The sequence below is a fragment of the Pelodiscus sinensis genome, chromosome 1, assembly GCF_052426305.1.
Source record: "Pelodiscus sinensis isolate ZL-2025 chromosome 1, ASM5242630v1, whole genome shotgun sequence".
In the NCBI taxonomy this organism is placed as follows: Eukaryota; Metazoa; Chordata; order Testudines; family Trionychidae; genus Pelodiscus; species Pelodiscus sinensis.
Genome location: NC_143052.1, coordinates 247,854,546 through 247,998,724, shown reverse-complemented (window position 1 = coordinate 247,998,724; position 144,179 = coordinate 247,854,546). Strand labels below are relative to the sequence as shown.

At 41.3% G+C, this 144,179-nt stretch overlaps 2 protein-coding genes across 3 annotated transcripts; both read right to left on the bottom strand.

The window, feature by feature from the left end:
* Positions 1-40,571: 40,571 nt before the first annotated feature.
* Positions 40,572-93,393, bottom strand: EFNB2 (ephrin B2). The gene is made up of 5 exons (XM_006115561.5): positions 92,312-93,393; positions 66,141-66,424; positions 46,762-46,854; positions 45,910-46,023; positions 40,572-44,383 (listed from the first exon to the last, which is right to left on the bottom strand). Exons 1-5 carry the CDS (start codon positions 92,437-92,439, stop codon positions 44,001-44,003), a joined length of 1,002 nt encoding a protein of 333 aa, XP_006115623.1. The 5' UTR covers positions 92,440-93,393; the 3' UTR covers positions 40,572-44,000.
* Positions 93,394-103,100: 9,707 nt separating this feature from the next.
* Positions 103,101-113,105, bottom strand: ARGLU1 (arginine and glutamate rich 1). Of its 2 annotated transcripts, none has more exons than XM_075918732.2 (4): positions 112,522-113,101; positions 107,811-108,036; positions 105,442-105,525; positions 103,101-103,962 (listed from the first exon to the last, which is right to left on the bottom strand). In XM_075918732.2, the coding sequence occupies exons 1-4, from the start codon at positions 112,869-112,871 to the stop codon at positions 103,798-103,800; spliced, it is 825 nt and encodes a 274-aa protein (XP_075774847.1). In that variant the 5' UTR covers positions 112,872-113,101; the 3' UTR covers positions 103,101-103,797. The 2 variants fall into 2 exon arrangements, 1 of the variants encoding a protein (XP_075774847.1); XR_012900563.2 differs by having other exon boundaries at positions 103,897-103,962; positions 105,442-106,007; positions 112,522-113,105.
* Positions 113,106-144,179: the final 31,074 nt, after the last annotated feature.

The following is a 144,179-nucleotide window of genomic DNA, read 5'->3' as shown; positions in this document are numbered from 1 at the left end:
TTGTGTTATCCTTATTATAATAGTTTCAGATCTCTAGTTAATATCATGCAAGAAATCTATTTTATGAGTGCAGGAAGCACCATCCTGGAGCACACCAATCATCCATTTAGTCCATCATATCCTGTCTCAGACAATGGCCAATGCTGGATACTTCAGAGGAAGCTGTAAAATCCCCATAATGTACCTAATTATACAATTCTACACCACAGGGAGACATTTCTTTCTCAGCTCAGCTGGTGATCAACTTATGTCCTGACCTAAAGCATGAGGATTGATAGCTCTTGTAATCTGATCCTGCCTAGTTAGTACAGCTAGTCGATGAGGAGTGTGTTTATCTGAAAGTTTTTTGTCTGTATATAGAAATAGCCAGGGGCAATATGCTGTAGTGCATACACTATATATAGTTTCTATCTTAAGTGGAAAACCATGAAAGTGCATAGGCCCAAAATGGGAACTTCACAAAAAACACTATTTTTTAATATATCCCTTTGATTCAGGAAACACAAGCAGACTCCAAAACAAGTAATAGACTTAGGGGTGCATCAGATGAGTTGGGAGAAAAACAACAAAACAGACTAGACATTGGCAGTTCTGTTCTTGTTAGCCAACAAGGCGAGCATATATTATTTGCATGCTTACATTTGTGATCCCAACATTTTTAGGTTCTCTTTCTTTTGCTCACTCAGTACTTCAGTTGGTGTTTTAAGACTATTTTATGTCCTTGGTTTGGAGGCCATGAGTTATTAATGGTGTTTTTTAACCAGAGAGACTATTTAAAATGTAAGTTTTTAAACAGGTAGAAATCAAAGTATTGACTTGTCGGCTTTGACTTTATCGTTTTACATCTGCGCAAAATTAAGTAACAGGCTCTGTCACTCTCTGTGTAGGTGGTTATGAAAAAGTAATTAAATATATGTATGGGTATGTCTGCACAGCAAAGTTATTTTGAAATAACAGCTGTTATTTCGAAATAACTTTACCAGAGTCTACACAGCCAAACCGCTATTTCGAAATTAAATTGAAATAGTAAAGGGCTTATTTCAAAATTGGTAAACCTCATTCCATGAGAAATAGCACCAATTTCAAAATTGCTATTTCGAAATAAGCGTTGTATAGAGGCTTTTTTTGAAATAGGAGGCCTCCAGCCCTTCCCAGGGTGCCCTGGTGGCCATTCTGGGCACAGCCAAGAAAACTCGTCTCCCTCCCCCCTCCCCGGAGCTCTTAAAGGGGTAGACTCTGGCCACAGTGCCTGTGTCAGCTCCAAGCCTGCGAGCCCAGAGCCAGCAGTCACTGCACCTGACCCAGTGGCCCCAGCATGAGCCATGCAGCCAGTGTCAGCCACCCCTCCACTGCTCCCCAGGATCAGTCTGCCAGCTCCCAGGAGCCTTCTAGGGGCCAGAAAAGGCGAGCGCCTGCCTGGTCCAGTGCAGAGATCAGGGACCTAATTCAGGTTTGGGGGGATGCCTCCAACATCCATGATCTCCGCACTAAACAGAGGAACGCAACTGTCTACAGGCGGATGGCTGCCAGCCTGGCCACCAAAGGCCACATGTGAACCCAGGAGCAGGTTTGCATGAAAATAAAGGAGGTGCAGCAGGCGTATGCCAGGGCCACAGGGGACAACTCCCAACCAGGGGCAGACCCAGACCCCTGCCCCTGTCTTGATGTCCATGCTCCCCAGGTGGTCATCGACCCTGGGACAGAGCTTGCTGCCTCCTGCTGCTCCAGTCCCTGCTGCCTCCCCAGCTACCACTCCTTCTCCCCCTCCTGCTTCTTCCTCCCATCCTCCCCACAATCCCAGGGATGCCAAGGCCCCCGCACCCACAGTGCTGGGAGACAGTTGGGCCGGTGAGACCCCAATCCTGAGCTCTGAGCTTCTCCTCCCCCTTCCTCCCCTTGCTTCCCCCTGCCAGCTCCCTCCTCCCAGGTTTCTCCCTCCCCTCTCTCACCCTCCCTCCTCCCCTCTCCCACCTTCTTTCCCCAGTCTCACTTCAGTTTCATTCCCCCCCACTACAGTTTTGTTCAATAAACAAACTTTGTTGTAATGAACACATGTGTCTTTTATTGTACAGCAGGAAGGGGGGTTAGGGAGGGGTAAGTGGAAGGACATGAGGGAGGAATGAGGCACAAGCCCCTAGTGGGGCATCCCATGGAGACTGTTACTGCCTGCAGAACATGCTGCCAGGCTCACAGCAACACGTCCTGGAGAAGCACCATAGTGCCCAGGGGCAGCTCCGGCTCCATGCTGCAGAGTGTTATGGTGTCCTGAGTGAGGGCAACCAGAGCATACAGAGAAAAAAATGCTTTGCTGTCCCTCAGCAAGGTAGGCAAGCAAGCAGGGAAACCTTAGAACCGGCTGTCGGGGGGGTCCCTTTAATCACAGGTCTCAGATAGCCTCAGGCAGCAGCCACACAAGGTAACTCCTGACCTGATGCCCTGCCAGAACCGGTTCCGGCCAGACTTAAATGAGATTCAGCATCCTATCAGTGTGGATGCTCTATTTTTAAATAGCAAAATGCTATTTCGAAATTCATTTTGTGTCTAGATGCGTTATTTTGAAATAAGATATTTCGAAATAACTATTTTGAAATAAGATATTTCAAAATAACGCTGTAGTGTAGACATATCCTACATGTTTAAACTGAACAAAATATTTGTTATAAGAATTACATTATTCAAAGAAAGGAAATTGAGAAAATTTCCTCTTTCACCACAATTTTTCATGTTTTCATTAAAATATGAAAACTTTTTTTGCTGTGGTTGGGTTTGTTTGTTTGTTTGTTTGTTTGTCTGTAACAACCTAATTTTTGAAGGCTTTTGACAACTCAAAGACAATTTTGAGGAGGAGAATGGAGAAAGGCAGGAAGAGAGTATGTCTAGCTGTAGAAAACCAGAAAATATATATTTTTTATGAAAACTGAAAAATTCCATGAAACTTTTCAGCAACAACAACCATTTGTTGTCTCAGAAGTTTTCACAGACTATACAATAAATGTAGCTTTGCGGCTATTTAGGGGAACTCCTCCAAAATGTGAAGGACAGAACATTTATACTCTTTACTTTCTATGATTATTTACTCACAAGTTTATTTTACATAAAATTATAAGAAACAGAAGGCAGAGAGAATCCTGTGAAGCTTTAAGTGTTTCAGATGAGGCTGGCTTATATACTATTTGACTGCCAAATTCCTGCCTTTACTACTTTTACATTTTTATTATGGGTGTGACTAAGCCTGTTGCTAATCATTTTCTATATGAAAAGAGAAAGCTGAAATGCTGAACTCTTTTTCCTTATGGTTCCTGCATCACAGACATTGATAGGAGTTTTTCCATTGAGTTCAGTGGGTGCAAGGATAGATCTTAAATAGTCTCAGGTAATTTATCAAGCAGATTTCTTCCTTTTTACTAATGTCTGCCCATTGTACCAAAGATTGAAGATGTCTAGCCTAATTTGAGTAGCCTCTGGTGACTGGAAACTTAAACTTACAAAAAGTGTAATGTTGAAACTTATTTTGGGAAATACAAACCAGGTTTTGCTAGTGTCCTGATTCCACTGTAGTCACTGCAGCTTTTGTTTTGTACCAATGAAATAAATGATGCAGTTTGCTAATGAAACAACTCCTGCATTCTGTGTGTAGATGTTAAAATGAAAGACAGGGGTTTTTTTTTTTCTAAAAACACAAACTTATAATTCTTCTCATATGTGTAAGGGGGTTTATTTATATTCTTTGTTTTTTATTTTTATTTTTATCTGCTTTCTAGGCTTACTTATTTTATCAGCTAACAAACTGGAAAATATCCTTTCAACAAAATACTTTCATGTTTATATTTTATTTTGTTTTTAGTTAACCCCCATGATACTGCTCTATTTTTATAATGTTCCATGAAATACATTGATAGACAGAGGTGGGAAATTTCACATTATGTTATATAGCAATCCCTTTCGGTCAAAGTTGTCGAGTATATGATCTGCCTACAAAACAATTAGAGTAATAAACAACATGTTATGTTATGGGGTGGGGGGAGAGAGAGAGAGAGCCTGGGACTGACTCTTCAGAGTTTTATAAGTATGTTAGTTCTATTTCAAAGCATTGATTCTACTAAAACGTTGAAATAAATCAAATCCATACTAAAACTGTAAGATCTTCAGGGCAGAGACTTACTTCTTGTTCTCATTTTACCTGCTCTAGTGTGAGTACTTATAAAGTGCTACATTATTGATAAATAATAACTCACTTCCCCTGTTATATCGTCACAAAAAGGTTTAACTGATTTAAGTAGGGACTGATCCTAAGGGCTCATTGCTTAGTTTTTGTGGGGAGATTTTTGAGTTAGTAATAGTTTGATGATCAGTAACATAATTGGCTCTAATTTTTAAAAAATACTTTTTCTGTTCAAGTAGCCAAAGAAAACAACAAAAGAGTTAAAAGGTTAAAATCTGAGCCAACTGCCTTTCCTCAGGAAAAGTCTGTAGTTGGGACAAAGGGGAAAACATATATGAGAATCATTTGCTCATGCTGCATATAAATAAAGAAACTTTACTGTGAAAACATTAGCCAAGAGGTTGTTTTTGATATGAGGTCCTCACATATTGACTCCATCATAGTGCAGTAGAGCCCCTTTTTCACTGTGTCTTATTTTAATAAGCACTTTTAGTGAGGGAGGATAAACACTGTATCAGACTTTTTATTAATTTTTAGAGTACTGAATTTCTATATGGTTAACATCAAAATCATTACAGAGTTGAACAGTGCAGGGCAAGCTGCAAGTATAATAATGACTATGTGTACACATGTTTTAAATTAAATTGTTAGGGGCCCCTAAACTGCCCTCCACTGGGAAGAAGGGAGGGGAGAAAAAAATTTAAAAAGAGGTAGAGGGAGCTGCATAACTCTTACGATTTTGTTTTGGCTGTACTGTATTGCACTTTTAAATTTCTAACGAATCTGTGGCTGTTTTTGTGAGGCAGAGCTAATGCAGCATGTCAAAGAGGAGACACACTCTCTCTCGAAAGGAATACTTGTTATTTTTAATGCTCTTGAAAGGTCACTTTGCATCTCAGCATGGAGAAGCCCCTGCATACTAGCTCCATGCAGTCAAGGCTCCACAAGTTTCATGAGAGCCATCTTGAGGGTGGCGCCAAACAGGAATCATAGTTATACTAAGGAATATCATCTAGAAGACAGGGCTGATGTTGCTTTAGTATTAGCATCCCCTCCATGTCTGCAACATCTTGTAGGAAAGGGCTTGGGAATAAACACTAGCTGATTAGCTGTTGGCAACACAGCTGAAGATTTCTGACGTACACTGCAAAGAAACCTCCACATCACACCGGGGAGGACTCAGAGTTTGCTTAAGGTAGCTCTATAAGCTCAGGGAGTAGAAGAGTATGTACCCAAACTTCACCTCTCTCTCTTTTTCCCTTGAGAAGAGAATACAATTAAAATTATGCAAGTTCATACACTCAAGGATTTTCTCACAACATCCTTTCCTCCCCACCCTACCACCACAGAGCAGCTTTCCTACCAGGAGAGAATGCACCCTTCGATATTAAGTATAAGGAGAAAAAAGTCCCACTGGTTTTATTATTATTATTATTTTATTAGAACAGTATTCTAGAGTGCTTTAGCTTCAGAATTGCCTCATGGAAAAGATTCACTCCTCAATGACAATCTGAAATTAATTATTGTTAGCCAAAATGTAAAAATAACAAATCTTCTCCATAGCCAACCCTATGTTTTGTTTTGTGAAAATCCTATCTCACTTTGCAGAAACTCATTGTTTAACATCTGTGGAACGGCGCTTAGAGAAACATTATTGTTTAGTATGATACAGGCTGTTACAACAATCTCCTTTTCCTCTGGGCGTTCACGGCTGCAATACTTCAGATTTTTAATAGGATTTTTTTTTGTATAGGTGCTGAAGATTGAAATTTATAGCTCTAGGATTACTTTGCTACTCCCCTGTGGCTTTGTAAGAGAGGGAGGAAGCAAAAAGAACACGTTTCCTGCCCTCCCTTGGAAGCAAGAACAAGAAAAGGAGCTACTGACCAGAAGCTGAAAGAACTTGATTATTCATCTCTGGCTGCCTGAAGTGCTTCGCTTGGACACCAAAACAGAAAGGACTGTTTTTGCTATCTTCATAGAGAAGGAAGTCAGAAAAGCTGTTGCTAACCAGAAGGCAAGTATCATTCCAAACCAACTTTTAGAATGTTTTCTCCCAGGGCCACTGCCTGTGGGGGCAGGCGAGAGGCGGAAAGGGCACAGTTGCTTCAGGGTCCAGCAATTAAAGGGGCCCAGGGCTCCCTGCTATGGCTACCTCAGCTACAGACCTGCCCCCGCACCCTCCCACACACACACCTTGTTCAGGGGCCCAGAAAGTCTCTCAGCACCCTCTTTTTCTCCACCATTCTTTTCAAAAGTGACTAGAGATTGTGAATGCCTCTCTTTCTGAGCACCCAAATTACGATACATTAAGAGGACCTGATGTTTGAAAGATGGATTCTTAGGCATCCAAAATCAATTATTTAGAAATATGGAAGCTCTCAGAGGTACAGAAGACACCTTAAAAATCAAGACTTGTCATCAAGTTATGTCAGATTGCTCAGATTGTATTTAGGGATTGTACATATTACCACTATGTCGGTATAACTTAGACACTCCATGTGTTTGATGAATTGGTTTTGACTCACAAAAGCGTATGCCCAAGAAAATCTGTTAGTCTTTGAGGTGCCACAGGGCTCTCTGTTGGTATAATTTATGTCACTAAGGCTGTGTCTAGACTACATCCCTCTTTCGACAGAGGGATGTAAATTAGACACTTTGAAATTGCAAATGAAGTGGGGATTTAAATATCCCGTGCTTCATTTGCAAAATCGCTTAATGGCGCTCTTTCAAAAAAGCGCCATTTCGAAAGTAAAACCGTGGTCTAGACGTGGTTCTGTCGAAAATGACAGGCTTTTTTGAAAGATCCTGGAGGCTTTTTGAAAAAGCCTGCTGTTTTTGACAGAACCGCATCTAGACTGCGGTTTTACTTTTGAAATGGAGCTTTTTCAAAAGAGCGTCATTACACAATTATGCAAATGAAGCATGAGATATTTAAATCCCTGCTTCATTTGCAAGTTTGAAGTGTCTAATATACATCCCTCTGTCGAAAGGGGAATTTAGTCTAGACACAGCCTAAGGGTATGAATAAATCACCCCCTAAGTGAAATAAATTACACCAATCTAAGCACCCATGTAGAAGACAGCACTATGTTGGCTGGAGAGCTTCTCCCACCAACAAAGCTTTTACATCTTGTGTAAGTGGATTTATTACACCGATCGGAGAGCTCTCTCCCATAGGCATAGAGTGTCTTCTCCAGATGCACTACATTGGCAGGAGCAGCCCTAGACAAGCTGCCGGCAACTGGCGTCCTAGGCGAAATGCGCGATCAGCGCACGATTGGCACCCCTGCCTCCAAATTCCTCAACGGCCGTTTTTCTCGGCACCCTAGGCGACCACCTAGGTCACTTGTATTGACGGGCCACCACTGTACAGTGGTGCAGCCGCATCAATATACTTCTAGTGTAGACATAACCCTTAGTAACAGCTAAGAAGCAGCTGTGGGTTCCTTGGATATTACCATGTGCTATTTGTAGGTAAAGGTTGATTTTTAATAGTGGATCAGGCATCATTCTTCATTAGTTTTATCTTATCACATTTTTTCAGACTCAGTGACATGTTTTCAGGTAGGTGCAATGCAATTTGGGTGTAAAATGTTTTTGCTTCTAAAGGGTTGAAGTGGAGAAGGAACACAGAGCACTGACAAACGTCATTGATGGTACTGAAAGATTTTGTATCAGAACTAAAGAGACAGGCTGATGTACTCAGGGGGGGGGAAAAATCAATGAATAAGAGGCATTTCTTTGATGACATATGTCTGGTTTAAGATTCCAAAGAGGTAATAGAAAAGAAGAACCAACTGCACAGTTTGAAGAGATGAATACAGTAGAGATAAAGTGCACAAGAATCAGGATAACTGAAAGGTAATGATTGGGTAATTGTGAGGACAGGTATTAAGAGAAAAAGGAAGTATGTCAGAAAGAGGCTGAAGTAGCAGGGTCTAATGCGTCAAATATTAGTGATGTTGATTCAGAGGATGGGGTTATACAACACAGGGAAATGAATGAGGAAGCAAGAGTAAAATAAAGTAGAGATGAACAACATATTTTTCACATGTGGCAAATGGAGAGGACAGAAAAGAAAGTTGTTCTCGCCTCAATTTTTTCACAAAGGACAAAAAGAAACAATAAATCAATATATTTGACTGAAGACATTGTTTAGTTTTCATCTGACTTTAATACATCGTATCTGTGGCTTCTCTTGTTTTTAATTATCTCTGTCCTCTTATATATTTCAGAAATGGTCTTCATTTCCTTCTCTACAAATTCCTTCTGTTTATTCCCCAGACTATATTTATATACATTTTTGTTAGGAAGCTCAGTTATCAGCTGCCATTGTGTTTAGCACATGCACTATTGCCATTAAGTTTTCAATTAAGGCCACTCTTGTTTGGTTGTTATCATCAAGGCCAAATTGTGCTGATGAGGCACTGGTCTGGTCTGGGTAGCTGTGAACCTGCACTGCCAATGAGGAGTTTGGACTAAGATTATACCTCAAAGAAGCACAGTCACTCCTTGATGCAGCTTATACACCCTATCCCCTTCGAGTCAGAGGCACTTCTATGGGAAGAAAAAATCATGACTGTTGCACCTGGGCCATGCAGAGGCCTAAAAAGAGGAAGTGAAGAAGACATATCCCTATTCTGACACACTGAGCCTTTCACTTAGTAGCCACACTGTCTTAGCATATAAGCACAAGAGGCCAAGTAACTGAGTGTAATAGAAATCATGGCAGACATCGTAGAGCTGATCAGGAAGTTGTAAATATTTTCCAGGAGAAAAAAAGGAATTTAATTTGTAGAATCCAAAAAATGGTTGGTTGGTTGGTTGGCTGGTTTAAAACAAAAACTAAAAAGAAATAAAACATTTCCATTTCCCAAAAGAGGCATTTTTCATCCATTCTTTTTAAACTGACTCTAATACACAGTCTGGTGGCATTTTAAAAACTAACACATTTATTAGGGTATTAGGACATTAGCTTTTGTGAGATACAACGCACTTCCTCAGATGCTGAAGAAAAAAGAAAACAAAAAAGGAAGGGAGACAGAGATGGGAGTGTGATATCAGTGCTAATTAAATCAGAATGGATGTGGCTCGTCTCCAACAGTGAGGAGAAGCTGAAAGTACCTGAACGTGAAATTGCCTTTTACCTATTGGGTCAGCATCAGAGTGCCAGCAGCATGGCAAGCATCAGAGTGCCAGCATCAGAGGGTGTGTCTAGACTATATGCCTCCGTCGACGGAGGCATGTAGATTAGCCAGATCGGCAGAGGGAAATGAAGCCGCGATTAAAATAATCGTGGCTTCATTTAAATTTAAATGGCTGCCCCGCTCTGCCGATCAGCTGTTTGTCGGCAGATCGGGACAGTCTGGACGCGACGCGCAGACAAAGAAGCCTTTCTTCATCGGCACAGGTATGCCTCGTGAAACCAGGTTTACCTGTGCCGATCAAGAAAGGCTTCTTTGTTGGCGCGGCGCGTCCAGACTGCCCCGATCTGCCGACAAACAGCTGATCGGCAGAGCGGGGCAGCCATTTAAATTTAAATGAAGCCGCGATTATTTTAATCGCGGCTTCATTTCCCTCTGCCGATCTGGCTAATCTACATGCCTCCGTCGACGGAGGCATGTAGTTTAGACGTACCCAGAGTGCCAGCAGCATGGCAAGCAGCCAGCAGTGGGGCCAGTGACCACTAGCCCCACTGGGCCAGCAACAGCAGGGCCAACAACCAGGCTGGGCTGGGAGCCCAACCAGGCTGTAGCAATGGGGCCAATATCTGGCAGCCTGCCTTGCAGTCAACAGTGAGACTGGCATCCAGCAACCCAGCTGGACTAGCAGCAGCGGGGCCAGAGTGGAGCCAGCATCTGGCAGCCTGGCCAGGCCAGTATCCAGCGGGGGAGTCGAGGCGGAGGGGTAGCATCCAGCAGGGGGTCTAGCGGTAGCAGGGCCAGGCCAGCAATAGTGGGACTGGCAGCCCTACCATGACTGAGAGCCCTGCAGGGCCTGTGGCAAGGGAGCCAGTAGATGGGAGCCCCACTGGGGCCAGGAGCCCTGCAGTGCTGGCAGCAGGGGGAACAACATTGACCTCTTCTGGTCTGGCAAACTCCCTCTTTCGGGACTAATCAGGTCCCAATGTGCCAGACCAGGGAGATCCAACCTATAATACCAACTGTGACCTATTTTCTTTCAAATAGTCTTCTATTTTTGTACTGCTGTGCATTCACTTTCTTGATACCTCTTCATATCTTTAATTAGTTCTCAGGTCTTGTCAAAACTGCTGACTTTTTACATTTGCAAATCTTTACATTTAAGGCACATACTGAAACAATTGCATAAAATGGTCCTCTAGACTTTCCTGAAATTCTGTGACAAACCACTGCTACTTTGCTGTACAAGCTAATCTTAAGCATCATATTACCAGGGGACTCATTCATTGTGAGCTGCATTTATAGCAAAGGGCATTGGAACTCTGAATTGTCAGGATACAAAGCAATGTGTGGGCTTTCCAGCTACAAAGAATTTCCCTCTTAATAGATGAAATCCATCCCTCTGCAGAAGGCCAACAGAGGCACCTAAATTGAATTTAAGCTCTCAAAATATTGTGCAAATAATTTATGAACTTGAGCTGGTTCTAAGATCAGGAGTAAATTTCACCAATGGTGACACTGTTGTGTGAAGGGAAAAAAATGGAGAACAAGATTCCACAGCACTAAGCAGACTGAGTTAATTTCCAGTTTCATTTCTCTGGATTGGATTTTTAACAAAGAAGCTCTATGCACGAACTGATAACCCCCAAACCACTTCTAAAAGCTAACAGTTTATTCCATGATCTATGAACACTGAAAAATCATTTGTATGTAGATATGGTCTTTGAAATATTTAGAATGTTCTTTAATTTCTTTAGCTTCAGGGGGTAGCTGAGTTAATCTGTACAGGATAAATTTTAAAAACAACAAATGGTCTGGTAGCACTTTATAGACTAACAAAAGATGTAGGCTGTGTCTACATTGGTATCCCTTTCCGGAAAATAGGATGCTAATGAGACACTTCGGAATTGCAAATCCGCGGGGGATTTAAATATCCCCCGCGGCATTTGCATTTACATGGCTGACGCTTTTTTCCGGCTCGGGGTTTTTGCCGGAGAAAAGCGCCAGTCTAGACGCGATTTTCCGGAAAATAAGCCCTTTTCTTGAAAGTAGGAATAAGGGATCCTCCGGAAAAAGGCTTATTTTCCGGAAAATCTTGTCTAGACTGGCGCTTTTCTCCGGCAAAAACCCCGAGCCGGAAAAAAGCGGCAGCCATGTAAATGCAAATGCCACGGGGGATATTTAAATCCCCCGCGGATTTGCAATTCCGAAGTGTCTCATTAGCATCCCTTTTCCGGAAAAGGATGCCAATGTAGACACAGCTGTAGATGGTATCATGAGCTTCCATGGGCAAGCCCACTTCTTCAGATGACTTGTCATCATAGTAGCATAGTAGCTCTCCTGTCAACATAGTAGCATCTTCACTGAAGCACGATAGTGGTGCGGCTGCTGCGCTACAGCATTTTAACGGCTGATCTGACCAAAAGCTATGTCTATACTTAAAACTCTACAATATAGCCACCACACTTCAGTATAGACAGTACTGTGATGGGAGGGGTTCTTGCATCACTGTAGTTAATCCACCTTCCCAGGGCTGTCCTTAGGATTTATGGTGCCCTACACGAGATTATTAAACTGGTGCCCCTATGACTGACTTGCTCTTCCACCCCTACTCCCTCCCCTTCCCAGAAACCCCAGCAGCCAATCCTTTCCCTCAGACTGTGCTTCAGGCAGTGCATTCAGCTCTGTAGGACCCAGCCCTACTGTAACATGCTCTACTGCTTCCTGTCATAGGCATGTGCAGCACATTTCATTAGGGTGTGCACCCAAAGAATTTTTTTAAAATGTAATCTTTGACCCCCCCATTAGCCATACCCCTGGCTCCCGTTAGCCATGCCTCTGGAGGCAACACTCTCAGGGCAAGATGGACACATGACCAAAAGTAAAAGGTGTCATGTAACACCCCCCCCCCAAGGACTTTTCCTACCATCCTCCTACCAATAGGGATTAGATTGGCCCCCACAGGTACGTCTACACTACAAAGTTAATTCGAACTAACAGCCATTAGTTCGAATTAACTTTAATAGAGGCTATACATACAAACCGCTAGTTCGAATTTAATTCGAACTAGCGGAGTGCTTAATTCGAACTAGGGTAAACGTCATTCTGTGAGGACTAACACCTAGTTCGAATTAAGTAGTTTGAATTAAGGGCTGTGTAGCCACTTAATTTGAACTAGTTGGAGGCTAGCCCTCCCCAGCTTGCCCTGGCGGCCACTCCGGGCCATACCAGGGAAACTCATCTGCCCCCCTCCCGGCCCCGGAACCCTTAAAAGCTCATTCCAGTTGCAAGCCTGCCAGCACCCAGCTAGCAAACCCTGCACCTGGCATGGCATGAGCCAGCCAGCCGCTGCCACCCAGCCCTCCGCCTCTTCCCAGGATCAGGCTGGTGGCTCCCAGGAGTCTGCCCGGGGCCGCAAGAGGTAGGCGCCCGCCTGGTCTAATGCGGACATCGTGGACCTCATCGAGGTTTGGGGGGAGGCCGCCAACATCCATGACCTCCGCACTAGGCAGAGGAATGCGGCCATCTAGGGCAGAATAGCTGCCAGCCTGGCAACCAAAGGCCACATGCAAACCCAGAAGCAGGTTTTCATGAAAATCAAGTTGCTCCCGTGAGACCCCCGACCCTGAGCTTAGAACATAAGAACATAAGAATGGCCGTACTGGGTCAGACCAAAGATCCATCTAGCCCAGTAGCTTGTCTGCCAACAGTGGCCAGCACCGGGTACCCCGGAGGGGATTTACTGAAGACAATGACCAAGTGATTTGTCTCGTGCCATCCATCTCCAGCCTTCCACAAACAAAGGCCAGGGACACCATTCCTACCCCCTGGCTAATAGCACTCCATGGACCCAACCTCCATGAATTTATCTAACTTCTCTTTAAACTCTGTTCTAGTTCTAGCCTTCACAGCCTCCTGTGGCAAGGAGTTCCACAGGTTGACTATGTGCTGTGAAGAAGAACTTTCGCTTATTAGTTTTAAACCTGCTGTACATTCATTTCATTTGGTGTCCTCTAGTCCTTATATTATGGGAACTAATGAAGAACTTTTCTTTATTCACCCTCTCCACACCACTCATGCTTTTATATACCTCTATCATTTCCCTCCTCAGTCTCCTTTTTTCTAAGCTGAAAAGTCCCAGTCTCTTTAGCCTCTCTTCATATGGGACCTGTTCCAAACCCCTCATCATTGTAGTTGCCCTTTTCTGAACCCTTTCCATGGCCAAAATATCTTTTTTGAGGTGAGGAGACCACATCTGTACACAGTACTGAAGATATGGTGTACAATAGTTTTATACTTCTCCTCCTCCTTCTTCCCCTGGCTTCCCCCTTCCAGCTCCCTCCTCCCAGGTTTCCCCCTCCCCTCTCCCACCCTCTCTCTTCTCCTCTCCCACCTCCTTTTCCCAGTCTCCCCAGAGGTTAATCCCTGCCTCCCCAGTTTTGTTAAATAAAGAGAGTTTCTATTTTTGAACACACATGTCCTTTATTTTTTACATCAGGAAGGAGGGCTAGGGAGTGGTAAGTGGAATAGGTGAGGGAGGAATGGGGCACAAGCCCCCGATGGGGAGGACTGGGGTGGCTCTGCAGGCTCCTCGGGGTGGAAGCTCTTCTGCAGGGCCTCCAGGGTCCTGACAGCCCCCTGATTGACCCCTCCCCCTGGATGGCAGCCTGCAGCAAGTGCAGCCGGGCTGATGGCCGAGTGTGGGCACTCAGGGCACTCCAAGACAAGACTTCTTTGCTGTCCCTCATCGAGGTAAACAAGCAAGCGGGGAACCCTGAGAACTGTCTGTATGGGGTGGGGGTTGGGTCCCTTTAAGCACAGCCCTCAGCTAGCCTGAGGCAGCAGCTCCACACTCTAAGTCCTAATCTGATGCCCTGCCGGCACTGGTTCCGGCCATTCTTAACCTCGGTTCAGGGTCCACTCAATGTGGACATGCTATTTCGAATTAGCAAAATGCTAATTCGAATTAGTTTTTAGGTCTAGATGCACTAATTCGAATTAGCTTAGTTCGAATTAACTAATTCGAATTAAGTTAGTTCGAATTAGTGCTGTAGTGTAGACATACCCCACCAAACCCCCCTCATGCAACTATCCTACAATTGCATTAACCCAATGTGTGTGACATTAACCTTGGGGGGGGCGGAGAGGCTGGGGGAAGTGTTACATCTCAGGCTGTGTCTACATTGGTGCGATCTTGCGCAAAAGCAGCCACTTTTGTGCCAAACTTTGCTGTCTGTCTACACTGGCCACACGTTCTTGTGCAAGAACTCTGATGCTCCCGCTCAGGAATAAGCCCTCTTGTGCAACCTTGGTGCCTTACCCTTTCTTCTCCTGACCTGCCCCCCTCCCATCAGCACAAGCCCCTTCCTCTCCCACCTCTCCCCCTCGCCTCACTTCCCTTCTGCCTTCCCATTTGCAGGGCTGGAGTCTGCTGCGATCGGGCCCCAGAAGTCTCCGCAGCCCAGGCTCCGGACCACGTGCCGGAGCTGGAGCTGGGCTGCTCGGCGTTCACAGCCCCGGCCTATCACAATACGGCTGGTCCTGCCTCTAGCGAGGCTCTGCTTCCCCACACCCCGCTCAGCACGTCTCCGTGGTGGCGCATCAAAGGGTCAGCGCTGCATGGATCCTGGGGTGAGCTGGGCACTCTAGCTGATCACGGGCTCCATGCAGCACTGCCCCTTGGAAACATGGAATGCTTTATATGGAATACAGAACCTAAAGGGCACTCTTCTAAGGTATAGCATGTCACAGAATCCTTATTCACTAAGTATCCACTACCACTTATGTCAGTATAACTTACGTCATTAAGACCATGTCTTCACTAGACAGAATATCAACACTGCTGCAATCTATCTTCTGGAGTTTGATTTAGCAAGTCTACTCAGGACTCGCTAAATCAAATTCAGAGTGTGCTCTGGCCAGCGGCCAGTACTCCTGCTTGTGCAAGGAGTGAGGGATGTATTCTTCATAGCTAGAGTTGTGTACCGTAAGCCGAACTTCCAGGTGTAGTGTATACTAGGCCAGTGTTTCTTGACCTTTTTTTATGAAGTACCCCTTTAAAAAAAAAAAAGTATCCCCAGTACCTACAGTTTTCAGACACACCATTTTTTGGTTCTACCATTGCAACACATTTGTTTAAACAATTTAATCGTAGCCAGGTGGGCAATGAAATTTTTGGGTGTAAAAAGTACAAAAATAATAAAGCGCTGTAAAACTTACAACAAAAATTCAGTTTTCTTCAAATTTCAGTTGTGTTGATGTACTCCCCCGCATATTTCTCTCGAGTACCTCTAAGGGTACTTGTACCACTGGTTGAGAAACACTGGACTAGGCCATATGGAGCTCATGCTACCATATAACTGTCCTGAATGTTACTCTTCTCTATGGCAACCCTATTTCATTGCCCTATTTCATATAATTTCTGAGACTGGTTTCAAAGATGTGTAATCAAAATGGCAAATTCCTCAAAAACTTTTAATTCAACTCTGTTTGTTAGATATTCAGCAAATATAACAAGGTCTTATACTGGGGTATAAAACTGATGTTATTAACTTATTTTCACTGATTGTTAAAAACTTATCCTAATTTTTTGTTTAACCAAAACAAAATCAGCAGCTGACACTAGAAAATCTGAACTGATTTATTATCTAAAGTTTGCTAAATATACTTTGTTATTTATTCAAACTACCTCAGCCTTGAGAGCTAACCTATATCAATGCACATTACACAGAACCAAGACTATCCTGCATCCAGCTAAATTCATGGAAGAGGGCTGTAACTCTCCAACCTGAAACAGCTGCTACAGTCTATCACATTCTAAGTATCAAGAATGTCCATATAAAATATGGCACCCTGTATGTCCTGAGTTCTCTCTTTCCTGATTACTAAACCTTCCTTCCTGATCCTTAAATATTTTGTATATCCTTATGAACCTGAGCTTTAATTAAGAGCAGTAGTAGATACATGTGCATCCAGAAACTTGTTTTGATTTTATTTCCAGATGTATTAAAATGATTTTATAAAAAAAAAAATTAAAATGTTTGCATGGACAGGCACACACACACATAGAAAAACACTCTTACGAAGTAGGGCTCAGCAACGTAAATAAGTTGATGAGAAAGATCAGCATTTCTACTGAAGAGAGAGATAAGATGTTACAAGCTAGAGCAAAAATCAAGTGAACAAGGACTGAGATAAAGCTAGAGTCACATAGTTATTGGACCACTCTGCTTTTCCTCCCCAGCAAGTCTTACTGTTCTACAGCGATGACAGCATCAACTTGATTGTGCTCTTTAAGCCATGCAGAATGAATGCTGAAGTTGCCCTTTCTGAATAACATATCATCTGATTACACCATATGCCACAATAATAGAATGGATTTAATTACCACTTAGCACCTGAACACTGAATTTTTTGAAACCTACCAAGTAAAACTTTCCAGGGTTCTTCTGAAGGGACATTATTATGATTATGATTATTATGGACAGGTCTATTGTGTGAAACCAACTTATCATTTCGTATTCTGGGACACTAAATTGTTCAGAGCACTGAGCTCATTCCTCACTCATTGTGCTGGGTCAGGCAGCTCCTATGAAGGGTTCTCAAAATTCCATTATCTCTTGTCACCTCTGTGACCTTCCCTTGTGACTGGCTGTCACCTCTGCTGTGTGGGGTTATGCTACCTTTGGGTTTTCACTTTGAGGAGCTTTTGTAAACTCTTCTTTTAGAAGTGAAACAAGGTTTCATAATTATGAAGTAATCCAGGAACCTTTTCTCTCTTTTTAAGTTCTTGCAAAAATCTCCAGTGTAGATGAATCTCCTGGACTGAAAGAGCTGGTACTATAAGAAAAGATAACGATTACAACTGTTCTGTTTAAGATGACATGTGATTATTTGAACTGAGTGTGACATGGATACGCTGGATTTTAAAAGTTGAAATGGCCATTGGCAGACTATTAAACGCTGGCAACTCAACAAACAGTATTTTTTAAAATTGTGTCACAATGATGCCTCAGTTTGAAGGTTCATATTTTCATAGTCTGGTTTAGAAACTTTAGCTGATAATGGTGTCAGTAAAATCTGCTATTCTATCAAGTCAACGGATAGCCGTGGGCAATGATGGCTTTTTTTCAATTAGCAATTTGCTTTTCAAAGTTGGCCCATGTATAAATTGGCAGGAGCATTCAATGAGCTAAATCAAATGAAGCTGAACAGCTAACTATCTGAAAAGAGACAGCTTTATCTGGGCAACTTGCAAAAACAAATCAGACTGACAGAATTTTTTAAGCAACACAGAATTCAATACAACAATCTGTCTAATAATTTTGCTTCAAGGGATGGGTAGATGTGGAAAGTTGATAAGTCTTGACTTGATTTTTTTTAATAAATGTTCAAATGTAATGCTACTCTTTAAATGAAAAAATATACTTAGAGATTTTGCTAATACATGAAAAATACAAGTGTAAGGTATATATTTGCAAGTATTTATTTTTGTTTTTGATTTGTTTTAGTTTTAGTTTTGGTTTGGGTGTGGTTTTTTTAATTGTATAATATTTCATAGCTGAAGGACATGAAAACAAAATGAAGAGAGAAAGGAATGTTAGTTGTTCAATGAGTACATGTCACATTTGATCTAGATTCTAGACAGTAGAAAAATACATTAACCAAAACACTCTGGTCATAATCCATCCACAAAAACAGATGTAGGTCCAAATTTAGCAAAGCGCTTAAGAATGTGACAAGTCCCTTTGAGGTCAGTGAGACTCTTTTGTGCTTAAAGTTAAGCAGTTGCTCAAGTGCTGCTGAATGGAGGCCACAGAGAAGTACAAAGTTAAGATGTTTTCAGCTCAAAAATTGTTGGGAAATGGAAAGTTATATCCATGAGTTATGCTAATACAAAATACAATTTTTTTTTCTTTTCAGGAAGAGGCACTATATGACATCAAACAGAACTATAGTTGGTAGCACATTAGCCCCAAAAATCACAGTGATTCCAATTTATAGGACATTTCTTCTAATCAGTCAGAGCCAACTCCTTTATAACACATCAAGTACTAGCATATTAGCACATAACCCCCCTGGTTGCTATAGGCCTCTGGTGAGGCCACATCTGGGCTACGTCTAGACTGGTCCCTTCTCCGGAAAAGTCATGCAAAGCAGGTAAGTCAGAATAGGGAAATCCGCGGGGGATTTAAATATCCCCCGTGGGATTTAAATAAACATGGCCGCCACTTTTTTTCCGGCTTGGGGAAAAGCCGGAAAAAAGCGTCTAGACTGGCGTGATCCTCCGGAATAAAGCCCTTTTCCGGAGGATCTCTTATTCCTACTTTCAGGAATAGTAGGAATAAGAGAAAGTAGGAATAAGAGATCCTCCGGAAAAGGGCTTTATTCCAAAGGATCGCGCCAGTCTAGACGCTTTTTACCGGCTTTTCCCCAAGCCGGAAAAAAAGCGGCGGCCATGTTTATTTAAATCCCGCGGGGGATATTTAAATCCCCCGCGGATTTCCCTATTCTGACTTACCTGCTTTGCATGACTTTTCCGGAGAAGGGGCCAGTCTAGACGTAGCCCTGGTGTATTGCATCCAGTTCTGGGGCCCCTTCTACAGAAAGGATGTGGATGCATTGGAGAGGTGTGGAGGGCAACCAAAATGATAAGAGGGCTGAAGCACATGACCTATGAAGAGAGACTGAGGGCTTTGGGCATATTTAGTCTACAGAAGAGACTAGTGAGGGGGGATTTGATAGCAGCCTTCGACTTCCTGAAGGGAAGTTCCAAAGAGAATGGAGAGAGGCTGTTCTCAGAAGTGACAGATGGCAGAACAAGGAGCAATGGTCTCAAGTTACAGTGTGGGAGGTCTAGATTGGATATTAGGAAAAACTATTTTACCAGGAGCACTGGAACGGGTTACTTAGGGAGGTGGTAAAATCTCCATCCCTAGAGGTTTTTAAGTCTTGCTTGACAAAGCCCTGACTGGGTTCATTTAGTTGGGATTGGTCCTGCTTTAGGCAGGGGGCTGGATTTGATGACCTCCTGAGGTCTCTTCCAGCCCTATGATTCTATGATTCTTCAAAGAATAAGGAAGGAAGGGTTCGCTAACTAGACTTTCCTATCTACAGAAGTGCACATTTCCACTTGTCCATTGTCCAGCTGTCATGTACCACATCCACAGACTGCATGCTATTCTTCCCAGCTGCTGCTTCCTCAGGAGCAGATTCTTTCTTAATTCTTAATGCTTCAAATTTCTTATCGGTTGATGAAATTGTCCTGTGTAAGGAAGGGCAGCAGGTTATTGATAACTAATGAGATAGTGTGTCATGCCAGAGAGTTTTTCAAGGCTCTATACCCTTGTCAAAGCTGGGACCATGTTGGGTTTGGTCGGTGGGAGTAGAGAAATCTACATCGTTAGGGGCTTCTGAATGAAAGAGGAGAATTTATTGCCTTTGATTTATTTAATTTCTGGCAGGCATAACTCAAAGCTTGGGGGACAACTAACTTTAATCAAAAGATCTATTTTGAACCATTTTTCACTTCAAAATGCTCTTCCAGGGGATAAGAAGGAAAGAATAGATCATAGCCATCTTCCTCAACCTTCCAATAGCACCAAGTCTTTATTGTTTCACAAAATACATTTTCTCCTTAAATGCCACTTTGCTGTGCTATATATTATTCAGTCATAATTAGCATGGTGCTTTACTTCTGTCTGAGTAGCTCTGAGGCCTGGAGCCTGAAAAAGAAGAAAGCTCAGTGCTGTTGTAGCCCCAACGGGGCAGATTTGAACCTGGGACTTCTGAAGCTGAGTATAGGAGCCTCTACCCTCTGAGCTAAAAGCCAGCTGGCTTCCTGCTTATGCTGTAGAGGTCTCTTGGTCTTAACTATTGCTGTGGTCTAGGTACCACTTGCATTGCTCAGTAACCACACTAGGGCTATGTCTACATCGTGGCTTCTTGCGTCAGAAGTATGCAAATGAGGCAAAGTGTGGAATATTGCCAAGCCTCATTTGCATACTTAATGAGCCGTCATTTTGCAGAAGAGGTTCTTGCGCCAGAAGGAGCTGTCTACACTGCCCCTTCTTGCGCAAGAAAACCCCTCTTGCGCAATGCCATTACACCAATTATTTTCAGGAATAACGGCATTGCACAAGAGGGGTTTTCTTGCGCAAGAAGTGGCAGAGTAGACAGCTCCTTCTGGTGCAAGAAACTCTTCTGCAAAAATGGTGGCTCATTATATATGTAAATGAGGCTTGGCAATATTGCACGCCTAGCCTCATTTGCATACTTCTGACGCAAGACGCCGTGAGTGTAGACATAGCAGGTGTGTGGGTTACACTGTCACACATAGACAATATGGGAAAAGAGCAGTCCAGAGTTGCTTAAGAAATGCAGAGAGGCAGGAGATATTTTGGGGATGGAGATCTCCACCAGAATCTGCTGGAAAGAAAAGGGACTTGACTGAATGAGCCAGCCTTCATTTGCATTTTAGTGATGATAGTTTGAGGCATTTGGTCAACGTTCAAGTAATTTTTGAGTTTAGGGACAATAAAATGCAACTTTGTTGGAAAACACATTGATACTGAATTCGCCTGTGTGTCATCTGATCAAGTCTGTTGTTAGGGGCAGTTGGGTAAGGAAGCCTGCACAGAGTTAAAAGAGCCAAAAAAAAGACTCCTGGGCTGTGTCCAGACTCAGGGGTTTTTTCGGGAAAAGTAGCCTTTTCTGAAAAAACTTCACCTGCGTCTAGACTGCAGCCGCGTTCTTTTGAAATTAAATCGAAAGAATGCGGCTTTTCTTTCGATGGTGGTAAACCTAATTCCACGAGGAAGAACTCCTTCTTTTGAAAGTGCTCTTTCGAAAGAAGGCGTTCTTGAAAGCAAACAGGCTTTTTAGAAAGAGAGCATCCAGACTCACTGGGTGCTTTCTTTCGAAAAAGCGGCTTGCTTTTTCGAAATTCCGCGTGCAGTCTAGACGCTCTCTTTCGAAAGAGGCTTGCAGTCTAGACATAGCCCTGGTTTGGGATGGGAGCTTGTCTCTGGTGGTGAAAACTCTGTCAAGTGTGCTACCACTGGTTTTGAGTAGACACTGCTGAACCATGGATAATGCAGAACAGTGGCAGCTTCAAGACTGTGGTAGCAACTTGGTGGTTGCACACAGCACACAACGGTGGCAGCAGCAGTTTCTCTGAGGTGACAGACATCTCAGAGCAGCAGCGGCATCTTTGTGGTTAGATCTATGCAGCTTGGTCTGAAACAGTAGAGAGAGCGGCAGACTATCCAATGGACTCTGGTGTTGGACTCCACTCCCAGAAATGGAAGCTGAAATCACTAGAGAGGCATCAATCTGGGAGAGCCGAGGCAACATGACCCGGTGAGAATCCTCAAGCTTCTCCAACACAAGACATCTAACTGCGAGTAGAGAACAAGGGAGCAGGGACATGACCAGAACACAGCAGCCACGCATAACTACCAAAGGCCTGAGATTGGGACTATAGTTAATACATCCTTGAAGGGAGAAGAATCTGGCATCTTAGAATCTGTTAATTTATTAATAGCTGGTTTGCCCAACTTCATTCTGTTAGCTTGTTTTCCATTCCCTCTCTCATAATAAAGTTTTCTCTTTCGTAACCCTTGAACTCAGTGCTTGCAAGTGGGGAAGAATCACCCATCAGGGAGGCCAAAGTTGGTGTAAATAGCTTCCCAAGCTTATAAGTAGGGGTTTGAGCAGGTTTTGGGTAGGTCTTTGAGAAAACGCTTCGAAAATTGAACCTTGCCCTTTTTGCTGTCATCAACACCGGGCAAAATGGCTACATCCATTATTTCTTAGTAAATGTTTCCTCAAAGCCAGCAAACTATCCAAGTTCCCATTTATTTCTTAATATAAAGAGGGAATGCAGAAAGTGCTTGCTCTGCTTTTATTAATGCACAGCTTACAATGCAGATAATCCACATGATCCGAAGAAGAAAAATTGCCACTTTATGCAGGTGCGTGGGCACGGCTGAATTTGCAGGTGCTTCCAGAAATCTAATATTGGTCTGAGGATTTATCCTCGTTGGATAAATATGTAATCCTTCAAGTGGTTTTGCACCCAATACTTCACTCAGGAACATAACAAGAAGCTATTTGGCATGTGGCATAAGGTACAGGTTTCACAAAGCCATGGCACAAAAGTGATTTATCTTGTTTAACAGGGGGAAAATGACTAATGTGCAATCTCTAATATTTCTTGGAGCCTGGAAAAAAATAGCAAGAGAGAATCTTCTTGCCCAGTGACAAGAAAAATCTTCAGGGATTTTTCACACTAAATCTGCATGAAGCTATCCAAAAACTATCTTTTCATCCTTTCTCTCAGTTTAGGGGACTTTGTGTGGGGGGGAGAAAGGGAGGGGTCCTATTCTGTTTGGCTTTACTCTTACATTTTAGTACCAGATGTCACCATAAAACAAAAGGAATACCAATCAAAAACATATATATTAACTGACATATCAGGCTTTATTGCTGCTACACCAGTTATGCCAGAAGTTTATACACTTTACCAGTAGATGTGCTCAGCGCTGCTCGGGTCCTTAACTGTAGTAATGTTTGGGGTTTGTTTTTGTAAATTGAAAGGAAAATGTGCATGTTTTATTTACATGGGGTTGGGATGGAGGCTCAGAGCAGGGTGTAAAGGGGGAGCTCAGGTATGAGGTGGGGATGCAGAAGTGAGAGTAGGAAGTGGGAAGTGCAGGACTCAGGTCAGGGAAGCTGGAGAGGGTGTTTACCTGGGCTGTTCAGGGTGGTGAGGATGGCGCTGGTGTGGCAGCAGCTCAGCCTGGGGACTTTGGAGGTGCTTTCTAGACTGCGGCTCCTTCTGTGAGGCTAGGACTGTAATCCCTGGTTGGTCGCTTCTTCCAGGATGCCGGAGCTGCATGGGCTGGCCCCAGTCTGCAGGTTGTCTGAGGGTGGCGAGGCTCCCAGGGCTGGCCCCAGGCTTCGGCACTCCACCCCCATCCTGAACTGTCTGTGGATGGGGCAGGCTGTGGGGGCCAATCCAGGCCTCCAGCCACCCCTTCATGTTCTGCAGCCTGTCCAAGGGGGGCTGCAGTTAGGGGCCGGGAGTGGGGTTTGGAGCAGTGGGGCTACTTACTGTACTGGCAGGAAAGATGAAAGATGTCGGAGACCCAGCTCTGCTGGTCACTCCCTCAATGGTATGGCTGCCCTCACTGCAGTTGCAGCAGGGATCTGTAATGTATGGCTCTTGAGCCAAATATGGCTCAGGATGGAACCAAATATGGCTCTTTTGTCATTCCCAAAATACATGCAACCTTTTAAATTAAAATAAAACATTCAAAATTTAAAAATGTGTAATTCCTCATATAGCTTGAATGTGTGCATGAACTGGAAGTTGATTAGTTATGATGTAAATTTCAAAGAAATGTGCGAAAAGATGGAGCAGCAGAAGTCCCATTAAATAAAGTCTGTGAGTGCCTTTCATTTATGCTGCTATTAATCATTATATCAATTATCAATAATATTAAGTTGTATATTTCCAGTCATGCAAATGGGCATTCTTTTATGGCTCTTTGTTGACCATGTGTTCTGAATTTTGATGTAGTTTGGCTCTTTGGTTTGAAAAGGTTGCTGACCCCTGCTCTGCAGAATAGCTCTCCCCTGTGGACTTGCTGCCCCCAGTGGCCACTCTCATATCACATCTGCAGTGCCAGAATGGGCCTGAAAGCCTGCCTCTGCCTTCACCCCCACGTTGTGCTGCTGACGGGGAGCTGCTCAAGGTAAGCTCCTCCTGTCCCAGCCCTCACCCTCCCCAGAGTTGGAGCTCCCCCATACACGCCAAAGCTCTCATCTTCAGCGCCACCTCAGAGTCCACACTCTAATTCAATGATGCTTGGTCACAGATTTCAACAATTTTCTTCAACTGAGTCCTGAGAAAAAAAGTTTGAAACCCCCTGCTTTAATCTATATCTAATATCTCTATCTAAAGATAATTAGGCATTACATGGATTCCAGCAGCATCTAGAGGTGCAAACTGATTTTGAGGTCCCATTATGCTAGGCCTTGTACATTGAGAGAGATTCCCTGGCACGCAGAGTTTGTAGTCTAAGTTGTTAGGATAGACAAAGGTTGGCAGAAGAAACAAACGTGAAGTGACTTGTCCAAGTTTTCAAAATATGCCATTGCCACAGCTAAAACAGAACTAAGGGCTTCTAATTTCTAGTTCAGTGTCTTATTCTTTAGACAGTTCTATCCAGTGGAGCTGATAGCTTCTACAAGCCCTGGGCAAAATGTGAGGAGGGGTCGGCCGAGGCCTTAGGCAGAAGGGGTGGGGCTGGGGGCAGCCAGCCCTCACCACCTCCCAGACAGCAGCACTTGCCCCCTTAGAGCCGTGTAGAGTGTGTAGAGCAGTACTCTGGTGGCAATTTAAAGGACCCAGAGCACCAACTGCCATTGCTGCCATAGTAGCAATGGCGGTAGCCAGGAGCCCTGGGCCCCTTTGAATCTCCAGGCCCCATGGCAATTGCCCCTGTCTGACTCCCTCCCCACCCCCATCAATGGGCCTGGTGTTATCTCTCAACCGTAGTTGAAACTACTATAAAAAGTAAACACATGGTAGTCTAACATAAATTGCCTTCATTTAGTGCCCAATTCTACCATACTTACTTACGCAATCTCTTTTAGTAGCTCCATTGATTTCAATGGGATATCATAGTAAGGTAGCAAACTATTTATAGGGCAATGTAATATTCATGGGTATGTCTACACTACCACCCTAGTTTGAACTAGGGTGCTTAAGGTAGGCAACCGGAGTTGCAAATGAAGCCCGGGATTTGAATTTCCCGGGCTTCATTTGCATAAAGCCGGGCGCCGCCAATTTTAAATGTCCGCTAGTGCGGACTCCGTGCCCGCGGCTACACTTGGCACGGACTAGGTAGTTCGGACTAGGCTTCCCGAGGAGTAACGGTAGTTTGGACTAGAAAGTCCGAACTACCTAGTCCATGCCGCGTGTAGCTGCGCGGCACGGAGTCCGCACTAGCGGACATTTAAAAATGGTGGCGCCCGGCTTTATGCAAATGAAGCCCGGGAAATTCAAATCCCAGGCTTCATTTGCAACTCCAGTTGCCTACATTACCACCCTAGTTTGAACTAGGGTGGTAGTGTAGACATACCCCATGTGAGTAAGGGTGGCAGAACTGGGCTCTTTATTAATAACTGAGATATTATTAAGTAGAATATTTTACTGTTGGTAAATTCAGAGCCTTATTTTTATAAAAGCACATTCACCTAAGTGTATTATGATGAATTAATAAGTATCATAACAACTTACATAGTTAGATCATTATAATTCATAACTTGTCTTAACTGAACAACATTCATTTTGTAGCAGAAAAGACAAAGTATTTTTCCTCACAGGCAAAGTTTATTTATGAAAAAAAATCAGGCTTGTATCAAGGGATGTGTAACCTATAGGTGTTTACAATACAGTGTCCCTGCCAATGCCTTTCACATTTTGTTTCCATGTCAGAAGATTTCGGATTTGGTTCAAGGAGCAGGCGGCATATGTTTTACATGGGCATGTCTGGTCATCGTAGGGAGTGGCAGGTGGAATGTTTGCAGGATAGTATGCCTTGGGTCAGTGGGTTAAGGGAGGACACAAGTGTCTGGCTAGAGGGAATGGAGAAATGGGATAGGCAGGTTGGAAGTGGGATACTTTGCCATGGAATGGAAATTGAATGTAAGAAATGCAGGGGAAAAGGTTTAGAATAAGATGTGTGTATCACAACTAAATAACAGGACAGAATTGTTTGTAACCCTTATCCACCAATTTTCCTACTTTCCCTCCTGTTGTTTATAACTCTCATTTGTTCCACCATGCTTGTCATTGAACTGTAATCTTTTTGAGACAGGGATTGTACCTAGTTGTATGTTCTGTAAACTGCCGAGTAAACTGTAGGGGTTATAAATATACAATTTTCTTCTCTGCTTCTCACCAGCCATTTTCTCTGTTTTGTTAATTGCTGCCCTAAAAATCCCAGCGCTACATATTTACTCATGAGTTGGCTCTTTCTCCATGGTGTGATATGCTGTCTTCAGTTCAAGCAACTAAACTAAATAAATGGCAACTAGCTTCTCTTTCTAGGTTTTCACTTCCCTCTGTAAGGCTCACGCACGCACACGCACACACACATACAAAAAGTTCTATCCAGTCTGGTCTCTGAGAGATGCAGCTGTAGGCTAATTATTCCTCCAGTGTGTCAGCAAAAAAATTAAAGCAACATACACCTTTTTTATATAAACCATGGCCCAGAGCTTACTCCAACTAATTCTCCAATCTTTCCCCACTAATTTCAAAGGGTACAAATAATGGCTGAATTTATCTGCCTATCTTTTTACAGCCTTTCTAAACTGTACATATAACTTTACAGCTATCCAGCTACATTAGCCAAACACAAGAGTTTCTTGTTTCCTGTATGGTTAATAATTAATGCTTATCCGGAACACACTTTACAAATATAGTGCAATCCTTAGTATCACAGATAAGTCTTCTCACATGATGAGACAGATATATATTACTTCCATTTTGTAAAAAAGGATTTTGAGGCACATAGACTATGCGACTTGTCCAGTCCCACAGAAAGAGTACATGGCAGATTGGAATTACAATTTAAATGACTGACTCTCCGTTCTGTGCTCAGACCACTAGGTCAACCTATATTCATTTATTAGCAACAGGGTGATCATAGTTTGCTAGATAAGTGGCTTAATACAGGCAAAAAATCATGCACATCTAAGTCTATTATTTCTGCCTTTCTGGTTCAAAGAGATACCAGTGCACTGGTTTTACCTTGCCAAGTTTCTTCACACAACTAAAAAGGATACAAAATTCTTTTTAATTTGTAATGAAAATCTAAATATTGGAAAATAAACAAGTTTTTGGTAAGACCTTAAATTATAACATTTTTCTAGGTCTGAAATTCCTGTTGCCCAAACCCCTGATTTCACTGCTGTTGTCTAAGAATGCTAATATGATATATAGATGAGAGATACGGAAATATACCCTTAAGCTTATGTGTTGCTGTTTCTTTTACATTTCTCCCCTTCCTAATTTTCTTAAATACATTTGGTTTTAGACTCATGTACATCAGGTTTTTGCTGCTTTACCTGGTCTTGAGGGTTCCATTGTCAGGTAGAAGTTGTAACCAGACCCACGTCTGGAGAAAAGAACCAGCTGCAGCTTCTTTACTTTTACAGGAAAACAGAAACCCTAGATCAGTTGGAAAGTTGCCTAGATGGTTTTCCCCTGTCCTGGGCTGAACTTTGCTGCAATGCCTTAGTAAGTAAATCAACAGCAATTAAAGACACACATCCTCTCTATGCATGTATTTATATGTTTCAATATGTGATTTTGTCCAAAGGGAAAATGTAGCTTCACACTTCCACAGTCAGGAAGTTCATCCTAGTAGAACTGGTGTATTTCTACAATATAAATGGGGATGGTGGACATGTGAAGAACATACCCGAGACAGTATGACCCTTTCCACAGCAATGCCTAGGAGCAGGAGAAGGTTGACATAGGTAGTTCTTGAGGAAACTATTTCTCTTAATAAACTGCATGGGGAAAAAAGGGCAGCATTACCCAATACACTTCCAACACATGAGGGTTCCTCAGACAAGTGAATGGGGCAATAATGAAAACAGCGTTGACCTTACGGTGTTTTTGTTCCTGTTTGTTCCTGCTTGTTAATTAGTTTACTTGTCCTTAAATAATTTGCATTAGCTTATACACAGACACGTGTAGGTTAAATCAATCATTTGTCAAGAATCTGATGGGCTGGCTATGTCCCTGTCTGGGAAAATGGTTGACATTGCATTAAACAAGGGAAAATTGTCATCTCCACTGATGGAGGAGTGAAGGAAAACTGTCCTAGTTTCATAGAATTCATTCTAGAACTGCAAGAGAAATCAAAGATGTTTAGGGACTTTTCTCTTCAATAGCATAGCAGGAGAATTAGAAGCTGTATGGAAACACCCAAGCAACTAAGGGTACGTCTAGACTACATGCCTCTGTCGCCAGAGGCATGTAGATTAGGCTAACAGGTATAGGAAAATGAAGCGGCAATTTAAATAATCGCGGCTTCATTTAAATTTACAAAGCTGCCGCGCTGAGCCGATCAGCTGTTTGTCGGCTCAGTGCGGTAGTCTGGACACGCGGGTGTCGACATCAAAGGCATTTGTCGACCACCCAGGTATGCCTCCTGGGATGAGGTTTACCTGGGTGGTCGACAAATGCCTTTGATGTCGACACCCACGTGTCCAGACTACCGCGCTGAGCCGACAAACAGCTGATTGGCTCAGCGTGGCATCCATGTAAATTTAAATGAAGTGGCGATTATTTAAATCGCCGCTTCATTTTCCTATACCTGTTAGCCTAATCTACATGCCTCTGGCGACAGAGGCATGTAGTCTAGACGTACCCTAACATTCAATGGGAATTACGAGAAAGGCATAAGGGACTGTACTTTTCACTCCATAGGATTAGCTGAATATGAAATACTGAAAGACAACAAAAAATGCTATTTAGACATGTCCAAGATAAGAAACGGGCCAAAAACTGGGTGATGATAGTAAGGGTCAGATTTTCACTTTGGCCTTTAAACTTGGGCATGCAACTTTTTGAAGGTCATCCATTTTGAAAACTGGTTAGTGCACAATTTAAGCTGACTAATTATATACCTGAGGACAAGTTCTCAGATGTGGGGGGACTGAAAATAAGCCCCCATCTCTCTATTTAGGCATCATAATAAAAATAGCCTGAATTTCAAAGCTGCTAAAAACCCGCAGCTTTCACTGAAATCAATTGAATGAATGCATCTGAAAATCAGGTTGCTTTCATTTAAGTGTCTAAATAGTAACTAAGGGTATGTCTACACTACAGCACTAATTCGAACTAAGCTAATTCGAATTAGCATGAATTAGCACATCTAGACTTAAAAACTAGTTCGAATTAGCGTTTTGCTAATTCGAACTAGCATGTCCACACTGAGTGGACCCTGAACTGAGGTTAAGGAGGGCCGGAAGCAGTGCCGGCAGGGCATCAGGTTAGGACTTAGAGCATGGAGCTGCTGTCTCAGGCTAGCCGAGAGCTGTGCTTAAAGGGACCTGACCCCCACCCCGGACAGACAGTTCTCAGGGGTTCCCCGCTTGCAAAGCAGTCCTGGCTTGGAGTGCCCTGAGTGCCCACACTCGACACATCACAGCACTCGGCCATCAGCCCGGCTGCACTTGCCGCAGGCTGCCATCCGGAGGGGGGGTTAATCAAGGGGCTTCAGGAGAGCTTCCACCCCGAGGAGCCCTCAGAGCCACCCCAGTCCTCCCCATTGGGGACTCGTACCATGAGGAGTACAGCTAGTTCGGATTAGACTTCCTAATTAGACTAGCTACTCCGTGCCGCGTGTAGCCGCATGGCACGGGGTTCGAACTAGCCGGGATTTAAAAATGGCGGCGCCCGTCTTATGCAAATGAAGCCCGGGAAATTAAAATCCTGGGCTTCATTTGCAAGTGCGGTATGCCTACATTACCCTCCTAGTTCGAATTAGGAGGGTAGTATAGACATACCCTAAAAGAGACTGGTTTCCTGGAAGATTTTGTATGGGTTGGGGCATCGGTATAGCTCCATTTAATTTCACACAAAACTACAAAAAAAAAAATCTTCTAATAATTTGAGGGCTGATCCTGCCTCTCTTATCCTTAGTGAGTAGCACTTATAGCTTAGATCTTCAAAGGTACTGATGTGCCAAACTGCCTTTGATTCTCTTTTCTAACAGCACACGACTTACTACTAAGAGGGCTGGTTCACTGCTAAATCTGAGCTGTGTCACCTTCTGAATTGCCAGCACCACTTCCTGTGTAGCATACAGATGCTCTTTGGAGCATCATATGCTCCATTACGGGTCTGGGTTTTGTGTTTTGGTTTGGGTGTTTGTTTTTTTTGCTTCCAATACACTTTATTTTTTTTCTGCTAAGCCTTTAGGGCATGTCTACACAGCAGGCCTAAAGCCAAAATAAGCTACATAATTTGAGCCACATTAATTACATAGCTTAAGTCGAAATAGCTTACTTTGGCTTTTGGCGCTGTCTACACAGGAGGAAGTCCAAGTTAGAGCACTTTCTCTGATTTCCCTTATTCCTTGTACAATGAGGGTTACAGGAGTCAGAGTAAGACGTCCTCCAGCTCACCATTATTTTGACCTTATCTTGAAATAACTGTTTGGTGTGTAGACTCAGACTATGTTATTTCGCTCATGACCCACTTCGGAGTCTTGACCCACAGTTTGAGAACTGCTGCCTTAGAACAACACTTTCCTAGCTCCCTCCGCTCTCTTTTTTTTTTTTTTTTTTTTGGCACTGTTCAGATGGTAACTTGAGCACTTGTTCCATGTACATGGTAAGTCTCTTGGTTTGAAAAATTCCAGATTATTTTTAAACAGCCAAAAAGCCCCTGAAATACTCCAATGGGAAGATACTTCCTTCATCTATTGTACATTTCAGAACTGTCACAATTGCCAGACAGTTCATTATGTTCACTAAACCAGGCAAACCAGTTCTTACTCCTAGAAAATGCATGAGTGAAACAAGACATTAAAATGTTGAGATACATTCAGGCCTGTCTTTATTTGGCAGAGTTGTATGCTTTACTCTGGCTGAAAAAATAAATGTTCTTACCTTTCCAGCAATGGTCTTTTTTTAATCCATTCAGAGTGGGATGAACCTCAGAGGAGATTTGGGGCCATCGTGGTAAAAGGGTTAAACAGCTTTATAAGCAAAGACTATAAGGCTACGTCTACACTGGCCCTTTTTTCGAAAGGGGCATGCTAATTTTAAACTTTGGAATAGGGAAATCCGTGGGGGATTTAAATATCCCCCGCGGGATTTAAATAAAGATGTCCGCCACTTTTTTCCGGCTTGGGGAAAAGCCGGAAAAAAGCGTCTAGACTGGCCCGATCCTCCGGAATAAAGCCCTATTCCGGAGGATCTCTTATTCCTACTTCGAAGGGCTTTATTCCGGAGGATCGGGCCAGTCTAGACGCTTTTTTCCGGCTTTTCCCCAAGCCGGAAAAAGCGGCAGACATCTTTATTTAAATCCCGCGGGGGATATTTAAATCTCCCGCAGATTTCCTTATTCCGAAGTTTATTATTAGCATGCCCCTTTCGAAAAAGGGGCCAGTGTAGACGTAGCCGAAGAGACTAACTTGCTGAAGTTTTTAAAATGTCATAAAAAAATCACCATATTCATATAGGCAACATCCTGGGACAATCCTGGAGTGCAAAAAACTGTATTTTAAAAAGAGCTGTTTATTGGTCAAGTACATGAAAAGAGTAGTTTTAAACATCTGGGGCTGAAAAAGCAGTACAGCTCAGATCTATACTTTAAAGGAGAAGGCAGTGAAATCAATTATGCAGCACCTGGCTCCTGTCTTAAAATGACTAAAAAACTGAAGATCTCATCATTGATTGCCACAGCATCTTGCAACATGATCCCTTTCTGATATATTTTTTCTAAGGCTCCTTTTAGGCCTCCTGTAGGCTGTGGCTACAGCAAACAATCCCTGTGAGCTCTTTGTCTGTGTGGAAATTGGCAGAGAGAGAGAGGAAACAGAGTATAAAAGATAACAAGTTTTCTTCTATATTGTTATCACTTCCAGCTAGCAATTGTGTCTGCTTACTACACTAAGCAAACTCAAGATAAAAAAAAAGAGTTCTTGAGGCCATCTTGAAACCTTAAGTTTCTCCCCAATTTTACTCCCTTTCTACCATCAAAACTCTGTCTTGTAGTAGTCACATTCACAGCCAAGGCCTGAATGCATCAATGTTGCTTCTCAGTTGGCCAGCTGTGTGCTTCAGAACAGTGAAGTATGACCTCTTCCATTCCAAGAAACAAGGACAGCTTTGATATAGGCAGGTCAATTTAAATTATGCCCACTTACATTAGGGATGGATCTGGGGTTGGCCCTAGATCTGCTGTCTCACACAGCATTCCTAACCGCAACAATAGCCACTAGAGTTTTCTAAAAGCCACTATTGTATTGTGACTGATTTTGAGATGGCTGTACTGTTGCCCAATGCTGCCCCTTTGGTCAAGTGGTGACTTACTGTTCAGTTTCCCACTTGGGACAGAAACTAGTGAGCCACAACATGGTATTTTTTTACATTAGGTATGTAAATTTTCCACACTAGGGTGAAACCCTGGAAGGCTGGGGTGAGTTTATCACACAGATCCAGGAATGTGGCCTTGTGCATCTGAAGGTTCTACAGCCAGTGCTTGTCATCTCAAACCTGCATGATGATGTGATCCCCTCAATCAGTGCTTGTTTTTCACATGCAGAAGTGGCGCTGCCCACGTGTAAGGGGACTGTTACTCCTTACTAAAACTCTGTGGGAGTTTTTTGTTTTGCCAGCTCCCAGTTTCAGAAGGGGAAGGGTTCATGAGACTGACAGACCCCAGAGACAATGGAAAGCAGCCAAGACTCCAGCTCAGCCTGATTGACAGGTTGGACAGGCCAGTGAGGAAGGGGAGAGGCTAGGCCCCATCCTCCCTGTGAGCTGGGATTGTTCTGGCTCTCTCTGAGCAAATAGAGAGCTGAGACATAGCCCAAGGAGTGCAAGTTGTGTGCAGAAGAAGTCCTGCAAAAGGAACAGAGAGCTGAGAGACAGCCCAAGGAGTGCAAGCTGTGTGCTGAGGGGCAGTTTTTGCAGCAGCTGAGCCTGACACACACAGCTCAAGGAGCGCAGACCCTGTGTTGAGCAGCAGAATGGCAGTGCTCAGAGAGCCAAAAGGAACAGAGAAGCAACGCAAGGAGCTAGAGACTGGCCAAGCAGCACCCTGCAGCTGGATGTGGTGAGCAGCTGGGAACTGCAAAGTGTGGGGAGAGGCTCTAGAGTGGGAGAGGGGTCTGGCCACATAGAGCTTAAGGCTGTGTGGTCACTGCCAGAGCAAGCGTGTCCAGCCTGCAGCCCCCCCCCCCCCCTCCGCAGCACATCCAAGGCCTCTAAGGGGCCTCTAAGGAAGAGACTGTAGACTGTCCTTACACTCTGCAGGCTGCTGTTTTGATGTCCCTGTGCTACAGAGCAGGGCTGTGTGTTCTCATTTAACCATGCTCATTTTTTTCTTATTCTATTCTCTTTAATCAGTTGTTGTTTAATAAATTGTATTTGCTTTGAACCTTATGAAGTGATCACTGGGCCAAGAAGGCCAGCAGTGTAAAGAGAGCACCTCGGAGTGGGGACACCCTAACTCCTGCCCCTAGTGACTACAAGGTCGGGGATTAAGCCCCAGGAAATCTGGGCCCAGCCTTGTTGGGGTTTCCAGGGCTCTGCTACTCAGGAGAGTGGAGGGGGAGCCCTCAGGAACAGGGGAGCTGTGGGGTAAAGGAAGTGGGAGTGGGGACTCAGATCCTTTCGCTGGTTCATTTCACCGGGGTGGTATAGAAGCCAGGAAAGTTCCCCACAATAGCGGGATCATTTCCCCGCTTACACATGCATTTGGTTATTCTTGTGATTCTGCAAATACTGCAGGCTTGCGTGCCCTGTGCTTGTAACATTCAAGGCAACAATGACAATCTGTGTAGGCTCCAAGCTCCTGTTAGAATGGCAGATAGTGAGCAAGGCCATGCATGCTTGTGGGATTTTGTAAATTTAAAAAAGTCACAAAAGTTATGGGATGCAAATAACATGATGAGATGATGGAAACAGTTGACCCCATCCTTCTTGTAACTGCTGCACAGTGCAATTTGGTCCCATTATACATAGACAAACTTTCTAAAACACAGTGCACTGGACAGTGCCCTGTTAAACAATGGGATGCCTACCCATGGAGCACAATACTCTGCATCCATACGGGCAGCCTTGGTGAATATTTATGCACCATCAACAAGAGGAAACAAGTATGCACATGGCCTAAGTTTGCTGTCAGGACAGGCTAAGAGACACAGGAGGTATATGTACAGGCATGTGTCACCTGTAAATAATTAAAAAGACCTAGTTCTGGGTTTACCAGAATCAACTATGCTTTAACTTTCATTTCCCTGTTCTGACTTAAGACATTTCATATTTTGTGTGCCAGGTGACTAATAAATGCTTAACTTGTTTTGAAAAGGCTGCCTGTGTCATTTCAAATACTCACTGAAAGCTTAATACCCTGAAGGAGCACAGTACAAACCTCCCTCCTGACTCAGGCCCAACTGGATTTGCTACAGGGAGTCATAGAGTGAGACTGGGATCATAGCGTGGGACAAAACAAATGGTCTTGGAGTTGTGGAGTTCATGGGCTTCCCCTCTAGAACTGTAGCTGTCTTTGGGACCCAGCACACAAAAGGGGTCAGTGCTGAGACACTGGTTACAGTGTTCCATGCCAACATTTCTTTAAGTAAATTTATTTTTCTAATTGAAACAACCTTTCTTTCAAAACGTTAGTAAATACAGCATAAAGGAAATAAAAAGGAAGAAGGGTCAAACGTGAAATAGAATGTTTCATAATTGTCAAAACAAAATCTTTCAACTGACTCACAGCAAAACCTTTTTCAGTTTCTGGGTTTGAGAAAACGGTTGAGAATTTTGACTTTTTGTCCTGATTTGGGATGGGAAATTTGTCTGAAATCTCAAGAATTTTCACAGAACAGAAACTCCATTTCCTGCTCACCTTGGGCAGAAACTAAGACAAAATGCCTGACCCAAAGGCACATCAATCTCCATGGAGAAACCTCTCCTGAGACCAGAATGAGCACAAGCCTGACTGTTTCAGCACACTGTACAAAAAACAACAACTACCTTCTTTTGCGTAAGTCTTTTGCTCAAGTGGAGCTCATGATTGACTCAGCATTATTTCTCATCATCAGATCATGACAGAAAAATCCAATCACTAACCATTTGCCCAAGATATGGAGAAGAGACCATTAGAAACAAATGTATATTTGACATCTAGATCCCTTGATAATTGGGCACAATGAAATGTAACAGAGGAATAATTCTCAAAGTCACTGAATAAAAGCTACATATAAACGTTAGCCTCGCTGATCTTCTTCCACATGTACCTAGGCATTAGTATATTTCTGGTGTCTTCAGTGAGGGAATGCCGTGCAAACTTCCCAAGCAACCAGCTGCATGGAGAAACAAAAATGCCTATGTAAGTACATTTCTGACAATAGTAATACTTACTATTTTATCTTTAACATATTTTAACTTTCAGGGAGTGTAAAGAAAGCGCGGGGGGAGGGGGGGAGAACCCTGCTGAAAGAAACTGCTAGCATGGAGAGAAGGGGAATGTATGTTTTTGTTGGAGGAGCTGTATTTCTTGTATTGTATGTATGTGATCACATAGGATACAATGACTGGTATCCCAAACCCCCAGACTTCAGTTTTATCACTGCTTGTGGTAAGAGATTGGACAGTGCTAAATAAATAAACCCAATACTGGCTGACACCATACAAATGCACAGAACAGTAAAACTAATGAAGACTTTGACTTTCCAGTGCTGAGTATTTAAAAAAAAAAAAAGAATTGATTATTGCCAAAAAACAGTCTGTCTTTCAAATATTTGTGCTCATCTGTGGGCTGCAAACTAGCCACAATCTCTTGATTCTGCCCAAAGGAAGTCTTCCAAAGTAAACTCCTTAGGCTTTCCTGGAGCAGATTTACTAAAATTTACTTTAATAAAAAAACACTGCTTAACATTTTTTGTATAGCACAATCTACTGAGAAGAAATGTAAAACCAAATGGAATCAAATGAGTTTGTGCTTAGGAATTTCATTGCATGCATTTTTTTAACCCAAATACTCAATACAAAATGTCTGATTAAATAACATGGAGTAGAGGAGATTGAAAATCAGGGATGTGGTGAAAAAGCATGAACATTTTCAACAAAAATTTCTGATCAGCTGTCGAGACTCAGCCTTACAAAAGGGAAGAAATTCTATGTTAAAATTCCAAGGGAATCATTCCCTTTGCCCTCTTAGACCGCTTTTGAACTGAAGCTTATTTTTGAACTGAAGCTAGATCTTCCACTAGAGAAGTGAATTTAAAGAATCTGTTTTCCCCTGTAGAAGCAGCAGGACAGGGTGTCACCTCAGAAGAACAACAAAGGACACTGGCCAGTGCATCACAACCAAAGGAAAGTCTGGTCTGCAAAAATGCATGTCCAGCTGTGATCAGCAACTGGGATCCATGATACTCCTTTACAAAGCAGCAGCAAAATCTACCCCACATCTTGACCTGTAGGTTTGAACCGCAGAAAGTGTCCTAGTCGAATGGGTTCTTAGATCAGAAGATAAATAGGCCCGTGTTCCGACTCCGCTACCATGCCACTCCAGGAAGGATTTGCCCCGTAACATATATCAATCCTGACAGGACTCTGAGCGGGGTTGCAAGGGATCTTGGAGTTGGCAATCAAACTGGTGCTTGATTGCCCTTTCCAGAGTCAGCACTTTTGTCCATGTCCTGTTCAGTATTGCAACATCTTTACTAAAGTCTTCACCAAGCCACCATTACTGGAATAATAGGTGGGTAACTGGGACACAGCTCAAGAGTATGTGGTAGCTGGGCTGAAGGAAGATAACAATATATATATTTGATGACCACCATTTTGGCAGACACCAGAAACTGAACTGGGGACTTTCAGAAATTGGAATGATTCTTTACAGCTAGAGCTAAAGAGCCAGGTTCTGACAATATGGCCTGTATCAGACTCACATCCTATGTGGATCAGTCACAAGCAGAATATGCTACATGCTATGACTAGGGAAAAGGAATTATCTATGGAAGGACGCACAAGTGAACAGATACTGTAAAAGTAACTAAGGGGGCTTAGACCATTTGGGTGAGTGCAGAGAGTGGAGGGGACAGACCCTTTGGTGGATGGGTACTGTGTCTGGTGCCGAGTATGGCACAATAATTAATTTAAATATTGAATTAAGAGAGGATGAAAAAAAGATATTCAAATTGAAACTATTTTTATTGTACAATTGTTAGTAATCCAGCCTACAGTTGCAATTTTTAATAAAAGTTTTAATAAAACTAATCTCTATATAAAATGAAATACAAATTACAATTATTATGGAAATTAAATATCACTTATAAACACATTGCCATTAATATGGTTTTCAGTCCAGTATTTGTAGTGCCAAGTGCAGTGACACTTCGATAAAGCAATCTCTCTCCCTTGAGGAGCTTGAAGTGCCATAAGATGATCAAATCTATACCAGCATTGTGGATAAAGGTAGAATTCAGGACTGTGAGAAAATTGAACCAGATGCTAAACTGAGCAAAGTTAATTTACACCAGCTGAGGATCTGGCCCAGACAATAGAGCACAATCACCTTTCCCACATTGATACCCAAAGATCAGAGAGATAAGGCAGGCCCTCCTTACTGTTTGTTTAGCTGTATTTCAGCAGCACCCACATAGGCACTGTTCATATATGTATGAAAATATAGACCAAGTCCAATTCCTGGCTACACTATCTCTTCCATTGACTTCCACTCTATTCCTATCTATGACGTATTTGAAAGCTGGTTCCCATTCTGCTCTCGATTGCATGTTCCTTCTCTCCTTTCAGTATCTATTGGCAGAACTGCCTAAAACCTGGCGTCCCACCTATTCATAGTGCCATCCATCAACTGGTGCTTGATTGCCCTTTCCAGAGTCAGCACTTTTGTCCATGTCCTGTTCAGCATTGCAACATCTTTACTAAAGTCTTCACCAAGCCACTATTACCAGCAATGGCATCTCTTTTCTCCAGCTACCACGAGAACTGGGACTGACATCTAAGCCCACTTTGGCCCACCACTGCTCTCACAATTACTGATTCTCCTCTGCATCTCTTGCTGCCATTCCCAGGATTGCTCAGCCAGATTCTTCCCACCTTGACCCACCCCATCCTTCTTCAGGATCTATTGTCCTTCTCTCCATCAAGTATATGTAGAACTGTGCCCATGTTTGGCAAGATTGTTAGGCTCTTTTCCCATGTCTAGCCTGGGCAGAAGTTGCATGCATGAATAGGAAAATGCCATGTGAACACCACACCTCCTATCATTCTTTCCATCATCACTCTCCCCACTGATTTACCTGTCTGACAACTCCTAAGAGGAACATGAAGCCCTGATTAATTAAGCCTCAGAGCATGCCAGTGAGTCAAAATGTACGTAGATCTCATTTTATAAACTACGGAAGAGTCAACAAGCCAAGTCTATGCAGCCCTTCAGTGGCAACAGCACCACGTAGTTCTGACTCCTCAGCTCCCTTTTTCTTTATCCAAAAATCATCATCCTACTTGTAATCTGATGCTTCTGTTATTATAGGAGCCACTGTGTCACCAGTGTATTATGGACTTTACCCTAGTTTGTTTCATCCTTGCCCCTCTGATTTTACTTTTGTCACCTACGAAGACCAAGCTCACCTTACAAAAGTCATTTTCCACATTTTATTGACTTTTCTCATTTCTGTTGCTAACCATTGTGCCTGTTTTTGAATGACAAAAATTTCTTGCAGAAAGAAAGTGTACAATGTGCATAGAATCCAAGAGTGACACTCACTGAGTGAGCATTTGAGCAATGCACCATTGTCATGTTCAAAATAAGAGAACATTTCAGACATAGGTAGTAACATTTTGCTATTCTTACTCTGTGAGACAATATTTTATGTAATAGATTCTTACTCCACTTTAGAAGGATAACAACTGTACATTCTAATTTTATTTTCCACTTAGCAGAGCCTATTGACTCAGACAGACTCCTACTGGGGAACCAGGCTTCATAATGAGAACAGTAAATTTTGATTTTGTGCTTGTTTGATAATTAATAGTGCAGTGTCAGCAGCCGTGCAAAAATGCAAGTATATTTTTTTCTCTGCATGTTGTAAAAGATGGGCTGTAAGTCAGCAGTTTTATGTTGGCTATATTTCTGTAAGGCACATACCATTCCCCAAAAGAATGTAATAGATTGAATGGAGTGTCTATTTGTTGATTTATATGCCCCCACCCCATCAGCATAGCATCTCAGCCCCTCACAATAATGAATGTATACTCTCATGATATTCGAGCAAAACAGTGAAATATTTTTAATCTCAGATACAACTAGGGAAGGAAGACAGGGACACCAAATCTGTGGACCAACAAAGCATCCCAATAACTTAAAGCACAAGTAGGGCCAAGTAATGTTATCTACATGCATAAGATTTTATAGGATCAGACACAAGTGACTTGTCCGTGAAGTCAGTGGAGCTACTCACATGCTTAAGTGCCTTGCTGGAGCAGGGACCAAATGACCTGCTCAAGGTCATAAAGGGGGTCTATGGCACAGCAAATTAAAGTCACTGACATTCTCCAGGCGTACAAGTCCAGTATCAAAAAATGTGTCAGTGCAACATATGCACCACCTAAAAGTTACTTTTTACCTGTCAACCTTTCTTTCTCTGATTATTCAGCAAAGACAAATAATTTGACAAATGGGAATTACACGACCAAAAGCTATGAATAACTAGCTGCCTTTCTCAAATGGAAACTCGAAGACAACTTGGCATCAATTGTTAAAGTGACAAAGGCATCTTTCCCCTCCTCAGACCTCCCCACATATTACTCTACAGATGATTGTTCCAATTATGTGCTTTCATGGTGACTGGGCTTTTGTGAAAAAAAATGACAGTATTTGTTAAATGTGGGTGTCAGTTGTTTTAGTGAAAATTATAGAGCAGCACGCCCACATATTCTGTATGAAGGCTTGTATTTGCTTGTATGTCATAGGACCCAATCCTGTAAAATCTTATGCACTTTAACTTTACGGATGTGAATACTCTCATTGATTTCACTAGGACTGCTCACCAGCAGCAAAGTTGAACATATACATAAGTATTTGGAGCAGTGGGACCCTGAGCAGTGCCACTGACTTCACTAGGCTCCATTCTGCAAGCTGATGCATGTTAGTAGGCCCCTATACCTTAATAGCATCCACTGATCTCAGGCTACGTCTAGACTGCAGAGTTGCGGTATCCCAGAAAACCTCTTCTGAGTCCAGGGAACGCCTCTGCTTTTTTGGAACAATTTCCAAAAAAGCGGGCACGTTCTTTTGGCATCCCTGTATTCCTCTCAGTGAGCGGAATAAGGGATGTTCTGAAAGAGGAGGTTTTTCCGAAATGTGCCCCCATGTAGACAGGCCAAATTTTGGAAAAGCCTCTTCTGGAAAAAAAAAAAAAAAGATACACAAATCGTGATTTGCAATTTGTGTATCTTTTTCCGAAAAAACCCTGAAGTCTAGACATAGCCTCTGAGCGGCTTCATGTGGGGCATAACGATCGGCCACTATGAAATAGGTTGTAGGATGAAGGTCCTAATTTGAAAAAAAAAAATTAAAAAAAAGGCTTATGTTTCCCCTATAAGTCAGTAGTTACACTGGAGAGGTTTGGTTTGGTTTGGTTTGTTTTTGAAGAAAAAGAAAACTAAGAAAAAGGAAAAAAATAACTGATCAAAAACCAAAGAAAATACTTAGAAGGCAAGATTTCCATAGGAAAAAATATTTTATTTTTTTAAGAACAAATTCAGTTTGAAACAGACGTGGAATGTGATTTTCATAGTTTTCATTTTCTGGGGGCTAATTGCAACGTGGAACTAAAGCAGATTTCAAACCTATGACAGGCTAGTTAAAAAAAAGAAAAAAAGAAAAAAATTATTTATAACTCAAGCGTAATACTGTGTTACTTACAAACTGGACAAAGAAATTCTTAAATAAATATTCATGGTACACACTTACAGCACAAATATGCAGCAATTTGGCAACCTTTTATACCATTTTTTTCCTCAATACAGTGCAAAGGGGAATGACACTGCCTTTAAACAAGCTGTAGCTAAATACATTGCAAAATTCAAATTTTATACAAAACATCTTGCTTAGACTTTATAAAAAACCAACATTGCTCTATATACACAATCTGGTTAAGAAAAGCCATTTCTATTTTGTTTTCATGTGTATTTTTTATTTAAAAAGGTGAATAAGGCTACTGTAACACCCCAAATCCATAGACAGTGAATCTGAACCTATTTACAGCATCTTCACTTAGACATGATGGTGCAAATTCCAGGTTGGGTGACTAGGGATGATAATACAAGCAAGGCATTTACAGTAACTTTTCAAAGCTGAACCAACGTCAAATAAAGGAACAGTTGGTAGATTGTCATAATGCTGCACCAAACACAAAACAGAAGCACAGTACGTTTTTTTCAACTGGTTGCAGGTTGCTCTTCATCAATTCATCTTTTTTTTTCTTCACAGTTTAGTACATAACCAGAATGTAGCCAACTGATGAAACATACATTTGATTTAATTAAAATCAGACACACTATGCCTATCTTTTCACTTCCTCCCCCTCCTTCAAAATAAAATCTTAATGACTTACAAGAAAATCTTGTGTTGATGGAGTCACAGATAGGAGGAGTTGTTGGAAAGAATTACACATGTACTGTAGTTAGTCACCATGGTAACCACAGAGCCATGCTTTTTTCTTTTCTTTTTTGCCCCCCTCCTTTTTGACCAACATCATTTTCAGGTTCAGGAAATAGAGAGAGTAATCATTTCTATGACAGTTCATTTTTTTTGCAGATGCTCGCTGGAGGTTTGAGAACCTTAAAATGCTGTTGCTACATTTTCTTTCCAATTCGGAAAGCAAAGTGTTACCATAGTAACATGACTATGTTAAAGATGTCTATTTTGCATAGCACATAAAAAGTAGGATTTTTTTTTAGCTTGGGGGATGTGGGGAAAAAACATGTTAAAGCAGAAAAACTTTAACCTGAAACTCCCCTTCTGTGTGACCTGTTGAAATCTACAGAACACTTCAGTCCATAAGGCAAGGGAAAACACAACACAGAAAAATGCTGGAACATCTTGTCATTGTTAAATATATGACGCAGTAACATTGATTTCCTGGATTTCTGGGCTTGTGTTTCCTAGACTAGTGTTATGTGAGATGCCTTCACAGGGCTTTGTTATTTTTGTATTTGCACTCATTATTGTTATTTTTGGAACAAAGTCGTTTTTTCCCCATAAACAGTCATCCAATTTTTATTTTTAATGCTAACAAATTAAGATCATTTAATTGACACAAATTCATTTCACATCTTCTGGTGTAGATTCTGTGCAATCTCAAAATATATATTAGAAAAACAATCTTTCACTTTATATTCCTTGCTTTCTATACACCTATTATAAATAAGTCATATCGTCCTTCTCCCTTTCAATGTCATAATTCATTTTATCTTTATGGTAAGAGGTTTTCCATATGTGCTTTAACTTTGAAACAGAGCACCAACGAACTGCTGTGTCAGTCACTGTACCTACACTGCACTGCGCAGGGACAGCACTACCATAAACCAAAGAGTCAAAAGGCTCAATCAGAAACAAAATCCTGATCTATTATGAGAGATGAGAAAGTATTTAATAACTTCATTGGCGATTGAATTACAGTTCTTTTGACCCTTTGGCTTATAATCATCCATGTCAGATTTGGCTCTCTGCTATTTTCTTAAATGCTTTCCCTGTGTTTAGTAAAATATGATAAGTATAGCAGCCGAGTCTGCTTAAAAAGTCATCCAAAGCAGACCAAGATTTTATTACAGCTTGCAAGCTGTATATCTTATTGCCAGTACCACAACAGTTCTGCGCTAGTACATCATCAGCGGTCTACTATTGTCTTGTCTTCCAAATGTATTTATTAACAATACCCCTTTGTCCTACTGTATTGAAGGTACTATTTTTTTCTGCACACTGCTATTTGATAACCATGAACTCCTTCAAATGCAGCCCTATTCCACTGCCTGTGTTGTGTCTCCTACTTGCCTCTTAACACTTAGCATACCAAAGTGCTGTGCTACCTACATTATGTTTCTTTCCAGTTTCTATTTCAGAGGCAGCAGCATTCAACTGCAATTGCAGTTGGCTCTTCCCTGCCACCACCCAATCCTGGTCTTGACCTCACTGACAGTCTAGCTGGAAGGCTCCTTATTAGCAAACACAGTTTCTATAAATATATTACCCATTCGAGAGAGGCTGCTGTAGCAGATGGATGGAGCACGGAACTCCAAATGTTAATGTTCCATTAGTGATGCAAAATGTGGAGTGAAAGGAAATCTTATGTGAAAGATGGCAGAACCCTGGACAACAGAAATAAATGTAACAGTGACAGACTAAAAGCAAGAGAACTTTAAAAGTCTTACTTATATGCCGAGGTCTGTGTGACAAATCCAGTCTGCACTGAGAAAGACTCACAAAAAAGTCATAAGATTGCATTTCAAGCCTGATATCCCAGAGCACCTTCCCAGGATGCCTAGAACTATTAAACATCCGCAAATCACTCCATCTTCCCTTGGTGTTTGTCCATGCCTGGATGCCGGCAGCACATGGCTTCGAGGATGACCGATGTAACAAGAATACAGCAATCAGAGAATGGGTATCTTCTACGGAAAGTCTTCCAGCTTTTAGTGAATGTTCGTTCACTGAGACAGGAATTCTACAGACTAGGTAAGCTGTCCAGCTCAAGAAGGCTCTCTGAGAAAGGGCTGTTGCCTTTCCCCCCCTGTGCCTGAGTCAATACTAGCGCACAAGGGGTCATCACAAACCCCAACAGAAAGCATCTGACCAGTAAGTTTCCTCTATAACTCAAAAGTACCACAATTGGTCAGACTTTGTAATAAATGTTTGCTGGACTCTGAGGAGGCATCTCTTGAACTATATACACTGGATGTCCATAGTCTCCACTGACCTTTTCATAATGAGGGCAAAAAACACTGTCTGCAGTCCTTAGAGGAATGATAATGTCACTGGGCTCAGAACCATTGTTGTTGCCACTGCGTTTTGGGGTGGCTAACGTACTAAGTGACAGAGTTGTAGTGTGCTGGGGTGAATGCTTCCTGTGTCTTCGCCGGTACTTCAGTAAGAGAACCACCAAAGTGATGATGATGACGATGAAAATTATGCACCCTGATGCAATCCCTGCAAATAAGGCCACCTCTGAACCAAGTATACTGGAATGCCCAGCCTTACTGCCATCTGTGCTGGAGCCTAGAAAGAGGAGAAAACACAAAGAAAAATTATCGCTGTCCTGTGACCATTTCATGGTGCTTAAAATGTGAAGATTCAGCAGGATGGGAAGAATTAAGTGGCAGCTAAACTTTGACAAACCAATTACCCTGTTAGGTAGCTAAATGCAAACAGCTGAAGTCAGCAATCAATATTAAACAAGACTTTGTGTCTGCTGGTCTTACTTTTATGCTGCTCCCAAACCGCATTGTTTTCTTTTCATATATCATCATCCATCAGCAGCAAGGCCTGGGACTGACAAGGCAGCCTTTGATACATTCTGCATTTTTTAACAGATGCCAGCCGGCTCAAGGCAGCAACCAGGGAAAAACAGGGAAATGGCAAGTCTCAGGACAGCTGACACTTTGGAATCATAGTCTTGCTAGGGCAGTCTTTGAGAAATTAGTTTAAATTAAACCACTGACTATTTCTATGTATTTTTTCTATTAATGAAACAAGGAAGCTTGCGGTAGCATGGGAGGCAAGTAAAAAGTTTCTCATGCAACCCGCTTTTATTACTTAAATTACATTTATTAAAAAATACATTTGGAAGGCAGAAAAAAGTTCTCACGCTGTATACCATGCTATGTGCGTGGCATCGTCACATTATCAGTTAGTCACAAGATTCAATGAAAGTTCACTTTACACTTTCTTACTTAGACTGTCTGAAATAACTTCCCTCTCTTGGTGCTCAGCTCCAGATGGAATAATGCTGCGGATGCTAAATTCACAGAACTATCAACTCTGTCTACAATAACCTTAGCACAAAATTGCTGACGCCTGCTCAACAACTGCCAACTCAAAGATTCATTAATGGGGTAGCAAATAATGTAGCCAGCGAGGACAGACTTGAAGCCATTGGTGAGAACCTAGAATTGACAGATAACCAGTGTGGCATTGTAGTATTCTAAATTTCCTGTCTTTCACAGTGACCTTTTTCATTTTCTTTTGTTCACTTAAAACATTAATGCAATTTGAAGATATTGTTCTGAAAGCCATACTAAAAAATGCATTTTAAAAATACCTTTAAATTTAGAGAAGGATCAATCAGTCATTTGTAGACTTTATATGAACAGATAAGAGATTAGCGCATTAATTATACATGTGTTACAATAAACCTTACAAATGGTTGTCGAGAACCACTTGATAATGTATCAGATGAGAAGAGAAAGATAGTAATATCCTCTCATCTGCCAGGGCACTAGCACCTACCACTGTAAAGCTATTCAGAGAAACTACTACTCAAGAACTTTACTGGAAATTAATGATTTTCTTATCAAATGTAATTTACTCCCAACTGCAAAATGGGATGGGGCAATATATGTCCTGACCAAAATGTACAGCTTCTAGCTACCATCCACTGGTGCATCAGAACACATTTTTGTTTGATCTTACTATACAAATATTTGCTTTTAACAAATCCCAGCACGAAAATAGGGATGTATGGTGTAGAGGAAAAAAAATCCTTACAATAGTACTTCCTAAAACCAAAACATCCTGATGTGTACCTGAATTATCCTTTACAAATGGACTTGTTGTGGAGCTTTTTCCATTGGTACCAGCTTCTTGTTCTGGACGCTTAGTTGGATCAATATTACGGCGTGATCCAACAGAATTGGGAACTGTAAGAAAAAAAAAGAAGACTGATTTGAACAACTGAAGCTTTATAAGGCTGCTACATATCATGAGGTAGAACTAGCTTTGAACAGAAGATTCGTTACGCAAACGTTCATTATGAGATAGAAGAATGCAATTTTCCTTTTACAGCAAAATTGTTTTTTTCAGAGGTTTAGATTGTGAGGCCATCTGCAGAAACTATAGGGATTCCTGTAATTGGCAAGAAAAGCTTTGCAGATGACATTTCAGTTTAACTGAGCAAGATGAGTGACTCCTAAACCAACTTCTAATTAGAAGAATAATTCTTTCTTTCTGCACAATAGGTTATCTATATACAAATGAAACAATGAACAAAAACCTCTTCTGTAGTTAGAATTCATAACAAGAAAACTATAGAAACATTAACTCCCCTCCTTTCATTTATTCCAAATAATTTTGAACTGTGAAGTTGAGGTTTTGTTTTTAAAATAAAAATAAAAATGACTGAAACACATTATTACTAGCTGCCCTTCTCTTCTAGGGAGCTCTGCAATAAAGAGATCTTATTACACAGACGCTCCTCTTGTAGAAATCTGTCAGTAGTTTAGGTACAGAAAATAGGCTTTGCTCTCAAAACCTAAGGGAAGAATGACCAAACTAGACTCAGTTGGCACTCTCTTCTATGCTATTAAAAGAAGCCTGCACACTAAGTGGGATACTGAGGCCTATCAAAGTGATTTCAGGAAACAGCAGATGGTCTTTACCTTGTCCAACTTTCATGAGGATCTTCATGGCTTTTGTCTGGCACACCCCTCCCTCCTGGTTATCCAGGCCCTCTAAAGACCCATTTGATGTTGCTGATTAAAAGAAAAACAAAAGAGGATTTCAGGAAATCAGTAGGCAAAGTGATATGAATATGAGTCTCTGAAAACAGGGATTCCTTTAATCTACTGGATTCTGTTCTTGTTGCTCAGGTTGACCTAGGATAAGTTGTGACATGTTGAAAGCCAAAAGAATGAATACATCAGTAAGTAATACATTATATACAAATGCTGGAATGAGTTATCACGTTTCAAATTTACTCAGCCACTTTTTCTTCTATGCACAATTGACTGACTTACTATATGTCCCTAGATGAAATGGCATCACCTTCCAAATAAAGGTAATGGAGTCAGCTGAAAAGAAAGCCATGCCGGGCTCAAAGGAGCAAAGTACTTAATTCGCTCTTTAAAAAATCATCATCATAATCACCATAGTACACCTGCTTTCTCTGACATTTCCTGCTTAAGGAAATGCACACATACAAAAGACAAGGTGAAATTCCACACTGATTGGAAAACAGTATTTTATTTTTTTTAAAAGACATTTTTATTTTTCTTAGGGTTTTAAAAAAATGTTCTACTTTAATACAAACTTTTCAGCTTCTACAAACAAATGGGAGTCTCCCCCATGTTTAAACTGTTCTTTCTTATCTGTGTGCTTGCTTGAACTCCACACGCCCTCTTGCAGTCCACTGCTGGATAGTATGACAATCTGATTTGTGTATGAAGCACAGTTCCGTTTGGGAACTCATGTAAATCAAGTATGAGTCTACATCATTTTACTCTGTCGCTCGTATTAGGAGAAAGAGGAGAAATCTGTTTTCTTCCATGATAAGTGAATACTATGCTGCGTTGTATTCTTAGAATCACAGCATATTACATCCCTTACTGGCCTCAGCATCATAAGATTACTCCTGACAAAACAACAGTGCAGATGGACCAGATCAATTAACAACAATGCAATATTTAATTGTGGGGTATGATTCTAAATTAAGGTTGCCAGGTGTCCGGTTTTGAATCGGACAGTCCAATATTTGAGGGTTCTGTCCGGGAAACAAATTGAGAAAATACCAGACATATAAAAAGTCTGGTATTTTCTAATTAGATAAGTTTTATTATTATTAGGAGTATCAGTACGTGGTTGCAAACTGCCTCGATGGTAGACATGCTCACGCTGCGTGAGTGTGTCTACCAGCCAGCAGTACACAACTACGCGAGGGGGGCCGGGCTGGGGTGGGATGGAATCAGCTGGCGGAGAGTGGGACTGACCCGGGCGCACGCAGCTCCCAGGGTGCCGCAGCTCCCAGGGTGCCGCCGGGACCATGTGTGGGATGGGCAGCACCCCGGGATCTACGTGCGCCCAAGTCAGTCCTGCTCCCTGCCAGCTGATTCTCTCCCCTCACTCTCACCCCAGCCAGCCCCACTGCCTCCCCCAATTCTCCCTCCCCCGCCAACCCTGCTTCCTGCCGGCCAGTTCCCTCCCCCTACCTCCTCCCGGCCAGCCCCGCTCCCCTCCTGGCCGGTCCCCTCCACATCTGAGATCAAGTCTGTCCAGTATTTTTTTTGAAGCCACCTGGTAACCCTATTCAAAATCTACTTCATGTCATGATTTGTATGAGCTTCGTGCCTATCTCCCTTCATCTCCCAACACACACACCCTGATGCCAGATGACCTAGTGCAAAAATATAAATAAATAGCAGATACCAGTTATATTACATGTTGGGATTCCCATGGACTATTAAAATTAAACAGCATTTTTTTTAGTCTTTTCATCTAAGGACCTAATTCAGCAAGGGCCTCACACTGTCCAGCTCTTTGTTTTCAGTTCCCCTTTCCTCTCTTTCAGCTTCCTCTGGGATTTGCTTTCAATATAGCTTATGTGTATTTCCTACTTCCTTTACAGTTTCTTCCCAGCCCATGTCAATATTTATTTCTGTTTTAATCTTTTCCTTAGCTATACAAGTTATAAAACCTTTACACTGAACCTACTTTCCGGGCCTGTGATCCATTAATTTTTCTTCCACTTCTATTCATTTGTGTGTAACTTGTTTTGCCCCCTCTGTGTAAAATTTCCAGTTTGTTACTCCTTCACCCATATTTCCTTTTCCATATGTTTGGGCCCTCCCAGATTTTTGCCCCCTCTACAACTAATCATGTTTACTCTCATCACTGCACAATAACCACAAAGAAAGTTACTGAATATATGTTTGTTTTTCATTTCTAATCTTGTCTTTAAAAGTTTTCATAATAAAATAATAATAATAATTAATAATAATAAAACAGCAACCCGCACCACAGTAAGTAATTTAAGATAAAAGCAGTTCTGAAATGTACCATTGCATTGCCAGACTCAGAAAATAATGGAGACATATAGTTTTGGGGTTTTTTTGTTTTGTTTTCCAGAGGGAAAAAAAATCAATACTAAGAACTAGTTCTGGACATAAATCAAATATGTCTTTGCTGAAAGTGTTTTTTATGACCTATTTGCCAATGTACAGGCACAAGGACAGGGAAAAAGTGGTAAATAGAAATATCAAAACTGAGCATCAGATGAGAGTGTAACTAATACACACTGACTTTTTTGTTTGTGGGTTTTTGTTGTTTTTGTTTTTATCTAAGTTCCAGGGATTCGCATCACTTTAAACTCCTCTTTTTTTCAGATTTTAATTGAATAGAGTACAGCCCCTTCTCAATAATGGTGCTCTTTAAAAATATATCTGATTTAATCAAACATATCAGAGACGCCAATAAAATTAGAAGGCCCACAAATCTCAGACTCTCATACAAAGAAAGTACGATGGCAACAGGAATGCAAAACTACTATGCAAAACTACTACAATGCCTGATGTCCATTAAGACAGGCCAACATTACAATGAAGCGGGTGTGTGCTTTAAGAGTTCAAACTGCCTTGTTTGCTTTCTAAAAGAATGCTTTCATCCCTTTGATGCTGGATGAATGAATTTGCAGGAGTTTTCACTTTTTTCACAGTCCTTCAACAGGTTTTCTGAAAGCCAGTGTTACAGTTTAGGGAGAGAACATCATATCCTGTGGAATGAGGAATGTTCAGTGAAATAATATTCCAGTGGCAAAGCAACTTTCCTCCTTAATTAAACTAACAATTAGCAAAGGCTGCTGGAGGAAATTATTTCAAAAAATTTCATTAAGGCTGTCAAGATATCACTTCACATATCCCAGTGTGTGGGGAGGAAAGGACAGTTTAAACACAGTTTTAAGATTCATGAAGATGAAGGACTTTCATTGAGAGAGAAAAATAACATGGAACATCAGAGAAAACAATGTTTCCTGTTGAAAGCTTAGTATGCAGAAGTCAAACAAGGGAACAAGTATAAAATATTCCTGGAGCAATTGCAGCTGTCTTTATATTTGCTCTCTGAGTGAAAATTACACCTACGGTGATCTAAATCTTGTACATAACCCTGTCCCTGGAGTTGTGAGTACAATAATGTTGTATCCTGATTCTAATTTTTTTAAACAATCATTAAAAAGGGGTTTTCTTTGATATTACTTCAGGTAATGATCACAAAAATCACCAAATGAATTACCTATATTTTAAAGTGGAGTTGCTAAACTAAGATTTGTGTGTTTATATAATATTGGACCAAACTCTTAAACCAAAGGTGAGGAACCTTTTTGGGGCTGATGGGTCAGGGAGCACTGACTCACGAAAAATCACACAAGTGAGAGGCCAAATAAATAAATAAATAAATAAAAACCCACCTCAGTGACATGGCGCCCAACTGAAGAGAAAGACCCCCACATTCTCCTTGCACACCAGAGTCCTGAGGTTCCCCACCCTGTCTTAAACTCTCCATTCAGTTTATTTTGAAAAAGAATGTGCATTTTCTATTCCTATGCATGATCTGCTTTAGGAGCATTTGCTCCAATTGTCATGCTAAGGAGAAAGTGTAATGGATGTTTAATGCATTAGATTCTACTTCAATGATGACTGTGATGCTCTATGATTGAAGGTGACCATTTGTATCTTTGTTTCCACCACTGTTATATAATTGCAACAAATCTTGTACTCGGTGAATCATGTGAATTCACTGTGAATACTGTGAACACTGAATTGTGTACAGATGTAGTCACCTCATCTCAAAAAAGACATATTGGCAATGGAAAAGGTTCAGAAAAGGGCAACAAAAATGATTAGGGGTTTGGAATGGGTCCCATATGAAGAGAGATTAAAAAGACTAGGACTTTTCATCTCAGAAAAGAGGAAATAAAAGGGGGATATAATAGAGGTTTATAAAATCATGACTGGTATGGAAAAAGTGAATAAAGAAAAGTTATCCACTTGTTCCCAAAACATACTAACTAGGGGTCACCAAATGAAATTAATAGATAGCCAGTTTAAAACAAACAAAAGGAAGTTTTTATTCACACAGCACACAGTCAATTTGTGGAACTCCTTGCCAGAGGATGTTGTGAATACCAGGACTTTAACAGGGTTCAAAAAAGAACTAGATAAATTCATGGAGGTTAGTTTCATCAATACTTATTAGCCAGGATGGGTAGAAATGTTGTTCCTAGCACCTGTCTATCAGAGGCTGGAAATGGATGGCAGGAGAGGGATCACTTGATGATTACCTGTTTCTGTTCACTCTCTCTGGGTTATCTGGTATTGGACATTGTCAGAAGACAGGGTACTGGGTTAAATGGACATTTAATCTGACCCAGTATGGCTGTTCTTATGTAAGGTACCAATGGAAAAGTTACAAGCGTTCAAATATGATTATTGGTTAAATCTATGTATCATCAGTTATAAATATTGGTCACGTGTATCCGTATCTCAAATGTGTTTGTTCTTGGGATCATACCCAGAATGTAGGGTTTTTTTCCCTATACTAGCACTTCTGTCTGCAAAACTTAAGTCACTCAGAAGTGTGAAAAAAGCATGCTTGGCCAACCTGAATTACACAGATAGAAGCGCTGTTGTGGATAGTGCCATATCACTGGGAAATGCTCTCCTACCATCATAGCTACCACCCCTTATTGAAGGTGATTTAATTTTTGTCGACAGGAGCAGCTGCACAGGAGATCTTTTAGCAATGCTATTACATTGCTATACCCAGGGCCACCTGTAGATGGGTTCAGGGCCAGGAACAAACCCCATCCTCTGCCCCATGCTTCTTCCCACCCTTGTTCAACCCCCACCACTGCCCCATGCCTCTTCCCACCTCTGTTCCACCCCCACTCCCTCTTTCCCTCTCCTCTCCCCGTCTCACCTCTTGAGAAACACTAGGAACTGACAGAGTGGAGTGGGCAAGAGACAATTTGTTCCACTTCCTATCACTGCTGATTAGTGCAGGGACAGGTCTAACCCCTGATGATGGCGCCAGGCTCCCTGTTAATACCCCAGGCCACTCTTGACTCCACACTTCTGCATACGCTGAAGCACGGTGCCCCCCACCCCAAAGTGCAGAGTCTGGGGCAGTTACCCCAAACCATCTTATGGACCTCTGATCAGACACTGCCAGGTCCCCCTTTTTTAACCACACTTTCTGGTCAAAAAACTGGAACCAAGCAATACCAGGCAGGAGATAGAAAGGACTCCTGAGACATCTCCATTTTCCCTCATTTCTGTTCCAATTCTCTGTCTGGACTGTGGATTTACAATTAAAACAGAGTATTCTGAACTATGGATGGAGAATCTTCCAATCTTCTGGAAGTTACTAGAGTGACTTTTGTAAGCAAGCAGTTAATTCCATCACTGGTATGATCCTGATCTACGAACACTGCAAATCATTTGAATGTATTTGATTTCTTAACCTTCAATAACTCTCTTCTTTTCTTTTGTTCAGAACATCTTAGTATCCTAATGATCAGCTGACAGGGTGATATTTGCATAGGATCTGAAATACATATTAACCTCGGGCGCAAGCGTCTGATCCCTTGGGATTGGCAGAAGCTCATATACGGTGAACTGAGTTTTCAATAACCTCTCAGTATATTAGACCTGTCTGAATGGGAGGCAAGGGCTAGAATGCCTAAAGAGAACTGCGTTTGGCTTCTGATCAACTATGGTCATGTTGTAGAACAGGGCTACTCAACTTTGGAAGCCAAGAGGGCCACAATGATACTCCTAGCACATGCCAAGGACCATAACTTAAGTGTGGTTGCATATACATGCAAATATATATGCAAATAGCTTCTTTCACACTGATGGGCATGAATACAAAAATTAAGGCAAGACTATACAACGCATAGGCCCATTTAAGTCAGTTCTGCTGATATTAATAAAATGCAATGTTTACCTGATTTTCACCGATATGACAGCACTTTTAATGTGCAATGACAGTCCAGGAATTTAACCACTAAAACGCATATCAACAGAAGACCAATGTATTGACTACTTTTTTGTTTGGACTCCAACCCGTGGGCTGCGTATTGAGCCCGCGTAAACCCAAACAACACCGTGGGCTGCAAACAAATGGGCTGTGGGCTACATGTTGAGTAGCCCTGCTGTAGAAATTCCTTTGATAATGCTTTGGTGAAACTAATTATAGAACAAGCCACCAGTTTGGGGAGATAAGAACATAAGAATGGCCATACTGGGTCAGACCAAAGGTCAATGAAGTCCAGTACTCTGTCTGCCGACCGTGGCCAATGCCAGATGTCCCAGAGGGAGTGAATTGAACAGGTAATGATCAAGCGATCTCTCCTGCCATCCATCTCCACCCTCTGACAAACAGAGGCTAGGGACACCATTCCTTACCCATATTGGCTAATAGCCATTTATGGACTTAACCTCCATGAAATTATCTAGTTCTCTTTTAAACTTTGTTATAATCCTAGCCTTCACAACCTCCTCAGACAAGGAGTTCCACAGATTGACTATGCGCTGTGTGAAGAAGAACTTCCTTTTATTTGTTTTAAACCTGCTGCCCATTAGTTTCATTTGGTGGACCCTAGTTCTTATATTATAGGAATAAGTAAATAACTTTTCCTTATTCACTTTCTCCACCCCTCATGATTTTATATACTTCTATCATATCCCCCCTTACTCTCCTCTTTTCCAAGCTGAAAAGTCCCAGTCTCTTTAATCTCTCCTCATATGGGACCCGTTCCAAACCCCTAATCTTTTTAGTTGCCCTTCTCTGAATCTTTTCTAAAGCCATTATGTCTTTTTTGAGATGAGGAGACCACATCTGTATGCAGTATTCAAGATGTGGGCGTACATGGATTTATATAAGGCAATAAGATAGTCTCCATCTTTATTCTCTATCCCTTTTTGAATGATTCCTAACATCCTGTTGCTTTTTTGACTGCCACTGCACACTGCGTGGACGTCTTCAGAGAACTATCCACGATGACTCCAAGATCTCTTTCCTGATTAGTTGTAACTATATTAGCTTCCATCATATTATATGTATAGCTGGGGTTATTTTTCCCATGTGCATTACTTTACATTTATCCACATTAAACTTCATTTGCCATTTTGTCGCCCAGTCACTGAGTTCGGTGAGATTGTCTGCCCATTTTCTTGCAATCTGTGCTCAATGTGGCATTCTCAGGGTGGTCTACCTGATCACATTGACATCGTCAGAAAAACTATATAACCCTGCAAACACTGACATACTTAAACAAAGTTGCTCCCAAGTGTGTTTTCAGGATTGGGCCATAGTTCCATTATATCATCAGCATCTTTTAGTAAACTGAAAATAAGCAAGAATGATACTAAGCATAGAGGGAGCTTGGCAATGCAAATCTCTGTCACACTCACACACTGTGTATGTCTCTGTCACTCCCACAAACACACACTGTCCTAAGCCAACACGTACATAGGGAATTAGTCCTACTTTTACTGCTTACAAAGTGGGTTGTTTTTAGTTTTTAGTTGCTGCAGGTGCATCCTGAGCTTCTGAAGTCCAAACATATTCCACTGAAGTCTATGGTAAAACTTCTGTTGACCAAAGACAGAAGCAGAATGAAGCAGTCGGTCAGCAAGAGCCTATAGCCAAGTTTTAAACAAACAAACAAAAAATGCTTAGAATCTTTAGGAATCCCACCTGTTCCTATCCAAAGTTTAAGGATAACATGTTTTCAACAATAAACTGAAATTGATGTTTGATCACTATACTAGAGGCCTGTGTCACATTACTTGAATTTCATAAGAGTTGTCAGAGGGCAAGGAATGCAAGGTTGGGCTCAAAGTGAAGCTGATTTGCAGATTTGTGTCACTGGATTTTTAAGATGTGGCAGTTAAAGAGACTTGACTAATTCTTGCTTTTGGGAAATGAATGTGTCTATTTCAGTCACTGTAAAATATATTCTCAGTATATCCCCGTCTGATTTGCCATGGGAGGTGATTAAATTATTCAGACCAAAGCATACAGTTCTAGTGCTGCCTTCTGTGGTTTAAAATACATAAAAAGACACTGGAAGTCATAAATCAGTGTTTGATCTTTCATATTTATTTGCTTTTAAAACTTCACAATCCCTGTTTATTGTGTGAAATGCATTAGCCGTAAATGCAGAGGCAGAGAATCAGTGAGTGAAACAGAAATCAGCAGACAAGAATAGTTCCTGGCTATGATTTTTATACAGTCCCCATGGAGAGGAAGTAATATTACATTTTAATATGTCTTCATTTGATTGTTATTACTGGGCCTCCCAGGAGGCTAAGCTGCTCCATGGATCTTGGCTGTTTTCAACCTATGAGGTTGGTGACTTTGCTCTAATCAGATGGAAAATTAAGCTTCTGGATTTGTGCCTGTATATAGCTTTTCATTCACAAAGAGATTAGAAATGAAGGCAAAGTCACAAAAATCAAGGCTCACTCATTTTTAAAGATACACAGTACAAAATTAAAAATGCCATCACCATTTCTTCAAGGAAAATGTTACTACAACAAAGTCTTGAGCTTCACATCTGTCACAATTACCTTTGATTCTGTCAGTTAAAAATACTTGTCTGCTTTCTCAGTGAGAAAATAGGCAACATTCATGACATGTCCCTTAGCCTAACACAAATTTGCAACCAATGTAATCCAAGGTTGGATTGTGACATGGATTACACACCCCCACAGCGGGAAGTAAAATCACACCCATTCCCAACATGCCCACGCCTCCGGCTCAGACCTTGCGTCTGGGCATGCAGAGATGAGCAAGTGCTTGCTGCTGACTGACTACTTCTTCCCTTTGAGAAGTTGGGCGGGGAAGCAAGTGGAGCCTCTACTATGCGAACCAGCACAACTACATCATTGCAGAGGCAGAAGTTACTGTAATTTGCTGCTGGTGTAGGCCACAGTAAAGGCAAAGCAGGGAAGGAATTGAGACTCAGAAGGGTCTAATGAGGCACAATGCCTCCCAAGGCATACCCCTGAGGTAGTGAGCTCTATGTACCATCTCTTGCTCAGAATTGAACCTTAAGTCACTATCTAGGCCTTTGAAATTTCTTACAGTTAAGAGTCAAATAAAATCAACATACATTTATTATCAGCTTTCGTCCTATGCTCCTCTTGAAAACGGAAAAAGAAACAGAAAAACCTAAGAGCAGCAATAAAACATAAATCCAGCAGTAGCTTCAACAGTAATAAAAAGTTATTCTGACTACTAGGGACGTAAAATCCTGTTTAATTAGTTAACCAGTTAAATGTTAAGTTTAACCAGTTAACTTATTAAACGGGGTGGGTGGGCTGTTCCAGCCCTTTGAGGAGCCCCCAGTTCCTAGCACAGGTAGGCTGGGAGCTGTCAGCCCTGCACCAGGGTCCAGTAGAGCTGGAGCAGCCCTCCGTTCACAGCAGGCCGAGGGCGGGGGACTGCTCCCTGGCTTCCAGTTAACCGTTACCTGGTAAGCATCCCCGTTAAGGGCGATGCTTAAAGAGTAACCAGTTAACTGGATACCCATTAACATCCCCACTAATTACAATGGTATACCTGATTGAATATGAGCTCACAAGATCACTATGTACATTTTTTAAAATAAAAGAGCATTCCTTTGCTACAGAATCTTGTATATATGCTCTAGCTGCTTTCATCTACTTTTAGTCTTTTCAAAGACTTTCTCAGTAAAACACCAAATAAATAATTCTTTCCCATAAATTATCTACATTTACGAGACCAGTTTAAGAACACCAAGAACCACATTCCAAAAAAGCACAACTCAAAAAGGTTGTTTCTAGAACAGCCGGGGTGATGGACTAGGCAGCTGCAGAGATATAAAGGGAGTTTTAATTAAATGAATTATATTTGCCTTTTTCATCCAGCAGCAATGCCAGATCTTCATGAGTCTGGAATAGCTAGAGAAACTCATTCAGATCTGTTAACCGAAGAATGAGTAAGTCATCATGTACTCCGCCTGGTGGGCTAAAAGAAATTTTGCAGGGGGAATAAAATTTTGCTATTAAAACACATTTTAAAAAATATACTGAATTGTGGCTTCTTTAGAAAAGAATCAGCTTCCATACTGTATCCATAAAAGGTCCCAAAATTAGGCCCTGACACTGGAAATACACACCCCACTCATAATTTTAAACATGTGAGCAGCCCCACTTAGTCAAAATAGCATACGTGTGTCTACCTGCCAGCTGGGGAATAAATCATTAGGCTAATTTTGACACCTTTATTCACATTCAGTAGTGCCTTAAGTAGGTGAATAATGCCACTTATTCCAATGGGATATAGTATTATATAACCTGAGCAAGGGTGGCAGACTTGGGTCCTTTATTATTAATTATTACTACTATTAAACTTAAGTCTTTCCTTTTAAGGGAAGGAAAGGGCGTTTAGCAAGGTTCCAATGCCATTTGTTAGCTCTACATTTATTTGCTTCCAAACCTGTCAGTTTTGAGGAGAAAGGCAGCAGCATTTTTATCTCCAGATGAGTGGATTCCATGGGTAAAGTGTGGTAAACAGAAAATTCTGCCATAATTATCCCATGTGATCCAGAACTACATCTTGATTTAACGGGCAGTCGTCTCAGGGGCCACATTTGTCTTTGTAAAACACAGGCTCTGCCTGTCATTGTCCATTGCAATGCAATCGAGAATGGTAAGGCTACAAGTACCTACCCATGCTCAAGCCAAAATATGTGTTCTTTCCCATGAAGTTCAACAAACAGTGATGTCAGTAATGGATGACCTTGGTCACATTTAAATTAACAGCAAAACCGCCACTGACTACATCTGAAGCAGGATCAGGCCTAAATTGCTCCCCTTCCTATTAATGGAGATTGGACCAATGCATGGGGTGATATGGAGTAATTAGCTTGTGCCCTCCATAATCACTACTTCTTCCTTGCCATCAAACCATATGATTGTTTCACTGTTTTCAAGTGTCTTAGAGTTGTAAAGGTTCAGAGCCAATTACAGAAAACAACCGTCAAGGCTTTCTTGCTAAAAATATTTTACTTCTAAGATCTTTCATTAGAGTTACATTTTTTCCAACATTAGTTCTGTTAAATGGTTCTCATGAAAAATATTTTAGGAAATGTATTTTTGACATAGACTTGCAGAGCAGGATCACTATCACAAACAGGTGCCTATAGTTTACATAAAGAAATGATGTGTATGTGAGTGGTGAATATAACTATATAGCAAGCCTGCTAATTAAAATATATTCACTTTATAACTTTTTCCAAAGCAGATTACTGGATTGCTAACATCACCAGACAGGAACAGATATTTTACAGAGTTTGTAAAACAGCCGCTGGCAAAAGCCTCACATGGGTAGAAAGAAACCTCCCTACTGCCACAATGTGCTTTGCTTAACAGTTCAGCTGAACAGAACTAATAGAATTAGTTAGCATTCGGGTTACACTGATTGTCCCTAATGACAAATAGCCTGGCTAGAAACAAGACCCTGCGTTTCAATATTATTCAGGAAAATACTTTCTGTAGCACAGAAACTCAATAGCTTCCTTTAGAAATCTGCATCTGCCTTTAAATTCTCTGTTTTTTATGAGTTGAAGCCCTTGATGAGAAAAGGTTATAGTAAAATGTTTATATTAAAAACAAAATAAAAAGCCCACTCCTGCTCATTCTACTGTCACTAATTGCATGCAATGATATTAATGACCCAGTAATTGCTATACGAGTGGCAGTGAAGTGGAAAACATCATTTTGAGGCAGAGTTCATCTCTAGGTGGTAGGACTTCACCAGTGACTGAGTTAATGCCTAGTGACAGTTTAGAATATAACACTACAGATGAGAAAATGTGCCACTCTCATGCTTATAATAGTTTAGATGGACATGACGTTATTTGCTTTGACCGCGTAGAGTCCAGCAGTAACCCCAATAAAGTGCCACAGTCAGAGTTTGCCCTACAGATGAACCTCATTCCTTTCAGGGGAGACGCTCTATACTATAACAATCTAGAGCAATTTTCCACATGTTTGCTTCAATAAAAGAATACCTTCATCTCCTGCTTTTACATCCAGCACAACAAAAGCCCGCTTTATTGCAAAACACAAAAAGCTATTTACATCATCTAACTATCCTTCAGCAACACACAGCTTGGCACCTGAGTATTCAGATCAATTATGATACTATTGAATGCACTTTTTGCAAAGCTAATCAGAAGTTAAATGCTGTTGTGATTATTGTATGTATGTGTCTGTATCTAGAACTATAAATGATAATCCCAGAGATCAGGGCCCAAGTTTTCAAACTTGGGTGCAGTACTTAAATCAAACTGGCCTGATCTTCAAAGGTGCGGAGTGTCTGTTATTCCCATTAACTTCAGCAGGAACTGTGGAGATCAGACCCACTTTTACTTAGGCTACAGACTATGTTTACGCTATAGACTTTGCAATGTGGCACAGCTGTATCACTACAGCTGCACTGTGGTAAGACATCCCGTGTAGCCGCTCTATGCCAACAGGAGAGAGTTCTCCCACCATCGTAATTAAACCATCCCCAATGTGTGGCAGTAGCTATGTTGATGGAAGAGCATCTTCCACAGATATAGTGCTGTTCACACCAGGGCTTTCGGTACAACTTAAGTCTCTAGGGGGGTGTTTTTAATTCCTTTTCGACTTGCATGCCAGGACCTGAGTTCAGAGCTCTGTATGTTCTCTGCAACAGTTAAAACATCATAAGCATAATAAAGATGAATATTTTCCTGCACTTTAATTGCTTATGGTGTCATTAACTAGTGCATCAAAAACAGATAATGCTATCAGAAGTTAGAGCTCTAACCAAGTTTTTAAAATAGGTTTTGCTACAAAGATTCCTGTGTAATTTCCATGAACACTGTGACCAAGGAACTTAACCACTGCAAAGAACCACTGTTATAGACTACCTAAAGCCAAATCCAACTTGTCTTACATTAGTATTTGGACTGAAAATAGCAACTAAGGTGTGGTCGTAGTTTACAGAAGAGCTGATCAGAAATCAAAACGTTGATAATTTTTTCATCAAAATTTCCAATGTTGACTAAAACTAGAGATGGAATTTTACAAAAAAATGTCACCTCAAATTTCACCCAGCTACTATATGATGTAGTTTGTCTAGTGCAGTTCTCAGATAAAAAATTATCCAAAGAAACCATATCTGGGGAAAATGCATTTCTGATCCGAGGCTGGGCAGGACTTGGGTAAGGAGGAAAATTATTTTTTTGAATATTATATATAATTTATTTTATTGTTTGGATATATAAAAACTTCAATAGATGCCTATGCAATTCTCAGGACTCCTGTACTATTCATTAGAAATAGATCCTATGAAATATGTAATGCACAATATTATGTAATAGCACAATATAAATGACCACTGGTCCCACACAGAATAAATGAATGTAAGTGTATTTCTTGTTTTAGGTTAATAAATATATTGGATCTTAATTAAGGGACCTACTCTTTAAACTTGCGATACAAGTTAAGTCTCATTGATTTTAGTGATAGGTACTCATATCCAGCAGCACAAGAATAGGCTCTAAGGCCCTGATCCTTCAAAGACTTGCACCTATGCTTGATTTTATACTTGAGCAATCTGACCGAAATCAGGAGAATGGCTCATGAGCCTAAAGATAATCATGTACATAAGTCTTGGCAGGATCTGGTCCTAAGTTATTTTTAAAAGCATTTCAATTCTCCCTTAACGCTGATCTACACGATGAATAAATAAAGGCTCCTTAGCAAGGAAATTGTTTTCCTCTGTGCGTACACTACATCTCCAGCATTGTTAAATCATTCATAAAGCTAAGTGAACTAAAAAAAAATGCTATAAATAAATAGTGGTTGAAAATACTAAACTGTATCCTGTGAAATATTAAAAGCAGTTTCATTTTGAGCAATTCTTAAATAATTCTTTCTTCCCTTCTAAGCAATCATTCTTCATTTCCTGTCTGCTTATATATCCACTTTGCATATAATTTTTTTCCTCACCGGCTCCCATCCTATTAACAATCAGAGCAATCTTGTTCTTTCATTTGCTGCCCTTGGGAACAGAGAAGTGGTACTTACAGATTTCCTGCTGTAGTACCTCTGTCTAGTTTTAAATGAGATAAACTGTCAGTAGGTAATGGCACTGAATATGAACAAAGACCATCAATCTAAAATAGTCTTATTCTCTTACAAACCTTGTGTGGTCTGGAACAAAAATCCCACTGGACCATGACTCCATTAGTCCTGCAGGTCTTAGACTCTGTTAGGAATTTGAAACTGTTCAGACACTGGGTTTTTTTCTCTCTCCAATAATATTATTTGTATGAATTGTATTTATATTTAATTTAACAAGACTTAAGTGGTGTTGCTGATATATCCCTTAAAACATTCTCAACAAACTCAAAGGCTGACCTTTAGATATCATTTTACACTAAGAAGAGTTGGAGGTAATTCATTTAATTGTCTGAGGAAGAGGAGAAATAGGACAAGGAAGGAAGAGAGAATGTACATGTATAGCCAGAGTCAAGGTGGCTTTTAAACCATGGGCTTTCCCTCCTGGAAACAATACAAATTACATTAGAGCGCTACAAATGTACGCTCTGCAGTAAAATTACAATTGCTTTTGTGTAATGGGAAAAGGAGTGAAAGTCTATAGCAGTAGTTCTCAACCTATTTACCTTGGTGGGCTGCATCCACTACTACCTTTATGGCTCTGAGGATGTCACATGGGTCACAGCTCTGGGCTGATTGTGTCACAAAGATAGAGAACCACCACTCTGTAGGGTTTTTTTTTTTTTTTTACAGCTTTGTGCCTTTTAATCTCAAAACATTTTAATGACGGCACCTTTGCACTGGTTGCTTTTGGGTAGCTGAAAATGCTCTTGTGAGCTGTTTGGCAGGTTCCAAGTACTGCAAACTAAGAACACTGTGTAAAAGGCATTGGATTCTTCAGACTAGCAGAAGATTAAAAAATGTTTTGTCAGGAAAAAAAAATCAAATGTTCTTGTAAATCTGATCGGTCACTCTAAAAGATTTACTCCTTCCAAGCAGGCCATATTTCAGGGCGCAATCTGTAGAGTCATTTAATGACAGTTACTGCCTTTTAATTGTAATAGTATGACAAACTGATGGTATAAAAGTTTTATTAAAAATCCACTTAATGCTTAAGATCCAGAATAAATGTTTTAGCTCTTAAAAAACACCCTGCTATTAAAAGAATTCTCTGAGTGTTAGTACTACTAGCCAGTCCAACCTTTTAGATCAGTGAGGGAGTCACGATTTTTTTTACAATTTAAGCCAGCGGCCAATTACATAAATGGGTCACTTGAAGAAGCTGACAAAAAACGCTTAAGAAAAACTGCATATTCCATTTTGCTACTGTCAAAGCAAATGATCATCTAATGGAAAGCTGAGCTAAAGAGGTCAGAGTCAGACGATCGGATTCAGTGGAACTTTTCCTAGGGGCATTCTGTAGCCACCTCTTGGGTCCAAGCATTCTCTCTTGAGGAATAAAACTTATTTTTCAAATTTCTAAAATGCAATGATTACATTGAACATGGCTGTTTAGTGCTTCATATTCAGCTTCTTGAAGACTTTGGACCAGATCACTCCCTTTGCTTTATGCCACAGAATGGAGGAGGTACACAGAAAATGTGCTCTGCTTGCCACAATTCTACTATATAGGTGGTGGTGATTTGAGCAAAAATAACATTGTCTCTTCCTTCAACTCCATGGAATCCCCTCCAAGCCAAATTAGTGCATTTGTGGCTCTGCACTTTCTGGGGCTAAACGAAGAGTAAAGTTACTGTATAAAAATCACAGTTCTCCTGGAGTCAGTGAGATTTTTGTCATTGACTTCAATGGGGCCAGGACTTCCCCAGGTTTAGGCATCAATCCATCTAAAATCATAACAACTTCCATAACTACAATGATTTTACATTTTATTTTATGTAATCTTGATCCACCTTAAAAAAATCTTCCTTTCCTCTTAGGGAAGGTTATTCCTTCCAGAGAGGTTCTGGGCCTCTGCATGAAGACCCAGGCTTTTGTGGATATCTGAGTATCACAGAGCTTATTATGAAATACAAGGGATAGAGAGTCACACCTCCTGCCCACACAGTGGTTTAGTGGAATGAATGGATGAGATGGTTTACCAGAAACTCCACAGGCTGAAATCTGTACAGTTTTCTACCTATCTTTGTCCTTCCCATGTATGCTTACACTGGAGGCATGATTTAGTTTCATGCATTTAATTATAGATTTCCTTAGGGAGTTATGTTATGCTCGTTAAATAGCTGTATATTTTAGGGTAATCTTATGTGAATGCATCTCAGATCTCAACTACATTTGACCTCATCCAGCTCTACTGGAAAGAAATCAGATAATACAGCAAAAGCATAAATAGATCAATTACAGCAGAACCTCAGAGTTTGAAACACTTTGGGAATGGAGGTTGTTAGTAACTCTGAAATGTTCATATCTCTGAACAAAACATTATGGTTGTTCTTTCAAAATTTTACAACTCAACATTGATTTAATACATCGTTGAAACTTTACTATACAGAAGAAACTTTGAAACTTTACTACGCAAAAGAAAAATACAGCTTTCCCTTTTCTTAGCAGTTTATGTTTAACACAATAATGTACTGTATTTGCTTCTCTCTCTCTTTCTCTCCTGCTGATTACATACTTCTAGTTTCAACTGAGGTGTGTTGACTGGTCAGTTGATAACTCTGGTGCTTATAACTCTGAGATTATACTGTAATTTCCAAGGAATCAAAAACTGATGATAGCAAGCTCCAGAAAAGTAAAAACATTATTCCATTGCAGTTTATTCATTTTCACAATAGTATGCAACATCATCTTTCCAATACTGCCATTAGCAGCATTAACTCTTCAAATCAGATTCTGATGCTCTTACTTACACTGAATAGTAGTACATCACTTTACCAACAGTCCCACAGCAATGCAATGGATTCATTGCAGACTAATGTACAACTGAATGCGAGAATGGCTAGCTTTCAATATGCTTTCTTTTCTAATGCATTTTAAAGTATATTTTTGTTAGTGAAATCATTTTTTACATGTAATTACTTAATGGAGAAAAACTATTTCCCTACCTTTATACAAGACTTGTCTACATGGTACTTTAGTTCAAACCAGTGTGCACTAGTGTGTTGCAAACTAACTGACCTGTATGGATCCTAACAGCATGCACTAGAAATTTCCTAGTGCACACAAATGTAGTCAAATTTCAAACAGCATTACATTAACCCATACTAGAGATTTTTTTGTGTTATTAGCAAGGCCTTCACTGGCCCTGACATACTAGGGTGCATCAGTATTTACGCCTCTCTGGTGCAGACTAAAACATCATGTGGACAAGTCTATAGTCACACTTTTGGGGGGATTTGGGGTATGAAGATCTCTCTTATATTTCCATCATCAAAATGTTTACGTGACATGGGAAAACATTACCTTAACCTCAGCTTTCCCTTATGGCATACAGTACAATGGTGTTTCTCTGGTCACTTCACTATTAGCAGTGCCATCATCATCATGGTTGGGATACTATTCTTTGGAACCTTTAAATTCTTTGGATCAAGCCACAGTCAATTCTCATAAACTTCCCTCCCAACATGATGATTCCCATGATTCATCAGCATTCTTAGTCAGATGGGAACATACTGTCAAAAATGGAATGCAAAAACCACACAGAATGGGAAATGTTACAACAAAATATTTGTGTCTCTCTTGCATCAGATAACTCGATTCATTCTTCCAGGGGCACTGACATCTGTTAAACTGAATATATATATATATATATATAAAAAAAAAAATCTGGATTTTATGCAAATGACTGCATGTCCTAATTTGCATAGATGATAAATATGCATTATATCATTTACATATCTGGCAGCAAATATCTTGATTACCAGAGCCTACTTCTGACAGAGCTATATTAGGGAACTAGCTTTACAGAGCTGGAAATTGCTGTGCTCTTTACTGGCTATAGCATATCTCTGGGCAGCTGTTTCTGACTTTGAGTCTCTTTAAATTTAAGTTTTCTGGAGAACCTCTTGAACTGAGTGATTTACTACACATTTTACATATAGTGAAATTACCAAAAGCAGTGCATATGAATACTATGTAATAGGGAAGTAGGTCTTCACATTATTTTTACAATTTGTTTTCCTTTAACACTCAATTTCATATTTTGTGTGTGTGTTTTTAAACAATCTATGTTCATTACAAAAGAAAAAATATCAAAAGCATTCTCAGCTTTTTTTCAGGGGCTCAGTTTCCAAAGAAAAAAGAAAAAATGGAAAGAACCAATATCTGCCAATGACCAAACTATCTGTAACTGCAGGAAATTGACTTTCTAGAGTTTACCCAACTCCTACCAGTAGATGATCTCTGCTCAGCTCTCCAGAGAAAGATGGAATGCCCATAAGGCTATGAATGAGACACACTGACCATTACATCAGAGGGCTGTATCCTTAGCTGGTGTAAATTTAGCATAGCACCTCTGAAGTCAATTGCCATTTTACATTCACTGAGGATCTAGGTCCTAATCTTTAATAAGATTTGACTGAGGCTAGATTTGGATACTTTTACTCAGAATAGGTAGAATATAATCTTGCAAAAAGCCCCACTGACTTCTAAGGGACTCTTCAAATTGCAAGTTACCATATGAACAGAGACATAGCTATCTGCTGTAGCTTAATAAGTACCCAAAGCTATTATGAGATGCCCCTTACAGGCATAATTGTACAATCTATAGTGACTGAAAACAAGCTGGAAAAAGAGAGAGAGGCTCTACAAATGCAGCAGGGATGTTGTTAAAAACAAGCTGCCCAGAAAATTTTTTCAAAGAAAATAAATACAAACCTAGTCAACTTCTTCTCATGTGTATACAATATACATATATAAAAAAGAAAAAGAATAAACAAATGTCGACATGTACTTACAAATTATGTAATAATCTTTGTTCCTCTGAAATTCCAGACCCCAGAGATTAGGGCTGAACTCTTGAAACTTGATGGTAAATTTAACATCTTGATCTGGCTTAGCACAGTTGAGTAGAGGCGTGTTTTCCATTTTAATAGTACAGCTATCTGCTTGGTCCTTATCTACCATGTAGACCTTATAATACTCATACTGGCCAACAGTTTTAGAGTCCACCTTTGGGCATATAATATCCAGTTTGTCTCCTATTTGTGGATATAGTACCAGTCCTTGTCCAGGAAGGAATCTAAAAGAACCAGGAGAAAAGGGGAAATGTGAGACATTTGATAAAAGACTAATGCATACAAATGGCATGTAAAATGGGTGGACAGGAAGAATATAGTTTCCAAGCCATACATGATACAACTGAACAAAGCAGCTGTTGATAGTTCGTGCCTGACAATTCAAAAGCAACAAAATTTGAGCAAGAGAATGTCTTATAAGCACTGTCCCACTTTTGGGGACTTCAAAAGACTTTGTGTCCCACTCAAGCACAAGAATTATCAAAGCTTCCTTGAACTCAACTCCATCAGCCAGTGCCAGAAGGGCAGGATCATGCATTGTTTCTCCTCCCTGTTTTAGATCGCTATTATCTCTAGTTTTCACACTACTTTGCACTTATTTTTGCTTGGTTCCTGTACGGGAGACAAAGAAGTGAGGAATTTGTTGCACCTTCGGTGCCAGGGCAGAGTATGATCTAGAATGTACTAGCATATCACTACCTATTATTTGTACAGTATAGCACTGAGAGGGGACCCAGACATGGACTAGGACACCAATAACAACTTCTGTTAGACTCTAAGGGGTATATCTATACTGCCACCCTAGTTGGAACTAGGGTGGCTAATGTAGTCATTTGAACTTGCAAATGAAGCCCGGGATTAAAATATCCCGGGCTTTATTTGCATGTTCCCAGGTGCCGCCATTTTTAAATCCCCCGTAGTTCGAACTACCTGGCCGCGGCTACACGCGGCAGTTTAAAGTTAATCCGAACTAAATCCTTAGTTCGGATTAACTGTTAAACCTCATTCTACGAGGAGTAACAGTTAATCCAAACTAAGGACTTAGTTTGGATTAACTTTAAACTGCCGCGTGTAGCCGCGGGCAGGTAGTTCGAACTACGGGGGATTTAAAAATGGCAGCACCCGGGAACATGCAAATAAAGCCCGGGATATTTTAATCTCGGGCTTCATTTGCAAGTTCAAATGACTACATTAGCCACCCTAGTTCCAACTAGGGTGGCAGTGTAGACAAACCCTAAAGTACTACAGGACTTCTTGGTGTTTTTGCAAATGCAGACTAACCTGGTTACCCATTTTGACTCCATGTGCAAGATGTACAAACAGAGCAAAAAGACATTCTTTGCTCCAAAGAGCTTACCTCTTACTGCCAACGTATAATAATGTGACCAGCTTCACTATAATGATATCATCTTCACCTTTTTGCTGCCCAATCTTGAGAACATGGTTATGGTCTTTGTAACTTCCCCAGGGTTTTATGTCTCGTATTGCAATCCAAAGGTACTCTATTTCTCAAGCATTCCCTTTAAAAACTTGCTGACACAGATTTCATAATTTTTCGGAAATCACAAGTGTGCAAGCATTTTGTTTTCGTCCTGCTATTATATGTTTGCTGTTGAAGTTAATTAACAGGCAAGCTTTATCAAGAACATGTTGAGTTACTTATCATAATTAGTCACTCATCGATCAAACAACAGGACATATTTTAAATTGTGCCTTAACAGAAATGTTTTACAAACCCATAAAGGAAAACTAAAAATAATTAATTGAAATATTGATTCAGCCACAAAACGAAGAGCCCTATTCTCGCAAAGACAAAAGCTACTGCATTTTTCTGTTCATGTTTTTTCTTAAGACGTATTTGTTCCAATGAATGCCTCAAAGCAAGTCTTTACAGCTGAAACTACTGATACAATATCCCCTAATGCCTACAGCTGAAAGCCTCTCTCTTCCCTTTTTCTCCTGCCTACCAGCCATATTGCCGCAAAGATCTTCCTTAATGGAAAATTGCTCTGAAAAACTGAAACAATGGCTTCCTAATGATCATCCTTTTTCAAGTGCTAAAACTAAACAACACACTTAGTAAACCCAGTTCATTCGTAGGCCTTCATACTGCAGGCTCATTAAAACATTAGAGACAAAGAACAAAGCTGTAAGTTTAAAGTACCCCCATCCTAAAGGAGTCCACCAGAGTTAAAGCATTAATAATAGATCAGAAGTTGCTAACTCAAAGACAGCAATGAGGCGCCCCAACTTCCAGGTCTGTAAACTGCTTGTGAGTTTAGGATTTATGATTTGTATTACTGAATAAAACTGTCTCACTCACAAAGATTTTGAAAGAATTATATTTGTTGTAAAGCAGCACATAGTAAGAGAAAGGCAATTGTACTTACAAATGCATTAAAAAAACCAAGACTGTTATGGCAAGAAGAGTGCATGTTGCTGTAATTCATTGGGTCCCTCTCTTGTGCTAGTTAATTTCAGTGTTGCTAATATTGGGCATAGCTAGGCCTACTGGAGTCAGGCCTACCTTAGGGCCAGCGTGATGCTGTAACGTACAGCCTCCAAGAGCTCAGAACAGGTAGGAGGAATGCAATATATACTCTCTCCATGGCAGAGATGGCCAGAACGGAGAAGCTCCACACTTGCTTTTTCATCCCGGTCACCTTTGGAGAGGGCAGCATCTATAGGGGTACTAGCAGGGAATGGCCAATCCTTCACAAGGAGCATAAAGAGGGTTGGGCTAGGACAGAACTTACTCTACCTCTCTCCAATACACATACAATCTTGGGGCAGACTGAACATTACATGTGCTCTTCTCCTCTCCTCCTCCTCCTAGGGTTGCCAGATGGTTGAAACAAATATACCGAACACCCCCCCCCCCCCCAAAAAAAAACACGGTGAAAAAAATCTGTTGAAGGGAAAAAAAAGGGAGGGGGAGACCAAAGTTGTTGAGCTGGGAGGGGGAAAAAAAGGGACTTCAAGGACTTACTAAGCCAAAAAAAATAAAATAAAATAAAACAGCATTAAAACAGCATGTCCCCTTTAAGAGTGAGTGCAGGGATAGGAACTGGGGAGCAGATGAGCACTAAGACCCAGGGAAAGCATTGCTTCCCCTAGGTCTTTTAGCCGGCAGCCATTTTGTGCCGGCAGCCTTGGGGAACCAGGTAAGCATGGGGGCTGGGGTCAGGGAGCTGGGGGGGTTGGGGGGGAGAGGAGGGAGGCCGGGCGCTGAATGTTTGTAGGATTGCCAGGTGCCCGGCATTTTCGCCTCCTGGCCGGGGAAAAATTCAGAAAATACCGGACATTTCAGGTGTCCGGTATTCTCTTGAATTTATTTACCGTGCAGGAGATGAAAATACCAGACTATCCGGGTGAATACTGGACACCTGGCAACCCTACCGCCTCCCCTCTCTCACCCCAAGGTGCCAGAACAAAAACTAGCTGCTGTTTGGTACCAGACCTGCAAGCATTTACTCATGTATTTCCATTGCAGATAATTGAAATACTCACTACAATTCATAGAAGCAGTTTGCAGAACTGAACCCTTTATTTTAAGAACCCAGTTTACATTTGCATATCACAATGATGTCAATGTTGCATTAATTGGTTTAGAACATATGCCTGATTACCATAAATCTTGCTGATAAAATTTAGAAGCCTTTCTGAAAACAACAAAGAGGACCCTTTGAAGATGATCCCAAATTTTGGAGGCACTGGGTCAGTAGGGATGAGTGAAGTGAATGGAAGTTTGGAGTATACCTTGGCCCCAAACACATAGGGGAGGGCCCAAAGGTAGTCTGACAGGCCAGTTTTCAATTAAAAACAGACACATAGTTGGAAATCTGCTTTCTATTGCTCTTGATTGCTTGTTTGTTTGTTTCAATGAAATAAATACATCCAAAAGAACAGAAAAATGGAACAGGACATAAAAGGTTAAAGAGTTTTAAAAGCTATCTAAAAGCCAGGAATTGGAAGGTAAAGTGCAAAGGACACACCAGCCCCATTTTACAGTTTACATACGTTTTACGAGAGCTTTAACTGATGACCTGGTTAGACATTACAGCAGAGAGAATATTCTGGCTGTGTCTGAACTCGGCATATTCTGAAAATTGAACCTGACAAAGCTACTTCCACTCCAATTTTCAGACTTCTAACATTTAATACTGATGAGGTAGAGGAGGCAAAAAAGTGGGCCTGAAAATGAAAAGGTTGTGCTAGGAGCCTGATTGCGTTGAAACCTTCTCCACAGTTTGTGGCTTTCGCTGTGACCTTTTCATGAGCAGAGTTGTTGCAATTTACTTTCCTTGTGATAGTAACTTATAAAAAAGGGTGGAGACTGTAAAGATCAAGAGCTTCACGGATTCATTTCAATGCCATCATACCGGGAACGGCTCTACATAACTGGGAACAGTTATTATGAAGTGACGTAAGAGTAAGGCTGAAATATCCCCCAAAATATGAGACTAAACTTAGGCTTCTAGGGCAAAGGTTCTCAAACTTCATTGCATCACAGTCCCCTTCTGACAGCAAAATGACTACATGACCCTGGTAGATGAGAGAGGAGGGAAGGACTGACACTTGAGCTTGTCTGCCCCAGATGGGGAGAAAGAAGGTCCAAACCCAAGGCTTGTCATCCCGGGTGGGGCAGAATTCAGGCTTTAACTTCAGACACGGATATCAACAATTCTAATGCTGGCTCTGGTGACCCCATTAAAAATGGATTCACAACCCACTCTGGGGTTGCAATTCACAGTTTGAGAACTGCTACAAAAGCGAGACTACAAAAACTCCCCGAGCCTTCGAGACTCAGAACCCCCATCAACTGACTCGGGATCCTGGGGCTCATGTTACTGGATTAAAAATATTAGTGTAAATGTTTACACTTCGGCTGCAGCCTCGATTCTGAGACCCTCTAATCTCTCTGAGCTTCAGAGGCCATGTTCCAACCAAGGGCTGCTGAAGTGAGGCGAGGGCTTACACACCAAGGGCTGCTGAAGTGGGATCGAGGCAGAGACAGCCCCTTATTTTTTTTCACTTTGGCTCCTAAACAAATAAACTGATTTTCAAAAGTGCTGAGTAAGGCCAGTTATTTGGGGTGCTTACATATGGAATTAGGAGAAGAATTCTAGGATCTCATTTTTTAAAAATCTTGACCTAATCCTTTACTTCTGTAAATGGAGGATTACATTCAGCCAAAGTGTAAGTTAACAAAACTTCAGCAGCTTGTAATATAGCTTGTAATATTTATATCACTGCATCTACTGTTTACAAATGTTAAATGTAGTAAGCCAAACACCTCCCTGTTGAAATGTGTGAAGGGCTGCATAATAAAGTCACTAAGTTGCTCTCATCCTACAGTCCTAACAAAAAAATCATTGTTTGACGCCAAACAAGATAACAGCAGGATGACTGCAGTATTGGACATTCACACATCCAAAATCCATCCAAGTACCTTGGAAATGCTTTGAAAGGTGTGCACAAGAAGGTGCCTTCAACTAATTAAAAGCTTATGTCAAATAGAAGTGTAACTAATACGGAGGATCAAAAAGTCTTCTGAATCCCACGAACGATGCCAGAACAGTGGTGCCAGTGGCATGTGTTACACTAAAGATTACACTCTGGACTTTAAGTCTCACAGCAAGGATACATTAATTACATCTGAAACAGTTGGGGCAACTTCTAGAGCAAAGAAACACAGAATACGGATTAAAGCCTAAATGCAGATTCCATAGTCCCAAATGCTATGTTACCAGCCAGTTGCCTGCTTTCAGTGCAGGTTTCCATTGGTGGTGAATTTAATCAGGTTAAATCAATTATTTCTGTTAATATACTGAAGAGATACAATAGTACAAATACTAGTGGGTAAATAGATACAAAGACACACACGAAGTGGGGAACAGTTCCTGCTTCTATTGAAATTTATTGGCATACAGCTGCCTCTTTTCCAAGAATGAGACTTTTAGGCCAGGAGTGCAAGATCAGAGGAGACAGAGGGACAATGGTGAATTTAATCTACCTCCTACCCTCCCCAATCCCAAGAATTGGATGGCAGTACCAGGGATGCTCTAATTTGCACTTAGTATCTGCCTAAGGACCCAAGGGATCATACTAGCAACCAGTATGTCTGGCCATAGGGATGCTTTTTTGCTCAGCAACGTCCCTTATGCTGGCAGCCCTGAACCAATAAAGAAGTCTCCAATTCTAATGCAATCCTCAGGGGAAGCAGCTACATAACTACTTCTGAAACTATAAATAGTCAAGGGAGACAAATTCTTAGACAACATTAATCTGGATACCAAAAATACGTGCTGCTGTGCTTTTCCCAACCTGGAAAATTCTATATACTCTCAGCTTTAGAAATTTCCCAATAATGTTTAAATGAATACAATTATAGAAAGCATGCTAGTATCTATTAACCTCAAGTATGGAACTGGGTAAAGAGTGCCAAATTTCCATGCTCTAATATATTGGTATCAACACTGAGTCTTAAATTAACATGATAAAAATCCTAAGGCTATGACTACACTACAGAGTTTTTGCGCAAAACCAATCATTTTTGCGCAAAAACTCGTGGAGCGTCCATACTACAAATGCATTTTTGCTCCAGAAAAAGTACAGTAGATCGTCAGAAGACAGGGTTTTTTGCGCAAGAGTTATTCCTCTTTCTGCAAGATATAAGCTTTTTTGCACAAGAGCTCTTGCACAAAAAGGTGTGTGTGGACAGACAACAGGGGTTTCTTGAGCAAGAAATCCTTATTGGAAAAAGCACAGGTGCTCTGATGGCCATTCTGTGAATGGCCTTCAAAGCTTTATTGCACAAGAGCATCCATGGCAGTTTGGACGCTCTCTTGTGCAAAAGCACATGGCAGTGTGGACACACTCTTGCACAAAAAGTTTTCCGGAAGATCTCTTTCGCAAAAAGTTCTTGCGCAAGAAGCCTGCAGTGTAGATGTAGCCTAATACTGTGAACAATCAAGTCACTCCTTTAAAAGTAAAATAGGAAACCTTCTGTTAATGAATCCCAGCTACTTAACTTCATGAAGTTTAACTACCAATCTGACTATAAAGTTACTCACTTAAAAGTTTCATGAAGGTAACGTCATGAATAGTAATAGCCTAATATGTTAGATGTGGCCATGTTATTTGTAAAAGTACAAATTGCAGCAGACTAAAGAATATTATGCCAAGTATATCTCATTTAAAAAACAAAAAATAAAACAATGGCCATTATATATTCATGGTATTCTTTTTCAAACAATGACAAAATTAGTATTTTGTATATCATTTTGCCAATGGCAGGCACATTTAAACAAAACAAAAGTTCTAAAAGGTTGATCCACAGCCCACTGAAATCGGTAGAAAAGCTCCCATTGATTTCATTGGGTTTTACTCAGGTACCAATGGCCTGACGCAAAGCCCACTGAACTGAATAATAGTCTTTCAATAGACCTGAGTGGGCTTTGACTCAAACCTCAAATGTCCTTAAACAAGTTCTAAGTGAATGAATTCTCTATTCAAATACAAAAATACAACTTTTTACATCAATCACCTTATTCCATTTCAGGGTATAACTATAATCTGGAGATACTGTATACTTTATTAGAAAGTATATCTCTACATTTCCAGAAGCAGTAGCTTTATGGGCCTGAACTCACTCTAGATTACATTAACAGGGAGTTTTGCTACTAAACTCAATAGGACCAGGGTCTGACCTGGCACATACTTGACTCCACAGCAGCTGATGTGGTAGAAATATCAAAATGAGCAACATTAAAAAAGATAGAAAAGCTCATCTTTCAAAAATCATATGGAATTTGGTTTTTTTAAGCGACTAGTTTTGCACCAGTCCTCTGGGAGAAAAATTATCTCTGACTGTGGAATTTATACCAAAAATATAATGTGATGACTGAATCAATTTAACATGCAAATTAGCAGAATATACATTGAAAATAAAGGAATGTATTCCATTTTATGTAATTTCAATTTACTTAAACATGGTTTGAAAGCTATTTTCCTTTTCAATGTTAGGCAATCAGAAGCATATAACAAGGTGTGACACGAAATTTTAAGTGATGCATTGGTTGAAAAAAGTCAACCTGCTCATCTAGTATTTACCCCACAAAATTCTTACTCACACCAGTAGTCTTTGAGTATACATGAACTCTCACAGTAATGGGACTACTCATGTGAGGAAGGATTATGTGCATTAATAAAGGATTGCAGGATGAGGCCCAAAAAAAGATTTAATAACAAAAATTAAATTCACAATTACAACTAAAGATCACTGAAAGTCAAAAGAACAAATTACAAAATATTACAATGAAAGTTTCTAAAACTGCAGCTCTTTTACACTCCCTTTCAAAAAAGAAAAATAATTTTTAAAAAAGCCCTCAACAAAGGTACTTTGGGGGCCTGGAAACATTCTACATATTTACTTTGGTGATCCATTTGAATACAAAAGTTTCAAAAATAGTGTCCAATAGTCACTATTTTCCATACTCTATTATTGCACTGTGCAGGACCTGTTCACCCCTTCCTCTAACTCACTAACCCCTGCTTCTGCTTAGACGGGAAGAAGTACAGGCAGTGTGTTAAAAAAAGGTGTATGTCAAGTCTTCAGCCCACTTAGGACTTGTCTATCCAAACATTTTACTCACGGCAAGCTGGGGTGTAAATCTACTTCATTATGAAACAAGATTAGATCAAAGTGCACTGTGGAACTGCTACCATATGTTCACACAACCATTTAGCATGAAGCAGGCTAATGCAGGGCAGATACACCACCCAGCCAGCAGCGAACTATGTATTCATGTAGTCAAGTTTCCATTCTACACACAAAATAGCAGCACTGCCACCAGTTAGCGTAACAAAATTCACCACAGCCTCAGGCATGTCATAGTACTTCATAGAGGACAAGATCCTCTATAAAGTTGCGGAACTTCAGTTTACCACAGTGGTGCAAGATAAAGTCATCTGGAAACAGGGGTTGTCAGAGGGTCAGCCTACTAATAGGAATGTAAAATCCTGTTTAAAATATTAACGGTTAAACTATATGTTTAACCAGTTAACGGGCCGCTGCATCATGCCAACAGTGGGGGGCCAATGGAGAAGCCCCATGCCCCGCCCATGGTGTGGTGGACCCAGCCGGGCCGGAACCGCCTTCCGCCTGCAGCATGTCATGGGCAGAGGGCTGCTCCAGCCCAGCTAGCCTGCCACACTGCAGGCTGCACCAGCCAGGCCAGGCCAAACACTGCACCGTGCCACAGGCAGGACTGCTTCAGGCAGTGTAGGCACTGAGGAAGGGACACTGAGAAGTCATACAGTCCCCATCTACTCAGCCCTGAGAGACACTGGGAGGCATGGCGTCCCCTGTAGCTCCTGGGAACAAAGCCCTTGAGCGACCCTTTATGAGGATGCAGAATGTTCTTGCTTTTGTGACCAGTGAACTCAAGGCTCATTGCCAGGGAGGGACCTGGAGGAGGGGGGGAGGGAAGGGGAGGAGAATAAGCACGATTACATCTCTTCTGAACCTCTTATAAGAAGGTTGGCTGAGGGGTGTCACAAGCTGGATACAGTCTTGCACTTGAAGGAGCACAGAGTCTCCAAATGTAACCAGATCCGGTGTGAGGAAAGTGCCCCGCCTCCATCCTTTGTGTACATGCAAGAGGCCAAACACGATCTGGCACTGAATCTCCTCTCCTGGAGATACCATTACATTAGATACCTTATCCTCTTGTGAAAAGATGTGGTTTTTAAAGGCTATGATTTCATCTTAAAAATTAGCTCTTGTTCAATGGAAACAACACATAATGCCAAATATAGTGCAGTCCAGGCTTTCTACATCTGCCACCTCATCTCCTGGGATGAATAGAGGACCACTGGTCTACTGCACTTCCAACCTACACAAGTCCCAGCAACTGGAGTCATATAACTGAGTAGTAGCTTAATCCCCAGCATTTCTCTCTGTTCAAAGTCAACCTCCCCAGGACCTAGACTGCAGAAGCCATAATGAAGCTCTACCTTCAACCCCTTCATTCGGGGCTACCACAAGATTCTGGAACTACATCATGTCTTCTGTGCATGCTCAACCATGGGGGTGAAATTCAACCACAGTGTATACATAAAGGGCAAGATTTAACTTTTCCCTCATGCTTACTGTCAATTATGAAAACAAACAACAACAACACACCGTCACCCTTCTTCAAATTTGGACAGGCTCACGCTTCACCCTTCACTACAAGACATACATCTGGGATGAGCAATCAGTGCAAAATACACTGAATGGATGGGGAAAACTGAATTTCATCCCACCTAAAAAGCAAAAACACTCCCATAGCAAATGCCTAGCTGGCTTTTTTTACATTAGGATGGGGAAGAAGGTCTAGCTTTTGTCACACCAGATTGCAATGCCTCACTTAAGAGTATTTACTGTAACCCCAGTAGTAAGGCCTGGGATTATGAAAATGTTAGGATCTAGCCTCTTTTAACAGGGCTGATAGTAGACGTCTGTTCAAAATGGCAGATATTAGATTCAGCCTTCTTAGGTGACCTCCACATAAAGTACTATTAATAGCAATTAACTTTTTTGTATTATTGTGCAGAAAGCAATTACTGCAGTGGCCTAAGAATATAAAGCACTAGAGAATTCTGATCCATTTACTAAATCAATTCTGGTTACCACAAAAGAGAAGCTAATGTGCTGTACGTTTGGTCTCCACACTAAAGAATGTTATATAAATATTACCAATATTCTATTTTTAAACTGAGCTTGATTATATTATCTATATTTTAAAGTGGCATTAGATTTTCAATTTGGTAACACGCACACATTTACACATACACATACACTTCTACAGAAGAGGTTTTTAACAATTAAAAAGAAACAAAAACAAGTGGCTGCAGTGGAGAGTGGAAGCCAGTCTGTACAAATGGGTTATTCTGTGGAATTTCTGAAGAGAAAACACTCAGTAGGTGCATTGTAATTAGTTGCTCTTTCTAGTTACCTCTTGATAAATGATGCATGCGGCTCTGGATGAGAGCCCAACTCTTGACCCATGACACTGCTATACACTTTAGTACTTCAAGCAGGAATCCCAAGCCTCAGAGTTCTTTTTGTTTTGTTTTTTTACACAGATGTACTGCTGGTAATACACAAAATGAGCACTAGTTGTTATTCGTAATGTTAGACTTCTTTTAGAAGTGCTTTATGTGGTTATGATCTAAATATGTTTGAGGAAGGATTTCTGACTCAATCGTTCTAAATGGGCAGCATATTTGATGCAGGGGTTAAAGGACAGAGCACAGAAATACATACATCTAACACTTATGGCCACAATGCTTAATGTTAAATGACTGCTACGATTTTTTTAAAGTCTCCACATGCAGAAAATATTCATAAATACTAGTTATTTGAAAAACAGAAGATCACAAACCTAGAGAGAAATGCAACCTCAACCATGGAAAAATACCCTTAAAATCAACATTTTTTTGGATAGCACTTTACTGCCCCCTTTTGCACTTTAACATTAGAACAGGTTTCTGAGTGAACAAAATAACGTGAAACCCTGTATTATAATGGGGTACAACAATAGGGCACTAGGTTTACACAGGATTACATTATCACATACTACTTTTAGAGTATCTTGCAATTACCTAAAATGTAAACAAGTGAGGTGTTGATCCTTCTCGGCCTTCACTCTGCCAGGAACAGATCAGTAATTGGAAGCTTGAATGGACATTTTCTACTTTAATCTGCTTGAATGTGTGTGCTTGGGGTGATTGTTTGTTATCGCAGGTGGCCCTTCTTTCACACTTTTCTAAAGCAAAGATCATATGCAACTTGAACCTGGCTTATTCATGGGAAAGAAAAGAGTGACAAAGCGTCATCCAGTTTGGGGAGCCATTAAGGTGTTAGCAATCCCTGTACCAAAAGGATGGGTGTGTGTTTCAAACCAGAACTTCTCAGACTGGCAAGCAAAATATTTTCTTGAACGCTAAAGACAAGAAGCCTGAAGATAGTCAAATGCTCTGCAAGCCCAACGGCCACAAACCTGTTCTACAACTCTGCGCGGCAGCTACAGTAGTCACAGCATTCTTGTGTGTATGTCTATGTCTGTGCATTCGTATAGTACAAAAGGTAATAAATCTATAGTCTAGTGGCTAATTATTTACAAAATAGTAATTCATGATGGCAGAGCCATAGGGGGCTTTCCCTGCCCCAATAACATTGTCTTTCATTTGACAAAGTCCATGTGCTGTTGTGTACACTTATATTTAAACTTAATCCATTTCCCTCTGTCATTCTACAATTACTATACAAGTCACAATAATATTACATTTCACTGCCTACAGCACTGCACAACTGAACCTATACTGTAATGAAAACTGACTCCCTTTGAGATTAATGCTGGTGGTTTTTCCCCATTTGCTAGTCACAAAATACAGGAAGAGTCTGATGTTGACTAAAATATGATGCTGGAAACATTAAACTAGCCTTTGCTCTCCCAGTAAAGATAATCAAGTTATTTATTTATTTATTTATTTATTTGGTTAAAATCTGGGCCATGAAATCAGTGCAACACAAACCATCTGCTCCATTCAAAGTGTTCAAGAATGCTCTGAGCTGAAAATGAGAAGCACAGCATTTCCTTGAAAAAATGCAGAGTTCTAGTGTAGTTGGAAAAGAATATCAAACCAAACCATGTATATTTCTGACAAAAAAGCTGCATCTGCCAAAGAACTGGCTTTTTAAAAGATATTGTAAATTACAAACCAAGGCTGGTAGAGAGACAATAAAAACAGATTTTCTGTTGCTATGCTATGGTCTATTTCTATTACAGATCCAAATCTGGTGTCAGCTACAATGTAAAGAGGTGAAATAAAGTTTTCAGTTTCCTTTCTCTTAAGTATAATTTGTTTGCACCTGTACAGTCTTGTCCAAGCAGCGCTCCGGGGGGGGGGGGGGGGGGGAGTCTATAAAAAAGGGTGGGGATTGCCTTGCTATTTGGTGACTAGGTAGACTACCACTAATCACTATCTCTTATTAAATACATTCAGTTAATAATTTCATCTGGTTCTTAGTTGTTCTAAAATAAACTATGTATCTGCATAAGGAAACTGTAGAGTTGGAACAAGTTCCTATTTCATGCCGTTTCAGTCGGGGATATGACATTCCACCGTTTTTTAATCTTATAAGAGAATGAACAAACACCTCTCTAATAATACACTGGCATGCTAGGGTATGTCTACACTACCCCGCTAGTTCGAACTAGCGGGGTAATGTATGCATACCGCACTTGCTAATGAAGCCCGGGATTTGAATTTCCCGGGCTTCATTAGCATAAGCGGGGAACCGCCATTTTTAAATCCCCGCTGCTTCGAACCCCGTGTAGCGCGGCTACACGGGGCTCGAACTAGGTAGTTCGGACTAGGGTCCTATTCCGAACTACCGGTACTCCTCGTGAAACGAGGTGTACCGGTAGTTCGGAATAGGCACCCTAGTCCGACCTACCTGGTTCGAGCCCCGTGTAGCCGCGCTACACGGGGTTCGAAGCAGCGGGGATTTAAAAATGGCGGCTCCCCGCTTATGCTAATGAAGCCCGGGAAATTCAAATCCCGGGCTTCATTAGCAAGTGCGGTATGCATACATTACCCCGCTAGTTCGAACTAGCGGGGTAGTGTAGACATACCCCTTCAAACTAGAATTTATATGCAATTACTTTCAGAAAAAAATCCACAAATTGTATTTCACTTTCTTGTTTCATGTTACATGCTCTTCCTTTCACATACAAAACAAACTAAACTAACTAAACAAAACAAAACAAAAAACCCCAGGAATATTACAAGGAAGAAGTTTTACTTAGAGAAGGTCCCAAAGCAAAACTTGACATACAAGCTCAAGATCTACATTTCTGTGTAAATCCCAAATTCAATTATCCTATACTTGGGGATATGAAATCTAGAGGTAAATCAAAACTCTTCCCAAAATTCCAATTCAGTTTTCAGACTTAGCCCATTATAGAGCTAGGTTCAAGCTGTGATCAAAAATCCCAGCCTGGATTCTGTCTCCAAGATCTTGACTGTGGTCTGGAATAGCCCAGATTCAGCACTGGTGGTCAACAGTCAGTGTAAGCACTGGCTTTAGTACAGGTTGTACCTCCGAAAACCTGCATTCTCTGATCCTGCAGTATCCATTGTCATAGGACCACGGATACCCCTGAACCAGAGAGCCTGGGAGCCTAAGGGCAGTAGGGCCAGCTCAGGCCAGGGTAAAAAGTTTGGCAATCTGTCTGGGGACAGTGTGAGACCAGGGCTGGTGTTCTGAGGTCCCTGAGAGCTCAGGGTTGAGGTTGGAGCCCAGTGGCAGCACAGGGCCGGAGTCTCCCAGCACCCCCCCCCCCAGAAGCATAGGGCCAGGGCACCCCAGCAGCCCATGGGAGCACGGGGCTGGAGTTGAGCCCCACAGCAGAGTGAGCAGCAACCCCCTGGAGCGCACAGCCGGGGCCGGAGCCCCATGGTTGTCTCCTGGAGCTGGCAGCCGGGGCCAGAATTTCGGGAGGGCAGCAGCCATGCACTCTGGGAAGTGGCTTGCTTTTCATCCTGTTTCCCGGACTATCAGGGGGTGAGGGGAAAGTAATTGCATTCTGTGGGTTGGTAAAGAGAGCTTTCCCCTCATGCCCTTAGTGTCTGGGGAACAGGATAAAAAGCTAGCTGCTTCCCGGAGCACACAGCTTCTGCCCCCCATTTTCCTGAAATTCCACCCTTGGCGGCTGTCCCCAGATGTACAGGGCCAGAGCCCTGTGGCAGGAGCCGGAACCTGTGCTGCCTCGGAAGCCAGCAGCACCTGGGCAAGAAGCTTGGTCTGACTGGGGAGGAGGAGGCAGAAGGTGATGAGCTTAGGGGCCAGTGGCTCCCTTGGTCCACTAAATTCTCTCATTTGGGACCGGTCAGATCCCAACAGTGCCGGACCAGGGAGGTCCAACCTATACTAAGAGCAGTGAGTAACATGCAAAGGTTCATACCTTTTGGCAGCAAGTACTTGATGTAGTTGGTCAATGGTTCCCAAACAGTGGGGTGTGGCCCCTAAAGGAACATGGAGGAACATTTGAAGGGGGAGTGCAGTGGGACCCTCACCAGCCCCGCCATGGCGGAAGGCCAGGAATGCAGGAAAAGCCTGGAGTTTGATGCAAGCCCATCTACAATGTAAAGGATTTTACAAAGTTAAAGGAGAAATTTATATTTTTCACGCTCAAAAGCCTTCTTGCTCTAGTTTGAATTCAGGAAGGCAAATAAACACATGCTTAACTCCCTTCTTCTTTAGCAAAGTAGTTAAGCATGTGCTTAAGCACTCTGTGAAGAGGGATGCTTTTCTGAATCAGAGTCTTTACGAGTACACATACTTAGGGACAAAACCTGCCTGCCTACCCTTGTAGAGATCCACTGAACTCAATGGATAGTGCATGTGAATAAATTGTATGGGATTTGGCTCTTATCTTTCATTAAAAAAAATCTCTGGAATCAGACTGATTTCTGTAAGTTCAGAGATACAAATTCTCCTCAAAATGCATGTCTTTAAAAACATGCCTAGCTTGGCTGCCAACATGATTTTCCCTGCTCAGCTCACCTACAGAGTCTGGAATTACATTGAAAAAACCCCGAAGGTTAAACATTACACAGTGATTAGAGCAAGCTACTCCTGAACTAAACTGAAATTAATTAAACATAAAGAAAGCAACTGAAGTGTGGACTGTGAATGCAATGGGACTGTCAAGCCCCAAAAGGAATCAAGATGTTCCTAACTCCAAATTTGCACTTTATCCAGTGTGGTGTAGAAACCAACTGGTGTTCAGGCAGTAACAGATGGCAAGCACTAGTGAAAAGGGAAATGCAAATGACACACCACTCGAGCTAGGTATGGATTCACCAGTACTAACTGCATAGGTTCCAAGCAACCTGCTTCAACGGTGCAGAACATCAAAAGCCAAGAGGGTTTTACTAAATGAACCAAAGGCAAGAAACCAGGATTCCAGTCTGCTATAGAAATAGGCCTTCATTTGATTTAAGTCTTCTCAGTTCTGACAGGCTGAAATCTGGCCAAGTTCCCAAATCCAAACTAAGATGACTTTCAACTGTGACTTGACTTTATTTTTTTATTAAAAATTGCATACTTTCTCATTACCTTTAACACATGCTTACCCTTAACCCAGTCACTATCCATTGCCAATCTTTTCCCTACTGATCTTTGCAAAGGGTAATAATATATTAAACAGAAATCTCATGACAAAGAGATAATAAAACATTAAGAAACAATTCATATAGTCAATAGCATTTAAGCTTAAAAGAGGGTATTATGAGCCTAACCTCCTGCACAGCACACAGGCCATCACTTTATTTTGCAAATGTATATTTTGGTTATTATTTCATAAGTGTAAAGGTCTAGTCCCATGAACAAAAAATTGGAAATGTTAATTTATTTTTTTAGACATACGCCATTTCAAAATGTCTATAGATTTTAAATGTTCTACATAAATATGTATATGTCACACGCAGGAATGATTTGCCTAGCAATGCAATCTCCTATCACTCTTTGTAAATCATTCTTGGCTGGGAGGCTGTGTTTAAAACCAGAAAAAAAGCCTAGACTATTACATCAAAGTTTAAATCAGCTGCAATATAATTATCATGCTGATACTGCAATGAAACATTGGGTGTTGGCTCCTCAGGGTTGCCAAAAAAAAGAAAGACAGAAGTCCTGCACTTCTCACTTATATTCAAAATGCATATAATCACAATATCAATGCAGAGGCCTATGAAAAACGCAACTGTTAGGTGGGGAAAGTTAAATGTTGTCTTACACCAAATAAAACTATGTACTTTCAACACTGCCAGGAAATAAGAACCTGGACAATGATTCAGATAAATAGAAAGAAAACAACTCTGAAATCCTAAAATACAAAAGAAGGTGCTATAAAGCAGAAGGTTGCTCCCTTAACTCCTACTGAAGAAAGCAGGAGTCTTTCCACTTTACTTTACTGGGAGCTAGACTGGTGGACCTTAAACATGTCTGTCTTCTTGAGAATGAAGTAATAAAATGGGCAAGATTTTTCATAAATGAATGCCTAAATTTGAAAATCAGATCACGTATTTAGGCACCTAAATATACATATAAAAAGCCTAACTTTAATTGCCTACTTTTGAGAATTTTGGCCCAAGACTCTCTCATCAAGTCTTGCAGTCATTGATTTAGTTAAAGATGTTGAATATGGGTAAGTGTTTCGGGGCCTAATCCTGCATGTCTGGAATCAATAGTGATTTTGCCATTGCCTTTGGTGGGAGATGGAGCAGGCTGTTCCAGAGACAGAATTAAGAGACAGGGGCTGTGGTACTGGAATACAGTTCTACATATTCTAAATGGTGCTGGGATCCTTTATCCATTGACAGAGTTTGTATGCATACCTTATATTCTCTATTTTGAAAATCTACCTATTAAGTTTTTGGAGAATGGAGACAGCAAATCAAATTATGCTCTGATGCTGCCAATTTGTTTTCATGCTTTGTTTAGAGAATTGGGCGGAGGGCAATGGGGCTTGTTTTTTTTCTTATGAGTTTCTCCTACTATTTATTTTCTACTGGAATCAGAGAATACAATCACCATCTGCAAAGCTCTGTTTGAAAAACTATTTGTAGATGTTTGTAAGAACTCTTTAATGTATACATGTGAAGTTTATTTCAGGGATTGGGGCCTGTTGATTATTCTCAATGAGAACAACATAAATAGGCTCAGAGGGATAGCCTTGTTAGTCTGTAACTTTAAAACGAGTAGTCATGTGGCACCTGAGAGACTAACACACACACATTATCAGGGTTTGACAAACGGCGGCAAAATCTACTCGCCAGCCCCGCACTGCGCATGCGCAAGACCTGCATTGCACATGCGCGTACCGCCAGTGAATGGGGCGAGATATATATATCTATATATCTATATATGTATTTTGTTAGTCTCTAAGGTGCCACTGGACTACTCGTTGGACATAAATAGGCATACCTGACATTCACTGGATGGGAAACTACATAAATGATCACCCACTCTTTCTTATGTCTCACCAAATGTACATAGCATTATCTACTATGTTTCTGAAATGTGACATGACAGGTAGGTTCGAAAGCTAAATGTTGGATAATGGTTAGCAAACAAAGGACATCGGTTTTTGCATTATTTCTTTAATCACTTTAACCCTTGTTCTAACAGAAAGCATAAGGCCAGAGTAATTCAGCTTCCTCTTTTGTCATTTGCCTGCCATAAATATGCACCAGTCTGCATTTGAAAAGCTGAAGGAGGCCGCAAGCTTGCTGGACATTTATCATGCTCTGTTCCCTGTTAACAAGCAAATACTTTAGTTGAATGGCCCATTAGCAATCATTGTCAAATGCAGAATGCAAGGTGTTTGGATGTGACCAGCCTGTAAATTAGAGGAGGGTGCCCCGTACTCTGTAGAATTCAGCAAATGAAATCAATCTTTTGATATAGATTTCTGAAGCTTAAACTGGAATAGAAGAAATATTTTGAGTGGTTCAGATTCCATATACTGTATTACACAAATCTACTTCCCCTCTATGTGGTGGTAGTGTGTGTATGTGTGTGAGAGAGAGAGAGCACACACACGCACACGTGCATATATTATGCTTTTGCTTTTCGTCTCCGTTTTTCTGTCAGAAATTTGTTAAACTTCTCAGCTAGGACAAAAACTGCATGTTTGAAAATGCAATTAACATCTTTATCAGGATTCCCTATATCACAGCGAGTGCAGAAACCTAGAAAGTGACTTAGCCTCTGTTAACAAACAGCACTTAAATGCATTTTCCTTAAACTCACACAAGTCCCACTTCATCAGAAGAGACAATAGTTACAGTAGGCATCAGAATGTTTCTTCCTCTGTCTAGACTCCCCCTTTCACACACATGAATAGTCAATAAATAGTAAATACTCCTTTCTGGACTGCACCTGTAGTTTGCAGCACAAAAAGTAACCTAATAAGTTGGTCTATGACCTTTTTCTGTTTTTTTTTGGATGATTATAATGATAAACACAATGAAGAAACAAAAGTCTAAGTTATTTACAAGGATGTGTAAGACAAGAGGCAATGAAGAACCAATGTAGTAGCAACAAGCACAATCTTTTCCTATTTTACAGCTCCAGAACACTTAAAATAAATGACAAAACAAAGAGCCAAATTCTTTGCTGACCTAACTCCATTGCAGTCAATGGAGTTAGGCCTAAAGAGAATTTAGGCCAGTGATTTTAAGTTACAGGGGGCCTATCGCATTCAACTATGGATTTCAGATTGCCTTTCAGGAATAAATACCACCTGGACTAAGTCATATCAACTTGGCTATCAGCAGCTTTATTAGCTAATTTGAATTAAAACTGGATTTTTTCTTGTATATGTTTGCAGGGTGGGAAACAGAAAAATTGTATAAGAATCATCTCACTAGGAAAAGGACAATGTGGAATGTTTATCTTTGCTTCTCCCATGGAGTGTGAGATTGAGACCACAGTCTGAAAGATGGCTGAAATCAAAAGGTCTCTGTTTTCTTTTCAGATAACCCCAGTCCTACCTATCCCCTCTGCTCTCTGTTCCTTGCCAGCATGTCGCTGCCTGAAGCCCAAATAGATTAAGGAAACAAACTCAAAGTGCTGCTAATCCTACAGAACGGCTGCTGCTGCTAGGCCAGGAGTTAAAAAGAAAAATCTTCCACATGCTAACAATTGCGGAGATCTGAAGTTTTAATCAGTCCAAATCTTAATAAAAAGCAGTAAATGAAATCTACCTTTACCATATTATACACCACCAATGAGCAAGAACTGAGCAGCTTTTCTTTACTGCTTTAACCATCCCAAGCCACAAGTAGGCCTTTCATACTTTCTAATCCTGGCCTCCAAGTTTTGTGCAGTTCTCACATAATACCTTACAGCCCGGAGCAAGGCCCTTAGTTTCTAACACCCCTTTCAGAGACGTGTCATTTCTAACATCAAGCTAATCTATATGTTGCCATGGCATCACCCTTTATCTGCCTTTACATCTTATGAACTGCATGGATTTACCACATTATTTTTATCTGAAAGACAGAAAATGGTGGTTTTATTGCCATACAATCAGATTACTGCTGCTAGTTTCTCTATGCCTTTTTACCATACTTCAATCAAAAGGGATCAGTTTCTTTATACTCTGCCCTTGATTTACATTACATCTGTAAAGACCTAGTCTGAGTTGTAATCCCCTTATTAACTATGACCAGGGTTGATTTGCCTAAAAATAAAAGCAAATTGTGTCAGACCTTTTCACTTTGTTTTTGATTCGGAACTACAAAATGGATTACTAAAGAAATCTTCAGAGTTCACACGGCTGGTATAGTACTGAATTTAAAATGAGAATTAAACAAGTTAAACATGGGAGCCGTGTCAACGGTTTACATTTTCCATCATGGGAGAAGGCTGAATTGCGTATGTCTTTGTATCGTCTGGCTTTAAAGAGACAATGAAGCCACAGGAGTTTTTCCAAGCTGTTCTAACATTGTCCATTTGCCATCCTCCCTTCCTTTGCTTTTTCATATACCAAAATAAAAATTTTGTTAAAAAAAGTCAACCAAAGACCTAAGTCTTTGCTAGAAATGTACAGTTCCATGGACCTGCATTTTAATCAAAACATTCTAAACACTTGAACACTCCTATTTTAATCTCACATCATCACACAAAGGATGATCTCACAAGCAAATCTATGTAGATGTATGACAAATGACCTGAAAAACAGGTTTCTTTATGTCAGGAGCCAGGGAAGGCAGAGATTAGAAACACATGAATAACATTTTAATCACTATTTTTCTCAGAAAGTTTTTTTTTCTCATTTGCAATAACCAATTTTGAGTAGTTCAGGTTGCGTGATACATTAAAATGAAATGGCAAAAAAGTTGATTATGGCTGCTAAGCAAGTTCCTGAAAGGCCTATATTTGCCAACACCTCCCTGTAGGCATCTTGGGATTTAAAGCAATTTCCCATTATAGGAAAGTTTTATGACCCTGAGATATATCCTACATGCCATACTAAAGCAACATCAGCTCATTATAATAAAACGCAGGAGAAAGTAAAGCTTAAATTGTTATTTTTTTCTTTTTTTTAAATCCTTTTTTGATTTTAGCTTGACTTTCAATCACTGCCTGTCTAAGGACAATTACAGCACTAACTAAAGTGCTTTTCCTTAGTAAGGTTTAGAGATAAGAGGCTTTAAGATAATTGCTATAAATAATATAACAATTATACTCCAACTGATCCTGTGTACAAAGGGCTGTAGAAAAATCACTGAGTCAAAATTCAGCCTTTGGCTTGTTTGAAGTACCTTGCTAATTCACCTGAGCTAGGCGTTGGCCATAGGTGTCAGAAATATCTAATGGGACAGAGGACATTGTTTAGAGTTCTCTGCACTAGCATGCCCAAGCATCAGCAACTATGTTTTGGGTAAGACTTAGAAGCATGTGTTTAAATCATTTTAACCTTCAGCTCCTGTTTCTTTAGCTTGACGCTGTAATTGTTAAGGTTAAAGAGTGCAGTCCCATGGCACAAGATTCCCAAATAAATTCTTGTCTAGAAAGAGGAGACCAAACATGTGAGATATCCTTTTAGCAAGCTCTTTGTACTTTGGTTGGCTTGGCTGTCCTGTGAAACAAGGACTGTCCATTACCTACAGTTTATCATCCTGACAAAATGTGAGGAATGTGGATGTGAAAGCACTAACAATTCCACCCCTGGTGCTTTGTCCTTTTTTCCTCTCTATATTAAAACCGACAAGATTAACCCAAATGCAAACTGAAGAGCATAGTTCAAGGGGCTATTCAATCAGTAGTGAATGTGCATTTGTTTACCTACAAAAATAAGAATTTCAGATACAATAAGAGGCAGGCTGGTTTATATGCTCTTGAATAGACTGTTTAAATAGGATCATCAATTGTGGTTTATTTTATCAATCGCTGACACATTGGTATTTATTCAAGGGCCGATTGTGGCAGATTCCACATATATTAGGTTAACATAGGTATTATTTAAATATCATTTGTTTTTTCTAAGACAATCAGTATCAAAAATACAGCTTTTTAAGGAGAGGCTTCATTGTGTTATGAAAGAAAAAGGCTTTGTTAACAGGCCTACCGCAGACAGCAGCGAACAGAGGCCTCAGACAGCAGAAATACTGTTCTTGATGAGTGAATCTCTGTAACATTTGACTAAGATAAAAAATTTACAGTCTGAGATGTAGTCCAAAGGCAGTGGTTGTGCACTGTGAGATAAAACTGAAGCACACATGCAATCTATGTATTTCATTTCTCTAGATGGAAGCAATGTACATGGAGAAAATATTCCCTGGTTGAAATGTGTCCAATAACAGGAATTATGTTTCCATAATCATTTGTCTTTATCTTCTAAAGATCATGGTTTAATGTCTGAGAGTCTTCCAAATGAGAAGTGTATCATGAAATCAGTCACTACAATGACATCTAACTGAACCATTCTCCCCCAAAACGTAATGTCATAGGCAACGGATAATTCAATCCTTTTACCATAGGGGTTTTTAATTGCATTTGAAGATTTGGCCAAGGAACGGAAAGTGGATCTCTAAAGAAAGAACTGTACAGGGGAAGAGAGCCTTGATCTTATGTTCAAATGGCTACTATGAGCTCTCTCTCCCAACCACCTGCTAAAAATTATGACCTCTAAAACTAAACAGAACGCATATTTAGTTTATGTTCCCCTCAGCCTACATTTATTAGTCCATCCTTTATATTAAACTAATACATTCCCAGTGTATTTAATTGCCTCCCTGTACAGAAGATTTATGTACTGAAACTTTCAACAGAAATATACATGCAACTTCCCTAAATAAATTAGCTGTAACACCAAAGCTGGTAATTATTTATTACAGACACAGAAAGCATCTTTAATATTGCACAGTCCTCAGATCCTCCCTGCAGCAGCAGGAGAAAATTTTCTAATTTCTCAACCTAGTGTTGAGCTTAGATCCTGTGAAAGAACGACCTTTTCTAAGGAGAAATTATTCAGTACCCTTCAGGCAAAGCATTGTGACAAGAATTAGAAAGAAATCCTCCTTCTCCTGAAAAGTGGAGCAATCACACCAACAGCAATATCACTAATGCATTTGTAAGCTTCCTCAAACTACAGGCCTCCAAGTGGACTATAAATCACTAGGCCCAGCAACTGAAAAAGACTAATTTTAATAGTGTACTTCTTCACTGTGGTGATTAAACGTCAATGAATCACTCAAGAAAACTCAATTACATCAACGAACAGAACCTATTTTTTTAAAGTGTAAATTTAAGTTGAAAAAGTAATTAGACAGTATCATTAGACCTGCCATTAGTAATGTTCAAACCTTTTTGAAGTCAAATACCTTAGAATTAGCAAAATAAAAACTATTTTTATTTGCTAGGATAGGACCAGAACCTTGTCCTGTGGCTAGGATTAAGTTTGGTTATTTAGAAATCAATTAAATGAAAATATCTAATGTAAGCTGTCAGTGGAAGCAAAAAAAAAAGTGAAGGCAGGCTGGGAATGGAAGAATTGTATGGACTATGAAGGAAGGTCCGGTGCACAGGAGTGTTCTGTATTGGAAGAGTGACCTCTATAGGAACAAACTGATCACTGGATTGTGGACATCTGATGTGTCTCTGATTCCTCTGCCATTTGTACTAAATTTCTCTCCAGTCACTGCAAGCCTGCTAATGCAATGCAATCTGGTCCTTCCATCAATTTGTTAGTGCAGGCTGATGGTATTTTAAAGGTGTCCTGTTTGTGTCATTCCCAGATTTGGTGTTTAATCTTTTCTAGGTCAGAAAAAGGATTTAATAAGATAGCAAACATATTCATGCAGATCCATAGATCTAGTTTAAACCGTGGCTCTGTTAACTGGCTTTTCATCTCACAGTGTATATGATCATTTGTCAGGTAAAACTAGAAAAAAACAGCATTTAAAATGTTTCTGTTAATGATCATCATTTTCCATATTTAATGAAAAATTATGTTGTCTTTTTTAAATTTTCCTGTAAAAGCTTTACAGAAGACCTTAACATTCTCATAAATCTTTCCATTCTTGAAAAAAGTTGGTAGACATTTATAATGAATTATCTTTTAAAAGCAGTGGAAGATAAATGCTGATGTTAGGATGTGATTGCTTAATTTTTTTTCAGCTCCTAGATTTATCCAAACTTGTGTGCTTTCAGTCAGACTCTAGGTTTTGCTATGCATTCTTCTTTGGACAGTTTCTAAAATGTCTTTTTCCTTTTAAGGCACTTTTACAGACATTCACAAAATGGATTAAATGGGAAATCCTGAATTCAGTTAATACACAAAGTGAGTGTGCTGAACTTTACATTTGCAAGTTTCTATTTATTAAAAATTATACAGTATTGGCATAAAACTTTCTAAACTTATCAAACTATCCTTCCTGATAATACTGTGAGAAGGGAGTTCAAACTATGCTAAAGAAAATCTTTCTATCACAGAAGTTTTGATGGGCTTCATAGATTATCAAAACCAACTTCTGATATATATTTGCAAAAGTGTAATAAATAAATCATGTGGGAACAATCTACATTTTAAAGCAAGAAAGGCGTGTATCATTGCCTAGCTTTCTCTTCACCAGGAAGTCTTATGCAAATAACATCCCTAGTTCCAAAAGTAGCAATCTTAATACACTTAAGTTAAAAAAAAAAAACTTTCAAAGGACAGAGCTCTGTTTTAAGAATGTGTCTGAATAATGAAGTCTTGTGAACACATACACTTTATGCTTGGTTTTGTTAATGAGCAGAGATATGAAAATGCTATCTGGTGGGCAATAAACAGTTCTGCAGCACCTTAGAGACTAACAAAAAATGCTGATGGTAGATGTAGATGGACAGTACTTAGTACATTACTCATAAGCATGTGCATTGCTACTATCAAGTTCACTGGCCAAATTTAACCCTGCTGTCAGCACGTGCAACTTCACTTTAGTCAGTGGGCTGCATTTGGCCCACACAGAGAAGCTGAATAGTAGTTCTCAGAGTGCAAAAAGCAGTGCTGCTCTAGGGAAGTGAAGCAGCCAACCTGCACTTCCTGCTTTGCTGGAGATGAGGCGCTAACAAGAGTCGGCAATGAGCCCCTCTGGGTCTGGCCCCTCTCTGCCAGGGGCTCTGTCCTCGGTTGTGTCCTCCCTTGGGAGCACAGAGCCTGGCCGGAATCCCAATCAGTCTTACTATTTCTGTAGCCCCTAGGGGCCCAGTTATATTGGGCGCTAGGACCTGTGCAAAGCCAAATGAAACCACGACTCCTCCCTATTCCCATCGAGTGTGCAGACTGAAGGGGTAATCCTGACCCCATTACAGTCAAGGGCAAAATTCCCCGTGGACTTCACTGTAGAGATCCCTCTTATTAGTCTCCCACCCACATCTCCTCTTGCCTCAGATGCTGGCGGGATCCTCGCACCCCGTGCCCAGGCAAAAGGCCCCCCTGACTTCCCAGTCAGGAAGCATTGCCTCTCCCGGGGAGCGGCCGCGGCCGAGCACAGGAGTTGGGGGCTGTGTCCCTATTTGTCCTGCAGAAAAAGAGAAGGCGAACGAGGTCTCCCGTGAGTCCCTCCCCTGTGCACGGGGCACAGACTCGGTGCACGAATCCCCCCTCCGGGTCTTGAAGGAGGGTACTTAATGGGCGCCAAGCTCCTGAAGTGCACTGGGACGTCAGCGCGTTTCCAACCTGGAGCGAGCGCACTGAGCAGGGCGAGGGACTGTGTCGGAGCCTGGCGCATAGGCAGCCACGGCAGGGTGGGTCAGACTGGCAGCTCCCGCTCCCGGGCCTATACAGCGGCAGTCCCTCGCCCCCAGTGGGGTACGAGCAGGAGCCGCCGGAAGCTCAGCCCCCTGGGGGCGCAGTGCCAGCCCTGCCACTCGCCTTCTCCGAGCCCCACGCATCCCACGTCGGCCTCACTGGCTGGCTGTGCCATTGAAAGGGAATAAGCCCCCGCTGGAGGGGGAGAGGGTGGCGGGGGAGGGATGAAGCAGAATGAGGCAAACTTACTTGGGGTTGGAGGAATTCCAATAGATCGGGTCTAAAACTATCGATCTGGCCAATGCAGTTCTGCATAAAACCATCACAGCTCCCCAGCAGTACTTCCAAAGGGAGGAGGCGCCCCGCCGCTCAGCCATGGTCAAAAGCGGCTCCAAGTCCCTTGCCGAAACCTCGCCAACTCCTCCGTACGGCTCCCCGTACCTGCTCGGCGGCTGGACGCCCGGTATCCCCAACAAGACAGATTGGCCAGAAACAACCCAACACCCCCACGCGCGAGAGCTGCAAGCCGCGTCACTGAGTCAGAGGTGCCCCAGGCATGTCGGAAATGCTCCTGCGAGATACGAATCCAGCCCCCTCCGAAGGAACACCCCCGCCGCCACCAATGCAAGCGCCTCAGTCCTCCCTGCTCGTCGGGGGCTCCCAGCGGGCTCGCAAGACGCCACTCAAATTGCCAACTCCGCTTTGGATCCAGTGCGCCATGCACGGAGGTCGCGTACAATAAAAAAACCGAGAAGAACTGGAGGTGGGGGCGAGCAAAGGGGAGAAAGGACCCGGCCTCGGCCAGAAGGATTCCCCCTGGGTCTTTGGCTGCGCTCCTGGTCCCCGCCGCGTGCAATCCGGGCGGCCCCCCGGGCAAGGATGGCGAAGGGAAGCTTCGCTGTATAAATCCACTTCGAGGATCAGCTGCTCCCGAAGCCGCCTCCGCGGGGTTCCATTCCCACGCCGGTGCGGGGACTCTGGCCCCGCTCTGAGCAAAGATGGGGGCGAGAATGGGAGGGGGCTCTCGCCGTCAAAAATCTTCCCCTTCTTCTTGCTTCTTCCCAGGCGCGATGTGCAGTGCGTGCCCAGCGCCGGGTGGCAAGCGGGCAGACCCAGACAGGAGTCCCCTGGCTTGGATGCCCCCTGCTGCTGCTGCTTGCTGCTGCTGAGTAGGTGGCTTGTGCGTGTGTGAGACAGAGGGAGGCAAGGAGAGAGCGATAGAGGCGGGCAAGCTGCAGCTTTTCCCTCCTCTGCTCCTTCAGGCTCCGAGGCGCTGCTGCTGCTGCCGCTTGGAGTCTTCACTGAACGAAAGTAACCGCTCCTATGCTGTCATAGCAATATAAACTCAGCCCATCCTCCCCTCCAGCCCGCGCTCATAGGGCTGCTGGCGGAGAGGAGGCTCTGGTTGGGCGCCGCGTTTGTCACTTACACACCTCAGCCCCCAACATTCGGGCTTCGGGTGGGGCCTGGTGTGTGACAGGTGATCCCCTGAAAACCCTCTAATAGTCATACTGTGAATCATATGAACAATACTAAAAAGCCCACCGATGTTATTTTTAATGCCATAATACTATTAGGCGAGGAGACTCCAGCCACCTTTCCATCCGATTATAGTATGAAACAACAAAAAACTTTTTACACATCATGTCGCAAAGGCTTGAACATTGTTTATGGCTGCGAGGTACGGGCAATGTTATACCTGGGATAAAAAGGATCAAGGTGGAGTGTTTTCCTTTCTGCATCCAACCTGTATTTTCGGAGTAATTATATTTTCTGACTCGGTGCTTGCTGACTTTAATTACATTTCGCGATGAGAATCACTGTTATGGAACTTCACGTCAAGTTTATCCTAAGAAGCTCCATCTAGTAATTTAGTGATGGAGTTAATGAAAGAAAGCTCTGTCCTCCCTCCTCTTCCAGCTCCCCCATTTTTATATTCTCAGTCGGTTTTTTTCTCGCCATCCCGTCACGTTCACCTAAGCATTTCCCACGGGGGCTCTTAATTACAGATTTCAACATTTATTTTGTTACAAAATAATTAGCCACGGACCGTCCTAAATAAACAGGATTTGGAAATGCAAAGCCACTTCAAAGAGCTGAGGAGCCTGACTTTGCAACAGATAATTAGAGACTCTCAGCTTGGGCGTGAATTTCCTCGCCCTTCCCTGTTTGTCGCTCAGTTTAGAACTTTCTTCACATTTGTTAGGATGAGGGTTGTTCGGTCAATACTCCTCTCCAGATACTGTGAATCTCAACAGCACTGGGCAACTTTTTGCAACCAGGCAAGAAATGGCAAATGAGAGTCACTGCTGGCTGTTTCCTTGGGGTCAGACTCCCCCATAGGTCCCTTTAGACAGGGCTCAAAAAGAGCAAATCCGATCGAAAAGAAAGAGGAAAGAGGCAACAAAAATAAAAACGGAGTAGGTGGCCGCGGAAGCCTTCAAACGCGAGCGTTTGCACACACTGATAGTTTCTCGCAGCCCTGGAGAGAGAATTGGAACGTGCAGGTCTGAGAAGCCCTTGTGTGATTCCACAGAACCACAGCTCCCACTAGCGGCGATTTGTTCAACCGGCTTCAATATGAAGCAAAACGGATCTGCACGGGTCTAATCCCACTCCTGTGTCTCTTTTCCTTTTCTCCCTAAAGCCTACAGCTATTTCCCCCCAGAATGTAACAACAATAAAAACCCTAATCCGTCGAATGTTAGGAATTGTTTGGAGTGGAGTGATTCAGAATGATGTTGATCCCAAGACTAAATAATAGTAAGTAACTCATAAACAGTTGTTATAAGTAACTCATAAACAGGTTTTTTTTAAATCAGGTAAATTGCCAAATTTCGTCAAATAGTTCTATTCTCCCAAATCCACAAATAAGTTAGAGCCCTGTTAACTCCGCTGTTCTTTTCCTGACTTGAAATATAATCATCGCCCCCCGTTTAAATGACAAACAGAAAAGATGTGAACAAGCCCATTCTCAATAATTTTATTCCAAGAGAAAATATTTCTAAAAAATCAGTATTGTTCATTCTATTTGCACTCAAACAGGAAAAAAAGATCTTATAAAGGAAAGAAGCTGCCATTTTAATTTGATTTCTTTTGGAGAAAGTGGCTCCAATTCCTCTTTTTACTAATTTTGTGAATCAGGCTTCACAGACGTGTCTGGCACAGAACACTCAAACCTTTAACTACACAAGGAAAAGGAACTTTTGATGCCTCGTGGGTTGTGTGAATTGCATATGGTAATTCTCTAATGAAATCTACAACTCAAGGAAGAGGGGAAATCAGTTTGTTTTTTACACAAAACATCGAATATGCCCTAAGTAAACTATTAATTAAATTTAATTTACAGGGTAGTCAGAATTGCAGATTCGGCGCCGCAATTAGCTAGAAAAGGGTTTGAATCCCAGGATGGGATCCTAACAGAGTTTGTATATTATACAGGCCCTCGTCAGTCGGAGTTTGCGGGTTGGTGTTTAATCATTACTTTAAAAAAAAGAAATTGTGTGATTTGTATCCCATAGTGAGCCAATATAAACAGTGCGTTTGATCAATGCTTCTATCAACAGAGAAGTGTAAAGTAGACTAAACTCTCTATTTTGTTATGTTCTTACTGTTGTTTGGTTTGAAGCGAAAGGTTAGGGAGTGGTGTTCTGTAAAAGCTGTGAGTAAACGGTGACCTCTAACTCTCTGTATCCTTGTTTTAAGTAATCCAGAGGAAATGAAGAGCTCTGCATTGTCTGAAAATATCCTTTAGCAGCTAAAAATACTTGCAACACATCACATTTTGAGCGCCCAGAGATTAATCACGTGTCTACGCAAATTAAATTGTTTTAGCTCGTCTTCAAAACAAAACAATGCCTATTTAAAAAAAACAACAACCTTTTTTTGTATAACTAACCATCGCATGGTGCTCTCTTTCAGTATTTTTATGAGACAATATATAGGAGACTTTTAAGTTCAAAAAGTCATATGCGAGATACTGATATATTGATTGATTAGTTATTTAAAAAAATATTGCCGATAACATTTTATTTTTCCCTAGCGGCGATTTCAAATTATTTGAGAATAGCGATATTTTTCTTTCAGCAGCGAGGCGTAATTTTCCAAGTCTGAGAGGCTGCCTTGCCCAGAAGTGAAATTCAGTGCAAGCGGGATCACACTCATAGCGGCTGTGTGTTTTATAATGGGGCAGGAAACTTTCCCGGCTATTCCATAGACTGTTGCCCATGAATGTCCGGATCTTGAGTGGTTACTTGGCCCTATTTACTTCTGTTGCGTTCAACACTCCCTGGGATCGCGCCCTCTCTTTTCTGGTTTACCTCGGTACAAACCAGAAATCGCATATTTTGTAAAAGATACAAAAGTTGAGCTATACAAAGCTACAGGAATCGCTTCTTTAACGAAGCTTTTTTTTTTAAAAAAAAATCAAAAGATCGGGAAGTTTGTGACCGGGAATAGGATTATATACCCAAGGTTTCACATTGCATCGAAAACATAGGTTTCCCCCCTGTTTAAATTCTGAGGATGAAAGCTCGATCTTCCGCGGAAAATCATGGTATAGTTTGGGGGCCCGATCCTGATTGCCCAGCATAAACCTTGCTCCCGTTGTCGGTGTGGGGTTTGTGTGAGCGAAGAAGAGGATCCGCCCCATCAGCTGGTGCAGAAAAAAGGTACAAGGAAGAGAAAATGCTACTCGTGTTTAGCTTGTGCAAGAAGCAAACAAAAATAGAACGATTGGATATGCGCTCTAGAAAACTTTATTTCCTTTTCTCAGGCTAGCCACAGAGCAGAAACTAGAGCTTTGTCTCTGAATAATTCGGTTCCCGCTTCCCCCCAGATCGTGGTGAGTACATAAACATTGGCTTTGATCCTATCCCCACTGCAATCTTTAACAAAACTCTCATTTAGAGGAAGCCGAATCACCTCCCCTCAATTCACTAATCCCCCATTTTAAAAGGAGGGAAATCCTAATATTTTAAGTGCAAAATCCCACCCTCATTTGTCACTACCTGTGGCCAAAAATAGCCACAATGAATAGCCACTTAATAAAAAAGACAGAAAAAATGGATAATTGATGCTAACGGTTTTAAATGGATTATTTATTGTATGTGTAAGGCCAAACCTGCTGAGCACTGACCAAGGCATCACTCAAAATTTAACAAGATGAATTTTCCATCTTTCTGACACAGTGACTATAGATCTCAACTATTAAATGAATTTGTCTTTTTTCTGTCTCTGTTTTATAAATGAGAGCCGTTTTGGCTCCTTATGTGTGTCCCCCCTTCCTTCCCCCATGTTGTTTCCTTCTAAGTGCTACCACTGACAAAATGCATTCTGTAAAACCTGGCAGTGAAGAGTTTGGCCAGTGCTTTTCAGAACTATATTTGAATTGATTTAATACTGACTCTTCTTAGCTCAGGTACTGGCCCGGAAAGGAAATTTAAAAAAACACTCAAGCATAAATAATTATTTTCTGAAGTCTCTGGTTGGGGGCAAGGGAAAGAACCAGGGAGCAAAGTTTCAGCAGCCTTTTAAAGGGGTGTATGTCTACTCACACAGAACTGATCACTGAGCTAGTATAACCATTGGTCATTCCAGGGAGATGGCAGTCATTTGACTATCCACTACAGGGACATTAAAAAGGGGCTCTGCTCTTTTCTCTTCACTGCCTTGAAAATTAAGCCCTCAACTACTGTCACACAAGCACATGAAGGAATTTAAAAAGCAGTCTGTATCATGGAGACATAGAGGCCTGGAAAGCTATGAGAAGAGCAATTCTGATTTCTCTAGCTGCAGAGCTCTCAGGGCTGGGCACTGTCCCCTCTTCCTGGCTTTCGCTGTCATGGATAAATGCAACCTCCACGCTTACTTCAAAAAGAATTGCCAGAGCATACAAATTGGAGCGTGTGTTTCCTATTTGGTTTGAATTTCTCCACTGCACTAAAAGTGTCCATTAAAGAAAGTGGCAAAACTCCTATGGAGTCCCGTAGTGCAACATCAGGCACTCATGGGGGAGAGGCAATTGTTTTCCTCCCCTAAAGGGACAAAGAAGGAATCATGGTATAGGGAGGTGAGGACTGTTGCACCATCACTCAGTACTTTTAAATGGTTAAAACACAAGGTAAGATTAAGGGGTGGTTTACTGTAAGTGCATATTTTTTCTCTGATTTTTAAAAAGTTGTTTGAATCTATGGGTAGGGTAGCAGTACTTGTTTATTTCACCCTATTTATGTTAGAAAACAAAGATCCAACAGACATTTCCTGAAAAGCAGGGGTAACCATGACAAGCACAGATTGTTAGAGAGTGCACAGCCTCTGTTAGTGAGAAACAATGAAATAAGAGCATATGAAATAGCATACAGAAAACAGCAGATGATAGTATTTGGGGCAAATGAATATGTAAGGGGGAACAAAGGGGAGATGAGTGATGGTTTTTCCCCCCAGAAAGCATGCTCACAACTGATTCCTGAATTAAATGCCTTGAAGTGTAGTGTCACTGCCTTTATAATATGGGTAGGTAGGGGCTTTGGTCTATTACTTATTGACCAAACTGTCTCTGCAGGCTTTAGGGGCAGCAACTCTTCATAACAGATGTCAATTTTCATCAGCCTAATGAATATGGAAGTATAGTTTATGGTAACAGCAAAAGAAACTTCTATTCTGATTTTGAAGATTTGTTTGACTCTATGGCTAGGGTAGCAACTCTAATTTATTCCACCCTATTAATTCCAGATTAGGGATGTAAGAGTGTAACCATTTAAATGGTTAACCGATAATCATTGTACCAGTTTTCATTATGGTTATATTCTTTGCAGTGCATGCCAGCTCTTGGACACCATCCCTGCTCCTGTGGAGCCGGCTGCTGCCCCACGTTGCAGACTCTGCAGTAAAAATCCTCCTAGTAAGATTTTTAACTGTTACTATAACATTTTAGATAAACATCCCTATTCTACATGCAACAGATATCACCTGAAAAGCAAGATTAAGAAGGGACCTCGAGATGTCATCGAGTCCAGTACCCTGCCCTAATGCAGGACCCAGTACTGTCTAGACCATCCCTGATAGATATCTGTCTAACCTGCTCTTAAATATCTCCAGAGATAGAGATTCCACAACCTCCCTAGGCAACTTATTCCAGTGTTTAACCACCCTGACAGTTAAGTTTTTCCTCATGTCCAACCTAAACCTCACTCGCTGCAGTTTAAGCCCATTGCTTCTTGTCCTATCCTCAGAGGCTAAGGAGAACAATTTCTTTCCTTCCTCCTTTTGACACCCTTTTAGATACCTGAAAACAGCTATCATGTCCCCTCAGTCTCCTCCTTTCCAAACTAAACAAGCCTAATTCTTTCAGTCTTCCTTCATAGGTCATGTTCTTTAGACTTTTAATCATTCTTGTTGCTCTTCTCTGGACCTTCTCCAATTTCTCCACATCTTTCTTGAAATGTGGTGCCAAGAACTGGACACAATATTCAAACTGAGACCTAATCAGCGCAGAAGAATGGCTTCTTGTGTCTTGCTCACAACACACCTATTAATGCATCCCAGATTCATGTTTGCTTTTTTTTGTAAGAGCATCACACTGTTGATTCATATTTAGCTTGTGGTTGACTATGACCCCTAGATCCCTTTCTGCAGTACTCCTTCCTAGATAGTCACATGTGTCTAGACTACTGTTTTTTTCTGAAAAAACTTCCCCTGCATTTAGACTGCCACCGCGCTTTTGAAATAAAAGCGAAAGAACGTGGCATTTTTTTTAACCATGGTAAACTTCATTTTAAGAGGACGAACGCCTTTTTTTCCGAAAGTGCTCTTTCGAAAAAAGGCATTCTTGAATGCAAACAGGGCTTTTTTGAAAGAGAACATCCAGACTGTCTGGGTGCTCTCTTTCGAAAAAGCGGCTCGCTTTTTTGAAAGAAGTGGTTGCAGTCTAGATGCTCTCTTTCGCAAGAGGCTTGTAGACTAGACCTAGCCTATGTGAGATTGATTGTTCCTTCCTAAGTGGGATACTTTGCATTTGTCCTTATTAAACTTTATCCTATTTGCCTCAGACCATTTCTCCAGCTTGTCCAGATCATTTTGAATTTTGACCTTATTCTCCAAAGCAGTTGGCCTTATCCTCCAAAGCAACCCCTCCCAGCTTCATATAATCCGTAAACTTAATAAGTGTATTCTCTATGCCAATATCTAAATCGTTGAAGATACTGAACAGAACCAGTTCCAAAACAGATCCCTGTGGAACCCCACTTATGCCTTTCCAGGAAGATTGTGACTACTCTCTGTATTATCAGATCAACAATGTATGTTGCACGCTACCTATATGCATGTGGACACAAGGATGCCCCATTCCTATCAAATATTCAGTAAGGTAACATGTTCAAATCAAAGGCTGAAGTGGCTTAAACAGGAGAAATCAGCAATCCTTTTCCACTAGATGAGAAATAACCCTCCAAAAGAAAGTAAAAGTCAATGAGAGAGCTGAAATTTATAATCCTGACTTCAGCACAGTTCAGTGCTACTTAATGCAATAACTCCTTAACTTTTTACTAAGTATGCCCACCAATTGTCATTTTTTTGCTAGGCACTGAGAGTTCAAAGTGGGGGAGGGGGAGGGCAAAATAATAGGCAAGTGTTCTCTTTCACCAGGGCTGCTGTCTCCTTTTCTCTCTGCCAAGACTACACTGATCACCTACAGCAGCACCCTAACCTCCCTATCCTTGTCCAGTGCAGAAGGAACACCCTGTGGAGTGGATAGCAAGCTTGCCCCTCACATCCTGCACTAATGGCTCCAGTTCAGTGCAACCTGGACTTCAGGGTTCCTTGGCCCAGCCAACTCATCCCTTATGCAAGAGGTGGGCAGGCCAAACATGAATAGAAATGCAACCCCATATGCCAGGTTGCAATACTTAGAGCAGGAAAATCAGGACAGAAACCAACAATCTCCAGTCCTCCCTTCTGACCCATGCTCACAACCCATGTACAACTTTCCCAGGACCATCCTTTGGGAAATACTAACTTGGATTAATAATCTGATCAGTTTAATTCTTTCCCGAAGTGTTACAGAATTATGTATTCACTACAAATACATAAGTATTTTATTAGGTACAAATATCAGGGAGGAAGGCAGAGGCTTCAATCATTTGTGACAGGATATCGCAGAAAAACTTTTTGAGTCTTCAGTATTGACCTAGCAGAGTTACCATTCTTTTAGTGGCAAGAGAAAACACGTACAGGTTGCACTTCCCTGAACCAGGACTCTTTGGTCTGGCAACATTTATGGGAGGATGAAGTTTGGCAGAAGCAGCCCAGCCAGGGCCACTATAGCGGGTCAGAGACTGCATGCTGCCCAGCAAGAGGACCAGGGCTGTGGAACACTTGGGTGACGTGGGGACAGGACTGCAGCAACCTGGCAGGGGCAGCCTGGCCAGGCCGCAGCAGTCCAATTTCAGAGTTGGGGCTGCGGCAGTCCGGATGACAACGACACAGGAGCTGCATGCCACCTGGGAGCAGGGCCAGAGCTTTGGCAGCCCAGCCAGGAGTGGGGCAGCCAGGTCGGGGTCAGGAGTGGGGACTGCCAGCAGGCAGCCCAGCTGGGGTGGAATAAGCTAGAGGCAAGAAGGAGTGGAGGGCTGGGAAGCCATAGCAGGGGACCTCCCCTGGTCTGGCAGATTCCCTCCTCTACTGTAACATGTAGAAAGATGTGAAACCTATTTTGAGGCGGGGGGGGGGGGGGGGGGGGGCTGGACACCGTCAGAGGAAGGATGACAAAAGCTATCATCTGAAGAAAATAGTTAATGAAGTGTGAAATGACTAAATTGCTATCACGTTCTAGACAAAAAAAATATTTCAACTACAAATCTGCATTAGCTTAGAACAGGAGAGGAAACAAAATACATAGGTCTGTTTAAGTATTGATTTTTTAATAGCTTGTTTCTTTATATAGGGAACAAAGGGAAGTTTTATCTTTTAGAAATACAGGTATCAGTTGAGTTTTTAAATAAAACCTGATGGTTGCTACAGGTCATGTACATTTTTTGGTTTCAGTTTGCGTGTTTATTCATTAAGCAACACTATTTCTGTAACATTTTATCAAGACAAATTTAAGTACAAGTACTGTTGTAGATATAAAATATCTTCATGCTTATTGTGACACTCAGTGCAATGAAGAAAGTGTCACTGTGCACCTGACTAAGTTCTAGACAAAGACCGCTGCATTCTGCTAGTGACACATTCAACCTGCAGCATTTTATTTATCAAATCCACAGAAACAGATCTGGTGAAGTAACAGGAATTCTTTCCTAGTCTGGAAAACTTTATAATGCTCATTCAACAATTACAATCTTTCATTTTAAAATATTCACTATAGATGTTGTAATATCAATACGAATAATGAATAAGAATTTTAGAACTGGACACTAAAGTAACTGAAATTTCAGCGGAATTACATATAAAAAGGGCTCATATATATATTTTCAATCTGTGTATTCACTGGTCAGAATAAAACCTGTATATGTATATAAATGGGTAACATTCAGGATGTTGCACATGAACAGCTGCTTTGTGCCTAAAACAATATATTTAAACAGAACTTAACTTCTGCTTTCCATTACTTTGCCAGTGTGCTTGCCCTTCAGTTAAAAAAAAAAAAAAAAAAAAAAAAGAGAGAGAGAGAGACACCTTATTTTTCCCCTCCTAAATCTATCAGATCCATTATATATGGTGATGACCCTAAATTATAAACCGTATTATATAATGAGGCAAACTCAAGGGCATTAAATACTAATGTACTTCTCTGGGTTCAGTAAGCTAAACAAGCCAAAGTAAGTCTCTCTCGAATAAAATCAATATTTAATGAAAATAGCAACAGCCCTTAATATACAAAACTGTGGGTTTTATTGTGTAATCCTTGCATTCGATGTAATAAAAGCAACATTTTTTGAAGTGAACTTAAAAAAATACCATTGTATTTTTGAATTTATGAAAGTGAACTGCCCCCCTTACTGTAGTTATACAAATGTGCTAAAAAAACTACTTAAACATATGAATTTAAGACTTTACTTTATTCAGCAAATTGGTTTATTTACACAATGGTGAATGCTGGTTGAATTTTGTCAATGTAAATAAAAACAATCGAAGAGACAATACTGAACTCTCAATTTCTCCATATATATACTCAGAGCAGAATTGACCAACTGTTTCCTTACCTGTATCAGGAACATCAAGCGCAACAGTGGGACAGTATCATAGGACACTGATTTAACAATAAACCAAAGAGGTCCAGTAATACTTTGGGAATTTACTGATGCGTGTACTAACTTTTTTGTTATTAAAAGTCAGCAAAACCAGCACGAAATTCGGTCTAATGTCAGAGTATAACTCTGAGATCAGTAGGTCAGTAAAAACCTTATCAGATCATACACAATTTATAAAGTGACCCAATCTGCTTCAAACCACTATTACTGAAACAAAATGAATGAGAACAGATTACTCTCTAAAAGGCAACCGTGATCTGATAAGGATTTAACTTAATGGAAGTTTAAAAAAAATATTAAGAATTGCAGAGCACAGCCCCTATTAGAACAAGCTAACTTTCCAGACTTAAAAAAAAAAGACCAAAAAAAAAATTAAAATAAAAAAAAAAAAAAATAAAAAAAGAGAAAGAAACCACTTCAACATGAAGCTACCATACAAAGTTTTTCTGTTTCGTTTTTCTTTTTTTAAGAGTTCACAGTTCCAATTTAATCCTGGCTCTTTAGAGAGAAAGACAGTTTTGGCCTAGACTTTCCCTTGCCCAGGATCATTTTTTGCTCTTCTTTTTGCTGACGTTGTCTCTCTTGTTCTAGTTTCATCCTCTCCTCATGAATCTTTCTTTGTTCTTCAACAATTTTCAATTGTTCTTCAGCCTGTATATAAAATCAGTAGAATTTAGAATACGTAATTTTCTGTAGTCCCTTTATTAGTGATTTCTAATTCTTTATTTTACATATATTCAGCAAACATAGGGCCCAATTCTGCAAACTCAGATGTGTAACTTCACTCATGTTACAAGTCCCAGTTTCTATTTTCAACACACTTTACAAATACCATGTGTACATATTTCTATGCATTAAAGTGTTAAATATAATGCTGATCCTCTTTTCATTATTAGGGAACTCAACTTACAAAAATGAATATTCTCCTTTTTATTGCACCTCTTTGTGTTTGATAATTTAAAGGGGCTCTATCAATACAGTACAAGCAAAACCTGGCCAAGTTTTCATCCGCTTTCTTTCTTAACCTGTTAAAAGTAACAACTTAAGGTAAAATCGTGTAAGAACTTACAGAGTAAGTTTAATGGATGGACTCAGGCATAAAGTTATTTCTGTCTATTTGAATTACCAATGAATGAAAAATTAGATGAAGAACTTCTGTATTATCAGGTTTTTATTTTGTTCATTTCACAGTATTAAGCATATAGTTTGTGTGAATAATTTCATCTGTGTGTGTAGTTCTTTTTCCATAAAGTGACAGAAAAACAAATGTGGTTGTAAACCCACAAAAACTGAAATGAGATTTTAAACAGGTGTACATCAAGCAGCCAGTTTTACATAGGTCTTATCTACAAAAGAAATCTGTCTTGGTTTAAATAAGCATGTGATTTTAAACAATTTAGTTAAACTGCTGCAAAACCCGTATGTGACCCGGCTTATTTTGTATTATTTCAAACTGATCAACCAAAATCAAACTACTCAAATCAAAACAGTCTCGATATAGGCAGGGCTCACCAACTGCGCAGTTCGACGCGCTGCGCGGCTTGTAATCTACTCGCCACGGGTGAGTAGATTATATTAATTGTCAAGCCCTACATATAGGGATGCAATGTTTCTGCACTGATTTAATTAAGCTGGCTTAAAACATACTGATTTACTTTAAACCAGTGAAATTTTCAGAGAGAATCTGCAGTACACGGGCTGACAATGTTCTCCCCACAACTGCACATTGGAATTTCACTTCTGTCACACATGCTTAAAGGCAGGGCTCGACAAATAATGCAATCTACTCACCTTTGGTGAGTAGATTGCAACCCGGAAGAGCCGGGTTTGGGCGATCTGCACATGCGCAGAATGATCTGCGCATGTGCAGATCGCCGGACAGCATGGCTGGCAAGCGGGACTCGCCGCGGTTCAGCGAGCCCTGCTTAAAGGTATTTATCAGTCAAAACCTGAAAGGATACATTGGGAGGTGGAAAGCAACTGTTTGCCATCAAAGTCAAGGGGAACATTCACACTGATTTCAATGAGAGTAGGATTGGATGTTAAAAAAAAATAAAATAAAAAAATCTTACCTAGCACATCAGACAATAGGATTTGAACATGTCTACATTAAACTTCACTTCTACCTACCAGTTTAGCTTGTGCTTCTGCAATTTTTCGATTATTCTCTTCTAATATTCGCTCTAGTTCCTCACGTTTTGCACGCTCTTCCTCCTAAAGTGGAGGACAGGGTAAGATGTTAGAGAAGTAAAATACTCATTTATATGTCTTCGCTAGCCTTCCTCAGAATTCTTTTGTGAACTGACTTACGGGGCAGCTTTACAGCCACCTACTTTGTCTCAAGAGTAAATTGTGCAGCCACTAAAATTGGTCTCGAGTACTAATTTAAATCATCCCTCCCAGTCCAAACAGCAACCAACTAAACCCTCCCTAATCATAGATTCCTGACTGTTTATTACTAGTATTTTAATACCACACAAATGAACAAGGACAACTACAAAAACTGGATAGTATTTATCAAATTAAAATAGTAATATATAAAATATAAATAAAGTGAATAGTTTGTCTCACCAATTAAGTATACCTACGTATTCTTTACCTATACTCCTTTAATCAGCATTAAAAGTTGAATATTTACTGTCTTGTCCAGTGTCCTGCAGAGTGTGCTCCTCGGCTGCCATACGCGCCAGCTTCCTCTTTAAAATGATTTGTACTGTTAGCTTGGCAATACCTGCATCAGCAGCTCAACCATTTATAAAGAAACAACATACAAGGAAGGCTGAGCTGAGGAATGCAGATGTTTATGATAAGAAGGAACAAAAATATGTAAATCATTCCTAAGGCAAACAATTAATAAGAAAAATACATTTACTGTTAGTGAAAAATACAAATGGTAATCCATACTTCATGGAACTAAGGGCTTCTTTCGTAGGGAAAATGATGGACTTAGCATTCAGTATTTTGACAATTTTAAGACAGCTTAAACTGTCATCTACAGTTTGAACTGGAATTCAGGAGTCCAGGGAAGGCATAATCAGGAAATAGAGCCTTATAAATTGCTGCTTCCTTGGTGAGTTTAATAAAAACAAATATGAAGAGTGCGTGAAGGTTTTTGAGGTGCTTCAGTTCACATAATAAATATCCAAATTATTTTAATATTTGGAAGATTTTATATCAGCCAGATGTTTGTGTCTGTGTAAAAAAAAAGTTAATAGGAAACAAAACAAGCATATGAAGAAAAAACTTCTTATGAAGACTAGTAATCAGCTACTTAGCGAGCATGCTGTGTTCCAGGAATTGAAGTTTATTTTCCATGGTAGAGCACTGAAGAAACTACTCCGTATCAAACTTCAATATTGGTTTTAAAAAACCTTTTTGTTAATGGTGTATCCATTTAGTCAACTGAAATCCACTATTCACAAACTTTTGCTGAAATTAGTATCTAAAGTAAAAATGTTTCACTTAAAGATGAACTTCGAATTGCACACATGTGAAATTCTGCATATCTAAAGTCTCAGCAATGAGCTTTTATTTCAGAGAGATTATATTGGCAAACAAGTGATGTTCTGCCTGAAAGGGAAAGCATCATTATTAATGGCTTTCCTACTGTAAACTGATCAAGTTTTTCCATTTAAACCAATGGGTAAAAGTAGTACGGAGTGAGAGAGTTAATGGACACACAGTGCTACATAGCTAAATTTTCTATAAGGTTTTAAAAGTTTGACTTTAAATTTTTGGATCCTGGAGTAATTAGTGAAGACAAGCATCAAAGCCTTAGTAGCAAATTACTGTCCCACAGAAAGACGTTTTTCAGCTTTTCTTCCAGCTGCTGATAAAACAAGTCACATGTTTCGCTTGACTTCAGACAAAAACAACCTGCTCCTTAATAAATTCTAGAGGAAAAAAAGGAGTTAGTAGTTACTGAAAAATGGAAATAATGATTTGGAATTAACTCCTTGGTGAAGATGGTGGCTGGGCTTATGTTCAAAGTACAGGAATTAGTCCAATGTATGCTCAAAGAGAATGTTTGTTTTAAAGGGAAAACAGTAAGAAAACCTTCATAAAGACAGGTACTGCAGCTCAGTGCTGGACCCTGCTGTTTTCCTGACTGAAGGCAAAAAGCCTCTTACAGTCTAGGTAAATAAAATGACACAAACGAAGGATACATAATTATAAATTTTAACCCTTTCCCCCCAAATAAGAAAGGTTTGCTGATAAATCCTGCAGCCATGGCAAAAGTTTCAAACAATTCTCAAATATGTAGGTCACTTCCATTAAAATTCAAGTATCCTTGTACAGGTTTTAGGAGAATAACTGTTTAAGTATCAGTGAGCTCCTCTGAATAAGCTAAAAATTAAGTTTCGCAGCAATGCAAGTTTACACGAGAAGGGAATTAGATTTTCTGTATTCCATCTCTTTCTGAACAGAACAGGAGGCACAACCAGAAACTGAAAGTTTTGCCATGGACTGTCTCTACTTTCCAAACGACCGAGCGTTACCTCTCTGGCTTTTTGTGCCGCAAGTTCAGCTTGTCGCTGTCGCTCGAGTTCTTCGAGCAACTGTTTTTCCATGATGCGCTTAGCCTCCTCCACCCTGCGGAGAACTTCTCGTTCAATCTCATCCTTCCGTTTCTCCAGCTCTTCCTCAACACGTTTAGCCACAAGCTCTTCCACTCTTCGAGCTGTCTCTTCTTCTATGAGTTTCTCTTCAATTTCTTGTTGGCGTCTAGAAAGAGAGACATGCAAATTATAATTAAATTAGTTATTAAATTACATTTCATTATTGAAAAGTTTAAATTTACAGGTTGAAGTAGAAGATTGATTTATATATTTAAATGTTTCCCTTTATTCTTTGTTTACACACTACCCATACAAAAATATGTTTTACATTTGGAAGTAAAGGAGTACGATGACGACCACTTATTAGAAAAAAAAGCCATTGCAACATACCATATTTAACCCATCTTACACTTGTTACATTTAAGAACCAAATAGCATTTAAGAACCAAATAGCATTTTGAAGAGCTCAGCAAAAGGATGATTTTGACTCTGAATGTTACTTAAAACAAAGTAACACTAAAACATAGCTATCCAGCTAAAGAACCCATCCTCCTTTCAAAACTCAGAACATTTTCTGTTCTGTTACACGAAGTAATAAAGCACTACCTTACGACCTCCACCTCCAAGGCACCAAACTGATCTCTAACTAAAGCAGAAACAATAAAATGTGTAGTCTGAATAGTCCTAACCTAAAGCTTCCAGGTGCTGTAATCTAGGGCTCCAATAAATTTACCTTATCACATATCAAGTGCAACTGACCTGCTTAATTTCTTTATTTTGGTATTGAGTGTCAAACATAATTGTAGAAAAGCAAAGAGTATCAATTTTGAGTCCCAAATAAAGTAATGTTTTTGAGAGAAAAATCTTTATAAACACAAGTGTGGTTTATTTTTAGTAAGATACAATTTTTTGTTTAAAAAAAGGCTGCTCACCAAATACAATAGGATGCAAAAAAGGTATATTGACTTAACTGTAATCCCATTCAGTTTTTCTGAAGAGTTAAATATTGGGTTAGATTCTATAAATGCTTAATACTTGTTGTAGTGCTTACAACCATGAAGATGAAAAGCCTCCTCATGAAAGCAATGCACTGTAGTAAACATTTGCAGGATTGGGCCCATTCATGAATTAAATATGCAAATGCTAACAAGATGTCCATTTTATATAAAATATTCTACAGATATTCCTTACTGCATATTCAGTATTACTATACTGTATTATTTTTAATCACCCTGGACTTTTGTTTAAATTGAGACTCATGTACACAAGAGAAATACTGACTACAATATGTTTAAAAAGATGCACCTTAATTTATCAATTAGGACCAATAACCAGTGGTTCACAATACAAGACCTAAATTAGTACTGTTTCCAGTCTCTCTTTTTGTTAAAATAGGAATTTCACATGTTATTCACTCAATTATATTTTTAATAGAGCCGGCTTTAATTATTCATAAATTTCAGAAAAAAATTATAAATTTGATAAATTCTGGATTTCCAAATGGATTTTACAAAATAGAAAGGGAATAACCAGCAATCCAAATAACATATTGGAAACTCCGAGGGACTCTTTGAACCCATAAGTCTAACCCCCAATCAAGTCAATTTAGTCTTTCATTCTGCTGATGTAGATTTGGGCTCTTTTTGATGAAACCTTAAACCAAGGTTTTCTGCTTTAAGTGGATATAAAACATGCCATAGCCCATTTCCTCACTCTACTGCACTTTCATTCCAGAAAAAGCGACAAGTTTCTTGCACGCATTATAAAGGGTTTTCAAAGCCTTCAGAAAAAGGTAGAATATAAAACAGCGTTACATTACTCTTTTGGTTGTAACTGTGCTGTAAAATTTGCTTCAAGATAAACCATAGTATATTGGGTGTCAATCTGTACAAATCTGTATTAAAGCCACATAATTTTGTTTTAAATTAAAACAAGTATTTCAGTAATAGAACACATGTAAAGTGCTCACCTTTTAAAATAATATAAACAAATTATATTGTTCTTAAATTAGCATTGCACTGTACAAATCTCACCTCCTCCTACTCCCAGCCAAAACAACTCAAGAAAAAAAGTGACACGAAAAAGCTGTGTTAGAAAAAAACATGAATACGTAGGGGTATTCTCAAATATTTAAGTTCTGTATTAGATCACCATGACAACATCTACATTGATAATTTAATTTCTTCAAGTCAATGTTGTAGATTCTCAAGAAATGGAGGATCAGCCTAGTTTCTTTCTGGAATAAGGTATTTTCTGTAAAGTGTATACTACTTGTAAAATTAGCATCCTCTTCTAACATGCAACATCTTGAGAAACATCAGAAAGTAACAGCATGTTAATTTTTCAGATAAATTATGAGATTAATAGAGTGTATTAGCAGTTCTATGAGAGCTACAAGAAGGAAAATGCTTATGATTCAATGGCTTTGCTGCATAAAAGTTTTCATATGCGTTTATTTGCAGACCTTGAAATTAAGCATCACTGAAACAGGGTAAAGCACAGAGGTCTCCTACATCTCACGATAGTACAGATTCAGAAGGAAGTAATTTTCAATGTATGCTGTTGTTTATCAATCAGCAATTTGGTAAGTGACATATAAGCCAGTATGAAATATGAAGCACTTGATTCTACTAGCTGAGCACAAAATTTAAATGTATTATAGTTTCCTACATTAGTAAAGCCCCAAAGGAATACTACCATCCCCTCCATATTCTACTGCAATCTTCTCCCCAACCATTCCCCCATACCCTACCAAAAGCACAAAAGCTGTTTGTTTGAAGTTCAACACACTTAGATAGCCTGGACAACTAAAGATTCTTGTGTACCTCTGAAATAGTATTTTGACAAACAGCAGAATTGTGTGTGCCTAACAAACTCCTCTTGTAAGAGACTACTTTTTTACTGTTGCTACTCTGATCAAATCCCATATTGTCCCTTGTGATCTAACAAGATCATAAGTCAAAAGTATTCCACCATTTTTCAAAAGATAATTTGAATAGTGTAACAAAGTTGTTTCAGAAAAAATCCTAACACACATGTAGGAATGCCAGATTTTTTTCCTTAATAAGCTCCAGCCTATTCAGGTAACCAGAACTAGAACTGTTGCAAATCAAAGTTTAATGGTAACATGATGATCAATTGCTTGATATAATGATATGTGATATAATGATCTTAAACATTTTCCTTCAATACTAAAACATTACTTTCATCTCTTAAAGAGCCACTGTTGCTTTGGTTAGAGATCAGGCCTTTTTTTTAATAAAAAGTAGATGTCCAATTACTTTAAAATGGTAAATAAGTCACATATATGTTCTTACATATTTGTGTTTGCTTTATAACTCCTTTAAAGTGAATAAAAAAGAATCTGGAACATAACCATTAAGATTCCAAATTGAGAAGAGACTAAACATTTTAAAAATAAACAAAATAGAAACTGAGTTTCTTCCCATTCTAACTACTCTAACTTCACTGTCTTCAATACAATTAAACCTGATTGGCCCCTGTCTAACAGAAGAATCAATGTATCTTCAAGACAAAATATTTCGAAATTTTTCATGTGTGTTATGTAACCCTACATTTGATGATGTCGCTATCAAACTGCACAATACTTTAAAAAAGAAAGTACGTAGTAATATGGAGAGATCAGAATTTCTAACACGTAATCTGTAATTATTTCATTCGTTATGATATTGCTAGAATAAAGAATAAAAACAAAATGCAATTACTTTAGACAGATTACCATTATTTGAGCCTAAGCATTAACTTACAAACTTGGGCTCAAACAGTATTTTTGGTTATTCCCAAGTCAGTATTTTTGCAAAACAGATCCGTAGATTAAGCTGCCAAGTTTAATGACCATTCAAAAAATAAGGATGATTTATTAGAACACCTCATTTAAAGTTTTGTTGGCCTCTGTGATGGAGCAAGAAATCATATCATGTTTTAAAAATAAATAAGGCTGCAAGGGTGAACTATTTAGGAATCTAATCCCAAAGCTAACACAAAATGAAGCAATTACTGTGTGTTTTATGAAATATAGTAAGAGCAACCCACGCAAACACTGAACATGCTAGTTCCTTTCAACTGGGCAACTGTTTCAGGATATGAAGCCTCGCTGATTCAGCACTATAGCAGAGAGAACCTCCAAGCTAGTACGCTTTTGAGTGCTTTCTTTGGAAAGTGTAACACTAGGGCTGCCAGTGTGGGCTAGATTTAACCCTGCATGTTTCATCACAGTCTAATTAAAGATTTAATTGCTGGCGACTCCAGGCCAATCCTGGAGGGTTGGCAACCCTGCACACCACTGCCTTTGGCCAGCTAGGAGCTTCAGCCTAAAGAATAAGCTGCCTGCAAAAAAGGGGAGGGACAAAAGTCTGCCAGTGCTGCCCACAGCCCGAGAGGCGGCCGGGCCCGGGACAGAGGAGGAGACCGATCCGAATGACCCGCTGAATGACTCCTGCACGTTGCAGGAGACGGCGAGATGGATGGGGAGGGAGGGACGGAGGCAGTGGCTCGGGGGTGGGTGTTTTCCAGAGAGGAGGGGCTGGGCACGATTCCCCTCGGATGGCAGCGAGAGGCGGGAGCCGCCGCGCGCCGGGCTCGGAGGGACGAGGCCCCAGGCGGCATCCCCCCCTCGAGACGGGCAACTCACATTTTCCGCTGCCGCTCGAACTCCGCTTTCTTCTCCTCCTCCTCCCGCTTCTGCTTCTCGTCCAGGCTGCTGCGCTTGCTCACCGTGCGCCCGAAGATGTCGATGCGGTCCGGGGGGGACGAGGCGCGCTCCCGCTCGCGCTCCCGGCGGGACGAGGGGGCCGTGTTGGAGCGGGACCGGGAGCGGGACTCGCGGCGCCGGTTCCGCTTGGTCTCCCGGGACTTGGAGCGCTTGCGCGCCCGCTCCTTCTCCCGGGAGCGGGACCGCGAGCGGCTCCGGTTCTTCTTGGTGTGCTTGGAGCTCTTGGTGTGCTTGGAGCGGGACGAGCTCCGGCTGCGGGACCGACCCATGGCGGAGCCACCCCCCGGCCGCCCCGCCCGAGCCTGGACGCTAGCGGCACACGAGAAAGGCGCGAGGGGACGCGCGCATCAGCCTGGTTTGCCGAGGAGAAGGAGCAGGCCCCGGAGGCGGCAGCGAGTCCGGACGGAGACAAGATGGCGGACACAAGCCTGCGGTGACTCGGCTCCTTGCCGCCCCACAATGCACCGCGCACTCCCTCCTCTTACTGACCGCCGGAGAGAGCCGAAGGCGCTCGGCGAGGTTCCGGGCTGAGAGCGGGGAGGGAGGCGGGGAGAAGAGGTCGAGGTCCCCGCGCATGCGCGCAGAACCCTGTGGCAGGCGCGTGGTGTCAGGCTGGATGGTCCAGAGGCGGCTTCGGGCCCAGCCCGCGGGCGCGTGTCGGGGGAGCTGCGCGCCCCCAGCCCTTCCCGTCTGCGTGGGGTGGGGAGCGCGCCTGGTAACCCCACAGCCGCCTCCATGTGGCTGGGGGGGGGGGGCAGCTGAGCAATTACAAGGGGGGGAAATTGAGACAATTTTCATCCCCCCCCCCGCACTCACCGACCAAAGGACTAGCCAGACATTGAGCCTCCCCCCCCCAGCTCTAAATTATTCTCGCTCTGCCCCCCCCCACACCTCCCCAGATCACTGTTGTAGGAGGGGACATTCCCTACCCTGGGGGGGGGCACATGTCAAGGGTGCCCTGCAGCCAGTTCTCTGCCTGGTCTCCCACACACCTTTTGTGGGGGTAGCTGAGTTAGTCTGTACAGGATAAACTTAAAAAACAACAAATGGTCTGGTAGCACTTAATAGACTAACCAAACATGGAGATGGTGTCATGAGCTTTCAGCCCACTTCTTCAGATGACAGGAGTTTTGAGTTTAGGATGTGCGGACCCAAAATAAATAGGGGGTAGGGTAAGGAAAAATAAAAAGGCGGGCAGGAAACTGGGAGCAGAGGGCATGAAAATATTAAAGGGAAAAACAAGTAGGCAGAACTGGCAATCTATAAGCATATGAAGATTGGATAGTTCAAAGGAAGCAGATAAGGAACCAAGGATAGCAATAGATAAGAAGGGTATTAACACAAGAATCTACACAAAGATCTGTTGGCATCTTCATTGAATGTTAGGTGGATAATATCCCAGCCATCTCTTATCCATTAGTGTGATAATTGAACTTGTGGATGAATTGTAATTCCAGCACATCTCTGTGTATTTGACTAGTAGAACTGGTTTGTGACAAGACAGCCACCTGGAGATCTTTTAAAGAGAGGTTAAGTAGATTGAAGTGCTCTCCAACAGGTTCCCATGTAGACCTCTTACACAGAAAGAGAATGAGTTTGCTCTACAACCTTAGCTGAGAGCCAGCTGGCTTTTAGCTCAAGCTGTAGACAGAGGCTCATGCACTGAGCTGCAGGGGTCCCAGATACCATTATGACTGTCTGGTACATTAGCTTGCTTCCATTCCTGCTGAATATGGCCTTGATCCTACCCTTGAATTTCCATAGGAGGTGCTATGCCTCCTCGAAGAGCACCAGTCACATCAGTGAAACTCATGTGGGCACTAGGGATGTAAGTAAAGTGACTACTCAACTAGTTGCTTCTTTGCAAGGGGATGGGGGACAGCTGCCTCTGTATCAACTACTTGATTAGTCAATTATCCAATAGTTAACATCCCTAGTGGGCACAGCAGTCTGATGACAAAATCAGAGCCATAATTTGGCATTGTCTACCCTTGCCTTGCAGCTAACCCAGCGTCAGCTCCACTGTGGCTTACCACCTAGTTACATGTACTGGTGTAGACAAGGTCTGGTATACTAGTGTAGACAAATCCTACCTAAAACAGTGACTAAAAATCACTTCAGGGCAGGGAGGGTGTGCAAGGTAGTGGTAGACCCAGCATTAGTGTACAAATGAAAATGCGTGGTGCTATTCACACTGCTGTCATAGATTTATTTATCTTCAATGAAGAAATGTACTCAAACTTCCGTTGATGTTATAATTTATTAAGATAAAATGGAGGAAGCACTAGACAAGGGAAGACGTTCAGATTCTTAGGGTATGTCTACACTAGCCCCCTAGTTCGAACTAGGGTGGCTAATGTAGGCATTCGAACTTGGAAATGAAGCCCGGGATTTAAGTAACAGTAGTTCGAATTAGGAGCTTTAATTCGAACTACCTAGTCCGTGCCGCGTGTAGCCGCAGGCAGGGAGTTCGAACTACGGGGCACTTAAAAATGGCGGCGCCCAGGAACATGCAAATACAGCCCGGGATATTTAAACCCCGGGCTTCATTTGCAAGTTCGAATGCCTACATTAGCCACCCTAGTTCGAACTAGGGGGCTAGTGTACACTTACCCTTATAGCTTTTTATTATAATAATATGAAGCATAGACGTGTAAGTGGTAAAGCAAAAAATCAGTTAAAATACATCTTTTTGTTGGGGTGGGCAATAATTGGCCCATAGCCAGACACAATTTGCCAGAGTTAGCCTCTGGTGGGCTGCCAGATGCTTCGTTTATCTGAGCAGGTACAGCTGTTCACAGCTCCCATTGGCTGGGAATGGCAAACTGGCCAATGAGCTGTAAGCAGCCATATCTGCAGACATTCAGGTAAAAAAAAAAAAGCCCCACAAGTGGCTAACCCTGGTGAACTGTGTGGGGCCTGTGGACCACATATTGCAATACCCCAGCTCTATGCTACATTCAGTTTTTAGAAAACAAAGTTTTCTGTTAATGATGATTCGTTAAAGATGACCAGCACATTTCTAAACATGTAATTTGTGTGTCCTTTTTTGCTTCTTTAAGATATATAAAGCCTGTTTGTTTTACCATCTCAAGAAAGTAAAGTCTAGTTTTCCTAGGTTTTACTGGAGGACTTCTTTGGGTTCTTGAAGTATATGAGTTCTCACATCTTAATTGAAGGAGTGAGGGTCAGAGATTCTATCTTTAACAGTGACAAAAATGTTTATTAGTCACTGCAGTTAAATTGATATAACAAACAACACAGAATTTTAAAGTCTTGACAGTCTGTTCCATTTTATTTGCTCATATTTTAATCTACCGACTCTTGTGATGTCATAACTAGATCTTTGTGAAGAAAGATAATTCCATTTCATGGAGGATTTTGCTATTTTGAGTTCTGGATTCATTCCAGTTTGGAATAAAACGGTAACATTTTGAAAACCTCTGCAAAAGTAAATGGGCCCTAAAAGTCCTGGGGTTCCGAACACTAATGGGCTGTGTCTACACTGGGCCACTTATTCCGGAAAAGCAGCTGCTTTTCTGGAATAACTTGCCAGCTGTCTACACTGGCCCCTTGAATTTCCGGAAAAGCACTGACGATCTACTGTAAAATTGTCAGTGTTTTTCCGGAAAAACTATGCTGCGCCTGATCGGGCAAAAGTCCTTTTCCGGAAAAACTATTCCGGAAAAGGGCCAGTGTAGACAGCACAGTAGCCTTTTCCGCAAAAAAGCCCCGATCGCGAAAATGACGATTGAGGCTTTTTTGTGGAAAAGCGCATCTACATTGGCCACGGACACTTTTCCGGAAAAGCATCCTGTCAATGTAGACGCGCTTTTTCCAGAAATACTTATAACGGAAAACTGTTCCGTTTTAAGCATTTCCGGAAAAGGGTGCCAGTGTAGACGTAGCCCTCCAGTCTACTGGCTCAGAGGCAGTCAAAGCCTTGGAGTTCCAGGATTAGTAGCAGTCTTCATCGTGGGCTTCCCCAGACCCTGATAGCCTGGGCTCCTCAACAGTTGGGTAGTTAGCAGACGGAAATGACACAGGTTTTCCAGAGAATCTTTGTTGAAATTGAATGATCAGTACTAGAAGTAATTTTCAGCTTCAACAAATCAGTAAGTTCTTACCAAAAATGTTCCACTGGAATTTTTCTGTCAGTTTTTGCCTTTGTTTACTAGTACTAATAAACAAAAAATAAACTGAACAAAACAAGAACTCGTAAACATTAAAGCTACGTCTACACTACAGGCTCTTTGCACAAGAACGTGCAAAAACTTGCGCAGTGTCTACGCTGCACATCCATTCTTGGGCAAGTACATTTACAGTAAGGCGTTGGAACAGAGGGCTTCTTGCGCAAGAGTTAGTCCTCTCCCCACGAGGAATAAGCCCTCTTACGCAAGAGCTCTTGCACAAGAAGGCAGTGTGGACAGGCAACAGGGGTTTTTTGCGCAAGAAACCCCTGTGGCTAAAATGGCCATCAGAGCTTTCTTGTGAAAGAGAGCGTCCACACTGCCATGGACAATCTTGCGCAAAAACACATCTGTGTGCAAAAGCACAAAGTACACGTAGCCTAAGAGCTTAGAACCACCAAAACCAAAAACTAGTACAATCACTGTAGCATGTATAGCACATGAACTTTAATGGAGAAAGCAAGAAGAAAACTCATATCTTTCAGGCCTCCTTTAAAAATCATAAACAAGCAAAATAAAGACACAAGTCTTTAATTTCTCCTTTGCAGGTCACCAGCATCTATATTTGCCCTTTATGTTACAGAACTCTTACCCATTCTAATTATAACTATTAATGCACCAGACAGTACTGGCTTCATGAATGCAGTGTTTTACCAGAAAGTGTATGACCATAATTCTTTATGTGATTTAATAAACAAATGATTTGATCATGTTTGTGCAATAAAGCAAGTACAAAGGTAAATTATTCATAGCAGGACTCCTTTTGCTGGAAATTCAGGGTTATTCAATTAATTGTTATTCCTTGTTTATTCAACAACATGGTAGGAAAACAGAGTTTCCAATACACAGGATCAAACCATCAGTCCATCTGCTCTGATGTCTAGGTCTTGGGTATGTCCCACATCTGATGTTTCAGATAAAAGGTCCTGTTATCCTGAATAGTGCACCTGTCAAGCCATGCAATGGAGAATACTTTCAGTCTTTCATGCATTCTGAGGTATGAGATTTGTTTTTCTCATCAGTCTTAGTTTGCCTACCACAATAATAATAACTTAGAATAAACTAGAAGACATACCTTGCATTGCCAGCTGTGGGGCTGGCCCAGAACCCTGGGGGCCATGCAGCACAGTGGATGGCTCCTCCCACCTGGTCTCACAGGGACCAGCCCGAAGCACTGGGAGCCACACAGCATTTTGGGCAGCAACTCCCTGGGGCAGCCAGGGTAGTGCTGCTGGCCAGCAGCTGCTCCCAAAGCTTGAGTTATTGCTGCTGACCTGTGGTCATTCATGAGTATACTGTCCTTGCTGTCTTCGTATAACACCTCTCCCTTTCCATTTGATGTGAAACAACCACATTCCACACACTTCCCATTGTCCTAGAGGAAGCTGCATACCAAATGTGTTCTTAGCTCTTACTGTTTAGGAGGAGTTCTTGAACAAACATTCATGGAGGAACACACAGACAGACACAAGCTGTCTAAAATATATACTAGATTAATTAATATCCATTTCTTTTTATAAATACAGCCACAATAGGCTATGTCTAGACTGCAGCACTTTTCTGGGATACCAGAAAAATTTTCAGAAAAGCGGATGCGCTTTTTTGCAATCCCTGTAAACTTTGCTCTACGAGGCATAAGGGATGTGTTGAAAGAGTAGGTTTTTCCAAAATTTGGCACCGTGTAGATGCTAAATTGGAGTTTGCAATTTGGCTATATTTTTCGGACTTTTCTTTGTAGTCTAGACATAACCTCATTGCAGTGAACCCCACAGTTGATTATATACTCTGAAAATAAATATTTCCTTTTATACATGGATGGTGGGTGGACACTACCTTCAGGGAGGTCAGATTTGTGGTCCTGCCCCTTCTGCATGAAGCCCCACTCATCCCTCTGCAACAGAGCTCTGATGCCACTCCCCCTCTTCCATAGCAGGAGGAGCTCTGGGCCAATTGGAATATTGAGTCCCCGTCACTGTTGGAGGAGCCCTGGACCAGCCCCAGCAGTTCAAGCAATACCAGCCATGGGCTAGCCCGAGCCACACTGGATGGATAATGAGAAAGGTGACATGCCTCCCATAGCTGCCCAGCAAAAGAATGCTTAGCTTTTTATATGGTCATGCAGATTCTGACGAGGCAGTATCTGCTGCTTACTCTCCTGGATTCATCAGTAATGTTTGTGATGTCCATCATGTCCAGGGAAATTACTGATGAGCCTTGGAAGCTGAGTAGCAGATAACCCTCCTCTGCTGTCCTGGAGCCTGAAGGGTGCAAAATAATAAATAAAAACCCCAAAACCGTCTCTGGCTGATCCTTCCCTGGCCTGTTTTTCCTGGCATCTATGCTATTATAGGTATTAATTTTACAACCTTATTTTTGTTGAGTGCTTTTGTTGCAAGTTCTTGTGTTAGGTAAATGAGTAAAAGGAGGGATTGGTCATTTTCCTAATCGGTTTCATTTCTGATACTTTAATGAAGTCTCATCTATCTTTTCTTTTTTTCTCAGTTAAATATTCTTAATCTATGCAATCATAATTTCATATGTTTTCTCTTTAGGGTTAGGTATCCAAATCTGAATGTTGTACTTCAGTACTGAGCATTTTCAATTTCTGTAATGCATCACATGTCTCATTTGCCTCTTGAACAGCTTTTGTGCACTTCAGAAACATCAAAATTGAGGGCCAAATCCTGTCTTGGTGAAAGCAACATTTGCCTCCTTACTCTCTTGTCCTGGGTAGCAGCATGGGAGAGGATGCTATATTTCCCACCTTGTACAACCTAGGTGTATCCATAGCCAGGCACTGTGATCTGGCAATCTCTAGCTCCATAGCCTGTGTAATTAGCTTATGCCAAAGTCTCATTTGGCCCACAATTAAGCCAACTATCAGGGGAACCACTTTTTCTACTCTATATGAGTATGTCTACACTACCACCCTAGTTCGAACTAGGGTGGTTAATGTAGGCAACCGAAGTTACAAATGAAGCCCGGGATTTAAATGGCGCTGCCATTTTTAAAGCCCCGGTAGTTCGGACTCCGTGCCCGCGGCTACACGTGGCACGGAGTAGGTAGTTCGGATTAGGCACCTCGTTCCATAGAATTTAGCTCAATTGATCCTAAGGATCCAGCCCCAGGAATTTGAAGAGGAAAGATTCCGCTGTGCAAGCAGGGAAAGAACAGCAGACCATAAACCACTTGATAAGTATTTTATGGTGAGCCGAAATAACCTTGTTCACAATCATACAAAGAAAAATAAGGTCAGAAGAGCAAGAACTTTTAACAACAAAGAGGTTCAAATATTTGTCCATTATTTCAAACAAGCTGTTTTTCATCCTCTATTCAGTTATCAGTTGTTTATTGAATGACCAGGAACTTTTACATTGTACACAGTAATAAAGTGATTGGATTGTGAGACTTTGTGTCATATTTCAAATTACTAAGACAAGATGGGTGTCTAAGCTGTATTGTCTCATAACTTTTTTCACATATACTGCCAAAGCTGCTGGGTTTGGTTGAGCATTTTGTGGCAGCTGCTTTGATTTTCTGTCAACAGCTCCACATATTTCTTAGCAGTCCTACTCGACATATAGGAGAGACCAAGCATCTGGGAGATCAGAAGAACAACTGGGTAGAAGCATGGCAAAAGCGCAGATGTGGTGGCAAGGTGGATATCAATCTTTTTCTCTTAAATCTTCTTGTGAGAATGACAGAGTCCTTAGAATTGTTGAAGAGGGACTACTTGGGAAAGGGGAAATGGTTTAATTGGAAGATGGACAAATTTTATAAAATTACGAACCACACAAAAGAGGTTTTCACATTGTATTTATACCAAAGGAGCTGGATACATACATACAATCACTAGCTTAATACTGTTGGGAAGAAGTAAAAGTCAGTTGATATAAAAGACAGTTAATAATTTTGTGTAGAAAATATTTTTAAAAATTAGATAACACATTGCACTGCAATTGACAATATATTCCATAACTGATATAAAAAAGGCAAAGCTTGTTTCATCAGAATTATGTGCATAAGAACATACGGTTCATTTAAAATTGGATCTAATTTTATCACAGCTTTAGTTTCATAAAAATTAACAAATGTACTGAGATCATGACCAATAAGGTAGTTTAAATGCTTTTAGATACATTAACAAAATGCAAATTTCAAAGGATGGCTGTATTAGTGTTTAATTCTGCGAATATTGAGATTGCTTAGGCCTGGAGTACACCGTCCCTGAATCCGGTTAGTTTTGTTCTTCATGACATCCTCTGACAATGGGTTCTACAGGTTGACTGTGTGGTGAATGAAGAAGTACTTCCTTTGGTATTTTAAGCCTGCTGCCCATTGATTTGATTGGGTGAACTCTGTTCTAGTATGAAGAGTAAATAATATTTCCTTATTAACTTTTTCCACATAAGTCACAATTTTATAGACCTGTATCACATCCCTTCTTAGTCATCTATTTTCCAAGATGAAAAGTTCCAGTCTTTTTAATTCTCCTCAAGTGGAAGCTGTTCTATATCTTCAGTCATTTTTGTTGTCCTTCTCTTTGCTTTCCCCATTCTAATATATCCTTTTAGAAATGGGGTGACCAGAACTGCATATGGTATTCAAAGCATAGGTGTGCCATGGATTTATATAATGATATTATGATATTTTCTGTCTTCTTATCTAACCCTTTACTAATGGCTCCTGACACTGTTAGCTTTTTTGATTGCCACTGCACCTATTAAGCAGATGTTTTCAGAGAACTATCTGCAGTGATGCCAAGATCTCTTTATTGAGTGGCAACAGGTAATTTAGACTCCATCATTTTGTATGTATAGGTGGGATTATATTTTCCAATATGGATTACTTTGCATTTATCAACATTGAATTTCATGTGCTGTTTTGTTGCCTAGTCACCCAGTTTTGTGAGATTCCTATGTAATATTTTCACAGCAGGGGCGGATGAGGATTTTGCGGGGCCCAGGGCAGCACAATTTTGCGGGGCCCTCCCTTTGACAGGGCGCATGCGCGGTGGCACCATGGCACATGCTTGGGGCTTCTTGAAGTGCGGGGCCTGGGATGGCCGCCCCACTCGCCCTGCCTTATATCCGCCGCTGTTTCACAGTCTGCTTTGGGCTGACCTCATCTACAAAACCTAATTATTTAACTGAAGATGTGAAGATTCATGTTTTTAGCTCTGGAGGTTCCTAATTCAAGCCTTGATATACTGATCCAAATAATGATAATTTGCAAAACTACAGAAGACAGGTGACTTATGCCTCCTCTGTCTAGGGTAGTGTTTCTCAAATGTAGCCACTATGGTCACATGCAATCAACAGTGGTCTTTCGAGAGCCCCCTGGGCAATTATGGGGGGAGTATTTAGTCTCTCCCTTTCCTTCCCTGTTGCTCTTGATGCACTGCTCTGCATCACCTCTGGAGATAGGTGGAGCACAATGCTGCCAGAGCAAGGTAAGTTCTCAACCTAACTTGTGTGGGAGTGCTTGGGTGGCAGGCTCCACAGAGGAACTTCAGGAACCAGTCTGTAGGTCTTTGGGGACCTTCTGGCCCCTAGCTCTGGCCCTTGACTCCAGTCCCAGACTCTGGCCACTGGTCCCAGGTCCCAGCTAGGTCTGGGCTCCCTCCCCTGGTTTCATCTGTGCAGCCCTTGACTCTGACCACACAACAGCATGCACTGACCATTGCTCCAGCCATACCGGCTTGCCATCACCCCCAACACTCCGGGCCCCCACTGATTTACCCAGCCCTGTATTCATCCCCCTATCACCGGGCCCTGCTGCCTTCTCTATCAAGGGCTTAATTTGTCCTTGGGCTTGCTATGAAAAGCATTATTAACAAATTTATGAGCATTATTTTTCAGAACAGACTTAATAACTGGGATGCTAAGTGATACATGTATGTTTGTTAATATCACTTTACACAGCACACTTTGTAGTTAGCTGAAAGGGTGTGATAAGTGACACTACAAAACGTACAAATTTTACTTTTCACAATATTTTCACTATTGAGTCTGCAATTAATCCTAATGTGGTATAAATAATGATTTGGATATGTATATGTATATGTGTATATTTGTTTTACAAAGTTTATTAAGTATTTTAAGAGAAGTGTCAGTACAGCCACTAGCAAAATGCTCTGGAGTCCACCAAAAAAATTGTCTTGAGAACCTAAGTTCCCTTATGTATATCCTTATGACAGTGTCCCAAAGGGCCACAATAGTGATGCAGCAATGTTGGGGCGTAAAAATACTTCACTAACTCTTCCTTCTGCCCCTGAAATTCCACCAACCACCACAGATTCCCCTTTAATGGAATCTGGATAGTAGGTAACTGTTACTCTTGCCTCTAGCCATTGTACTTCTTAACATTCCATATAACACTTCCAAAATGATGGTGAGAAGAGATGGAAGTTGGAGATAAGTGGGGAAATAAGGTACAAAAGAAACTCTCAAATAAAATATGGAGATTAACGCACAAGGGGCATTGGTACATTAATATTATCCTACACCTGTGTAGTCAGGTCTCTGGAATTTAGCACACAGTTTCAAAATTACCTTCTATATTAGCATAAAAACTAGAATACACAAATTTTCAGTTTTAGTGGTGACAAAAGAAGATTCAACTTGTATCTACTTTGACTTTCTGCCAATAAATTCTGCTAGTTGATCTATATACAAATATTGAACCCTTCCAATGGAATTTCAGCCAGAATTGTCATAAGAACAAAGGTGCCGATAAAACAGACTTAATATTCATGGATCATCAAGGAGGAGATTTTCAAAGACACAAGTGGCAGAGTTGGTTTCTTACTTTAATTTCTGAGGCTGTGTCCAGACTCAAGGGTTTTTTCGAAAAAAGTAGCCTTTTTTCGAAAAAACTTCACTTGTGTCTAGACTACAGCCGTCTTCTTTCGAAATTAAATCGAAAGAACGTGGCTTTTCTTTTGACGGCGGTAAACCTAATTTCACGAGGCAGAACGCCTTTTTTCGAAAGTGCTCTTTCGAAAAAAAGTGTTCTTGAATGCAAACAGGGTGTTTTCGAAAGAGAGCATCCAGACTGCCTGGGTGCTTTCTTTTGAAAAAGCGGCTTGCTTTTTCGAAAGTACTGGTTGCAGTCTAGACGCTCTTTTTTGAAAGAGGCTTGCAGTCTAGACGTAGCCTGACTGAAAATCTCCCTTCTAGGAATATTAGGGCCTTACGCTGTATGGTCTTAGGCCTGAATTTGAAAGTGTTAACAAACAGAAGAAAGAAAACAAAAACTGCTGAGGTTTCCTCATGATATTTTACTTTGGGACATCTCTAAGTAAATTATAATAATGGCTGCATTGTACACCTCTAATGAAATATAATGCTAGATCAAAAGTGTGTTTCTCTTGATGTTTCTTTTTCACAAAGAAAATACACAGCTAGATTTTGGCCAAAAGTGTAAAAATAGAAATGAAAAGTGAGGGTCCTAAATTATCAGTTAAAAACCCGCCTGATTTATAAATATGCTGAACACCTGGTAGCTTGCATGCAAGTAAATTGGAGATGCAGTACACAAATAAAGACAGTGCTGGCCCTTTTCTGATAAGATTACAGTTTATGGGTATGTCTTCATTGCAACATAATCATTTGCAGTGAAGATAATCACTAACTCAAGTTTTCCTAGGTGGGGTGTAAGCAGCCACACTGCAAACCTGTACTGCACTCTTTATTTGTGTTGCTAGGACTTCTGAAGGTTCATCCCAGAATTTGTTCTGTGGTAAGCTGCTCTATGGGTTGTTCCCAGTGAATTGAGGGAGAAATGTGTGTCCAACTCCTGATCCAACCTGGCTAACTTGGGAAGGCATTAGAGAACTATCAGCACTCAAGTAATTTAGCCTGTGTCATTGCTGCAAAGAGGATGGTTTACAAGCCTAAGCCGACCCACAGCTGGGTCTACAAGCTTGGGTTGAAAGCACCACAAAACTCTAGAGAGAAGGTTTTGTGTGTGGACAGGAGCCAGGCTGAGGCATTATCTACAGCTAACTGCAGTAAAGACATGCCCCTTTACGGGCAAGCTAGATTGTGTTATTTAGGCACAGCCATCTGTTAGGGTAATGCAGCTGAATTCCTCCTTATCAGTATAAAATCTACTGCTCTACTTTAAGGGCTTTGCTAAGAGGCAAAGCTATTGGTTATGCCTATGTCCCCCATGGATGTGGGTGGAAGCAGTCTCTCTGGACTGCAAACTCTGCAATTATGCCTGTCTCTTCTTTGTGCCACACAAAGGAGGGGGAGGTTCTTTACTTCTGGTCCTTCCTCCCCAAACCCTGTGCACCTGCATAACTATTAGGCATGAGCTAGCCCCTTAAATGAGATTATAATTTCTCATGATTGTCTCTTGTCATTAGTTTAGAAAAGGGTAGGAAGAAAAACACGCTCTGTATTTTGGAGCATCAAAAAAAAAAAAAAAAAAAAGGCAAAAAACAAAATCCAGATGGTAAAATCAAAATAATAGTACAAATAAGAGTAATCCTTTAAACCTTGATTGCAGTCTTGGAATGAAAAATGTAAATCATGCACAGTTGTAGTTCCACTAATATTAACCTTTTTTTATTGTGTCCCCAGCTTTTTAGACATTTTCATATTAAATAATATATTTTCTTATTAAAAGATAACCAACTACAGTCCTGACTTTCAAATCTTCAGTGTATGATTAGTATTGTAAGCCTGATAGTGGTCATAATAGTAGTATCCTTTCATAACACTGTACACGGAACTAGCTATGTTTCATTATGAAGTGAAGCCCATGTTAATCTATGAGGCTACGTCTACCCTGCGGTGCTATTTCGGGATGCCTAAAGTATCCCGAAATAGCTATTCCATGTCTATTGAAGCAGTCAAAATAACAGCTCATTCCACGAGGGTTAAGGGATGTTTTGGAATAGTGCTTTATTTTGAAATTAATTCGAAATAAGCTACGCAAATTGTGTAGCTTATTTTGAGGTAAGGGTGCTGTGTAGACACACACTGAGGTATGTCTACTCTACAGAGGTTTTTTTTGGAAAAATGGCCATTTTTCCGAAAAAAACATTAATTACATCCACACTGCAATTGTGTTCTTTAGAAAGAAAATTGAAAGAATAGAGTTTTTCCAACATTGGTAAACCTCTTTCTACGAGGAAGAAGTTTTTTTCTGAAAGAGCTCTTTTGGAAAAAGGCATGTGTGAATGGGGAGGAGGGAGTTTTTTCGCAAGAAGAGGAAAGAGGAAAAAGCACAGGTGCCCTGGTAGCCATTCCACCCATAGTAATCACAGCTTACATGCGAGATAGTGTCCATTCAGTGTGGACGCTCTCTTTCAGAAGACATTTTTTTCGAAGATTTCTTCCAGAAAAGCTTCTTCCAAAGGAAGCCTGCAGTCCAGACACAGCCTCTATGTCTAATGTAGCTCTGGAAAACAAAGGTAGTGCCTTTAGAACCATTTTTACCAAGGATTGCGATGAGTTTTCTATCACTGACCATTTTTAAAATCAAGATTGAATGTTCTTCTAAAAGTTATGTTCTAGGAATTCTTTTGGAGATGTTCTATGGCCTATGGAATACAGTAGGTTAGGCTTGGTGATCACAGTGTTCCCTTCTGGCCTCCATTTTTCTCTGTTATTCCTGAGACACTCTTTACCTCAGGGCATTGCTCTGGGACTCCTGTATCCACTCCATCATATAGTTATATTTTATAGAGTGTGTCTAGACGGTATCCTTCTGTTGGAATAAGCTACTCAGTTTGTGCTACACAATTTGTGCTATGCAAATTGCGTCGTTTATTCCGAGTCTAAGTCAAAAGAGCTTATTTTTAAATTTGGCACAGTCTACACAGTGCTAAATTTCAAAATAAGTCACTATTCCGACAAATCCCGTAACCCTTGTGGAACTAAGGTTACAGGGCATAGCACGCATCCGCTATTACAGGAAATAGTGGGTTCTTTTAAAGACACAGTGTTGCTATTTTGGGATACTTTTTGGTACCCTGAAATAGCAACTCAGTCTAGATGTACCCGTACAGTGCATGCCAGTGGAATGTCATGTGAAAAATCATAATCTCAAGTGCAGTGCTGTGTTTGGCTATATGTTTCATTGGTGTGTGTAGGGGAGAGAAGTGGGAGTTGTGGGGTTTTGCTGTATGTTTGTTATTGAAATTTGCTGTAAGTTTGCTAGTGACACACAAAGAAGGTAAACCGCTCCTAAATTACTCAATGACCATTAAGAATGGTAATCAAGGGGTTTACAATTCAATGAGAGCTTCCCAAGTACCACAGGATGGGAACTGCTTAGCTCTATGACTCAGTTGCATACGACCATTGGGGGAATTGCTGAATCTGGTTTCTCAGCAAAACCTACTAGAATATATCTGGGCAAGTATCTTCTAGGCACATGGACTAAGAACAGCCATCTTACAGGTACTGTCTATTGCAACCTACTTCCCTGCCAGCTCTTTAAATAGCTCCCTGCTGACTTTTGTCACAGCTCTGCCAGCTCTTGCCTGAGCTGTGCACAAGGCGCACCCACTTAGTTTCACCTCTGACTAAGAATATAAAATTGGAGACTGTGGCATCATGTTTTTGCCTTTCTCTTCCCCCACCTACACTGGAAGCAATAGGAATGCTGAGAAGCCGGTGCATTAAGAACTTTAACAGCCTGTGGAGTGAGGAAATTGCTGATCTAAATACTGCCTTGAGTAGTAAAGTTTAAGGTTTAGATTGTGCTTTTACCTTTTATTTTCTTTGGTAACTATCTCCGACCTTTTATGCCCATCCCATATAATCACTTAAAATGTATCTTTCTGATATTAATAAACCAGTTCTATATTTTACTTGAAACAGTGAATTTTCCTTGAGGTGTTTGGGAAACTTCAGCTCACGTGATGCATGCGTGGCTTTGGGAGCATTCATGTAGTACAGTGGGGTTTGGAGCTTCCTATGCTGTTGTGCTGCATGAAAGCAGTACCTGGATTGTTTGCTGCTTGTCACTAGCAAAACATTGTAAGAGACACTTTCAAAAAAAGGCATTATTCCTCATAAATGAGGTTTACCACAGTCAACAAAACCACCGCGTTCTTTTGATTTAGTTTCGAAAGAATGTGGTGGCAGAGGAAGTTTTTTCGAAAAAAAAGGCCACTTTAAAAAAAAAACAAACCTGTAGTCTAGACACACCCTTACTCATGGAAGTCAATGGGAGGATTCCAGAGTGTACATTTGAGACCAGTACCAGTTTGAAAGTACAAATGAAGCATTTTGATGCTCCATTAAAAACTCAATTCAGCAAGGCATTTAAGAATGTGTTTAAGCATATGCTTCAGTCCATCCCTATCCAGTACAAAATTTGAGTTTAATGCTATGCTGAAAAGGTGTGGAGTTCAGCATGTGCTTAAAGTTCTGTATAAATGAGAGATGTCTCTAAAGTTGGTTAGTTAATAGTTTAGGTGACAGTAGATGGCACTCATGAGTACATTCCATAGTTCCTCAATATGGCAGGGCAAATAATTATTGTTGTGCACAGCAAATGACTTCTTGCATATAGATCATTGCATGGAACTAACAACAGAATTTAAGCTCCTGCTTAAATGCTTTGCTAAAATGGAGCCCAGAGCACCCTCATTTAAAAATTAACCCCTATCAATACAAGCTGCACAGCTCTCTCTCTCTATATTTTTTTTTTCCTGTGGGATGACTGAGTGATGTCATTCTGCTTCACCATGCCCCCAACTCCAACCCCAGAACCCGCACCCCCACCCGGAAATGGCCTCTTGCCATGCTATGAACTCCACCAACAGGCTTCCCTGCTGACTGTCCTCTTTGCCTGCAGCCCTACTGGCTGCAGCCTCTCCAGGTCCTTATGCAGGCAATCCAAATAAGTGTGAGGCTGGGGTGGCGCATTGCCCCAGCCTCCCTCCCCTGTGCTCCAATTGGGGAAACGGAAGCCGTGAGCTGATGTGCAGCCTCTTCCCTCTCCTCTCCCTGGGAGGGCGGGAGTCGAGGGCGGGAGTCACACAGCCTCTTTCCTCCCTCCTCCCTAGTGCTCCGGAGGCCTAGAAGCCATGTGGCCTCTCCCCTCCCCTTTCCCAGGGGGGTGGAAGCCACGAGGCCACCCCTTTTCTGGTGCTCTGGGGGGGGGGGAGGGAGCCATGTCCCTTCTCCCCTCCCCACACTCCCTCTCACAAAACTCCTAGGTTGGGGGAGAGCCAGGGCTGGGCGCAGCCTTTGCCTGGTCCCCCTCAGCTGCCAGGGGACAGCCAGGCTGGTGCTTTGTGGCTCGGTGCTGCCCAGCAGTGGGTGATGGGGCGAGAGAGAGCCAGGTCAGTCTGGGAGGGGGAGAAGGGGTGAGAAAGAGCTGGGGCAGATTGCGGGGGAGGAGGGGTGAGAAAGAGCCAGGGTGGGCCTGGGGAGAGGAGGGGCAAGAAAGAGCTGTGCAGGCTGGGAGGGAGAAAGAGGGCCAAGAAAGAGCCAGGGTGGGCCAGGGGGAGGAGGGGCAAGAAAGAGCCGGGGTGGGCTTAGGGGGAGGAGGAGCAAGAAAGGGCCTGGGCTGGCCACGGGAGAGGGGTGAGAAAGAGCCAGGGCCCTGGTTGCTGGGGGATGGGGAAGAGCTGGGGTCGGAACAGCCTCAGCCTCGGGCCCTTCCCAGCCAAGAGATGAATATAGCGAGCAGGGGGCTCATCCCCCTAGTTTCTTTTTAACAGCAAAACAATTTAAAATTAATTTGCCTATTTCAATCCATAAAAAATCCTACAATTAGAGGAATTAGAATTGCACAATTAGAGGAACCTTTCTTCTAATTCCAGACAAAGGCAATTAAGATAAAAAGTCTACAAGTAGGTCAGCCTTTGGTGAACAACACCATGTTTCCTGTTTTGTTGGACCACATTAAATTTTCTCCCTGGCCTCTGATTGATAAATGAGCTAATGCTTTGTCTTTCTCTAGGGGATATGGGACTCTTGATGAAACTAAAGTTCCTTTTTATGAAAAAATCATACACACCCACCCACACACACACACACACACAATCTTGAGTGAGCACTAGACTAACACCTACCATTACTGGTTTTTCAGAGCCTCCACCCATCTGTCTGGATAAGGGAATTGGCTCTCTTCTTAAAATAGATATTAGTCTAGACTGGAGACATATCAATTTTGTATTTCCACGTACAGAAAGCTTTTCCCTTCAATGCCAGATGGTGGCTTGAATGACTCTACTTGATTCTGGAATCAGTTCCTGAAACGAACATGATTTGGTCACAGGGACAGCGATAAATGCTTTGGGAGCCTCTCCCAGAAAAGGAAAATGTGATTAGAAGCAAGCAAAGTTAGTTTCCTGTGGAATAGATGTAGTGAAGGAGGCTTAAGTATAGTGTGGACTGAAAACATGTTTGCAACAATGAATTTCCTTTCAGCTCTGGCTCTGGCCTGCTACTGCATATATGCTTATATACTTAGGCGTCTGATGAATTTTTGGTAATGTAAGAGAGTAGATTATGCCAAACCATAATGAAACCCACATGTGATTATTAGGTTGCTGTTTCTTATACCCTTATCAGATAGAGATTTTCTGGGTGTCATATTATTGGACACATGTGAAACAAATGGTTTGTTCTAAAAAGAAAACTGGCAATGACATTTCAGCCATTTCTTCAAAGTTTTATCTGTAACAAAAAAGTTATGTGAAGTGCTTGCCATGTAATTCATGCCTCATTAACACATCTTATAATACATCATCACTCTCAGCTTACAACAATTCCCTCTTCAAAGCTATTCTGGGAAGTCAGGACATTTGCAAGATAGTGATTTGTGTGTCTGTGCTATAAGGAAGGTATCTGCACTGAACTGCAAAGCTGTGACATGAAGCACTGTATATCAAAGGTAGCCTCAGTTGCTTATAAATTGCATGTGTGTATGTCTGGCTATCACTGTTATAGTTCACAGTTTGCCAGCATTTCCATTATGAACCCTCATTTTCAGTGGCTTGTACAGTAACAGCCTCTAAAATGTCTTTCAAAGTAGAAACTTGGGATGTAAATTCTCAGTGCAATTATTTTTGTATATTTTTTTAAAGAAATCAGTTTGGCCATTTTTATTTTTTACAGGAGGTAATATAAAGAAATTTTCTGCTTTCAGATATTTTAGTACATTCCTGCAATATAGTAAGAGATTCATTAAAATATGTTTGCAGCTTCCAACGTGAACTATTATCTTTCTGCATTTTTTAAAAGGTTGTCTTTTTTAGAATTAGAAAAATAGCTACAGCATGTATGCTATTATTTCCAAGATTTATTTTTAGCATATAAAATTTCTCCACATGGACAGATCTGCAGATTACACTCTTCCTACATGTGTATTGATACCTCACTTAACAAAGTGTACTATCAGAGATTTCAGAGGTGTGTAAATCTGTGACTTTAAAAACAACAAGTGTTCTTGTGGCACCTTAGGGTATGTCTCATTATAGAGAATAACTGAAGCTGCTGTTGTTGATCTTCCAAGGATCGAATTAGTGGGTCTAGTGTACTATGGTACCTGGAGAAGATTACATCTTGACACAGCATCATCAGTGTGAGAGGTTGGTAAACCAGAGAGCTCAGTAGTACCCCAGGGAATCTATCACAGGCCAATCCAGGCAGGATGCTTCCGGTTTTATGATTGTTATACCTTCAGACTCCTCCATGTAATAGTCAGACATTTGTTCTTTGAACATAAGGATGAGTCATCACTGAGACTGACTCTGGAAAGCGTCAGTACCAGCACAGATCCGTTGTAGAGTGATTAGACATTACTCTCCTTACCTAGAGTACAAATACACAAAGTAATGGAGAAAGGGACTTTTGGCTGTTGTTGTGTTGCTGTAAAGCTACCAGATTGGCTTGTTATATTCAGAAATTTCAGATGTACAAGAGTTTGAGACATTGCCACCCATTCCTCTGAACTAGCAAACCCTATAGGGAAATAGAATTATGCCAATTAAGTAAATGTCCCAATCTGCGAGAGTCTCATAAGAGTACAACAAGAAGGAAGAGAGATTCAATAAATTTATTTTATATTTTAATAATTGTCATAATTTAAAGCACTGCATGACTCAAAGATCTATATTAAAGTCATATTGTTTCCTTTAGTAGCTATCAGGGAGCGTGAAGACATGAATGATCACAGGATGTATGCCTTATACATCACACCAGTTTATGCCTTTGCATTATTTAAATGATTGGAATTCATTATACAGAATTTAGTCCTTGGCAATCATCTCAGCCTGTGTCGTGTTTTTTTCAGGATGCCATTTGAGAAACATTTAGTGCAATAAGCCAGTATGCAGAATATTTGAGAACTTATCTGCTGCAGATGCCAATAGGCTGTAGGCGTTGTACAGGCTTACGAGTTCTTTCTTAAGCCATTTTGAGTTAGTGAGTAATCTTTGAATTTTTATGCTATTTTTCTACATCATGTTGGAATTATATTTGGCCACAGCAAATCTCAGGGCTCAATACTGTTTTTTCTTACACAAGGGTCCTACTTGAATAGTAAAGTGTGAAAGAGTTGAGAAGCCCACTGAAATTCTTGCTGAAAACATTTACTGCTGGAGTGAAAATTTTCTGTACATTATTTTATCTGATGTGTATTTTTGGGGAGTCACTTAGTTTTTCTGTTTGGCTACATCTAGACTGCAAGCCTCTTTCGAAAAAGGTTTTTTCAAAAGATACTTTCGAAAAAGCCTCTTTTGAAAAAGTGTGTCTAGACTACAACCAGTGATTTCGAAAAAGCGAGCTGCCTTTTGAAAGAGAGCACCCAGGCAGTCTGGATGCTCTCTTTTGAAAAAGCACAGTTTATATTACATAGAATTTTTTTTTTTCAAAAGAGCACTTTCGAAAAAAGTTGTTCTTCCTCGTAAAATGAGGTTTTCCACAGTCAAAAGAACTGCCACGTTCTTTCGATTTACTTTTGAAAGAACGCAGCAGCAGTCTAGATGCAGGGGAAGTTTTTTCGAAAAAAGGCCACTTTTTTCGAACCCCCCCCCCCGTAGTGTAGACACACCCTTTGTAAAACTAGATGATTTATCCAGCATTGCTTGAATCCTTAACTCAAACACATAGGCTACGTCTACACTGGCCCCTTTTCCGAAAGGGGCATGCTAATTTTCAACTTCGTAATAGGGAAATCGTAATAGGGAAATTTAAATATCCCCCGCGGGATTTAAATAAAGATGTCCGCCGCTTTTTTCCGGCTTGTAGAAAAGCCGGAAAAGAGCGTCTAGACTGGCCCGATCCTCCGGAATAAAGCGCTATTCCGGAGGATCTCTTATTCTTACTTTGAAGTAGGAATAAGAGATCCTCCGGAATAGGGCTTTATTTCGGAGGATCGGGCCAGTCTAGACGCTCTTTTCCGGCTTTTCTACAAGCCGGAAAAAAGCGGCGGACATCTTTATTTAAATCCCGCAAGGGATATTTAAATTCCCCGCGGATTTCCCTATTATGCAGTTGAAAATTAGCATGCCCCTTTCGGAAAAGGGGCCAGTGTAGACGTAGCCATATTGTTTTTCTTCATTTAAATCATTGTTCTGGGTTGAGCCTGGGGATGAAGAGTTCAGTTTGCAGGCTGCCTGCGGGAAGAGAGGACAATCTCAACCCTCTCTCACTGCAGCAGGGTGGGGCCAGGTGAGAAGCACCTGTCCATGGCTGCTGCAGCTCTAGCAGGCACAGCATGGGAAGGGGTGCATATCCCCCAACTAGAGGACAGACAAACACACAAACAGACAAACTCTCTGAAATAAACAGTAGATAGATGTCCCTTTCTCCACCCTTGCCCCCTGCTGACCCAATGGGGTTATAGCTGTCCTGGTCCTCATCTCTGGCACCTTCCTGCCCCTCTGTGGTCACTCTGTGGTATAACTTCTCCTTCCAGACCCTTCCCTTTCCATTTTATGTGACACAATCAAATCCACAAACATCCCATTATCCTGGCACAAGCAAACCCTGACCTGGTTTTAAGTTATAATAAAAGATATCTGCATACCAAATTTGGTGGTCCAAACTCTTACTATTTAGAAGGAATTCTTGAACAAACTGACTTGAAGATAGACAGACAGTTGACAGATGCACATTTCTGAAATATATAGTAAGATGAGGCTAACAGTACTCTCTCAGACTGTATAGACTGCAGAGCTTTTCCAGGGTACCAGAGCTATCCCGGAAAAGTTAGGCCGTATAAAAAGAAACGCATCCACTTTTTTGGAACAATTTCTGAAAAAGTGGACGTGTTCTCTTGCCATCCCTGTAATCCTCATTGTCCGAGGAAGAAGGGATGTGTCGAAAGAGGAGGTTTTTCCAAAATTTGGCCCCGTGTACATGGGCCAAATTTCAGAAAAGCCTCTTTTGAAAGAAAAGTGGAAAAAGATACGCAAATTGCAGTTCCCACTTTTCTTTGTATTGTAGACTTAGCCCCAGAGATGTTGTGGGGGTTGATTAAAAGTATCATCAAGTGTTCAGAAATCATAAGACTGATAGAAATAATGAGATTTAAAAAATAATAAAGATTGGGTTCTTACTTCCTTTCTGGGTTTTTTTTTGTTGAGACTATAGGTTTCTTGCCTACAAGCTGTTCTTTGCCATCATAAAGTCTATAGACTTTTTTGTTTGCTGAAGGCTGAGTTTCACATAATCCCATGAGTCCAGGATCTGGGGCTTTAAGAAGGTACCAAATATCATGGGACTCACGATAAAATCATGGACACACTAGTAGTTATTCATTGTATTTTGCTTTGACCATATAAATATGTTGTATTTATTTACTACCATTGGAACCCTCTTATCTGGCTTCCCTACAGGACTGCACTGAGCCCTCAATGTTATTAAGTCTAAGCAGAGGGAGGGGACAGAATTGTTGGGTCCCTGAGCAAAGGGAGGCAGTTCCACACCCCCGAAAGGAGTGGGGTTAGGATTAGTCTACCCAAATCAGCCTTTCACTGCTGCCTGGAACACACCATCTGGGGCTCCAGCAGTTATTTAAAGGGCCGGGGGCTCAGACTGCCACAGCTGCCAGAGTATCAGCTATGATGTCTGGGAGCCTCATGCCCTTTTGAATCATTGGGTACCAGGGCAGCTGCCCTGTTTCCCCCCTTCCTTTCCACCAGTGCCCCTGGGCATTTAGCCTGGTTCTTTTTGAACTGATCCTGCAAGGTACTGAGCCCCTCTGTGTGCTGAGGAGGTGCTCAGCATTTTGCATGACTGGAATCCTTTTTTCTTTTCTAGCAAGCCTATCCTCATCCCCATACGATATCCATTTTCCAATGACTCAACTTTAAAATCTCCACAGAGTTATTATGAAAAGAGTCAAAGTGAACTCTGCCATCAAGCTCAGCCTATGAAGAATGTTGTTTGCAGTGACCTCTTGCCCACTCACAACAGAAACCAATAATGTGTAATTCACCAAGAGAGGCATGAGTAACAAATGGCTGCACTAAATGTTATGCATTTTTCAATATGGTACACACAGTAGTTAACCCAGCTGATCTGCGAATAGAAAGTCTGGCCAAAGAAATCTGTAGACCATCATTGAAGGTATTTGTAAACATAATTAAAATATTCTAAATAGATGTGTAGCATTATTATAGAGAAATTATATTAATCTCTTTGTCCTACCTATTGCACATACATAAAATTATATTTTTATGAAATATGTTTTAAAAAAATATGTGATTGAAAGACAGAATGTTCAATAGGAAAAATCTTGCAAAGCAAATTTCAGTTAACGGTAAGATTTCAGTAATACAACATATCTGTCTTTCTGTTTGCCTGTCTAGAACCTGGGGAAGTAGACAGTTACAACATGCCATGGTGATATCAATACACAGTTGACAATCTCATCTGAACTCTGTCCACTAATTTAGCTTTACTACTTCTAATACTTTAAATTTCTGAGTAGATTCAAATCACTTCTAGTTAAACAACAATAACAAAACAATCCTCTTAAAAATCCCAGCCCACCAGAGAAATGTTTCTTGTGTTATTTACCAAATATCTGCATAAGGAATGATCCTCCATATGCAGATATAATCCTTTTATTGGGGAAGAAGGTCCTGATGCCTCTGAGGCACTCCCATGGAACCCATACAATTTACAAAACCACAGACACTGTTAACTTTATTGCTGATCTCTTTCCCTGACTGCTGGGACACCCAAGACCCACCATAGCTAGAGTGGGAGATCCTACCCTTAAGGTTCCAGTATAGCTGCACTATCAGGAAACCACCATTGCCAGAGTCATTGTGGGTTGTAGCTCAGGTTGCCAACAGTCCTGTATTACAAGGGGCGTTCCTCATTTAAATAGAAAATTGCTCCGTACTAAATTAGTATGGGATGCCTTTTATACCATATTTTAACAGCAGGAGGTCAGTACTCAAGGATGCATTTTCCCACTGTTATCCTAATCCTGGCCTTTCAGTGTTGCTCTGGGAAACAGGGCTGTGCTCAAGGGCCAGGGTCAGGAGGGGAGTGGAAAAACATACAGCCTCTCCCCAACTTACGTACCGGTTACGGACCAAGCAATTGGTCGTAACTCAGTTTGTTCATAAGTCAGACCCCATACAGTTACACACGACCACGTTGTTTGTAAGCATGGATCGCGTTCGTAACTCAGGGTCCACCATTTACGACAGCTTCGGTTGTAAATGTGAACAGTTGTAAGTTGACTGTTTGCAACTCGAGGACCTGGCTATACTGCCCCTCAGTGAACAGAGCCCTCTGTTGACTCCAGCCATTGAGTATAGCCCTATCTGTTTTCCCCATGCAGGCTCTGTCTGGCAGGGCAAGTGGACAGGGCTGTATTCACTGACGGGCCAGGGCTAGGGCCAGGAAGGGGCTGGTTGGCAAGGGGGTCAGTACTCCTGGGTTGTGTCTAGATTGGCAAGTTTTTCTGCAAAATCATCTGCTTTTGCGGAAAAACTTGCCAGCTGTCTACACTGGCCGCTTGAATTTCCGCAAGAACACTGACGATCTCATGTAAGATCATCAGTGTTCTTGCGGAATTACTGTGCTGCTCCCGTTTGGGCAAAAGCCCTCTTGCGCAAATCATTTGTGCAAAAGGGCCAGTGTAAACAGCACAGTACTGTTTTCCGCAAAAAAGCCCGATTGCGAAAACGGCGATCGGGGCTTTTTTGCGGAAAAGCGCGTCTAGATTGGCCACGGATGCTTTTCCGCAAAAAGTGCTTTTGCGGAAAAGCATCCTGCCAATCTAGACGCGCTTTTCCGAAAATGCTTTTAACGGAAAACTTTTCCGTTAAAAGCATTTCCGGAAAATCATGCTAGTGTAGATGTAGCCCTGGAGTGTAACTTCTCCACTTGCAGAATCTCTTTCAAGGTGCACAGCACTGCAGCAGATGAAGACTAGCAATTGCAGTTTCCAGCTCAACTCCTGGCACCTGTGCAGAATCTGAACTGGAATCACAATGGCTGCTAATGCAACACCTGAGACCCTGGGTTCACTGCAGCAGCCAATGTCGGACAGCAGAGGCAATTGGGCGGAGAGGTGCTGGGGGCCACTGGCCTGGGGAAGGGTTAGGACAACTCCCCTTTGCTCAGGCCCCACCTCTTCCTGCCCCTGCTCCACCCCGTCACTGCACTTATTCTGCCCTCTCCCTGCCTGTGCTCCACTCCCATCCCACCTCTTTCCCCAGCCAAGATGGCCTGAGGGACTAGTGGGGCCAGTGCCAGCAGCAAGGGTCTGCGGCCCCTCCACATCAGCACTCACTGGCAGTGGCAAGGGAAGCAGAGCAAGGCTGCCCTGTTGTTTTGTTTCCCCAGCAGCCGTGTCGCTCCACTTCCCACCAGGGAGTGTGGGTGTAGTCCTGGCCCTTCCCCCTGAAGCCGAGAGAGCAAAGCAGCTGAGGCCACCTTGTTCCACTTCCCTCCGCACTACACACATTATTGCCAGTGAGTGTGTGGTCCCTCCCATTGGATGCCAGCTTCCCCTCTCCCCGCTAGTCTCTCTGCTGGTTACTGGCACAGGAGTTGAGGGGAGAGGAAGGGAGGGACAGGGAATTGCCCCCAGAGCTTCAAGTCAAGATTGGGCACATCTGAGGTCGGTCCCATATTTTTTTAAAGAAAATGTTGGCAACTCTAGGTGCAGGCATCTACATGGATGGCCCTGACTTCCGGTGGTTCCCAGAGAAGCTGCCACACTTGGAGGGAGATTTTCCATGCGGCTAGGAGCGGGGGAAGAAATGCATTGCCAACCCTAGGTTGACGCTGTGGGAGTCTCTCTGCAATAAAATCTCACAGAGGTTATAAACCAGTGTTTCTCAACCAGTAATACGAGTACCCTCAGGGATACTTGAGAAAAGTCTGGTGGGTACATCAACACAACTGAAATTTGGAGAAAAAAAGTTTTACAGCACTTTCTTATTTTTGTACTTTTTACACACAAAAATTTCATGGCCCGCCCAGCTACGATTAAGTTGTTTAAACAAATGTGTTGCAATGCTAGAAAAAAAATTGTGTGTCTGAAATTTTTGTGTAGGTAAAGGGGGCACTTATAATCTTTTTTTTGGAAAAAAGGGTACTTTATAAAAAAAGGTTGAGAAACACTGTTATAAACCTCTTGTGGTTTTTATCCTGGGAAGGGAGTCAAGGGACAATCCAGGTCCAAAACTTGACATAAATTACACTAGCCAAAGGATCTTTGGAACTGTAAAAAAAGTAGGCAAATGAACTAAAATAAAACAGCATTTAAAGTTCTGTAAAAAGTGTATGGGGAAAACATGACTCCCATTTGTACAGTTTTGCTATAGTTGCTCATAAAAATGTAGCTTTTGCCAAGAAGTATCAATGGATGGGAAGGGACAAAAGAAAGCCATGAAGGCTCTTGTGTTATTCAGTTTGCAGTTCTTTATAGGAAGGAGCAAAGGGCTCATTATACAGTGTTTTTGCTATATTCATTCTTGTTTATTTCTGGAGGTAAGGTTGCTGTTTTCTTTACTGATGCTGTTTCTGTCTTTTCCCCACTCTAAGGCTATGGCTACACTACAAACTTTTTCCAGAAGAGGAAATGCAAATGGAGGGCCTATTTGCATATCTCATGCTCTGATTTGCATATTATCTTCAGATCCTTTTTGTGGAAGAGGTTTTTGTGCAAAAAAGTGATGCCTCTGTTGTTCACTTTGTAGGGCATAAGAGAAAAATAATTCAACAGTTATAAGGCTACGGCTACACTACAAAATTTTTCTGGAACAGGAAATGCAAATGGAGGGCCTATTTGCATATCTCATGCTCTCATTTGCATAGTCTCTTCCGATCCTTTTTGTGGAAGAGTTTAGGGTGCTGTGTAGAAGCACCCGCAGTATGGAAAGGATTATGAAGCAGCCTTTGTCCCTTCAACTATGATTTTCATACTCTCAACTCCAACTCACTGGTTTAGATAAAGCAAAACAAAATTTATTAACTACAAAAATAGATTTTAAGTGATTATAAGGGATAGCACATAGCTCAAAGCAAATTACTAGCAAGTCTACAAAAACATAACCTAAACTTAGAATACTAGATATATTTGCTAGGAATAGCAAATTCTTACCCTAAGATGATGCAAAAAGCTGCAGTTTCTTAATGAGCAAAGTGCACTTGCTTTAGAGTTTGAAAGCCCCAGGTCTTTCATACACAGGGCTAGAAATTCTTTTAGCCTAAGTCCAGCACTTCCCCATTTCAGTCTTTGTTCCTCAAGTATTTCCATGAGTCCTCTTTTGTGGGGGCATGAAGAACTACAGATGATGTTACTCCTCACCACATATAGGTTGAACATATGATGGGAGCCCTTGTTTCAGAACTTGGTTCCCAGGCCGGTTTGTAGAAAAATGCTGACATTCCAAGATGGAGTCCAGAGGCATGTGCAAAAATTGAGGAAGAAAGGATCTTGCGCAAAAGGGGTTTTTTTGTGCAAAAAGGAGCCATCTACACAGCACTTTTTTGCACAAAAACCTCTTCCACAAAAAGGATCGGAAGAGACTATGCAAATGAGAGCATAAGATATGCAAATAGGCCCTCCATTTGCATTTCCTGTTCCAGAAAAATTTTGTAGTGTAGCCGTAGCCTTATAACTGTTGAATTATTTTTCTCTTATGCCCTACAAAGTGAACAACAGAGGCATTACTTTTGCTCTTCCACATTGTCTTTTCACCATCTAACTCATATGCAAATAAAAGATATAGTATTTGTCTCTCAAATTAAGTACTGCAAAATGTTGTACAATGTGTTTCTTCTCTCCCATGCTAAGTTTTTCTGTCTTCTTGAATGAAAACTAAAATCTGCTTCATCTATTGTGCTTGCAGAAAACAAGTTACAGGCGAATGTAAGATATGCATACACATAAATTATACCTCTATTTATTAACTTTAAGATTTGAGTGCATGGCCTCTTTCGTGTGCTAATGGAGTTAATTAAAATTTGGCTATTAAATATAAATCATGTCTTCCCATTAGGTGTAGTGTAATTTCTTTTCATTTGTACTGTGTCTCTGCAGCATTGTAAACAAGTGAAAAGACAGCAAAATAAAGGTGAACATTATGATAAATAATAATAATGTTCTACATTTATATAGTACTTATCTCCCCAAAGGGTCTCAAGTTGCTTTGCATACACTGAGTCAAATCTCAAGCTATGGCCAAAGAGCATTCACTGCAACTGAGAAAGGGAGACTTTAAGCCACCTCTGCACTCTCCTAATATTGGGGCTGTTCTGGGACAAGCCCGTTCCCTAGTGGAAGTTAGTGCATCCTTCAAGCTTCCGCAATTGGCACTGCCTGCTTGCATTCTCAAACAACATGCTGCAGTGAAGGGATGCCTACCTATGAGCCATTCACTGGTTGCTGTGGGAAAGGAATGTCAGCATAGGAGCACAGTGATTTTACCCACCCAAGAGGCCCCTGTGCAGAGGGAAATCATCCAATAGTCAGATTAAACCAGTTCAAGGGTGACTTGATATCCGCTTATTGCAAGAGACTACGGCCTATTAGGATATGCGTACAGTACAGTAGATGACCTGTAGGCCATGGCTGGTTGAGGACTGCTGATTCAAGCTCACAGTACATGGGCTGTGGAGCTATACAATTGCAGTGTAGACATTCAGACTCCAGCCTGAACCTGAATGACTACACTGCTATTTTTATCCCTATAGCTCAGAGTCTTATGATCCCAGCCAGCTGATCTTGCTCTGAGACTTATTTTTAATCACAGTATAGACATACCCTGACATTCACAGAAATCACTGGGATGAGTTCCTCCTATAGTAGTACTACCTAGAACTGGGATACCAGTGAGCTACTTGATCTACCAGCCTGGATCTCTCTCACTCTGTTCTGTGGTGACAAGCTGCAGATCTGCTCCTGGCTCTGTACTTCCAAACCATATTCACATAGGTAGTGACACATCCATCTGCTGTTACATGCAAGCTCTGTGATCAGCCTCAGCATAGAAAGGCTACCTCCAAGGCAACTCCCAGCTCCCTAAGCATGCATCCTCTCTAGAGTATAAACCCAAAATTATACCATATTGCTCTTGCCCCCTTTCTGAGGGTACATCTACACAGCGGAGATATTTCGGGATACCAAGGTATCCCAAAATAGCTACCCCACATCTCCCACATCTTAGAAATGCACCCATTATTTCAAAATATTTTCTGAAATAACGGGCGTGCTATTTCACCACCCCTGTAAACCTCATTGCACGAGGGTTAAGGGATGGCTCAAAATAGCATATTATTTCAAAATTTGGTGCTGTATAGACAGTGCCAAATTTTGAAATAGCTTATTTTGAAATAGACTAAAAATAAGCTATGCAATTTACATAGCACAAATTGCGTATCTTATTTCGAGTTTAGGGTGCTGTGTAGAAGCACTCTCAGTATGGAAAGGATTATGAAGCAGCCTTTGTCCCTTCAACTATGATTTTCATACTCTCAACTCCAACTCACTGGTTTAGACAAAGCAAAACAAAATTTATTAACTACAAAAATAGATTTTAAGTGATTATAAGGGATAGCACATAGCTCAAAGCAAATTACTAGCAAGTCTACAAAAACATAACCTAAACTTAGAATACTAGATATATTTGCTAGGAATAGCATATTCTTACCCTAAGATGATGCAAAAAGCTGCAGTTTCTTAATGAGCAAAGTGCACTTGCTTTAGAGTTTGAAAGCCCCAGGTCTTTCATACACAGGGCTAGAAATTCTTTTAGCCTAAGTCCAGCACTTCCCCATTTCAGTCTTTGTTCCTCAAGTATTTCCATGAGTCCTCTTTTGTGGGGGCATGAAGAACTACACCTCACCACATATAGGTTGAACATATGATGGGAGCCCTTGTTTCAGAACTTGGTTCCCAGGCTGGTTTGTAGAAAAATGCTGACATTCCAAGATGGAGTCCAGAGGCATGTGATATGCCTACATGCCCTTGTAGTGCTAGATTAACCTTTCCTTACAGGCTGGCCAAAATGTTTACAGGAAGGTTCAGTTCTTCCAGGGAACATTGTCTTTGCTGATGGATCATCACAACTGTCTGACTTCTTCATTATGGGTACGTCTACACTAAGCTAACTCGAACTAACGGATCCAGACTAAAAAACTAGATCGAATTAGCGTTTTGCTAATTCGAACTAGCATGTCCACATTAAGTGGACCCTGAACCGGGGTTAAGGATGGCTGGAAGCAGTGCTGGCAGGGCATCAGATGAGGACTTAGGATATGTCTACACTACCCCGCTAGTTCGAACTAGCGGGGTAATGTAGGCATACTGCACTTGCTAATGAAGCCCGGGATTTGAATTTCCCGGGCTTCATTTGCATAAGCGGGGAGCCGCCATTTTTAAATCCCCGCTGCTTCGAACCCCGTGCAGCGTGGCTACACGGGGCTCGAACTAGGTAGTTCGGACTAGGAGGAGTAACGGTAGTTTGGAATAGGAACCTAGTCTGAACTACCTAGTTCGAGCCCCGTGTAGCCGCGCTGCACAGGGTTCGAAGCAGCGGGGATTAAAAAATGGCGGCTCCCCGCTTATGCAAATGAAGCCCGGGAAATTCAAATCCCGGGCTTCATTTGCAAGTGCGGTATGCCTACATTACCCTCCTAGTTCGAACTAGGAGGGTAGTGTAGACATACCCTTAGAGCGTGGAGCTGCTGTCTCAGGCTAGCTGAGGGCTGCGCTTAAAGGGTCCCGAACCCCACCTCGGACAGACAGTTCTCAGGGGTGCCCCGCTTGCAAAGCAGTCCTGGCTTGGAGTGCCCAGAGTACCCACACTGGGCACATCACAGCACTTGGCCATCAGACCGGCTGTACTTGCCGCAGGCTGCCATCTGGGGAGAGAGGGCAATTGGGGGGCTGCAGGAGAGCTTCCACCCCCAGAAGCCCGCAGAGCCAGCCCAGTCCTCCCCATTGGAGGCTCGTGCCCCATTCCTCCCTCACCTCCTTCCACTTACCCTTCCCTAGCCCCTCTTCTTGATGTACAAAATAAAGATAACGTGTCTTCCAAAATGGAATCTGTCTTTATTGAACAAAACTGGGGGAGACTGGGAAAAGGAGGTGGGAGAGGGGAAGAGAGTGGCTGGGAGAGGGGAGGGCAACTACAATGATCAGGGGTTGGGAACAGGTCCCAGATGAAGAGAGGCTAAAGAGACTGGGACTTTTCAACTAAGAAAAGAGGAGACGGAGGGGGGACAGGATAGAGGTCTCTAAAAGCAGGAGTTGGGTGGAGAGGGTGCATACAGAAAAGTTCTTCATTAGTTCCCATAAAGAAGGACTAGAGGACACCAAAGGAAAGGAATGGGTAGCAGGCTTCAAACTAGTAAGAGAAAGTTGTTCTTCACAAAGCAAAGAGTCAACCTGTGGAACTCCTTGCTGCAGGAGGCTGTGAAGGCTAGAACTGGAACAGAGTTTAAAGGGAAGTGAGATCAAGTCATGGAGGTTGGGTCCATGGAGTGGTATTAGCCAGGGGGTAGGAGTGGTGTCCCTGCCCAAGGTTTGTGGAAGGCTGGAGAGGGATGGTACGAGACAAATGGCTTGGTCACTGTCTTCGGTCCATCCCCTCCAGAGTCCCTAGGGTTGGCCGCTGTCAGCAGACAGGCTACTTGGCTAGATGGACCTTTGGTCTGACCCAGCACGGCCATTGTAAGCTCAGGGCTCAGGGTTGGGGGTCTCAGTGGACCCCCTTGATTCTCTTGCACACCTGCTCCTGGGTGGCCAGGCTGGCAGCTCTCCTGCCCTAGCCGGCCACTTTCCTGTGCCTAGTGCGGAGATCGTGGATGAGGTCCATGATGTCCGCACTAGCCCAGGTGGGTGCCCGCTTCTTGCGGTCCCGGGCAAGCTCCCAGGAGCCGCCAGCCTGGTCCCGGGAAGAGGGGGAGGGCTGGGGGGCATCGG

Coding starts and splice junctions, on each gene's coding strand:
- EFNB2 (XM_006115561.5), bottom strand. CDS start 92,439: ATGGCTGAGCGGCGGGGCGCCTCCTCCCTTTGGAAGTACTGCTGGGGA. Junction 46,855..66,140: donor CAAAGATTATTACATAATTT/GTAAGTACATGT, acceptor TCTTTTAATCAG/CAACATCAAATGGGTCTTTA. Junction 46,024..46,761: donor CCTCATGAAAGTTGGACAAG/GTAAAGACCATC, acceptor TTTTTCTTACAG/TTCCCAATTCTGTTGGATCA.
- ARGLU1 (XM_075918732.2), bottom strand. CDS start 112,871: ATGGGTCGGTCCCGCAGCCGGAGCTCGTCCCGCTCCAAGCACACCAAG. Junction 108,037..112,521: donor TTCGAGCGGCAGCGGAAAAT/GTGAGTTGCCCG, acceptor CTCTCTTTCTAG/ACGCCAACAAGAAATTGAAG. Junction 103,963..105,441: donor CAGAAGCACAAGCTAAACTG/GTAGGTAGAAGT, acceptor TTTTATATACAG/GCTGAAGAACAATTGAAAAT.